Here is a 134495-nt window from a genome sequence, read left to right as displayed (position 1 = left end):
CCTCCATGATGGGGGAATGGGCAGTTCAGTAGAGACATGTTGGGTGAGTGGGGAACACATTTTGCAGATGGACTATACCGTGGGGGTAATGTATGAGGCGATGTGTTTTGCCCGGAAGGATAGAGGAGCTGACTATTATTGAAATGGGGAAAACCCACAGAAATCGACAGAACAGAGGGATCTGGGAGACATTGCTCATGATTCACAAACAGCTAGTGTCCACGTTCAGTGGGTAACGGGGAAGGACAATGGGATGTTAGCCGTTACTTCAAAGGGAATGCATGATACAAGTTGGGTGTTTTGCTAAAAGCTCAACAAGGCACTGATCAGAGCCCAGCTGGATCCTGGGATCACCTTCAGCCTGTTACCTGAGGGAAGATAGACTGACATTGGAGAGAGTGCAGACAAAGTTCCCTCAGCTGGGCCCAGGGATAGAGGGACTGTCTGAGAAGGAGAGGGTGAGGAGGTTGGCCCTGAACTCTGTCAGGGTTCACAACACTTCGAGGTGACCTTATTGAACCGTACACGATTCCAGGGCGGTCTGACAGGGGAGAGGTTTATCGGTCGTTTCTCCTTGTGGGAGAATCTCGGATCAGACGGAATAATCAGTGACCCCTCGGATTCACTTCCTGGCTGCAAATTCTGGGACTGGGACGTCAGCGCAGTGATTGGACAGTGTGCAGGATCACGGCAGGTGGGACTGGGACATCAGCGCAGTGATTGGACAGTGTGCAGGATCACAGCAGCTGGGACTGAGACATCAGCGCAGTGATTGGACAGTGTGCAGGATCACGGCAGGTGGGACTGGGACATCAGCGCAGTGATTGGACAGTGTACAGGATCACAGCAGCTGGGACTGGGACATCAGCGCAGTGATTGGACAGTGTGCAGGATCACGGCAGCTGGGACTGGGACATCTGCGCAGTGATTGGACAGTGTACAGGATCACAGCAGGTGGGACTGGGACATCAACGCAGTGATTGGACAGTGTACAGGATCACAGTAGCTGGGACTGGGACATCAGCGCAGTGATTGGACAGTGTACAGGATCACAGCAGGTGGGACTGGGACATCAGCTCAGTGATTGGACAGTGTACAGGATCACAGCAGGTGGGACTGGGACATCAGCGCAGTGATTGGACAGTGTACAGGATCACAGTAGCTGGGACTGGGACATCAGCGCAGTGATTGGACAGTGTACAGGATCACAGCAGCTGGGACTGGGACGTCAGCGCAGTGATTGGACAGTGTACAGGATCACAGCAGGTGGGACTGGGACATCAGCGCAGTGATTGGACAGTGTACAGGATCACAGCAGCTGGGACTGGGACGTCAGCGCAGTGATTGGTCAGTGTACAGGATCACAGCAGGTGGGACTGGGACATCAGCGCAGTGATTGGACAGTGTCCAGGATCACAGCAGCTGGGACTGGGACATCAGCGCAGTGATTGGATAGTGTACAGGATCACAGCAGCTGGGACTGGGACATCAGTGCAGTGATTGGACAGTGTACAGGATCACAGCAGCTGGGACTGGGACGTCAGCGCAGTGATTGGACAGTGTGCACGATCACAGCAGCTGGGACTGGACATCAGCGCAGTGATTGGACAGTGTACAGGATCACAGCAGCTGGGACTGGGACATCAGCGCAGTGATTGGACAGTGTGCACGATCACAGCAGCTGGGACTGGGACATCAGCGCAGTGATTGGACAGTGTACAGGATCACAGCAGCTGGGACTGGGACATCAGCGCAGTGATTGGACAGTGTACAGGATCACAGCAGCTGGGACTGGGACATCAGCGCAGTGATTGGACAGTGTACAGGATCACAGTAGCTGGGACTGGGACGTCAGCGCAGTGATTGGACAGTGTGCAGGATCACAGCAGCTGGGACTGGGACATCAGCGCAGTGATTGGACAGTGTACAGGATCACAGCAGCTGGGACCGGGACGTCAGCGCAGTGATTGGACAGTGTGCAGGATCACAGCAGCTGGGACTGGGACATCAGCGCAGTGATTGGACAGTGTACAGGATCACAGCAGGTGGGACTGGGACATCAGTGCAGTGAATGGACAGTGTACAGGATCACAGCAGCTGGGACTGGGACATCAGCGCAGTGATTGGACAGTGTACAGGATCACAGTAGCTGGGACTGGGACATCAGTGCAGTGATTGGACAGTGTACAGGATCACAGCAGCTGGGACTGGGACATCAGCGCAGTGATTGGACAGTGTACACGATCACCGCAGCTGGGACTGGGACGTCAGCGCAGTGATTGGACAGAGTACAGGATCACAGCAGCTGGGACTGGGACATCTGCGCAGTGATTGGACAGTGTACAGGATCACAGCAGCTGGGACTGGGACGTCAGCGCAGTGATTGGACAGAGTACAGGATCACAGCAGCTGGGACTGGGACATCTGCGCAGTGATTGGACAGTGTCCAGGATCACAGCAGCTGGGACTGGGACATCTGCGCAGTGATTGGACAGTGTACAGGATCACAGCAGCTGGGACTGGGACGTCAGCGCAGTGATTGGACAGTGTACAGGATCACAGCAGCTGGGACTGGGACGTCAGCGCAGTGAGTGGACAGTGTACAGGATCACAGCAGCTGGGACTGGGACATCAGCGCAGTGATTGGACAGTGTACAGGATCACAGCAGCTGGGACTGGGACGTCAGCGCAGTGAGTGGACAGTGTACAGGATCACAGCAGCTGGGACTGGGACATCAGCGCAGTGATTGGACAGTGTACAGGATCACAGCATGGGGGACTGGGACATCAGTGCAGTGAATGGACAGTGTACAGGATCACAGCAGCTGGGACTGGGACATCAGCGCAGTGATTGGACAGTGTACAGGATCACAGTAGCTGGGACTGGGACATCAGTGCAGTGATTGGACAGTGTACAGGATCACAGCAGCTGGGACTGGGACGTCAGCGCAGTGATTGGACAGTGTACAGGATCACAGCAGCTGGGACTGGGACATCAGCGCAGTGATTGGACAGTGTACACGATCACCGCAGCTGGGACTGGGACATCAGCGCAGTGATTGGACAGTGTCCAGGATCACAGCAGCTAGGACTGGGACATCTGCGCAGTGATTGGATAGTGTACAGGATCACAGCAGCTGGGACTGGGACATCAGCGCAGTGATTGGACAGTGTACAGGATCACAGCAGCTGGGACTGGGACATCAGCGCAGTGATTGGACAGTGTGCAGGATCACAGCAGCTGGGACTGGGACATCTGCGCAGTGATTGGACAGTGTACAGGATCACAGCAGCTGGGACTGGGACATCAGCGCAGTGATTGGACAGTGTACAGGATCACAGCAGCTGGGACTGGGACATCAGTGCAGTGATTGGACAGTGTACAGGATCACAGCAGCTGGGACTGGGACATCAGCTCAGTGATTGGACAGTGTGCAGGATCACAGCAGCTGGGACTGGGACATCAGCGCAGTGATTGGACAGTGTACAGGATCACAGCAGCTGGGACTGGGACGTCAGCGCAGTGATTGGACAGTGTACAGGATCACAGCAGCTGGGACTGGGACGTCAGCGCAGTGAGTGGACAGTGTACAGGATCACAGCAGCTGGGACTGGAACATCAGCGCAGTGATTGGACAGTGTACAGGATCACAGCAGCTGGGACTGGGACGTCAGCGCAGTGAGTGGACAGTGTACAGGATCACAGCAGCTGGGACTGGGACATCAGCGCAGTGATTGGACAGTGTACAGGATCACAGCATGGGGGACTGGGACATCAGTGCAGTGAATGGACAGTGTACAGGATCACAGCAGCTGGGACTGGGACATCAGCGCAGTGATTGGACAGTGTACAGGATCACAGTAGCTGGGACTGGGACATCAGTGCAGTGATTGGACAGTGTACAGGATCACAGCAGCTGGGACTGGGACGTCAGCGCAGTGATTGGACAGTGTACAGGATCACAGCAGCTGGGACTGGGACATCAGCGCAGTGATTGGACAGTGTACACGATCACCGCAGCTGGGACTGGGACATCAGCGCAGTGATTGGACAGTGTCCAGGATCACAGCAGCTAGGACTGGGACATCTGCGCAGTGATTGGATAGTGTACAGGATCACAGCAGCTGGGACTGGGACATCAGCGCAGTGATTGGACAGTGTACAGGATCACAGCAGCTGGGACTGGGACATCAGCGCAGTGATTGGACAGTGTGCAGGATCACAGCAGCTGGGACTGGGACATCTGCGCAGTGATTGGACAGTGTACAGGATCACAGCAGCTGGGACTGGGACATCAGCGCAGTGATTGGACAGTGTACAGGATCACAGCAGCTGGGACTGGGACATCAGTGCAGTGATTGGACAGTGTGCAGGATCACAGCAGCTGGGACTGGGACATCAGCGCAGTGATTGGACAGTGTACAGATCACAGTAGCTGGGACTGGGACATCAGCGCTGTGATTGGACAGTGTACAGGATCACAGCAGCTGGGACTGGGACATCTGCGCAGTGATTGGACAGTGTACAGGATCACAGCAGCTGGGACTGGGACATCAGCGCAGTGATTGGACAGTGTGCAGGATCACAGCAGCTGGGACTGGGACATCAGCGCAGTGATTGGACAGTGTGCACGATCACAGCAGCTGGGACTGGGACATCAGCGCAGTGATTGGACAGTGTACAGGATCACAGCAGCTGGGACTGGGACGTCAGCGCAGTGATTGGACAGTGTACAGGATCACAGCAGCTGGGACTGGGACATCAGCGCTGTGATTGGACAGTGTACAGGATCACAGCAGTCGGGACAGGGACATCAGCGCAGTGATTGGACAGTGTACAGGATCACAGCAGCTGGGACTGGGACATCTGCGCAGTGAATGGACAGTGTACAGGATCACAGCAGCTGGGACTGGGACATCAGCGCAGTGATTGGACAGTGTGCACGATCACAGCAGCTGGGACTGGGACATCAGCGCAGTGATTGGACAGTGTACAGGATCACAGCAGCTGGGACTGGGACGTCAGCGCAGTGATTGGACAGTGTACAGGATCACAGCAGCTGGGACTGGGACATCAGCGCTGTGATTGGACAGTGTACAGGATCACAGCAGTCGGGACAGGGACATCAGCGCAGTGATTGGACAGTGTACAGGATCACAGCAGCTGGGACTGGGACATCAGTGCAGTGATTGGACAGTGTGCAGGATCACAGCAGCTGGGACTGGGACATCAGCGCAGTGATTGGACAGTGTACAGATCACAGTAGCTGGGACTGGGACATCAGCGCTGTGATTGGACAGTGTACAGGATCACAGCAGCTGGGACTGGGACATCTGCGCAGTGATTGGACAGTGTCCAGGATCACAGCAGCTGGGACTGGGACATCAGCGCAGTGATTGGACAGTGTGCAGGATCACAGCAGCTGGGACTGGGACATCAGCGCAGTGATTGGACAGTGTACAGATCACAGCAGCTGGGACTGGGACATCAGCGCAGTGATTGGACAGTGTACAGGATCACAGCAGCTGGGACTGGGACGTCAGCGCAGTGATTGGACAGTGTACACGATCACCGCAGCTGGGACTGGGACGTCAGCGCAGTGATTGGACAGTGTACAGGATCACAGTAGCTGGGACTGGGACGTCAGCGCAGTGATTGGACAGTGTGCAGGATCACAGCAGCTGGGACTGGGACGTCAGCGCAGTGATTGGCTAGTGTACAGGATCACAGCAGCTGGGACTGGGACATCAGCGCTGTGATTGGACAGTGTACAGGATCACAGCAGCTGGGACTGGGACATCAGCGCAGTGATTGGACAGTGTACAGGATCACAGCGCTGGGACTGGGACGTCAGCGCAGTGATTGGACAGTGTACAGGATCACAGTAGCTGGGACTGGGACGTCAGCGCAGTGATTGGACAGTGTGCACGATCACAGCAGCTGGGACTGGACATCAGCGCAGTGATTGGACAGTGTCCAGGATCACAGCAGCTGGGACTGGGACATCTGCGCAGTGAATGGACAGTGTACAGGATCACAGCAGCTGGGACTGGGACATCAGCGCAGTGATTGGACAGTGTGCACGATCACAGCAGCTGGGACTGGGACATCAGCGCAGTGATTGGACAGTGTACAGGATCACAGCAGCTGGGACTGGGACGTCAGCGCAGTGATTGGACAGTGTACAGGATCACAGCAGCTGGGACTGGGACATCAGCGCAGTGATTGGACAGTGTCCAGGATCACAGCAGCTGGGACTGGGACATCTGCGCAGTGATTGGACAGTGTACAGGATCACAGCAGCTGGGACTGGGACGTCAGCGCAGTGATTGGACAGTGTACAGGATCACCGCAGCTGGGACTGGGACATCAGCGCAGTGATTGGACAGTGTACAGGATCACAGTAGCTGGGACTGGGACGTCAGCGCAGTGATTGGACAGTGTGCACGATCACAGCAGCTGGGACTGGACATCAGCGCAGTGATTGGACAGTGTACAGGATCACAGCAGCTGGGACTGGGACATCAGTGCAGTGAATGGACAGTGTACAGGATCACAGCAGCTGGGACTGGGACATCAGCGCAGTGATTGGACAGTGTGCACGATCACAGCAGCTGGGACTGGGACATCAGCGCAGTGATTGGACAGTGTACAGGATCACAGCAGCTGGGACTGGGACGTCAGCGCAGTGATTGGACAGTGTACAGGATCACAGCAGCTGGGACTGGGACATCAGCGCTGTGATTGGACAGTGTACAGGATCACAGCAGCTGGGACTGGGACATCTGCGCAGTGATTGGACAGTGTCCAGGATCACAGCAGCTGGGACTGGGACGTCAGCGCAGTGATTGGATAGTGTACAGGATCACAGCAGCTGGGACTGGGACATCAGCGCAGTGATTGGACAGTGTACAGGATCACAGCAGGTGGGACTGGGACGTCAGCGCAGTGATTGGACAGTGTACAGGATCACAGCAGCTGGGACTGGGACGTCAGCGCAGTGATTGGACAGTGTGCAGGATCACAGCAGCTGGGACTGGGACATCAGCGCAGTGATTGGACAGTGTACAGGATCACAGCAGCTGGGACTGGGACATCAGCGCTGTGATTGGACAGTGTACAGGATCACAGCAGTCGGGACAGGGACATCAGCGCAGTGATTGGACAGTGTACAGGATCACAGCAGCTGGGACTGGGACATCAGTGCAGTGATTGGACAGTGTGCAGGATCACAGCAGCTGGGACTGGGACATCAGCGCAGTGATTGGACAGTGTACAGATCACAGTAGCTGGGACTGGGACATCAGCGCTGTGATTGGACAGTGTACAGGATCACAGCAGCTGGGACTGGGACATCTGCGCAGTGATTGGACAGTGTCCAGGATCACAGCAGCTGGGACTGGGACATCAGCGCAGTGATTGGACAGTGTGCAGGATCACAGCAGCTGGGACTGGGACATCAGCGCAGTGATTGGACAGTGTACAGATCACAGCAGCTGGGACTGGGACATCAGCGCAGTGATTGGACAGTGTACAGGATCACAGCAGCTGGGACTGGGACGTCAGCGCAGTGATTGGACAGTGTACACGATCACCGCAGCTGGGACTGGGACGTCAGCGCAGTGATTGGACAGTGTACAGGATCACAGTAGCTGGGACTGGGACGTCAGCGCAGTGATTGGACAGTGTGCAGGATCACAGCAGCTGGGACTGGGACGTCAGCGCAGTGATTGGCTAGTGTACAGGATCACAGCAGCTGGGACTGGGACATCAGCGCTGTGATTGGACAGTGTACAGGATCACAGCAGCTGGGACTGGGACATCAGCGCAGTGATTGGACAGTGTACAGGATCACAGCGCTGGGACTGGGACGTCAGCGCAGTGATTGGACAGTGTACAGGATCACAGTAGCTGGGACTGGGACGTCAGCGCAGTGATTGGACAGTGTGCACGATCACAGCAGCTGGGACTGGACATCAGCGCAGTGATTGGACAGTGTCCAGGATCACAGCAGCTGGGACTGGGACATCTGCGCAGTGAATGGACAGTGTACAGGATCACAGCAGCTGGGACTGGGACATCAGCGCAGTGATTGGACAGTGTGCACGATCACAGCAGCTGGGACTGGGACATCAGCGCAGTGATTGGACAGTGTACAGGATCACAGCAGCTGGGACTGGGACGTCAGCGCAGTGATTGGACAGTGTACAGGATCACAGCAGCTGGGACTGGGACATCAGCGCTGTGATTGGACAGTGTACAGGATCACAGCAGCTGGGACTGGGACATCTGCGCAGTGATTGGACAGTGTCCAGGATCACAGCAGCTGGGACTGGGACGTCAGCGCAGTGATTGGATAGTGTACAGGATCACAGCAGCTGGGACTGGGACATCAGCGCAGTGATTGGACAGTGTACAGGATCACAGCAGGTGGGACTGGGACATCAGCGCAGTGATTGGACAGTGTACAGGATCACAGCAGCTCGGACTGGGACATCTGCGCAGTGATTGGACAGTGTCCAGGATCACAGCAGGTGGGACTGGGACATCAGCGCAGTGATTGGACAGTGTACAGGATCACAGCAGCTGGGACTGGGACATCAGCGCATTGATTGGATAGTGTGCACGATCACAGCAGCTGGGACTGGGACATCAGCGCAGTGATTGGACAGTGTGCAGGATCACAGCAGCTGGGACTGGGACATCAGCGCAGTGATTGGACAGTGTACAGGATCACAGTAGCTGGGACTGGGACATCAGCGCAGTGATTGGACAGTGTACAGGATCACAGCAGCTGGGACTGGGACGTCAGCGCAGTGATTGGACAGTGTACAGGATCACAGCAGCTGGGACTGGGACATCAGCGCAGTGATTGGACAGTGTACACGATCACCGCAGCTGGGACTGGGACATCAGTGCAGTGATTGGACAGTGTGCAGGATCACAGCAGCTGGGACTGGGACATCTGCGCAGTGATTGGACAGTGTACAGGATCACAGCAGCTGGGACTGGGACATCAGCGCAGTGATTGGACAGTGTACACGATCACCGCAGCTGGGACTGGGACATCAGTGCAGTGATTGGACAGTGTACAGATCACAGCAGCTGGGACTGGGACGTCCGCGCAGTGATTGGACAGTGTACAGGATCACAGCAGCTGGGACTGGGACATCTGCGCAGTGATTGGACAGTGTACAGGATCACAGCAGCTGGGACTGGGACATCAGCGCATTGATTGGATAGTGTGCACGATCACAGCAGCTGGGACTGGGACATCAGCGCAGTGATTGGACAGTGTGCAGGATCACAGCAGCTGGGACTGGGACGTCAGCGCAGTGATTGGACAGTGTACAGGATCACAGTAGCTGGGACTGGGACATCAGTGCAGTGATTGGACAGTGTACAGGATCACAGCAGCTGGGACTGGGACGTCAGCGCAGTGATTGGACAGTGTACAGGATCACAGCAGCTGGGACTGGGACATCAGCGCAGTGATTGGACAGTGTACACGATCACCGCAGCTGGGACTGGGACGTCAGCGCAGTGATTGGTCAGTGTACAGGATCACAGCAGTTGGGACAGGCACATCAGCGCAGTTATTGGACAGTATACAGGATCACAGCAGCTGGGACTGGGACATCAGCGCAGTGATTGGACAGTGTGCAGGATCACAGCAGCTGGGACTGGGACATCAGCGCAGTGATTGGACAGTGTACAGATCACAGCAGCTGGGACTGGGACATCAGCGCAGTGATTGGACAGTGTGCAGGATCACAGCAGCTGGGACTGGGACATCAGCGCAGTGATTGGACAGTGTACACGATCACCGCAGCTGGGACTGGGACGTCAGCGCAGTGATTGGACAGTGTACAGGATCACAGCAGCTGGGACTGGGACGTCAGCGCAGTGATTGGACAGAGTACAGGATCACAGCAGCTGGGACTGGGACATCAGCGCAGTGATTGGACAGTGTGCAGGATCACAGCAGCTGGGACTGGGACATCAGCGCAGTGATTGGACAGTGTACAGATCACAGTAGCTGGGACTGGGACATCAGCGCAGTGATTGGACAGTGTGCAGGATCACAGCAGCTAGGACTGGGACATCAGCGCAGTGATTGGACAGTGTACACGATCACCGCAGCTGGGACTGGGACGTCAGCGCAGTGATTGGACAGTGTACAGGATCACAGTATCTGGGACTGGGACGTCAGCGCAGTGATTGGACAGTGTGCAGGATCACAGCAGCTGGGACTGGGACATCTGCGCAGTGATTGGACAGTGTGTAGGATCACAGCAGCTGGGACTGGGACATCAGTGCAGTGATTGGTCAGTGTACAGGATCACAGCAGCTGGGACTGGGACATCAGTGCAGTGATTGGACAGTGTACAGGATCACAGCAGCTGGGACTGGGACATCAGCGCAGTGATTGGACAGTGTACAGGATCACAGCAGCTGGGACTGGGACATCAGCTCAGTGATTGGACAGTGTACAGGATCACAGCAGCTGGGACTGGGACGTCAGCGCAGTGATTGGACAGTGTACAGGATCACAGCAGCTGGGACTGGGACATCAGTGCAGTGATTGGACAGTGTACAGGATCACAGCAGCTGGGACTGGGACATCAGCGCTGTGATTGGACAGTGTGCAGGATCACAGCAGCTGGGACTGGGACATCAGCGCAGTGATTGGACAGTGTACAGGATCACAGCAGCTGGGACTGGGACATCAGCGCTGTGATTGGACAGTGTACAGGATCACAGCAGCTGGGACTGGGACATCTGCGCAGTGATTGGACAGTGTACAGGATCACAGCAGGTGGGACTGGGACGTCAGCGCAGTGATTGGACAGTGTGCAGGATCACAGCAGCTGGGACTGGGACATCAGCGCAGTGATTGGACAGTGTACAGGATCACAGCAGCTGGGACTGGGACATCTGCGCAGTGATTGGACAGTGTACAGGATCACAGCAGCTGGGACTGGGACATCAGCGCAGTGATTGGATAGTGTACAGTATCACAGCAGGTGGGACTGGGACATCAGCGCAGTGATTGGACAGTGTACAGGATCACAGCAGCTGGGACTGGGACGTCAGCGCAGTGATTGGACAGTGTACAGTATCACAGCAGCCGGGACTGGGACATCAGTGCAGTGATTGGACAGTGTACAGGATCACAGCAGTTGGAATACCAACTCTCTCATACACACACACTAACACAGAAACATGGAAAATCAGTGCAGGATGAGGCCATTTGGCCCTTCGATCCTGCCTGACCATTCGGTGTGATCCTGGCTGACCATGCAATCATAGTTTCCCATTCCCAATCTCTCCCTATATCCCCCAATCCCTTTAGCCACAAGAATCACATCCAGCTCCCTCCTGAATCTATCTGATGGACTGGTCCCAACAGCTTCCTGTGGGAGAGAATTCCACAGGTTCCCAACTCCCTGAGGGATAACATTCTTCCCCATCTCAGTCCTGGATGGTTTCCCTTATTCCCAGACTGTGACCCCCCCCCAACCCCGTTCTGGAGTTGGCCAATATCGGGAACATTCTTCCTCCATCTAGCCTGTCCTGTCCCATCAGGATTTTCTATGTTTCTATGAGATCTCCCTCCTCATTCCTCTAAATCCCAGAGAGTACAAGCCCAGTCAATCCAGCCTTTCCTCATATGTCATTCCTGCCATCCCGGGAATCAATCTGGTGAACCTTCACTGGACTCCCTCAGGAGCAAGAATGTCCCTCCTCAGACTCGGAGACCAAAACTGCCCCCAACCCTCAAGGTGTAGCCTCACCACGGCCCTGTATAACTGCAGCAAGACATCCTTACTCCGATAGTCCAACCCTCTCACTATGGAGGCCGGTATGCCATTAGCGTTCCTCACTGCCCACTGTACCTACACACCAACCCTCAGTGACTGTTCCACCATGACACCCAGGTCTCACTGCGTCCTCCCCTTTTCCTAAACTGTCCCCATTTCAGAGAATAATCTGCCTTCCTGTTTCTGTGACCAAAGTGGAGAACCTCACATTGATCCACATGAGATTGCATTTGCCGAGTATGTGCCCACTCGGCCCGTCTGTGCAAGTCCCCCTGTCGCCTGTTACCATCCTCCTGCCACCCTACACACACTGCCACCCAGCTCAGTGTCAGCTGCAGATTTGGGGATATTGCATCCAGCTCCTCCATCCAAATGGTTCATATTTTATCGTGAACAGCTGGGGTGCCAGCAGTGAACCCCGCGGTACCCCACCCATCACTGTCTGCCCCTCTGTTTAATCCAACTCTCTGCTTCCTGTCTGCTTCCTCTCTTTGCCAGCCAATCCCATCAGCTTTAATATCCTGAACCAATCTCTCATGTGGAACCTTATCGAAAGCCTTTTGGAAGTCCAGCGACACAGCACCCACTGATTCACCCTTGTCCACTCTGGTCACGTCCTCAACTAGTTCCCCAAGATTTCCCAAGCGTGATTTCCCTTTCACGAATCCGCTCTGACCTGTCTGATCCTGTCACCACTTCCCAAATTCTCCGTCATTACATCCTCCGACAGTGCAGCTGTTCCCCATTCACCATCCCCCTGCCCCTCCCAAACCCCAGTCAGGGGGCAAGGGGAGGGGGATGGGAATGATTGGGAGGGGGAATGGAGAACCATGGCCGAATCAGGGGGTCACAGGGATGGATGCTCCCTGGAGGGAGCTGGACTGGGGGGTTGGGGGAGGCTGGGATCTTGCTGTTCCGAGAGTTTGGCACTTGGTTTATCGCTGCTGTCTCTTTCAGAACGCAGCGTTGTGTGTCACATGCTGTGCTCCAAGGCGATGAGGTTGCAGGGATGTGCCCAGCGCCTGGTGCTGGTGAGGGGTCACTACACGTCGGTGCAGAGTGCCCCCTGGTTCGAGCGGGCAGACCTACTGTTCACAGCACTCTGTAGACCGGTCCAGTGGGAAGGGCACCCCACGCAGCTCAGTGACTGTGTCAACATGTTCCACAGCCAACACACCGCTCAACTCAGTGTTACTGCTGTAACACACAGGTATCAGTATCTCATCACAGCTCCCAGAAAGCTCGCTCTACACTGACACACCGCGGGACCCCATCACCCCCCCCCCAGGGGCAGGGGCAGCACGGGGTCAGGTACAGAGGAAAGCTCCCTCTACACTGACACACCGCGGGACCCCATCACCCCCCCCCCCCCCCCCCCCCCCCCCCCCCCCCAGGGACAGGGACAGGGACAGCACGGGGTCAGGTACAGAGGAAAGCTCGCTCTACACTGACACACCGCGGGACCCCATCAACCCCCCCCCACCCCCCAGGGACAGGGACAGGGACAGCACGGGGTCAGATACAGAGGAAAGCTCGCTCTACACTGACACACCGCGGGACCCCATCACCCCCCCCCCCAGGGGCAGGGGCAGCACGGGGTCAGGTACAGAGGAAAGCTCCCTCTACACTGACACACCGCGGGACCCCATCACCCCCCCCCCCCCCCCCCCCCCAGGGACAGGGACAGGGACAGCACGGGGTCAGGTACAGAGGAAAGCTCGCTCTACACTGACACACCGCGGGACCCCATCAACCCCCCCCCCACCCCCCAGGGACAGGGACAGGGACAGCACGGGGTCAGATACAGAGGAAAGCTCGCTCTACACTGACACACCGCGGGACCCCATCACCCCCCCCCCCCCCCCAGGGACAGGGACAGGGGCAGCACGGGGTTAGATACAGAGGAAAGATCCCTCTACACTGTCCCCCATCAAACACCCCCCAGGGACAGGGGCAGGGGCAGCACGGGGTCAGATACAGAGGAAAGATCCCTCTACACTGACACACCGCGGGACCCCATCACACCCCCCCCCCCCAGGGACAGCGGCAGGGGCAGCACGGGGTCAGACACAGAGGAAAACTCCCTCTACACTGCCCCTCCATCAAACACCCCCCAGGACAGGGGCAGGGGCAGCACGGGGTCAGATACAGAGGAAAGCTTCCTCTACACTGTCCCCCATCAAACACTCCCAGGACAGGGACAGCACAGGGTCACATACAGAGTAAAGCTCCCTCTACACTGTGCCCCATCAAACACTCCCAGGGACAGGGACAACACGGGGTTAGATACAGAGTAAAGCTTCCTCTACACTGTGCCCCATCAAACACTCCCAGGGACAGGGAGACAGGGGGTGAGGTACAGAGTAAAGCTCCCTCTACACTGTGCCCCATCAAACACTCCCAGGGACAGGGAGACAGGGGGTGAGGTGCAGAGTAAAGCTCCCTCTACACTGTGCCCCATCAAACACTCCCAGGGACAGGGAGACAGGGGGTGAGGTACAGAGTAAAGCTCCCTCTACACTGTCCCCCATCAAACACTCCCAGGGACAGGGAGACAGGGGGTGAGGTGCAGAGTAAAGCTCCCTCTACACTGTCCCCCATCAAACACTCCCAGGGACAGGGAGACAGGGGGTGAGGTGCAGAGTAAAGCTCCCTCTACACTGTCCCCCATCAAACACTCCCAGGACAGGGACAGCACAGGGTCACATACAGAGTAAAGCTCCCTCTACACTGTCCCCCATCAAACACTCCCAGGGACAGGGACAGCACAGGGTCACATACAGAGTAAAGCTCCCTCTACACTGTGCCCCATCAAACACTCCCAGGGACAGGGAGACAGGGGGTGAGGTACAGAGTAAAGCTCCCTCTACACTGTCCCCCATCAAACACTCCCAGGGACAGGGAGACAGGGGGTGAGGTACAGAGTAAAGCTCCCTCTACACTGTCCCCCATCAAACACTCCCAGGGACAGGGACAGCACAGGGTCAGATACAGAGTAAAGCTTCCTCTACACTGTCCCCCATCAAACACTCCCAGGGACAGGGAAACAGGGGGTGAGGTACAGAGTAAAGCTCCCTCTACACTGTCCCCCATCAAACACTCCCAGGGACAGGGAGACAGGGGGTGAGGTGCAGAGTAAAGCTCCCTCTACACTGTCCCCCATCAAACACCCCCCAGGACAGGGACAGCACAGGGTCACATACAGAGTAAAGCTCCCTCTACACTGTCCCCCATCAAACACCCCCCAGGACAGGGACAGCACAGGGTCAGATACAGAGTAAAGCTCCCTCTACACTGTGCCCCATCAAACACTCCCAGGGACAGGGAGACAGGGGGTGAGGTACAGAGTAAAGCTCCCTCTACACTGTGCCCCATCAAACACTCCCAGGGACAGGGAGACAGGGGGTGAGGTACAGAGTAAAGCTCCCTCTACACTGTGCCCCATCAAACACTCCCAGGGACAGGGAGACAGGGGGTGAGGTACAGAGTAAAGCTCCCTCTACACTGTGCCCCATCAAACACTCCCAGGGACAGGGAGACAGGGGGTGAGGTGCAGAGTAAAGCTCCCTCTACACTGTCCCCCATCAAACACTCCCAGGGACAGGGAGACAGGGGGTGAGGTACAGAGTAAAGCTCCCTTGACACTGAGAGCAGATAGAGATTTCCTGATGTTTCCACTGGGGGGATACTGACAGGATCATGATTCGATCTCCCTGCAGTGTGGTCTATCACCTGGGTTACAGCCAACACGATCTCCGAGGAACCTCATGGTACACAATACTTCATCCTGCTGACGTCACCCAGTGCAGTTCCCAGCACAGACTCTTATTGTGTAAGTACAGACCAGGGGATCATTCCCCAAATCTGGGAAAGGAGCACTCACTGGGGGCCAGTCCCATACACACACTGACTCTCACTGGGGGGACAGTCCCATACACACACTGACTCTCACTGGGTGACAGTCCCACACACACACTGACTCTCACTGGGGGACAGTCCCACACACACACTGACTCTCACTGGGTGACAGTCCCACACACACACTGACTCTCACTGGGGGACAGTCCCACACACACACTGACTCTCACTGGGGGGACAGTCCCACACACACACTGACTCTCACTGGGGGACAGTCCCACACACACACACTGACTCTCACTGGGGGGACAGTCCCACACACACACACTGACTCTCACTGGGGGACAGTCCCACACACACACACTGACTCTCACTGGGGGACAGTCCCACACACACACACTGACTCTCACTGGGGGACAGTCCCACACACACACACTGACTCTCACTGGGGGACAGACCCACACACACACACTGACTCTCACTGGGGGACAGTCCCACACACACACACTGACTCTCACTGGGGGACAGTCCCACACACACACACACTGACTCTCACTGGGGGACAGTCCCACACACACACACTGACTCTCCCTGGGGGACAGTCCCACACACACACTGACTCTGACTGGGGGGACAGTCCCACACACACACTGACTCTCCCTGGGGGACAGTCCCCCACACACACTGACTCTCACTGGGGGGACAGTCCCACACACACACTGACTCTCACTGGGGGGGACAGTCCCACACACACACTGACTCTCACTGGGGGGACAGTCCCACACACACACTGACTCTCCCTGGGGGACAGTCCCCCACACACACTGACTCTCACTGGGGGGACAGTCCCACACACACACACTGACTCTCACTGGGGGGGACAGTCCCACACACACACTGACTCTCACTGGGGGGACAGTCCCACACACACACACTGACTCTCACTGGGGGGACAGTCCCACACACACACTGACTCTCACTGGGGGACAGTCCCCCACACACACTGACTCTCACTGGGGAGACAGTCCCACACACACACACTGACTCTCACTGGGGGGGACAGTCCAACACACACACTGACTCTCACTGGGGGACAGTCCCACACACAGACTCTCACTGGGGGGACAGACCCACACACACACACTGACTCTCACTGGGGGGACAGACCCACACACACACTGACTCTCACTGGGGGGACAGACCCACACACACACACTGACTCTCACTGGGGGGGACAGTCCCACACACACACTGACTCTCACTGGGGGACAGTCCCACACACAGACTCTCACTGGGGGGACAGACCCACACACACACACTGACTCTCACTGGGGGGACAGACCCACACACACACTGACTCTCACTGGGGGACAGTCCCACACACACACTGACTCTCACTGGGGGGACAGTCCCACACACACACTGACTCTCACTGGGGGGACAGTCCCACACACACACACTGACTCTCACTGGGGGGACAGTCCCACACACACACTGACTCTCACTGGGGGGACAGTCCCACACACACACTGACTCTCACTGCGGGACAGTCCCACACACACACTGACTCTCACTGGGGGACAGTATCACGCACAGACTCTCACTGGGGGGACAGACCCACACACACACACTGACTCTCACTGGGGGGGACAGACCCACACACACACTGACTCTCACTGGGGGACAGTCCCACACACACACTGACTCTCACTGGGGGGACAGTCCCACACACACTGACTCTCACTGGGGGGATAGTCCCACACACACACACTGACTCTCACTGGGGGGACAGTCCCACACACACACTGACTCTCACTGCGGGACAGTCCCACACACACACTGACTCTCACTGGGGGACAGTATCACGCACAGACTCTCACTGGGGGGACAGACCCACACACACACACTGACTCTCACTGGGGGGACAGACCCACACACACACTGACTCTCACTGGGGGGACAGACCCACACACACACTGACTCTCACTGGGGGGAACAGTCCCACACACACTGACTCTCACTGGGGGACAGTCCCACACACACACACTGATTCTCCCTGGGAGAACTGTCCCACACACACTGACTCTCACTGGGGGACATCCCACACACACACTGACTCTCACTGGGGGGACAGTCCCACACACACACTGACTCTCACTGGGGGGACAGACCCACACACACACTGACTCTCACTGAGGGACAATCCCACACACACACTGACTCTCACTGGGGGGGACAGTCCCACACACACACACACACACTGACTCTCACTGGGGGACAGTCCCACACACACACACTGACTCTCACTGGGGGGACAGTCCCACACACACACACTGACGCTCACTGGGGGGACAGTCCCACACACACACTGACTCTCACTGGGGGACAGTCCCACACACACACTGACTCTCACTGGGGGACAGTATCACGCACAGACTCTCACTGGGGGGACAGACCCACACACACACACTGACTCTCACTGGGGGGACAGACACACACACACACTGACTCTCACTGGGTGGACAGACCCACACACACACTGACTCTCACTGGGGGACAGTATCACGCACAGACTCTCACTGGGGGGACAGACCCACACACACACACTGACTCTCACTGAGGGGACAGACCCACACACACACTGACTCTCACTGGGGGGACAGACCCACACACACACACTGACTCTCACTGGGGGACAGTCCCACACACACACTGACTCTCACTGGGGGGGACAGTCCCACACACACACACACACTGACTCTCACTGGGGGACAGTCCCACACACACACTGACTCTCCCTGGGGGACAGTCCCACACACACACTGACTCTGACTGGGGGGACAGTCCCACCCACACACTGACTCTCCCTGGGGGACAGTCCCCCACACGCACTGACTCTCACTGGGGAACAGTCCCACACACACACACTGACTCTCACTGGGGGGGACAGTCCCACACACACACACACACACTGACTCTCCCTGGGGGACAGTCCCACACACACACACACACACACTGACTCTCACTGGGGTACAGTCCCACACACACACTGACTCTCACTGGGGGACAGTCCCACACACACACTGACTCTCACTGGGGGGGACAGTCCCACACACACACACACACACACTGACTCTCACTGGGGTACAGTCCCACACACACACTGACTCTCACTGGGGGGACAGTCCCACACACACACACTGACTCTCACTGGGGGGACAGTCCCACACACACACTGACTCTCACTGGGGGACAGTCCCCCACACACACTGACTCTCACTGGGGGGACAGTCCCACACACACACACTGACTCTCACTGGGGGGGACAGTCCCACACACACACTGACTCTCACTGGGGGACAGTCCCACACACAGACTCTCACTGGGGGGACAGACCCACACACACACACTGACTCTCACTGGGGGACAGACCCACACACACACTGACTCTCACTGGGGGGACAGACCCACACACACACACTGACTCTCACTGGGGGACAGTACCACACACACACTGACTCTGACTGGGGGGGACAGTCCCACACACACACACACACTGACTCTCACTGGGGGGACAGTCCCACACACACACTGACTCTCACTGGGGGACAGTCCCCCCCACACACACTGACTCTCACTGGGGGACAGTCCCACACACACTGACTCTCACTGGGGGGACAGTCCCACACACACACACTGACTCTCACTGGGGGGACAGTCCCACACACACACTGACTCTCACTGGGGGGACAGTCCCACACACACACTGACTCTCACTGGGGGACAGTCCCACACACACACTGACTCTCACTGTTGGACAGTATCACGCACAGACTCTCACTGGGGGGACAGACGCACACACACACACTGACTCTCACTGGGGGGACAGACCCACACACACACTGACTCTCACTGGGGGGACAGACCCACACACACACTGACTCTCACTGGGGGGACAGACCCACACACACACTAACTCTCCTTGGGGGGAACAGTCCCACACACACAGACTCTCACTGGGGGACAGTCCCACACACACACACTGATTCTCCCTGGGGGACAGTCCCACACACACACACTGACTCTCACTGGGGGACAGTCCCACACACACACTGACTCTCCCTGGGGGGACAGTCCCACACACACACTGACTCTCACTGGGGGGACAGACCCACACACACACACTGACTCTCACTGGGGGACAGTCCCACACACACTGACTCTCACTGGGGGGGACAGTCCCACACACACACACACCTACTCTCACTGGGGGGACAGTCCCACACACACACACTGACTCTCACGGGGGGGACAGTCCCACACACACACTGACTCTCACTGGGGGACAGTCCCACACACACACACTGACTCTCACTGGGGGACAGTCTCACGCACAGACTCTCACTGGGGGGACAGACCCACACACACACACTGACTCTCACTGGGGGGACAGACCCACACACACACTGACTCTCACTGGGTGGACAGACCCACACACACACTGACTCTCACTGGGGGACAGTATCACACACAGACTCTCACTGGGGGGACAGACCCACACACACACACTGACTCTCACTGGGGGGACAGACCCACACACACACTGACTCTCACTGGGGGGACAGACCCACACACACACTGACTCTCACTGGGGGACAGTCCCACACACACACTGACTCTCCCTGGGGGGACAGTCCCACACACACACACACTGACTCGCACTGGGGGACAGTCCCACACACACACACTGACTCTCCCTGGGGGACAGTCCTACACACACACACTGACTCTCACTGGGGGGGACAGTCCCACACACACACACTGACTCTCCCTGGGGGGACAGTCCCCACACACACACACTGACACTCCCTGGGGGACAGTCCCACACACACACACTGACTCTCACTCGGGGGGACAGTCCCACACACACACACTGACTCTCACTGGGGGGACAGTCCCACACACACACTGACTCTCACTGGGGGGACAGTCCCACACACACACTGACTCTCACTGGGGGGACAGTCCCACACACACACACACTGACTCTCACTGGGGTACAGTCCCGCACACACACTGACTCTCACTGGGGGACAGTCCCGCACACACACTGACTCTCACTGGGGGGACAGTCCCACACACACACACACTGACTCTCCCTGGGGGGACAGTCCCACACACACACACACACTGACTCTCACTGGGGGGGACAGTCCCACACACACACACACACACACTGACTCTCACTGGGGGACAGTCCCGCACACACACTGACTCTCACTGGGGGGACAGTCCCACACACACACACACTGACTCTCACTGGGGGGACAGTCCCACACACACACTGACTCTCACTGGGGGACAGTCCCACACACACACTGACTCTCACTGGGGGACAGTATCACGCACAGACTCTCACTGGGGGGACAGACCCACACACACACACTGACTCTCACTGGGGGGACAGACCCACACACACACTGACTCTCACTGGGGGGACAGACCCACACACACACTGACTCTCACTGGGGGGACAAACCCACACACACACTGACTCTCACTGGGGGGGACAGTCCCACACACACACTGACTCTCACTGGGGGGACAGTCCCACACACACACTGACTCTCACTGGGGGGACAGTCCCACACACACACACTGACTCTCACTGGGGGGACAGTCCCACACACACACTGACTCTCACTGGGGGACAGTCCCCCACACACACTGACTCTCACTGGGGGGACAGTCCCACACACACACACTGACTCTCACTGGGGGGGACAGTCCCACACACACACTGACTCTCACTGGGGGGACAGTCCCACACACACACACTGACTCTCACTGGGGGGACAGTCCCACACACACACTGACTCTCACTGGGGGACAGTCCCCCACACACACTGACTCTCACTGGGGGACAGTATCACGCACAGACTCTCACTGGGGGGACAGACCCACACACACACACTGACTCTCACTGGGGGGACAGACCCACACACACACACTGACTCTCACTGGGGGGACAGACCCACACACACACTGACTCTCACTGGGGGGGACAGTCCCACACACACACACACACTGACTCTCACTGGGGGGACAGTCCCACACACACACTGACTCTCACTGGGGGACAGTCCCCCCCACACACACTGACTCTCACTGGGGGACAGTCCCACACACACTGACTCTCACTGGGGGGACAGTCCCACACACACACACTGACTCTCACTGGGGGGAACAGTCCCACACACACACTGACTCTCACTGGGGGGACAGTCCCACACACACACTGACTCTCACTGGGGGACAGTCCCACACACACACTGACTCTCACTGGGGGACAGTATGACGCACAGACTCTCACTGGGGGACAGACCCACACACACACACTGACTCTCACTGGGGGGACAGACCCACACACACACTGACTCTCACTGGGTGGACAGACCCACACACACACTGACTCTCACTGGGGGGACAGACCCACACACACACTGACTCTCCTTGGGGGAAACAGTCCCACACACACTGACTCTCACTGGGGGACAGTCCCACACACACACACTGATTCTCCCTGGGGGAACAGTCCCACACACACTGACTCTCACTGGGCGACAGTCCCACACACTGACTCTCACTGGGGGAACAGTCCCACACTCACACTGACTCTCACTGGGGGACAGTCCCACACACACACACTGACTCTCCCTGGGGGAACAGTCCCACACACACACTGACTCTCACTGGGGGACAGTCCCACACACACACACTGACTCTCCCTGGGGGACAGTCCCACGCACACACACTGACTCTCCCTGGGGGGACAGTCCCACACACACACACACGCTGACTCTCCCTGGGGGGACAGTCCCACACACACACTGACTCTCACTGGGGGGACAGTCCCACACACACACACACTGACTCTCACTGGGGAACAGTCCCACACACACACACTGATTCTCACTGGGGGGACAGTCCCACACACACACACACACACTGACTCTCACTGGGGGGGACAGTCCCACACACACACACTGACTCTCACTGGGGGGACAGTCCCACACACACACACACACACACTGACTCTCACTGGGAGGACAGTCCCACACACACACACTGACTCTCACTGGGGGGACAGTCCCACACACACACTGACTCTCACTGGGGGACAGTCCCACACACACACACTGACTCTCCCTGGGGGAACAGTCCCACACACACACACACACTGACTCTCACTGGGGAACAGTCCCACACACACACACTGATTCTCACTGGGGGGACAGTCCCACACACACACACACACACTGACTCTCACTGGGGGACAGTCCCACACACACACACTGACTCTCACTGGGGGACAGTCCCGCACACACACTGACTCTCACAGGGGGACAGTCCCACACACACACACTGACTCTCACTGGGGGACAGTCCCACACACACACACTGACTCTCCCTGGGGGACAATCCCCCACACACACACTGACTCTCACAGGGGGACAGTCCCACACACACACACTGACTCTCACTGGGGGGACAGTCCCCCACACACACACTGACTCTCACTGGGGGACAGTCCCACACACACACACTGACTCTCACTGGGGGGACAGTCCCCCACACACACACTGACTCTCACTGGGGGGACAGTCCCACACACACACACTGACTCTCACTGGGGGACAGTCCCACACACACACACTGACTCTCACTGGGGGGACAGTCCCACACACACACTGACTCTCACTGGGGGGACAGTCCCACACACACACACTGACTCTCACTGGGGGGACAGTCCCCACACACACACTGACTCTCACTGGGGGGACAGTCCCACACACACACACTGACTCTCACTGGGGGACAGTCCCGCACACACACTGACTCTCACTGGGGGACAGTCCCGCACACACACTGACTCTCACTGGGGGGACAGTCCCACACACACACACACTGACTCTCCCTGGGGGGACAGTCCCACACACACACACACACTGACTCTCACTGGGGGGGACAGTCCCACACACACACACACACACTGACTCTCACTGGGGGGGACAGTCCCACACACACACACACACACTGACTCTCACTGGGGGACAGTCCCGCACACACACTGACTCTCACTGGGGGGACAGTCCCACACACACACACACTGACTCTCCCTGGGGGGACAGTCCCACACACACACACACACTGACTCTCACTGGGGGGGACAGTCCCACACACACACACACACACTGACTCTCACTGGGGGGGACAGTCCCACACACACACACACACACTGACTCTCACTGGGGGACAGTCCCGCACACACACTGACTCTCACTGGGGGGACAGTCCCACTCACACACTGACTCTCACTGGGGGGACAGTCCCACACACACACTGACTCTCACTGGGGGGACAGTCCTACACACACACTGACTCTCACTGGGGGACAGTCCCACACACATACTGACTCTCACTGGGGGACAGTATCACGCACAGACTCTCACTGGGGGGACAGACCCACACACACACACTGACTCTCACTGGGGGGACAGACCCACACACACACTGACTCTCACTGGGGGGACAGACCCACACACACACTGACTCTCACTGGGGGGACAGACCCACACACACACTGACTCTCCTTGGGGGGAACAGTCCCACACACACACTGACTCTCACTGGGGGACAGTCCCACACACACACACTGATTCTCCCTGGGGGAACAGTCCCACACACACTGACTCTCACTGGGGGACAGTCCCACACACACACTGACTCTCACTGGGGGGACAGACCCACACACACACACTGACTCTCACTGGGGGGACAGACCCACACACACACTGACTCTCACTGGGGGGACAGACCCACACACACACACTGACACTCATTGGGGGACAGTCCCACACACACACTGACTCTCACTGGGGGGGACAGTCCCACACACACACACACACTGACTCTCACTGGGGGGACAGTCCCACACACACACTGACTCTCACTGGGGGACAGTCCCCCCCACACACACTGACTCTCACTGGGGGACAGTCCCCCCCACACACACTGACTCTCACTGGGGGACAGTCCCACACACACACACTGACTCTCACTTGGGGACAGTCCCACACACACTGACTCTCACTGGGGGGACAGTCCCACACACACACTGACTCTCACTGGGGGGACAGTCCCACACACACACTGACTCTCACTGGGGGACAGTCCCCCACACACACTGACTCTCACTGGGGGGACAGTCCCACACACACACTGACTCTCACTGGGGGACAGTCCCACACACACACTGACTCTCACTGGGGGACAGTATCACGCACAGACTCTCACTGGGGGACAGACCCACACACACACACTGACTCTCACTGGGGGGACAGACCCACACACACACTGACTCTCACTGGGTGGACAGACCCACACACACACTGACTCTCACTGGGAGGACAGACCCACACACACACTGACTCTCCTTGGGGGGGAACAGTCCCACACACACTGACTCTCACTGGGGGACAGTCCCACACACACACACTGATTCTCCCTGGGGGAACAGTCCCACACACACTGACTCTCACTGGGGGACAGTTCCACACACACACTGACTCTCACTGGGTGGACAGACCCACACACACACTGACTCTCACTGGGGGACAGTATCACTCACAGACTCTCACTGGGGGGACAGACCCACACACACACACTGACTCTCACTGGGGGGACAGAACCACACACACACTGACTCTCACTGGGTGGACAGACCCACACACACACTGACTCTCACTGGGGGACTTATCACGCACAGACTCTCACTGGGGGGACAGACCCACACACACACACTGACTCTCACTGGGGGGACAGACCCACACACACACTGACTCTCACTGGGGGGACAGACCCACACACACACACTGACTCTCACTGGGGGACAGTCCCACACACACACTGACTCTCACTGGGGGACAGTCCCCCACACACACACTGACTCTCACTGGGGGACAGTCCCACGCACACTGACTCTCACTGGGGGGACAGTCCCACACACACACACTGACTCTCACTGGGGGGACAGTCCCACACACACACTGACTCTCACTGGGGGGACAGTCCCACACACACACTGACTCTCACTGGGGGACAGTCCCACACACACACTGACTCTCACTGGGGGACAGTCCCCCACACACACACTGACTCTCACTGGGGGACAGTCCCACGCACACTGACTCTCACTGGGGGGACAGTCCCACACACACACACTGACTCTCACTGGGGGGACAGTCCCACACACACACTGACTCTCACTGGGGGGACAGACCCACACACACACACTGACTCTCACTGGGTGGACAGACACACACACACACTGACTCTCACTGGGGGGACAGACCCACACACGCACTGACTCTCCTTGGGGGGAACAGTCCCACACACACTGACTCTCACTGGGGGACAGTCCCACACACACACACTGATTCTCCCTGGGGGAACAGTCCCACACACACTGACTCTCACTGGGGGACAGTCCCACACACTGACTCTCACTGGGGGAACAGTCCCACACTCACACTGACTCTCACTGGGGGACAGTCCCACACACACACACTGACTCTCCCTGGGGGACAGTCCCACACACACACACTGATTCTCACTGGGGGGACAGTCCCACACACACACACACACACTGACTCTCACTGGGGGGGACAGTCGCACACACACACACTGACTCTCACTGGGGGGACAGTCCCACACACACACTGACTCTCACTGGGGGACAGTCCCACACACACACTGACTCTCACTGGGGGGACAGTCCCACACACACACTGACTCTCCCTGGGGGACAGTCCCACACACACACACTGACTCTCCCTGGGGGACAGTCCCACACACACACACTGACTCTCACTGGGGGGGACAGTCCCACACACACACACTGACTCTCCCTGGGGGGACAGTCCCACACACACACACCGACTCTCCCTGGGGGGACAGTCCCACACACACACACTGACTCTCACTGGGGGGACAGTCCCACACACACTGACTCTCACTGGGGGGACAGTCCCACACACACACTGACTCTCACTGGGGGGACAGTCCCACACACACATACTGACTCTCACTGGGGGACAGTCCCGCACACACACTGACTCTCACTGGGGGGACAGTCCCACACACACACACACTGACTCTCCCTGGGGGGACAGTCCCACACACACACACACACTGACTCTCACTGGGGGGGACAGTCCCACACACACACACACACACTGACTCTCACTGGGGGACAGTCGCGCACACACACTGACTCTCACTGGGGGGACAGTCCCACACACACACTGACTCTCACTGGGGGGACAGTCCCACACACACACTGACTCTCACGGGGGGGACTGTCCCACACACACACTGACTCTCACTGGGGGACAGTCCCACACACACACTGACTCTCACTGGGGGACAGTATCACGCACAGACTCTCACTGGGGGGACATACCCACACACACACACTGACTCTCACTGGGGGGACAGACCCACACACACACACTGACTCTCACTGGGGGGACAGACCCACACACACACTGACTCTCACTGGGGGGACAGACCCACACACACACACTGACTCTCACTGGGGGACAGTCCCACACACACACTGACTCTCACTGGGGGGGACAGTCCCACACACACACACACACACACTGACTCTCACTGGGGGGACAGTCCCACACACACACTGACTCTCACTGGGGGACAGTCCCCCCCACACACACTGACTCTCACTGGGGGACAGTCCCACACACACTGACTCTCACTGGGGGGACAGTCCCACACACACACACTGACTCTCACTGGGGGGACAGTCCCACACACACACTGACTCTCACTGGGGGACAGTCCCCCACACACACTGACTCTCACTGGGGGGACAGTCCCACACACACACTGACTCTCACTGGGGGACAGTCCCACACACACACTGACTCTCACTGGGGGACAGTATCACGCACAGACTCTCACTGGGGGGACAGACCCACACACACACACTGACTCACTGGGGGGACAGACCCACACACACACTGACTCTCACTGGGTGGACAGACCCACACACACACTGACTCTCACTGGGGGGACAGACCCACACACACACTGACTCTCCTTGGGGGGGAACAGTCCCACACACACTGACTCTCACTGGGGGACAGTCCCACACACACACACACTGACTCTCCCTGGGGGAACAGTCCCACACACACACTGACTCTCACTGGGGGACAGTCCCACACACACACACTGACTCTCCCTGGGGGACAGTCCCACGCACACACACTGACTCTCCCTGGGGGGACAGTCCCACACACACACTGACTCTCACTGGGGTACAGTCCCACACACACACACACACGCTGACTCTCCCTGGGGGGACAGTCCCACACACACACTGACTCTCACTGGGGGGACAGTCCCACACACACACACACTGACTCTCACTGGGGAACAGTCCCACACACACACACACTGATTCTCACTGGGGGGACAGTCCCACACACACACACACACACTGACTCTCACTGGGGGGACAGTCCCACACACACACTGACTCTCACTGGGGGACAGTCCCACACACACACTGACTCTCACTGGCGGGACAGTCCCACACACACACTGACTCTCACTGGGGGGGACAGTCCCACACACACACTGACTCTCACTGGGGGGACAGTCCCACACACACACACACTGACTCTCCCGGGGGGAAAGTCCCACACACACACACACTGACTCTCACTGGGGGACAGTCCCACACACACACACTGACTCTCCCTGGGGGACAGTCCCACACACACACACACTGACTCTCACTGGGGGACAGTCCCACACACACACACTGACTCTCCCTGGGGGACAGTCCCACACACACACACTGACTCTCACTGGGGGGGACAGTCCCACACACACACACTGACTCTCCCTGGGGGGACAGTCCCACACACACACACTGACTCTCACTGGGGGACAGTCCCACACACACACACTGACTCTCACTCGGGGGGGACAGTCCCACACACACACACTGACTCTCACTGGGGGGACAGTCCCGCACACACACTGACTCTCACTGGGGGACAGTCCCGCACACACACTGACTCTCACTGGGGGGACAGTCCCACACACACACACACTGACTCTCCCTGGGGGGACAGTCCCACACACACACACACACTGACTCTCACTGGGGGGGACAGTCCCACACACACACACTGACTCTCACTGGGGGGGACAGTCCCACACACACACACACACTGACTCTCCCTGGGGGACAGTCCCACACACACACACTGACTCTCACTGGGGGACAGTCCCACACACACACACACACTGACTGTCACTGGGGGGACAGTCCCACACACACACTGACTCTCACTGGGGGACAGACCCACACACACACTGACTCTCCCTGGGGGACAGACCCACACACACACTGACTCTCCCTGGGGGGGACAGTCCCACACACGCACTGACTCTCACTGGGGGACAGTCCCACACACACACACTGACTCTCCCTGGGGGACAGTCCCACACACACACACTGACTCTCACTGGGGGACAGTCCCGCACACACACACTGACTCTCACTGGGGGACAGTCCCACACACACACACACTGACTCTCCCTGGGGGGACAGTCCCACACACACACACACACTGACTCTCACTGGGGGGGACAGTCCCACACACACTGACTCTCACTGGGGGGGACAGTCCCACACACACACACACTGACTCTCCCTGGGGGACAGTCCCACACACACACACACACTGACTGTCACTGGGGGGACAGACCCACACACACACTGACTCTCCCTGGGGGGGACAGTCCCACACACACACTGACTCTCCCTGGGGGGACAGTCCCACACACGCACTGACTCTCACTGGGGGACAGTCCCACACACACACACTGACTCTCCCTGGGGGACAGTCCCACGCACACACACTGACTCTCACTGGGGGGACAGTCCCACATACACACACACTGACTCTCACTGGGGAACAGTCCCACACACACACACACTGATTCTCACTGGGGGGACAGTCCCACACACACACACACACACACACTGACTCTCACTGGGGGGGACAGTCCCACACACACACACTGACTCTCACTGGGGGGACAGTCCCACACACACACTGACTCTCACTGGGGGACAGTCGCACACACACACTGACTCTCACTGGGGGGACAGTCCCACACACACACTGACTCTCACTGGGGGACAGTCCCACACACACACACTGACTCTCCCTGGGGGGACAGTCCCACACACACACACTGACTCTCACTCGGGGGGACAGTCCCACACACACACACTGACTCTCACTGGGGGGACAGTCCCACACACACACACTGACTCTCACTGGGGGGACAGTCCCACACACACACACTGACTCTCACTGGGGGACAGTCCCGCACACACACTGACTCTCAGTGGGGGGACAGTCCCACACACACACTGACTCTCAGTGGGGGGACAGTCCCACACACACACACACTGACTCTCCCTGGGGGGACAGTCCCACACACACACACACACTGACTCTCACTGGGGGGGACAGTCCCACACACACACACACACACTGACTCTCACTGGGGGGGACAGTCCCATACACACACACACTGACTCTCCCTGGGGGACAGTCCCACACACACACACACACTGACTGTCACTGGGGGGACAGTCCCACACACACACTGACTCTCACTGGGGGACAGACCCACACACACACTGACTCTCACTGGGGGACAGACCCACACACACACTGGCTCTCCCTGGGGGGGACAGTCCCACACACACACTGACTCTCCCTGGGGGGACAGTCCCACACACGCACTGACTCTCACTGGGGGACAGTCCCACACACACACACTGACTCTCACTGGGGGGACAGTCCCACACACACACACTGACTCTCACTGGGGGACAGTCCCACACACACTGACTCTCACTGGGGGGACAGTCCCACACACACACACTGACTCTCACTGGGGGACAGTCCCACACACACTGACTCTCACTCGGGAACAGTCCCACACACACACTGACTCTCACTGGGGGGACAGTCCCACACACACACACACACACACACTGACTCTCACTGGGGGGACAGTCCCACACACACACACTGACTCTCACTGGGGGACAGTCCCACACACACTGACTCTCACTGGGGGGACAGTCCCACACACACACACACTGACTCTCACTGGGGGAAAGTCCCACACACACTGACTCTCACTCGGGAACAGTCCCACACACACACTGACTCTCACTGGGGGGACAGTCCCACACACACACACACACACACTGATTCTCACTGGGGGGACAGTCCCACACACACACTGACTCTCACTGGGGGACAGTCCCACACACACACACTGACTCTCACTGGGGGACAGTATCACACACACACACTGACTCTCACTGGGGGGGACAGTCCCACACACACACACTGACTCTCACTGGGGGACAGTCCCACACACACACACCGACTCTCCCTGGGGGACAGTCCCACACACACACACTGACTCTCCTTGGGGGACAGTTCCACACACACACACTGACTCTCACTGGGGGACAGTCCCACACACACACACTGACTCTCACTCGGGAACAGTCCCACACACACACTGACTCTCACTGGGTGACAGTCCCACACACACACACTGACTCTCCCTGGGGGACAGTCCCACACACACTGACTCTCACTGGGGGGACAGTCCCACACACACACACACTGACTCTCACTGGGGGAAAGTCCCACACACACTGACTCTCACTCGGGGGACAGTCCCACACACACACTGACTCTCACTGGGGGACAGTGCCACACACACACACTGACTCTCACTGGGGGACAGTATCACACACACACACTGACTCTCACTGGGGGGGACAGTCCCACACACACACACTGACTCTCACTGGGGGACAGTCCCACACACACACTGACTCTCCCTGGGGGAACAGTCCCACACACACACTGACTCTCACTGGGGGACAGTCCCACACACACACACTGACTCTCCCTGGGGGACAGTCCCACGCACACACACTGACTCTCCCTGGGGGGACAGTCCCACACACACACTGACTCTCACTGGGGTACAGTCCCACACACACACACACGCTGACTCTCCCTGGGGGGACAGTCCCACACACACACTGACTCTCACTGGGGGGACAGTCCCACACACACACACACTGACTCTCACTGGGGAACATTCCCACACACACACACTGATTCTCACTGGGGGGACAGTCCCACACACACACACACACACTGACTCTCAGTGGGGGGGACAGTCCCACACACACACACACACACTGACTCTTACTGGGGGGACAGTCCCACACACACACTGACTCTCACTGGGGGACAGTCCCACACACACACTGACTCTCACTGGCGGGACAGTCCCACACACACACTGACTCTCACTGGGGGGGACAGTCCCACACACACACTGACTCTCACTGGGGGGACAGTCCCACACACACACACACTGACTCTCCCGGGGGGAAAGTCCCACACACACACACACTGACTCTCACTGGGGGACAGTCCCACACACACACACTGACTCTCCCTGGGGGACAGTCCCACACACACACACTGACTCTCACTGGGGGACAGTCCCACACACACACACTGACTCTCCCTGGGGGACAGTCCCACACACACACACTGACTCTCACTGGGGGGGACAGTCCCACAAACACACACTGACTCTCCCTGGGGGGACAGTCCCACACACACACACTGACTCTCACTGGGGGACAGTCCCACACACACACACTGACTCTCACTCGGGGGGACAGTCCCACACACACACACACTGACTCTCCCTGGGGGGACAGTCCCACACACACACACTGACTCTCACTGGGGGGGACAGTCCCACACACACACACACACACACTGACTCTCACTGGGGGGGACAGTCCCACACACACACACTGACTCTCACTGGGGGGGACAGTCCCACACACACACACACACTGACTCTCCCTGGGGGACAGTCCCACACACACACACACACTGACTGTCACTGGGGGGACAGTCCCACACACACACTGACTCTCACTGGGGGACAGACCCACACACACACTGACTCTCCCTGGGGGACAGTCCCACACACACTGACTCTCACTGGGGGGACAGTCCCACACACACACACACTGACTCTCACTGGGGGAAAGTCCCACACACACTGACTCTCACTCGGGGGACAGTCCCACACACACACTGACTCTCACTGGGGGACAGTGCCACACACACACACTGACTCTCACTGGGGGACAGTATCACACACACACACTGACTCTCACTGGGGGGGACAGTCCCACACACACACACTGACTCTCACTGGGGGACAGTCCCACACACACACTGACTCTCCCTGGGGGAACAGTCCCACACACACACTGACTCTCACTGGGGGACAGTCCCACACACACACACTGACTCTCCCTGGGGGACAGTCCCACGCACACACACTGACTCTCCCTGGGGGGACAGTCCCACACACACACTGACTCTCACTGGGGTACAGTCCCACACACACACACACGCTGACTCTCCCTGGGGGGACAGTCCCACACACACACTGACTCTCACTGGGGGGACAGTCCCACACACACACACACTGACTCTCACTGGGGAACAGTCCCACACACACACACTGATTCTCACTGGGGGGACAGTCCCACACACACACACACACACTGACTCTCAGTGGGGGGGACAGTCCCACACACACACACACACACTGACTCTTACTGGGGGGACAGTCCCACACACACACTGACTCTCACTGGGGGACAGTCCCACACACACACTGACTCTCACTGGCGGGACAGTCCCACACACACACTGACTCTCACTGGGGGGGACAGTCCCACACACACACTGACTCTCACTGGGGGGACAGTCCCACACACACACACACTGACTCTCCCGGGGGGAAAGTCCCACACACACACACACTGACTCTCACTGGGGGACAGTCCCACACACACACACTGACTCTCCCTGGGGGACAGTCCCACACACACACACTGACTCTCACTGGGGGACAGTCCCACACACACACACTGACTCTCCCTGGGGGACAGTCCCACACACACACACTGACTCTCACTGGGGGGGACAGTCCCACAAACACACACTGACTCTCCCTGGGGGGACAGTCCCACACACACACACTGACTCTCACTGGGGGACAGTCCCACACACACACACTGACTCTCACTCGGGGGGACAGTCCCACACACACACACACTGACTCTCCCTGGGGGGACAGTCCCACACACACACACTGACTCTCACTGGGGGGGACAGTCCCACACACACACACACACACACTGACTCTCACTGGGGGGGACAGTCCCACACACACACACTGACTCTCACTGGGGGGGACAGTCCCACACACACACACACACTGACTCTCCCTGGGGGACAGTCCCACACACACACACACACTGACTGTCACTGGGGGGACAGTCCCACACACACACTGACTCTCACTGGGGGACAGACCCACACACACACTGACTCTCCCTGGGGGGGACAGTCCCACACACGCACTGACTCTCACTGGGGGACAGTCCCACACACACACACTGACTCTCCCTGGGGGACAGTCCCACACACACACACTGACTCTCACTGGGGGACAGTCCCGCACACACACACTGACTCTCACTGGGGGACAGTCCCGCACACACACTGACTCTCACTGGGGGGACAGTCCCACACACACACACACTGACTCTCCCTGGGGGGACAGTCCCACACACACACACACACACACTGACTCTCACTGGGGGGGACAGTCCCACACACACTGACTCTCACTGGGGGGGACAGTCCCACACACACACACACTGACTCTCCCTGGGGGACAGTCCCACACACACACACACACTGACTGTCACTGGGGGGACAGTCCCACACACACACTGACTCTCACTGGGGGACAGACCCACACACACACTGACTCTCCCTGGGGGGGACAGTCCCACACACACACTGACTCTCCCTGGGGGGACAGTCCCACACACGCACTGACTCTCACTGGGGGACAGTCCCACACACACACACTGACTCTCCCTGGGGGACAGTCCCACGCACACACACTGACTCTCCCTGGGGGGACAGTCCCACACACACACTGACTCTGACTGGGGTACAGTCCCACACACACACTGACTCTCACTGGGGGACAGTCCCCCACACACACTGACTCTCACTGGGGGGACAGTCCCACACACACACTGACTCTCACTGGGGGACAGTCCCACACACACACTGACTCTCACTGGGGGACAGTATCACGCACAGACTCTCACTGGGGGGACAGACCCACACACACACACTGACTCACTGGGGGGACAGACCCACACACACACTGACTCTCACTGGGTGGACAGACCCACACACACACTGACTCTCACTGGGGGGACAGACCCACACACACACTGACTCTCCTTGGGGGGGAACAGTCCCACACACACTGACTCTCACTGGGGGACAGTCCCACACACACACACACTGACTCTCCCTGGGGGAACAGTCCCACACACACACTGACTCTCACTGGGGGACAGTCCCACACACACACACTGACTCTCCCTGGGGGACAGTCCCACGCACACACACTGACTCTCCCTGGGGGGACAGTCCCACACACACACTGACTCTCACTGGGGTACAGTCCCACACACACACGCACACGCTGACTCTCCCTGGGGGGACAGTCCCACACACACACTGACTCTCACTGGGGGGACAGTCCCACACACACACACACTGACTCTCACTGGGGAACAGTCCCACACACACACACTGATTCTCACTGGGGGGACAGTCCCACACACACACACACACACTGACTCTCAGTGGGGGGGACAGTCCCCCACACACATACACACACTGACTCTCACTGGGGGGACAGTCCCACACACACACTGACTCTCACTGGGGGACAGTCCCACACACACACACTGACTCTCCCTGGGGGACAGTCCCACACACACACACTGACTCTCACTGGGGGGGACAGTCCCACACACACACACTGACTCTCCCTGGGGGGACAGTCCCACACACACACACTGACTCTCACTGGGGGACAGTCCCACACACACACACTGACTCTCACTCGGGGGGGACAGTCCCACACACACACACTGACTCTCACTGGGGTACAGTCCCACACACACACACACTGACTCTCACTGGGGGACAGTCCCGCACACACACTGACTCTCACTGGGGGGACAGTCCCACACACACACACACTGACTCTCCCTGGGGGGACAGTCCCACACACACACACACACACTGACTCTCACTGGGAGGGACAGTCCCACACACACACACTGACTCTCACTGGGGGGGACAGTCCCACACACACACACACACTGACTCTCCCTGGGGGACAGTCCCACACACACACACACACTGACTGTCACTGGGGGGACAGTCCCACACACACACTGACTCTCACTGGGGGACAGACCCACACACACACTGACTCTCCCTGGGGGACAGACCCACACACACACTGACTCTCCCTGGGGGGGACAGTCCCACACACGCACTGACTCTCACTGGGGGACAGTCCCACACACACACACTGACTCTCCCTGGGGGACAGTCCCACACACACACACTGACTCTCACTGGGGGACAGTCCCGCACACACACACTGACTCTCACTGGGGTACAGTCCCACACACACACACACTGACTCTCCCTGGGGGGACAGTCCCACACACACACACACACTGACTCTCACTGGGGGGGACAGTCCCACACACACTGACTCTCACTGGGGGGGACAGTCCCACACACACACACACTGACTCTCCCTGGGGGACAGTCCCACACACACACACACACTGACTGTCACTGGGGGACAGACCCACACACACACTGACTCTCCCTGGGGGGGACAGTCGCACACACACACTGACTCTCCCTGGGGGGACAGTCCCACACACGCACTGACTCTCACTGGGGGACAGTCCCACACACACACACTGACTCTCCCTGGGGGACAGTCCCACGCACACACACTGACTCTCACTGGGGGGACAGTCCCACACACACACACACTGACTCTCACTGGGGAACAGTCCCACACACACACACACTGATTCTCACTGGGGGGACAGTCCCACACACACACACACACACACTGACTCTCACTGGGGGGGACAGTCCCACACACACACACTGACTCTCACTGGGGGGACAGTCCCACACACACACTGACTCTCACTGGGGGACAGTCGCACAAACACACTGACTCTCACTGGGGGGACAGTCCCACACACACACTGACTCTCACTGGGGGACAGTCCCACACACACACACTGACTCTCCCTGGGGGGACAGTCCCACACACACACACTGACTCTCACTGGGGGGGACAGTCCCACACACACACACTGACTCTCACTCGGGGGGACAGTCCCACACACACACACTGACTCTCACTGGGGGGACAGTCCCACACACACACTGACTCTCACTGGGGGGACAGTCCCACACACACACACTGACTCTCACTGGGGGACAGTCCCGCACACACACTGACTCTCACTGGGGGGACAGTCACACACACACACTGACTCTCAGTGGGGGGACAGTCCCACACACACACACACTGACTCTCCCTGGGGGGACAGTCCCACACACACACACACACTGACTCTCACTGGGGGGGACAGTCCCACACACACACACACACACTGACTCTCACTGGGGGGGACAGTCCCACACACACACACACTGACTCTCCCTGGGGGACAGTCCCACACACACACACACACTGACTGTCACTGGGGGGACAGTCCCACACACACACTGACTCTCACTGGGGGACAGACCCACACACACACTGACTCTCACTGGGGGACAGACCCACACACACACTGACTCTCCCTGGGGGGGACAGTCCCACACACACACTGACTCTCCCTGGGGGGACAGTCCCACACACGCACTGACTCTCACTGGGGGACAGTCCCACACACACACACTGACTCTCACTGGGGGGACAGTCCCACACACACACACTGACTCTCACTGGGGGACAGTCCCACACACACTGACTCTCACTGGGGGGACAGTCCCACACACACACACTGACTCTCACTGGGGGACAGTCCCACACACACTGACTCTCACTCGGGAACAGTCCCACACACACACTGACTCTCACTGGGGGGACAGTCCCACACACACACACACACACACTGACTCTCACTGGGGGGACAGTCCCACACACACACACTGACTCTCACTGGGGGACAGTCCCACACACACTGACTCTCACTGGGGGGACAGTCCCACACACACACACACTGACTCTCACTGGGGGAAAGTCCCACACACACTGACTCTCACTCGGGAACAGTCCCACACACACACTGACTCTCACTGGGGGGACAGTTCCACACACACACACACACACACTGATTCTCACTGGGGGGACAGTCCCACACACACACTGACTCTCACTGGGGGACAGTCCCACACACACACACTGACTCTCACTGGGGGACAGTATCACACACACACACTGACTCTCACTGGGGGGGACAGTCCCACACACACACACTGACTCTCACTGGGGGACAGTCCCACACACACACACCGACTCTCCCTGGGGGACAGTCCCACACACACACACTGACTCTCCTTGGGGGACAGTTCCACACACACACACTGACTCTCACTCGGGAACAGTCCCACACACACACTGACTCTCACTGGGGGACAGTCCCACACACACACACTGACTCTCCCTGGGGGACAGTCCCACACACACTGACTCTCACTGGGGGGACAGTCCCACACACACACACACTGACTCTCACTGGGGGAAAGTCCCACACACACTGACTCTCACTCGGGGGACAGTGCCACACACACACACTGACTCTCACTGGGGGACAGTATCACACACACACACTGACTCTCACTGGGGGGGACAGTCCCACACACACACACTGACTCTCACTGGGGGACAGTCCCCCACACACACACTGACTGTCCCTGGGGGAACAGTCCCACACACACACTGACTCTCACTGGGGGACAGTCCCACACACACACACTGACTCTCCCTGGGGGACAGTCCCACGCACACACACTGACTCTCCCTGGGGGGACAGTCCCACACACACACTGACTCTCACTGGGGTACAGTCCCACACACACACACACGCTGACTCTCCCTGGGGGGACAGTCCCACACACACACTGACTCTCACTGGGGGGACAGTCCCACACACACACACACTGACTCTCACTGGGGAACAGTCCCACACACACACACTGATTCTCACTGGGGGGACAGTCCCACACACACACACACACACTGACTCTCAGTGGGGGGGACAGTCCCACACACACACACTGACTCTCACTGGGGGACAGTCCCACACACACACACCGACTCTCCCTGGGGGACAGTCCCACACACACACACTGACTCTTACTGGGGGGACAGTCCCACACACACACTGACTCTCACTGGGGGACAGTCCCACACACACACTGACTCTCACTGGCGGGACAGTCCCACACACACACTGACTCTCACTGGGGGGGACAGTCCCACACACACACTGACTCTCACTGGGGGGACAGTCCCACACACACACACACTGACTCTCCCGGGGGGAAAGTCCCACACACACACACACTGACTCTCACTGGGGGACAGTCCCACACACACACACTGACTCTCCCTGGGGGACAGTCCCACACACACACACTGACTCTCACTGGGGGACAGTCCCACACACACACACTGACTCTCCCTGGGGGACAGTCCCACACACACACACTGACTCTCACTGGGGGGGACAGTCCCACACACACACACTGACTCTCCCTGGGGGGACAGTCCCACACACACACACTGACTCTCACTGGGGGACAGTCCCACACACACACACTGACTCTCACTCGGGGGGACAGTCCCACACACACACACACTGACTCTCCCTGGGGGGACAGTCCCACACACACACACACTGACTCTCACTGGGGGGGACAGTCCCACACACACACACACACACTGACTCTCACTGGGGGGGACAGTCCCACACACACACACTGACTCTCACTGGGGGGGACAGTCCCACACACACACACACACTGACTCTCCCTGGGGGACAGTCCCACACACACACACACACTGACTGTCACTGGGGGGACAGTCCCACACACACACTGACTCTCACTGGGGGACAGACCCACACACACACTGACTCTCCCTGGGGAGGACAGTCCCACACACGCACTGACTCTCACTGGGGGACAGTCCCACACACACACACTGACTCTCCCTGGGGGACAGTCCCACACACACACACTGACTCTCACTGGGGGACAGTCCCGCACACACACACTGACTCTCACTGGGGGACAGTCCCGCACACACACTGACTCTCACTGGGGGGACAGTCCCACACACACACACACTGACTCTCCCTGGGGGACAGTCCCACACACACACACACACTGACTGTCACTGGGGGGACAGTCCCACACACACACTGACTCTCACTGGGGGACAGACCCACACACACACTGACTCTCCCTGGGGGGGACAGTCCCACACACACACTGACTCTCCCTTGGGGGACAGTCCCACACACGCACTGACTCTCACTGGGGGACAGTCCCACACACACACACTGACTCTCCCTGGGGGACAGTCCCACGCACACACACTGACTCTCCCTGGGGGGACAGTCCCACACACACACTGACTCTGACTGGGGTACAGTCCCACACACACACACACGCTGACTCTCCCTGGGGGGACAGTCCCACACACACACTGACTCTCACTGGGGGGACAGTCCCACACACACACACACTGACTCTCACTGGGGAACAGTCCCACACACACACACACTGATTCTCACTGGGGGGACAGTCCCACACACACACTGACTCTCACTGGGGGACAGTCGCACACACACACTGACTCTCACTGGGGGGACAGTCCCACACACACACTGACTCTCACTGGGGGACAGTCCCACACACACACACTGACTCTCCCTGGGGGGACAGTCCCACACACACACACTGACTCTCACTGGGGGGGACAGTCCCACACACACACACTGACTCTCACTGGGGGGGACAGTCCCACACACACACAATGACTCTCACTCGGGGGGACAGTCCCACACACACACACTGACTCTCACTGGGGGGACAGTCCCACACACACACTGACTCTCACTGGGGGGACAGTCCCACACACACACACTGACTCTCACTGGGGGACAGTCCCGCACACACACTGACTCTCAGTGGGGGGACAGTCCCACACACACACACACTGACTCTCCCTGGGGGGACAGTCCCACACACACACACACACTGACTCTCACTGGGGGGGACAGTCCCACACACACACACACACACTGACTCTCACTGGGGGGGACAGTCCCACACACACACACACTGACTCTCCCTGGGGGACAGTCCCACACACACACACTGACTCTCCCTGGGGGACAGTCCCACACACACACTGACTCTCACTGGGGGGACAGTCCCACACACGCACTGACTCTCACTGGGGGACAGTCCCACACACACACACTGACTCTCACTGGGGGGACAGTCACACACACACACACTGACTCTCACTGGGGGACAGTCCCACACACACTGACTCTCACTGGGGGGACAGTCCCACACACACACACTGACTCTCACTGGGGGACAGTCCCACACACACTGACTCTCACTCGGGAACAGTCCCACACACACACACACACACACACTGACTCTCACTGGGGGGACAGTCCCACACACACACTGACTCTCACTCGGGAACAGTCCCACACACACACTGACTCTCACTGGGGGGACAGTCCCACACACACACACACACACACACACACTGATTCTCACTGGGGGGACAGTCCCACACACACACTGACTCTCACTGGGGGACAGTCCCACACACACACACTGACTCTCACTGGGGGACAGTATCACACACACACACTGACTCTCACTGGGGGGGACAGTCCCACACACACACACTGACTCTCACTGGGGGACAGTCCCACACACACACACCGACTCTCCCTGGGGGACAGTCCCACACACACACACTGACTCTCCTTGGGGGACAGTTCCACACACACACACTGACTCTCACTCGGGAACAGTCCCACACACACACTGACTCTCACTGGGGGACAGTCCCACACACACACACTGACTCTCCCTGGGGGACAGTTCCACACACACACACTGACTCTCACTCGGGAACAGTCCCACACACACACTGACTCTCCCTGGGGGGACAGTCCCACACACACACTGACTCTCCCTGGGGGACAGTCCCACACACACACACTGACTCTCACTGGGTGGGGGGACAGTCCCACACACACACACTGACTCTCACAGGGGGACAGTCCCACACACACACACTGACTCTCACTGGGGGACAGTCCCACACACACACACTGACTCTCACTGAGGGGACAGTCCCACACACACACACTGACTCTCACTGGGGGACAGTCCCACACACACACACTGACTCTCACTGGGGGACAGTCCCACACACACACACACTGACTCTCACAGGGGGACAGTCCCACACACACACACTGACTCTCACTGGGGGGACAGTCCCACACACACACTGACTCTCACAGGGGGACAGTCCCACACACACACACTGACTCTCACTGGGGGACAGTCCCACACACACACTGACTCTCACTGGGGGACAGTCCTACACACACACACTGACTCTCACTGGGGGACAGTCCCACACACACACACTGACTCTCACTGGGGGGACAGTCCCACACACACACTGACTCTCACTGGGGGACAGTCCCACACACACACACTGACTCTCACTGGGGGGACAGTCCCACACACACACTGACTCTCACAGGGGGACAGTCCCACACACACACACTGACTCTCACTGGCGGACAGTCCCACACACACACTGACTCTCACAGGGGGACAGTCCCACACACACACACTGACTCTCACTGGGGGGACAGTCCCACACACACACTGACTCTCACTGGGGGGACAGTCCCACACACACACACTGACTCTCACTGGGGGACAGTATCACACACACACACTGACTCTCACTGGGGGGGACAGTCCCACACACACACACTGACTCTCACTGGGGGACAGTCCCACACACACACACCGACTCTCCCTGGGGGACAGTCCCACACACACACACTGACTCTCCCTGGGGGACAGTCCCACACACACACACTGACTCTCACTCGGGAACAGTCCCACACACACACTGACTCTCACTGGGGGACAGTCCCACACACACACACTGACTCTCCCTGGGGGACAGTCCCACACACACACACTGACTCTCAGTGGGTGGGGGGACAGTCCCACACACACACTGACTCTCCCTGGGGGACAGTTCCACACACACACACTGACTCTCACTGGGTGGGGGGACAGTCCCACACACACACACACTGATTCTCACTGGGGGGACAGTCCCACACACACACACACACACACTGACTCTCACTGGGGGGGAAAGTCCCACACACACACACTGACTCTCACTGGGGGGACAGTCCCACACACACACTGACTCTCACTGGGGGACAGTCGCACACACACACTGACTCTCACTGGGGGGACAGTCCCACACACACACTGACTCTCACTGGGGGACAGTCCCACACACACACACTGACTCTCCCTGGGGGGACAGTCCCACACACACACACTGACTCTCACTGGGGGGGACAGTCCCACACACACACACTGACTCTCACTGGGGGGGACAGTCCCACACACACACACTGACTCTCACTCGGGGGGACAGTCCCACACACACACACTGACTCTCACTGGGGGGACAGTCCCACACACACACTGACTCTCACTGGGGGGACAGTCCCACACACACACACTGACTCTCACTGGGGGACAGTCCCGCACACACACTGACTCTCAGTGGGGGGACAGTCCCACACACACACTGACTCTCACTGGGGGACAGTCCCACACACACACACACACTGACTCTCACTGGGGGGGACAGTCCCACACACACACACACACACACTGACTCTCACTGGGGGGGACAGTCCCACACACACACACACTGACTCTCCCTGGGGGACAGTCCCACACACACACACACACTGACTGTCACTGGGGGGACAGTCCCACACACACACTGACTCTCACTGGGGGACAGACCCACACACACACTGACTCTCACTGGGGGACAGACCCACACACACACTGACTCTCCCTGGGGGGGACAGTCCCACACACACACTGACTCTCCCTGGGGGGACAGTCCCACACACGCACTGACTCTCACTGGGGGACAGTCCCACACACACACACTGATTCTCACTGGGGGGACAGTCACACACACACACACTGACTCTCACTGGGGGACAGTCCCACACACACACACACTGACTCTCACTGGGGGACAGTCCCACACACACACACACTGACTCTCCCTGGGGGACAGTCCCACACACACACACACACACTGACTGTCACTGGGGGGACAGTCCCACACACACACTGACTCTCACTGGGGGACAGACCCACACACACACTGACTCTCACTGGGGGACAGAACCACACACACACTGACTCTCCCTGGGGGGGACAGTCCCACACACACACTGACTCTCCCTGGGGGGACAGTCCCACACACACACTGACTCTCCCTGGGGGGACAGTCCCACACACACACACTGACTCTCACTGGGGGACAGTCCCACACACACTGACTCTCACTCGGGAACAGTCCCACACACACACTGACTCTCACTGGGGGGACAGTCCCACACACACACACACACACACTGACTCTCACTGGGGGGACAGTCCCACACACACACACACACACACTGATTCTCACTGGGGGGACAGTCCCACACACACACTGACTCTCACTGGGGGACAGTCCCACACACACACACTGACTCTCACTGGGGGACAGTATCACACACACACACTGACTCTCACTGGGGGGGACAGTCCCACACACACACACTGACTCTCACTGGGGGACAGTCCCACACACACACACCGACTCTCCCTGGGGGACAGTCCCACACACACACACTGACTCTCACTGGGGGACAGTCCCACACACACACACCGACTCTCCCTGGGGGACAGTCCCACACACACACACTGACTCTCACTCGGGAACAGTCCCACACACACACTGACTCTCACTGGGGGGACAGTCCCACACACACACACACACACACTGATTCTCACTGGGGGGACAGTCCCACACACACACTGACTCTCACTGGGGGACAGTCCCACACACACACACTGACTCTCACTGGGGGACAGTATCACACACACACACTGACTCTCACTGGGGGGGACAGTCCCACACACACACACTGACTCTCACTGGGGGACAGTCCCACACACACACACCGACTCTCCCTGGGGGACAGTCCCACACACACACACTGACTTTCCTTGGGGGACAGTCCCACACACACACACTGACTCTCACTCGGGAACAGTCCCACACACACACTGACTCTCACTGGGGGACAGTCCCACACACACACACTGACTCTCCCTGGGGGACAGTTCCACACACACACACTGACTCTCACTCGGGAACAGTCCCACACACACACTGACTCTCCCTGGGGGACAGTTCCACACACACACACTGACTCTCACTCGGGAACAGTCCCACACACACACTGACTCTCCCTGGGGGACAGTTCCACACACACACACTGACTCTCACTCGGGAACAGTCCCACACACACACTGACTCTCCCTGGGGGGACAGTCCCACACACACACTGACTCTCCCTGGGGGACAGTCCCACACACACACACTGACTCTCACTGGGTGGGGGGACAGTCCCACACACACACACTGACTCTCACAGGGGGACAGTCCCACACACACACACTGACTCTCACTGGGGGACAGTCCCACACACACACACTGACTCTCACTGAGGGGACAGTCCCACACACACACACTGACTCTCACTGGGGGACAGTCCCACACACACACACTGACTCTCACTGGGGGACAGTCCCACACACACACACACTGACTCTCACAGGGGGACAGTCCCACACACACACACTGACTCTCACTGGGGGGACAGTCCCACACACACACTGACTCTCACAGGGGGACAGTCCCACACACACACACTGACTCTCACTGGGGGACAGTCCCACACACACACACTGACTCTCACTGGGGGGACAGTCCCACACACACACTGACTCTCACTGGGGGACAGTCCCACACACACACACTGATTCTCACTGGGGGGACAGTCCCACACACACACTGACTCTCACAGGGGGACAGTCCCACACACACACACTGACTCTCACTGGCGGACAGTCCCACACACACACTGACTCTCACAGGGGGACAGTCCCACACACACACACTGACTCTCACTGGGGGGACAGTCCCACACACACACTGACTCTCACTGGGGGGACAGTCCCACACACACACACTGACTCTCACTGGGGGACAGTATCACACACACACACTGACTCTCACTGGGGGGGACAGTCCCACACACACACACTGACTCTCACTGGGGGACAGTCCCACACACACACACCGACTCTCCCTGGGGGACAGTCCCACACACACACACTGACTCTCCCTGGGGGACAGTCCCACACACACACACTGACTCTCACTCGGGAACAGTCCAACACACACACTGACTCTCACTGGGGGACAGTCCCACACACACACACACTGACTCTCCCTGGGGGACAGTCCCACACACACACACTGACTCTCAGTGGGTGGGGGGACAGTCCCACACACACACTGACTCTCCCTGGGGGACAGTTCCACACACACACACTGACTCTCACTGGGTGGGGGGACAGTCCCACACACACACACTGACTCTCACAGGGGGACAGTCCCACACACACACACTGACTCTCACTGGGGGACAGTCCCACACACACACACTGACTCTCACTGAGGGGACAGTCCCACACACACACACTGACTCTCACTGGGGGACAGTCCCACACACACACACTGACTCTCACTGGGGGACAGTCCCACACTCACGCACTGACTCTCACTAGGGGGACAGTCCCACACAGACACACTGACTCTCACTGGGGGACAGTCCCACACACACACTGACTCTCAGTGGGTGGGGGGACAGTCCCACACACACACTGACTCTCCCTGGGGGACAGTCCCACACACACACACTGACTCTCACTGGGTGGGGGGACAGTCCCACACACACACACTGACTCTCACAGGGGGACAGTCCCACACACACACACTGACTCTCACTGGGGGACAGTCCCACACACACACACTGACTCTCACTGGGGGGACAGTCCCACACACACTGACTCTCACTGGGGGGGACAGTCCCACACACACACACACTGACTCTCCCTGGGGGACAGTCCCACACACACACACACACTGACTGTCACTGGGGGGACAGTCCCACACACACACTGACTCTCACTGGGGGACAGACCCACACACACACTGACTCTCCCTGGGGGGGACAGTCCCACACACACACTGACTCTCCCTGGGGGGACAGTCCCACACACGCACTGACTCTCACTGGGGGACAGTCCCACACACACACACTGACTCTCACTGGGGGGACAGTCCCACACACACACACTGACTCTCACTGGGGGACAGTCCCACACACACTGACTCTCACTGGAGGGACAGTCCCACACACACACACTGACTCTCACTGGGGGGACAGTCCCACACACACACACTGACTCTCACTGGGGGACAGTCCCACACACACTGACTCTCACTGGGGGAAAGTCCCACACACACTGACTCTCACTCGGGAACAGTCCCACACACACACTGACTCTCACTGGGGGGACAGTCCCACACACGCACACACACACACACTGATTCTCACTGGGGAGACAGTCCCACACACACACTGACTCTCACAGGGGGACAGTCCCACACACACACACTGACTCTCACTGGGGGACAGTCCCACACACACACACTGACTCTCACTGAGGGGACAGTCCCACACACACACACTGACTCTCACTGGGGGACAGTCCCACACACACACACACTGACTCTCACAGGGGGACAGTCCCACACACACACACTGACTCTCACTGGGGGGACAGTCCCACACACACACTGACTCTCACAGGGGGACAGTCCCACACACACACAATGACTCTCACTGGGGGACAGTCCCACACACACACACTGACTCTCACTGGGGGGACAGTCCCACACACACACTGACTCTCACTGGGGGACAGTCCTACACACACACACTGACTCTCACTGGGGGACAGTCCCACACACACACACTGACTCTCACTGGGGGGACAGTCCCACACACACACTGACTCTCACAGGGGGACAGTCCCACACACACACACTGACTCTCACTGGGGGACAGTCCCACACACACACTGACTCTCACAGGGGGACAGTCCCACACACACACACTGACTCTCACTGGGGGGACAGTCCCACACACACACTGACTCTCACTGGGGGACAGTCCCACACACACACACTGACTCTCACTGGGGGACAGTATCACACACACACACTGACTCTCACTGGGGGGGGACAGTCCCACACACACACACTGACTCTCACTGGGGGACAGTCCCACACACACACACCGACTCTCCCTGGGGGACAGTCCCACACACACACACTGACTCTGACTCGGGAACAGTCCCACACACACACACTGACTCTCACTGGGGGACAGTCCCACACACACACACTGACTCTCCCTGGGGGACAGTCCCACACACGCACACTGACTCTCAGTGGGTGGGGGGACAGTCCCACACACACACTGACTCTCCCTGGGGGACAGTCCCACACACACACACTGACTCTCACTGGGTGGGGGGACAGTCCCACACACACACACTGACTCTCACAGGGGGACAGTCCCACACACACACACTGACTCTCACTGGGGGACAGTCCCACACACACACACTGACTCTCACTGAGGGGACAGTCCCACACACACACACTGACTCTCACTGGGGGACAGTCCCGCACACACACTGACTCTCACTGGGGGACAGTCCCGCACACACACTGACTCTCACTGGGGGGACAGTCCCACACACACACACACTGACTCTCCCTGGGGGGACAGTCCCACACACACACACACACTGACTCTCACTGGGGGGGACAGTCCCACACACACACACTGACTCTCACTGGGGGGGACAGTCCCACACACACACACACACTGACTCTCCCTGGGGGACAGTCCCACACACACACACACACTGACTGTCACTGGGGGGACAGTCCCACACACACACTGACTCTCACTGGGGGACAGACCCACACACACACTGACTCTCCCTGGGGGACAGACCCACACACACACTGACTCTCCCTGGGGGGGACAGTCCCACACACGCACTGACTCTCACTGGGGGACAGTCCCACACACACACACTGACTCTCCCTGGGGGACAGTCCCACACACACACACTGACTCTCACTGGGGGACAGTCCCGCACACACACACTGACTCTCACTGGGGTACAGTCCCACACACACACACACTGACTCTCCCTGGGGGGACAGTCCCACACACACACACACACTGACTCTCACTGGGGGGGACAGTCCCACACACACTGACTCTCACTGGGGGGGACAGTCCCACACACACACACACTGACTCTCCCTGGGGGACAGTCCCACACACACACACACACTGACTGTCACTGGGGGACAGACCCACACACACACTGACTCTCCCTGGGGGGGACAGTCCCACACACACACTGACTCTCCCTGGGGGTCAGTCCCACACACGCACTGACTCTCACTGGGGGACAGTCCCACACACACACACTGACTCTCCCTGGGGGACAGTCCCACGCACACACACTGACTCTCACTGGGGGGACAGTCCCACACACACACACACACTGACTCTCACTGGGGAACAGTCCCACACACACACACACTGATTCTCACTGGGGGGACAGTCCCACACACACACACACACACACACTGACTCTCACTGGGGGGGACAGTCCCACACACACACACTGACTCTCACTGGGGGGACAGTCCCACACACACACTGACTCTCACTGGGGGACAGTCGCACACACACACTGACTCTCACTGGGGGGACAGTCCCACACACACACACACTGACTCTCCCTGGGGGGACAGTCCCACACACACACACACACTGACTCTCACTGAGGGGGACAGTCCCACACACACACATACACACTGACTCTCACTGGGGGGGACAGTCCCACACACACACACACTGACTCTCCCTGGGGGACAGTCCCACACACACACACACACTGACTCTCCCGGGGGGGACAGTCCCACACACGCACTGACTCTCACTGGGGGACAGTCCCACACACACACACTGACTCTCACTGGGGGGACAGTCCCACACACACACACTGACTCTCACTGGGGGACAGTCCCACACACACACACTGACTCTCACTGGGGGACAGTCCCACACACACTGACTCTCACTCGGGAACAGTCCCACACACACACTGACTCTCACTGGGGGGACAGTCCCACACACACACACACACACACTGACTCTCACTGGGGGGACAGTCCCACACACACAAACTGACTCTCACTGGGGGACAGTCCCACACACACTGACTCTCACTGGGGGGACAGTCCCACACACACACACACTGACTCTCACTGGGGGAAAGTCCCACACACACTGACTCTCACTCGGGAACTGTCCCACACACACACTGACTCTCACTGGGGGGACAGTCCCACACACACACACACACACACTGATTCTCACTGGGGGGACAGTCCCACACACACACTGACTCTCACTGGGGGACAGTCCCACACACACACACTGACTCTCACTGGGGGACAGTATCACACACACACACTGACTCTCACTGGGGGGGACAGTCCCACACACACACACTGACTCTCACTGGGGGACAGTCCCACACACACACACCGACTCTCCCTGGGGGACAGTCCCACACACACACACTGACTCTCCTTGGGGGACAGTTCCACACACACACACTGACTCTCACTCGGGAACAGTCCCACACACACACTGACTCTCACTGGGGGACAGTCCCACACACACACACTGACTCTCCCTGGGGGACAGTCCCACACACACTGACTCTCACTGGGGGGACAGTCCCACACACACACACACTGACTCTCACTGGGGGAAAGTCCCACACACACTGACTCTCACTCGGGGGACAGTCCCACACACACACTGACTCTCACTGGGGGACAGTGCCACACACACACACTGACTCTCACTGGGGGACAGTATCACACACACACACTGACTCTCACTGGGGGGGACAGTCCCACACACACACACTGACTCTCACTGGGGGACAGTCCCACACACACACACTGACTGTCCCTGGGGGAACAGTCCCACACACACACTGACTCTCACTGGGGGACAGTCCCACACACACACACTGACTCTCCCTGGGGGACAGTCCCACGCACACACACTGACTCTCCCTGGGGGGACAGTCCCACACACACACTGACTCTCACTGGGGTACAGTCCCACACACACACACACTGACTCTCACTGGGGAACAGTCCCACACACACACACTGATTCTCACTGGGGGGACAGTCCCACACACACACACACACACTGACTCTCAGTGGGGGGGACAGTCCCACACACACACACACACACTGACTCTTACTGGGGGGACAGTCCCACACACACACTGACTCTCACTGGGGGACAGTCCCACACACACACTGACTCTCACTGGCGGGACAGTCCCACACACACACTGACTCTCACTGGGGGGGACAGTCCCACACACACACTGACTCTCACTGGGGGGACAGTCCCACACACACACACACTGACTCTCCCGGGGGGAAAGTCCCACACACACACACACTGACTCTCACTGGGGGACAGTCCCACACACACACACTGACTCTCCCTGGGGGACAGTCCCACACACACACACTGACTCTCACTGGCGGACAGTCCCACACACACACACTGACTCTCCCTGGGGGACAGTCCCACACACACACACTGACTCTCACTGGGGGGGACAGTCCCACACACACACACTGACTCTCCCTGGGGGGACAGTCCCACACACACACACTGACTCTCACTGGGGGACAGTCCCACACACACACACTGACTCTCACTCGGGGGGACAGTCCCACACACACACACACTGACTCTCCCTGGGGGGACAGTCCCACACACACACACACTGACTCTCACTGGGGGGGACAGTCCCACACACACACACACACACTGACTCTCACTGGAGGGGACAGTCCCACACACACACACTGACTCTCACTGGGGGGGACAGTCCCACACACACACACACACTGACTCTCCCTGGGGGACAGTCCCACACACACACACACACTGACTGTCACTGGGGGGACAGTCCCACACACACACTGACTCTCACTGGGGGACAGACCCACACACACACTGACTCTCCCTGGGGGACAGTCCCACACACACACACTGACTCTCACTGGGGGACAGTCCCGCACACACACACTGACTCTCACTGGGGGACAGTCCCGCACACACACACTGACTCTCACTGGGGGGACAGTCCCACACACACACACACTGACTCTCCCTGGGGGGACAGTCCAACACACACACACACACACTGACTCTCACTGGGGGGGACAGTCCCACACACACTGACTCTCACTGGGGGGGACAGTCCCACACACACACACACTGACTTTCCCTGGGGGACAGTCCCACACACACACACACACTGACTGTCACTGGGGGGACAGTCCCACACACACACTGACTCTCACTGGGGGACAGACCCACACACACACTGACTCTCCCTGGGGGGGACAGTCCCACACACACACTGACTCTCCCTGGGGGGACAGTCCCACACACGCACTGACTCTCACTGGGGGACAGTCCCACACACACACACTGACTCTCCCTGGGGGACAGTCCCACGCACACACACTGACTCTCCCTGGGGGGACAGTCCCACACACACACTGACTCTGACTGGGGTACAGTCCCACACACACACACACGCTGACTCTCCCTGGGGGGACAGTCCCACACACACACTGACTCTCACTGGGGGGGACAGTCCCACACACACACTGACTCTCACTGGGGGACAGTCGCACACACACACTGACTCTCACTGGGGGGACAGTCCCACACACACACTGACTCTCACTGGGGGACAGTCCCACACACACACACTGACTCTCCCTGGGGGGACAGTCCCACACACACACACTGACTCTCACTGGGGGGGACAGTCCCACACACACACACTGACTCTCACTGGGGGGGACAGTCCCACACACACACAATGACTCTCACTCGGGGGGACAGTCCCACACACACACACTGACTCTCACTGGGGGGACAGTCCCACACACACACTGACTCTCACTGGGGGGACAGTCCCACACACACACACACTGACTCTCCCTGGGGGGACAGTCCCACACACACACACACACTGACTCTCACTGGGGGGGACAGTCCCACACACACACACACACACTGACTCTCACTGGGGGGGACAGTCCCACACACACACACACTGACTCTCCCTGGGGGACAGTCCCACACACACACACACACTGACTGTCACTGGGGGGACAGTCCCACACACACACTGACTCTCACTGGGGGACAGACCCACACACACACTGACTCTCACTGGGGGACAGACCCACACACACACTGACTCTCCCTGGGGGGGACAGTCCCACACACACACTGACTCTCCCTGGGGGGACAGTCCCACACACGCACTGACTCTCACTGGGGGACAGTCCCACACACACACACTGACTCTCACTGGGGGGACAGTCACACACACACACACTGACTCTCACTGGGGGACAGTCCCACACACACTGACTCTCACTGGGGGGACAGTCCCACACACACACACTGACTCTCACTGGGGGACAGTCCCACACACACTGACTCTCACTCGGGAACAGTCCCACACACACACTGACTCTCACTGGGGGGACAGTCCCACACACACACACACACACACTGACTCTCACTGCGGGGACAGTCCCACACACACACTGACTCTCACTCGGGAACAGTCCCACACACACACTGACTCTCACTGGGGGGACAGTCCCACACACACACACACACACACACACACACTGATTCTCACTGGGGGGACAGTCCCACACACACACTGACTCTCACTGGGGGACAGTCCCACACACACACACTGACTCTCATTGGGGGACAGTATCACACACACACACTGACTCTCACTGGGGGGGACAGTCCCACACACACACACTGACTCTCACTGGGGGACAGTCCCACACACACACACCGACTCTCCCTGGGGGACAGTCCCACACACACACACTGACTCTCCTTGGGGGACAGTTCCACACACACACACTGACTCTCACTCGGGAACAGTCCCACACACACACTGACTCTCACTGGGGGACAGTCCCACACACACACACTGACTCTCCCTGGGGGACAGTTCCACACACACACACTGACTCTCACTCGGGAACAGTCCCACACACACACTGACTCTCCCTGGGGGGACAGTCCCACACACACACTGACTCTCCCTGGGGGACAGTCCCACACACACACACTGACTCTCACTGGGTGGGGGGACAGTCCCACACACACACACTGACTCTCACAGGGGGACAGTCCCACACACACACACTGACTCTCACTGGGGGACAGTCCCACACACACACACTGACTCTCACTGAGGGGACAGTCCCACACACACACACTGACTCTCACTGGGGGACAGTCCCACACACACACACTGACTCTCACTGGGGGACAGTCCCACACACACACACACTGACTCTCACAGGGGGACAGTCCCACACACACACACTGACTGTCACTGGGGGGAGAGTCCCACACACACACTGACTCTCACAGGGGGACAGTCCCACACACACACACTGACTCTCACTGGGGGACAGTCCCACACACACACACTGACTCTCACTGGTGGGACAGTCCCACACACACACTGACTCTCACTGGGGGACAGTCCTACACACACACACTGACTCTCACTGGGGGACAGTCCCACACACACACACTGACTCTCACTGGGGGGACAGTCCCACACACACACTGACTCTCACTGGGGGACAGTCCCACACACACACACTGACTCTCACTGGGGGGACAGTCCCACACACACACTGACTCTCACAGGGGGACAGTCCCACACACACACACTGACTCTCACTGGCGGACAGTCCCACACACACACTGACTCTCACAGGGGGACAGTCCCACACACACACACTGACTCTCACTGGGGGGACAGTCCCACACACACACTGACTCTCACTGGGGGGACAGTCCCACACACACACACTGACTCTCACTGGGGGACAGTATCACACACACACACTGACTCTCACTGGGGGGGACAGTCCCACACACACACACTGACTCTCACTGGGGGACAGTCCCACACACACACACCGACTCTCCCTGGGGGACAGTCCCACACACACACACTGACTCTCCCTGGGGGACAGTCCCACACACACACACTGACTCTCACTCGGGAACAGTCCCACACACACACTGACTCTCACTGGGGGACAGTCCCACACACACACACTGACTCTCCCTGGGGGACAGTCCCACACACACACACTGACTCTCAGTGGGTGGGGGGACAGTCCCACACACACACTGACTCTCCCTGGGGGACAGTTCCACACACACACACTGACTCTCACTGGGTGGGGGGACAGTCCCACACACACACACACTGATTCTCACTGGGGGGACAGTCCCACACACACACACACACACACTGACTCTCACTGGGGGGGAAAGTGCCACACACACACACTGACTCTCACTGGGGGGACAGTCCCACACACACACTGACTCTCACTGGGGGACAGTCGCACACACACACTGACTCTCACTGGGGGGACAGTCCCACACACACACTGACTCTCACTGGGGGACAGTCCCACACACACACACTGACTCTCCCTGGGGGGACAGTCCCACACACACACACTGACTCTCACTGGGGGGGACAGTCCCACACACACACACTGACTCTCACTGGGGGGGACAGTCCCACACACACACAATGACTCTCACTCGGGGGGACAGTCCCACACACACACACTGACTCTCACTGGGGGGACAGTCCCACACACACACTGACTCTCACTGGGGGGACAGTCCCACACACACACACTGACTCTCACTGGGGGACAGTCCCGCACACACACTGACTCTCAGTGGGGGGACAGTCCCACACACACACACACTGACTCTCCCTGGGGGGACAGTCCCACACACACACACACACTGACTCTCACTGGGGGGGACAGTCCCACACACACACACACACACTGACTCTCACTGGGGGGGACAGTCCCACACACACACACACTGACTCTCCCTGGGGGACAGTCCCACACACACACACACACTGACTGTCACTGGGGGGACAGTCCCACACACACACTGACTCTCACTGGGGGACAGACCCACACACACACTGACTCTCACTGGGGGACAGACCCACACACACACTGACTCTCCCTGGGGGGCACAGTCCCACACACACACTGACTCTCCCTGGGGGGACAGTCCCACACACGCACTGACTCTCACTGGGGGACAGTCCCACACACACACACTGACTCTCACTGGGGGGACAGTCACACACACACACACTGACTCTCACTGGGGGACAGTCCCACACACACACACACTGACTCTCACTGGGGGACAGTCCCACACACACACACACTGACTCTCCCTGGGGGACAGTCCCACACACACACACACACTGACTGTCACTGGGGGGACAGTCCCACACACACACTGACTCTCACTGGGGGACAGACCCACACACACACTGACTCTCACTGGGGGACAGAACCACACACACACTGACTCTCCCTGGGGGGGACAGTCCCACACACACACTGACTCTCCCTGGGGGGACAGTCCCACACACACACTGACTCTCACTGGGGGGGACAGTCCCACACACACACACACTGACTCTCCCTGGGGGACAGTCCCACACACACACACACACTGACTGTCACTGGGGGGACAGTCCCACACACACACTGACTCTCACTGGGGGACAGACCCACACACACACTGACTCTCACTGGGGGACAGTCCCACACACACTGACTCTCACTCGGGAACAGTCCCACACACACACTGACTCTCACTGGGGGGACAGTCCCACACACACACACACACACACTGACTCTCACTGGGGGGACAGTCCCCCACACACACACTGACTCTCACTGGGGGGGACAGTCCCACACACACACTGACTCTCACTGGGGGGACAGTCCCACACACACACACACACACACTGATTCTCACTGGGGGGACAGTCCCACACACACACTGACTCTCACTGGGGGACAGTCCCACACACACACACTGACTCTCACTGGGGGACAGTATCACACACACACACTGACTCTCACTGGGGGGGACAGTCCCACACACACACACACCGACTCTCCCTGGGGGACAGTCCCACACACACACACTGACTCTCCTTGGGGGACAGTTCCACACACACACACTGACTCTCACTCGGGAACAGTCCCACACACACACTGACTCTCACTGGGGGACAGTCCCACACACACACACTGACTCTCCCTGGGGGACAGTTCCACACACACACACACTGACTCTCACTCGGGAACAGTCCCACACACACACTGACTCTCCCTGGGGGACAGTTCCACACACACACACTGACTCTCACTCGGGAACAGTCCCACACACACACTGACTCTCCCTGGGGGACAGTTCCACACACACACACTGACTCTCACTCGGGAACAGTCCCACACACACACTGACTCTCCCTGGGGGGACAGTCCCACACACACACTGACTCTCCCTGGGGGACAGTCCCACACACACACACTGACTCTCACTGGGTGGGGGGACAGTCCCACACACACACACTGACTCTCACAGGGGGACAGTCCCACACACACACACTGACTCTCACTGGGGGACAGTCCCACACACACACACTGACTCTCACTGAGGGGACAGTCCCACACACACACACTGACTCTCACTGGGGGACAGTCCCACACACACACACTGACTCTCACTGGGGGACAGTCCCACACACACACACACTGACTCTCACAGGGGGACAGTCCCACACACACACACTGACTCTCACTGGGGGACAGTCCCACACACACACACTGACTCTCACTGGGGGGACAGTCCCACACACACACTGACTCTCACTGGGGGACAGTCCCACACACACACACTGACTCTCACTGGGGGGACAGTCCCACACACACACTGACTCTCACAGGGGGACAGTCCCACACACACACACTGACTCTCACTGGCGGACAGTCCCACACACACACTGACTCTCACAGGGGGACAGTCCCACACACACACACTGACTCTCACTGGGGGGACAGTCCCACACACACACTGACTCTCACTGGGGGGACAGTCCCACACACACACACTGACTCTCACTGGGGGACAGTATCACACACACACACTGACTCTCACTGGGGGGGACAGTCCCACACACACACACTGACTCTCACTGGGGGACAGTCCCACACACACACACCGACTCTCCCTGGGGGACAGTCCCACACACACACACTGACTCTCCCTGGGGGACAGTCCCACACACACACACTGACTCTCACTCGGGAACAGTCCAACACACACACTGACTCTCACTGGGGGACAGTCCCACACACACACACACTGACTCTCCCTGGGGGACAGTCCCACACACACACACTGACTCTCAGTGGGTGGGGGGACAGTCCCACACACACACTGACTCTCCCTGGGGGACAGTTCCACACACACACACTGACTCTCACTGGGTGGGGGGACAGTCCCACACACACACACTGACTCTCACAGGGGGACAGTCCCACACACACACACTGACTCTCACTGGGGGACAGTCCCACACACACACACTGACTCTCACTGAGGGGACAGTCCCACACACACACACTGACTCTCACTGGGGGACAGTCCCACACACACACACTGACTCTCACTGGGGGACAGTCCCACACTCACGCACTGACTCTCACTGGGGGGACAGTCCCACACAGACACACTGACTCTCACTGGGGGACAGTCCCACACACACACTGACTCTCAGTGGGTGGGGGGACAGTCCCACACACACACTGACTCTCCCTGGGGGACAGTCCCACACACACACACTGACTCTCACTGGGTGGGGGGACAGTCCCACACACACACACTGACTCTCACAGGGGGACAGTCCCACACACACACACTGACTCTCACTGGGGGACAGTCCCACACACACACACTGACTCTCACTGGGGGGACAGTCCCACACACACTGACTCTCACTGGGGGGGACAGTCCCACACACACACACACTGACTCTCCCTGGGGGACAGTCCCACACACACACACACACTGACTGTCACTGGGGGGACAGTCCCACACACACACTGACTCTCACTGGGGGACAGACCCACACACACACTGACTCTCCCTGGGGGGGACAGTCCCACACACACACTGACTCTCCCTGGGGGGACAGTCCCACACACGCACTGACTCTCACTGGGGGACAGTCCCACACACACACACTGACTCTCACTGGGGGGACAGTCCCACACACACACACTGACTCTCACTGAGGGACAGTCCCACACACACTGACTCTCACTGGAGGGACAGTCCCACACACACACACACACACACACTGACTCTCACTGGGGGGACAGTCCCACACACACACACTGACTCTCACTGGGGGACAGTCCCACACACACTGACTCTCACTGGGGGAAAGTCCCACACACACTGACTCTCACTCGGGAACAGTCCCACACACACACTGACTCTCACTGGGGGGACAGTCCCACACACGCACACACACACACTGATTCTCACTGGGGAGACAGTCCCACACACACACTGACTCTCACAGGGGGACAGTCCCACACACACACACTGACTCTCACTGGGGGACAGTCCCACACACACACACTGACTCTCACTGAGGGGACAGTCCCACACACACACACTGACTCTCACTGGGGGACAGTCCCACACACACACACACTGACTCTCACAGGGGGACAGTCCCACACACACACACTGACTCTCACTGGGGGGACAGTCCCACACACACACTGACTCTCACAGGGGGACAGTCCCACACACACACAATGACTCTCACTGGGGGACAGTCCCACACACACACACTGACTCTCACTGGGGGGACAGTCCCACACACACACTGACTCTCACTGGGGGACAGTCCTACACACACACACTGACTCTCACTGGGGGACAGTCCCACACACACACACTGACTCTCACTGGGGGGACAGTCCCACACACACACTGACTCTCACAGGGGGACAGTCCCACACACACACACTGACTCTCACTGGGGGACAGTCCCACACACACACTGACTCTCACAGGGGGACAGTCCCACACACACACACTGACTCTCACTGGGGGGACAGTCCCACACACACACTGACTCTCACTGGGGGACAGTCCCACACACACACACTGACTCTCACTGGGGGACAGTATCACACACACACACTGACTCTCACTGGGGGGGACAGTCCCACACACACACACTGACTCTCACTGCGGGACAGTCCCACACACACACACCGACTCTCCCTGGGGGACAGTCCCACACACACACACTGACTCTCCCTGGGGGACAGTCCCACACACACACACTGACTCTCACTCGGGAACAGTCCCACACACACACTGACTCTCACTGGGGGACAGTCCCACACACACACACTGACTCTCCCTGGGGGACAGTCCCACACACGCACACTGACTCTCAGTGGGTGGGGGGACAGTCCCACACACACACTGACTCTCCCTGGGGGACAGTCCCACACACACACACTGACTCTCACTGGGTGGGGGGACAGTCCCACACACACACACTGACTCTCACAGGGGGACAGTCCCACACACACACACTGACTCTCACTGGGGGACAGTCCCACACACACACACTGACTCTCACTGAGGGGACAGTCCCACACACACACACTGACTCTCACTGGGGGACAGTCCCACACACACACACTGACTCTCACTGGGGGACAGTCCCACACTCACGCACTGACTCTCACTGGGGGGACAGTCCCACACAGACACACTGACTCTCACAGGGGGACAGTCCCACACACACACACTGACTCTCACTGGGGGACAGTCCCACACACACACACTGACTCTCACTGGGGGGACAGTCCCACACACACACACACACTGACTCTCACTGGGGGGACAGTCCCACACACACACACACACTGACTCTCACTGAGGGGACAGTCCCACACACACACACTGACTCTCACTGGGGGACAGTCCCACACACACACACTGACTCTCACTGGGGGGACAGTCCCACACTCACGCACTGACTCTCACTGGGGGGACAGTCCCACACAGACACACTGACTCTCACAGGGGGACAGTCCCACACACACACACTGACTCTCACTGGGGGACAGTCCCACACACACACACTGACTCTCACTGGGGGACAGTCCCACACTCACGCACTGACTCTCACTGGGGGGACAGTCCCACACAGACACACTGACTCTCACAGGTGGACAGTCCCACACACACACACTGACTCTCACTGGGGGACAGTCCCACACACACACACTGAATCTCACTGGGGGGACAGTCCCACACACACACTGACTCTCACAGGGGGACAGTCCCACACACACACACCAACTCTCCCTGGGGGACAGTCCCACACACACACACTGACTCTCCCTGGGGGACAGTCCCACACACACACACTGACTCTCACTCGGGAACAGTCCCACACACACACTGACTCTCACTGGGGGACAGTCCCACACACACACACTGACTCTCCCTGGGGGACAGTCCCACACACACACACTGACTCTCACAGGGGGACAGTCCCACACACACACACTGACTCTCACTGGGGGACAGTCCCACACACACACACTGACTCTCACTGAGGGGACAGTCCCACACACACACACTGACTCTCACTGGGGGACAGTCCCACACACACACACTGACTCTCACTGGGGGACAGTCCCACACTCACGCACTGACTCTCACTGGGGGGACAGTCCCACACAGACACACTGACTCTCACTGGGGGACAGTCCCACACACACACTGACTCTCCCTGGGGGACAGTCCCACACACACACACTGACTCTCACTGGGTGGGGGGACAGTCCCACACACACACACTGACTCTCACAGAGGGACAGTCCCACACACACACACTGACTCTCACTGGGGGGACAGTCCCACACACACACTGACTCTCACAGGGGGACAGTCCCACACACACACACTGACTCTCACTGGGGGACAGTCCCACACACACACACTGACTCTCACTGGGGGGACAGTCCCACACACACACTGGCTCTCACTGGGGGACAGTCCCACACACACACACTGACTCTCACTGGGGGGACAGTCCCACACACACACTGACTCTCACAGGGGGACAGTCCTACACACACACACTGACTCTCACTGGGGGACAGTCCCACACACACACACTGACTCTCACTGGGGGGACAGTCGCACACACATACTGACTCTCACTGGGGGACAGTCCCACACACACACACTGACTCTCACTGGGGGGACAGTCCCACACACACACTGACTCTCACAGGGGGACAGTCCCACACACACACACTGACTCTCACTGGGGGACAGTCCCACACACACACTGACTCTCACAGGGGGACAGTCCCACACACACACTGACTCTCACAGGGGGACAGTCCCACACACACACACTGACTCTCACTGGGGGGACAGTCCCACACACACACTGACTCTCACTGGGGGACAGTCCCACACACACACACTGACTCTCACTGGGGGACAGTATCACACACACACACTGACTCTCACTGGGGGGGACAGTCCCACACACACACACTGACTCTCACTGGGGGGGCCAGTCCCACACACACACTGACTCTCACTGGGGGACAGTCCCACACACACACACCGACTCTCCCTGGGGGACAGTCCCACACACACACACACTGACTCTCACTGGGGGGACAGTCCCACACACACACACACACACACACTGACTCTCCCTGGGGGACAGTCCCACACACACACACACACACACACACACTGACTCTCCCTGGGGGACAGTCCCACACACACACACTGACTCTCCCTGGGGGACAGTCCCACACACACACACACTGACTCTCCCTGGGGGACAGTCCCACACACACACACTGACTCTCCCTGGGGGACAGTCCCACACACACACACTGACTCTCCCTGGGGGACAGTCCCACACACACACACACTGACTCTCCCTGGGGGACAGTCCCACACACACACACACACACACTGACTCTCCCTGGGGGACAGTCCCACACACACACACTGACTCTCCCTGGGGGACAGTCCCACACACACACACTGACTCTCACTCGGGAACAGTCCCACACACACACTGACTCTCACTGGGGGACAGTCCCACACACACACACACTGACTCTCACTGGGGGGACAGTCCCACACACACACACACACACACACTGACTCTCCCTGGGGGACAGTCCCACACACACACACACACACACACACTGACTCTCCCTGGGGGACAGTCCCACACACACACACTGACTCTCCCTGGGGGACAGTCCCACACACACACACACTGACTCTCCCTGGGGGACAGTCCCACACACACACACTGACTCTCCCTGGGGGACAGTCCCACACACACACACTGACTCTCCCTGGGGGACAGTCCCACACACACACACACACACTGACTCTCCCTGGGGGACAGTCCCACACACACACACTGACTCTCCCTGGGGGACAGTCCCACACACACACACTGACTCTCACTGGGGGACAGTCCCACACACACACACTGACTCTCACTGGGGGACAGTCCCACACACACACACTGACTCTCACTGGGGGACAGTCCCACACACACACACTGACTCTCACTGGGGGACAGTCCCACACACACACACTGACTCTCACTCGGGAACAGTCCCACACACACACACTGACACTCACTGGGGGACAGTCCCACACACACACACTGACTCTCCCTGGGGGACAGTCCCACACACACACACTGACTCTCACTGGGGGGACAGTCCCGCACACACACTGACTCTCACTGGGGGGACAGTCCCCCACACACACACTGACTCTCACTGGGGGGGACAGTCCCACACACACACTGACTCTCACTGGGGGGACAGTCCCACACACACACACACACACACACTGACTCTCCCTGGGGGACAGTCCCCCACACACACACTGACTCTCACTGGGGGGACAGTCCCACACACACACACTGACTCTCACTGGGGGGGACAGTCCCACACACACACTGACTCTCACTGGGGGGACAGACCCACACACACACACTGACTCTCACTGGGGGACAGTACCACACACACACACACACACACACACACTGACTCTCACTGGGGGACAGTCCCCCACACACACACTGACTCTCACTGAGGGACAGTCCCACACACACACACTGACTCTCCCTGGGGGACAGTCCCACACACACACACTGACTCTCCCTGGGGGACAGTCCCACACACACACTGACTCACACTGGGGGGACAGTCCCAGACACACACTGACTCTCCCTGGGGGACAGTCCCACACACACACACACTGACTCTCACTGGGGGGACAGTCCCACACACACACTGACTCTCACTGGGGGACAGTCCCACACACACACACTGACTCTCACTGGGGGACAGTCCCACACACACACACTGACTCTCCCTGGGGGACAGTCCCACACACACACACTGACTCTCCCTGGGGGACAGTCCCACACACACACACTGACTCTCCCTGGGGGACAGTCCCACACACACACACTGACTCTCACTGGGGGACAGTCCCACACACACACACACACACTGACTCTCACTGGGGGACAGACCCACACACACACTGACTCTCCCTGGGGGGGACAGTCCCACACACACACTGACTCTCACTGGGGGGGAGAGTCCCACACACGCACTGACTCTCCCTGGGGGGGACAGTCCCACACACACTGACTCTCACTCGGGAACAGTCCCACACACACACTGACTCTCACTGGGGGGACAGTCCCACACACACACACACACACTGACTCTCACTGGGGGGACAGTCCCACACACACACACTGACTCTCACTGGGGGACAGTCCCACACACACTGACTCTCACTGGGGGGACAGTCCCACACACACACACTGACTCTCACTCGGGAACAGTCCCACACACACACTGACTCTCACTGGGGGGACAGTCCCACACACACACACACACACACTGACTCTCCCTGGGGGACAGTCCCACACACACACACTGACTCTCACTGGGGGACTGTCCCACACACACACTGACTCTCACTGGGGGACAGTCCCACACACACACTGACTCTCACTGGGGGACAGTCCCACACACACACACTGACTCTCACTGGGGGACAGTCCCACACACACACTGACTCTCACTGGGGGGACAGTCCCACACACAGACACTGACTCTCACTGGGGGGACAGTCCCACACACACACTGACTCTCACTGGGGGACAGTCCCACACACACACTGACTCTCACTGGGGGACACTCCCACACACACGCACTGACTCTCACTGGGAGGACAGTCCCACACACACACACTGACTCACACTGGGGGAGAGGTCCCACGCACACACACTGACTCTCACAGGGGGACAGTCCCACACACACACACTGACTCTCACTGGGGGACAGTCCCACACACACACACTGACTCTCACTGGGGGACAGTCCCACACACACACACTCACTCTCACTGGGGGGACAGTCCCACACACACACTGACTCTCACAGGGGGACAGTCCCACACACGCACACTGACTCTCACTGGGGGACAGTCCCACATACACACACTGACTCTCACTGGGGGGACAGTCCCACACACACACTGACTCTCACTGGGGGACAGTCCCACACACACACTGACTCTCACTGGGGGACAGTCCTACACACACACACTGACTCTCACTGGGGGACAGTCCCACACACACACACTGACTCTCACTGGGGGAACAGTCCCACACACACACACTGACTCTCACTGGGGGACAGTCCCACACACACACACTGACTCTCACTGGGGGACAGTCCCACACACACACTGACTCTCACTGGGGGAACACTCCCACACACACACACTGACACTCACTGGGGGGACAGTCCCACACACACACACTGACTCTACTGGGGGGGACAGTCCCACACACACACTGACTCTCACAGGGGGTACAGTCCCACACACACACACTGACTCTACTGGGGGGGACAGTCCCACACACCCACTGACTCTCACTGGGGGTACAGTCCCACACACACACACACACACTGACTCTCCCTGGGGGACAGTCCCACACACACACACTGACTCTCACTGGGGGGACAGTCCCACACACACACACTGACTCTCACTGGGGGACAGTCCCACACACACACACTGACTCTCACTGGGGGACAGTCCCACACACACACACTGACTCTCACTGGGGGACAGTCCCCCACACACACACACGGACTCTCACTGAGGGACAGTCCCACACACACACACTGACTCTCCCTGGGGGACAGTCCCACACACACACACTGACTCTCCCTGGGGGACAGTCCCACACACACACTGACTCTCACTGGGGGGACAGTCCCAGACACACACTGACTCTCCCTGGGGGACAGTCCCACACACACACACTGACTCTCACTGGGGGGACAGTCCCACACACACACTGACTCTCACTGGGGGAACAGTCCCACACACACACACTGACTCTCACTGGGGGACTGTCCCACACACACACACTGACTCTCCCTGGGGGACAGTCCCACACACACACACACACACACTGACTCTCCCTGGGGGACAGTCCCACACACACACACACACACACTGACTGTCACTGGGGGGACAGTCCCACACACACACTGACTCTCACTGGGGGACAGACCCACACACACACTGACTCTCCCTGGGGGGGACAGTCCCACACACACACTGACTCTCCCTGGGGGGACAGTCCCACACACGCACTGACTCTCACAGGGGGACAGTCCCACACACACACACTGACTCTCACTGGGGGGACAGTCCCACACACACACTGACTCTCACTGGGGGACAGTCCCACACACACACACTGACTCTCACTGGGGGACAGTATCACACACACACACTGACTCTCACTGGGGGGGACAGTCCCACACACACACACTGACTCTCACTGGGGGACAGTCCCACACACACACACCGACTCTCCCTGGGGGACAGTCCCACACACACACACTGACTCTCCCTGGGGGACAGTCCCACACACACACACTGACTCTCCCTGGGGGACAGTCCCACACACACACACTGACTCTCACTCGGGAACAGTCCCACACACACACTGACTCTCACTGGGGGACAGTCCCACACACACTGACTCTCACTGGGGACAGTCCCACACACACACACTGACTCTCCCTGGGGGACAGTCCCACACACACACTGACTCTCACTGGGGGACAGTCCCACACACACACACTGTATTCTCACTGGGGGGACAGTCCCACACACACACACTGACTCTCCCTGGGGGACAGTCCCACACACACACACTGACTCTCCCTGGGGGACAGTCCCACACACACACACTGACTCTCACTGGGGGACAGTCCCACACACACACACTGACTCTCCCTGGGGGACAGTCCCACACACACACACACTGACTCTCACTGGGGGGACAGTCCCACACACACACACTGACTCTCCCTGGGTGACAGTCCCACACACACACACACTGACTCTCCCTGGGGGACAGTCCCACACACACACACTGACTCTCACTCGGGAACAGTCCCACACACACACACTGACTCTCACTGGGGGGACAGTCCCACACACACACACTGACTCTCACTGGGGGGACAGTCCCACACACACACACTGACTCTCACTGGGGGACAGTCCCACACACACACACTGACTCTCACTGGGGGGACAGTCCCACACACACACTGACTCTCCCTGGGGGACAGTCCCACACACACACACTGACTCTCACTGGGGGACAGTCCCACACACACACACTGACTCTCACTGGGGGACAGTCCCACACACACACTGACTCTCACTGGGGGAACAGTCCCACACACACACACTGACTCTCACAGGGGGGGACAGTCCCACACACACACTGACTCTCACTGGGGGGACAGTCCCACACACACACACACACACTGACTCTCCCTGGGGGACAGTCCCACACACACACACTGACTCTCACTGGGGGGGACAGTCCCACACACACACTGACTCTCCCTGGGGGACAGACCCACACACACACACTGACTCTCACTGGGGGGGACAGTCCCACACACACACTGACTCTCACTGGGGGGACAGTCCCACACACACACACTGACTCTCACTGGGGGACAGTACCACACACACACACACACACACACACACTGACTCTCACTGGGGGACAGTCCCACACACACACACTGACTCTCACTGGGGGACAGTCCCCCACACACACACTGACTCTCACTGAGGGACAGTCCCACACACACACACTGACTCTCCCTGGGGGACAGTCCCACACACACACACTGACTCTCCCTGGGGGACAGTCCCACACACACACACTGACTCTCACTGGGGGGACAGTCCCAGACATACACTGACTCTCCCTGGGGGACAGTCCCACACACACACACACACTGACTCTCACTGGGGGGACAGTCCCAGACACACACTGACTCTCACTGGGGGAACAGTCCCACACACACACACACTGACTCTCACTGGGGGACAGACCCACACACACACACTGACTCTCACTGGGGGGACAGTCCCACACACACACACACTGACTCTCACTGGGGGGACAGTCCCACACACACACACACACACTGACTCTCACTGGGGGAACAGACCCACACACACACACTGACTCTCACTTGGGGGACAGTCCCACACACACACTGACTCTCACTGGGGGAACAGTCCCACACACACACACTGACTCTCACTGGGGGACAGTCCCACACACACACACACACACACTGACTCTCTCTGGGGGAGACAGTCCCACCCACACACTGACTCTCACTGGGGGGACAGTCCCACACACACACTGACTCTCACTGGGGGGACAGACCCACACACACACACACACACTGACTCTCACTCTTGGGACAGACCCACACACACACACTGACTCTCACTGGGGGACAGTCCCACACACACACACACTGACTCTCACTGGGGGACAGTCCCACACACACACACACACACTGACTCTCCCTGGGGAACAGTCCCACACACACACACTGACTCTCACTGGGGGACAGTCCCACACACACACTGACTCTCACTGGGGGGACAGACCCACACACACACACTGACTCTCACTGGGGGACAGTCCCACACACACACTGACTCTCACTGGGGGGACAGACCCACACACACACACTGACTCTCCCTGGGGGACAGACCCACACACACTGACCCTGTGTGTCCTGTCACAGTGAGCCGTGGGGATAAGGAGGTGAAAATGGTTGTGCGCCTGCAGCACCGAGACCTGTCCTGGGTTTGGACCCTGACCAGAGCAAGTCTGGAGCATCCAGGACCCTCCATACACTGCTCTCACCTGGTGATCAGGTAACCAGCAGGGGGCAGGCACGGGAACACCTTCTGTACTGGGGGAGCGGGGTGGGGGTGGCGGGGAGGTCTGCACGAGTGTGGGGTCTGGCAGATGGGGAGGGGGAGAGGGGGGTTAGCAGGGGAGTGGGGGTGGGTTCGATCTGGGGAGTGGGGGGGTTTCAAGGGGGGCGTGAGTGGGTTTGGGGTGGTTTGGAGCAGGAGTTGAAGGGGGGGTTGAAGGGGAGTGGGGGTTGTTTGGAGGGGCAGTGGGGGGGGTTTGGAGGGAGAGTGGGGGGTGTTTGGAGGGGGAGTGTGTGTGGTTTTGGGGGGAGTGTGTGTGGTTTTGGGGGGAGTGTGTGTGGTTTTGGGGGGAGTGTGTGTGGTTTTGGGGGGGGAGTGGGTGGTTTGGAGGGGGAGTGTGTGTGGTTTTGAGGGGGAGTGGGTGTGATTTGGAGGGGGAGTGGGTGAGGTTTGGACGGGTGAGTTGGGGGCGTTTGTTGGGTGAGTGGGGGGTGTTTGGAGGGGAGTTGGGGGTTTTTGGAGGGTGAGTGGGTGTGGTTTGGAGGGGGAGTGGGGGGGGTTTGAAGGGGCAGTGGGGGGTGTTTGGAGGGGGAGTGGGGGGGGTTTGAAGGGGGAGTGGGGGGTGTTTGGAGGGGGAGTGGGGGGGGTTTGAAGGGGGAGTGGGGGGTGTTTGGAGGGGGAGTGGGGGGGGTTTGAAGGGGGAGTGGGGGGGGTTTGAAGGGGGAGTGGGGGGTGTTTGGAGGGGGACGGGGAGGGGGAGTGGTGGGTGTTTGAAGGGGGAGTGGGGGGTGTTTGGAGGGGGAGTGGGGGGTGTTTGGAGGGGGAGTGGTGGGTGTTTGAAGGGGGAGTGGGGGGTGTTTGAAGGGGGAGTGGGGGGTGTTTGGAGGGGGAGTGGGGGGTGTTTGGAGGGGGACGGGGAGGGGGAGTGGTGGGTGTTTGAAGGGGGAGTGGGGGGTGTTTGGAGGGGGAGTGGTGGGTGTTTGAAGGGGGAGTGGGGGGTGTTTGGAGGGGGAGTGGTGGGTGTTTGGAGGGGGAGTGGGGGGTGTTTGGAGGGGGAGTGGGGGGTGTTTGGAGGGGGAGTGGGTTTGGTTTGGGGGGGAGTGGGTGTAGTTTGGGGGGGAGTGGGTGTTTGGAGGGAGAGTGGGTGTGGTTTGGTGGGGGAGTGGGTGTTTGGAGGGAGAGTGAGGGTGTTTGGAGGGGGAGGGGGTGTGGGGTTGTTTGGAGGGGGAGTGGGTGTGGTTTTGGGGGGAGTGGGTGTGGTTTTGGGGGGAGTGTGTGTGGTTTGGAGGGGCAGTGGGTGTGATTTGGAGGGGGAGTGGGTGAGGTTTGGAGGGGGAGTGGGTGAGGTTTGGACGGGTGAGTTGGGGGCGTTTGTTGGGTGAGTGGGGGGTGTTTGGAGGGGAGTTGGGGGTTTTTGGAGGGTGAGTGGGTGTGGTTTGGAGGGGGAGTGGGGGGGGTTTGAAGGGGCAGTGGGGGGGTTTGAAGGGGCAGTGGGGGGGGTTTGGAGGGGGAGTGGGGGGGGTTTGGAGGGGGAGTGGGGGGGGTTTGGAGGGTGAGTGGGGGGGTTTGAAGGGGCAGTGGGGGGTGTTTGGAGGGGGAGTGGGGGGGGTTTGGAGGGGGAGTGGGGGGGGTTTGGAGGGTGAGTGGGGGGGTTTGAAGGGGCAGTGGGGGGTGTTTGGAGGGGGAGTGGGGGGGTTTGGAGGGGGACGGGGAGGGTGAGTGGGTGTGGTTTGGAGGGGGAGTGGGGGGGGTTTGAAGGGGCAGTGGGGGGTGTTTGGAGGGGGAGTGGGGGGGGTTTGGAGGGGGAGTGGGGGGGGTTTGGAGGGTGAGTGGGGGGGTTTGAAGGGGCAGTGGGGGGTGTTTGGAGGGGGAGTGGGGGGGTTTGGAGGGTGAGTGGGTGTGGTTTGGAGGGTGAGTGGGTGTGGTTTGGAGGGGGAGTGGGGGGGGTTTGGAGGGGGAGTGGGGGGGGTTTGGAGGGGGACGGGGAGGGTGAGTGGGGGGGGTTTGGAGGGGGAGTGGGGGGGGTTTGAAGGGGCAGTGGTGGGTGTTTGGAGGGGGAGTGGGGGGGGTTTGAAGGGGGAGTGGGGGGGTTTGAAGGGGGAGTGGGGGGGGTTTGAAGGGGCAGTGGGGGGGGTTTGAAGGGGGAATGTGGTGTGTTTGGAGGGAGAGTGGGGGTATTTGGAGGGGGGTGTGTGTGGTTTGGAGGGGGAGTGGGTGTGGGTTGTTGGGGAGTGGGGGTTTGGAGGGGGAGAGGGGTGTGTTTGGAGGGGGAGTGGGTGTTGTTTGGAGAGGGAGGGGTGTGGGGGTGTTTTGAGGGGGAGTGGGGGTTTGGAGGGGGGGTAGGGGAGTGTGGTAGGTGAATGGGGGTTTCGAGGTGAGGATCAGGGAACAGACACAGGAACAATATCTGAACTAAACCCCACACCCAGAGCCCAACACAGAATCACACTCAGGAGGTGACAGTGAGATCACTCGGTGCACAGAGAGGGAACTGCCCTCAGTACTGACCCTCTGACAGTGTGACCCTCCCTCAGCACTGACCCTCTGACAGTGTGACACTCCCTCAGCACTGACCCTCCGACAGTGTGACCCTCCCTCAGCACTGACCCTCTGACAGTGTGACACTCCCTCAGCACTGACCCGCTGACAGTGCAGCACTCCCTCAGCACTGACCCTTCGACAGTGCGGCACTCCCTCAGTACTGACCCTCCGACAGTGTGACACTCCCTCAGTACTGACCCTCTGACAGTGCGGCACTCCCTCAGCACTGACCCTTCGACAGTGCAGTACTCCCTCAGTACTGACCCTCTGACAGTGCGGCACTCCCTCAGCACTGACCCTTCGACAGTGCAGCACTCCCTCAGTACTGACCCTCTGACAGTGCGGCACTCCCTCAGTACTGACCCTCTGACAGTGTGACACTCCCTCAGTACTGACCCTCTGACAGTGCGGCACTCCCTCAGTACTGACCCTCTGACAGTGGGGCACTCCCTCAGTACTGACCCTCCGACAGTGCGACACTCCCTCAATACTGACCCACTGACAGTGCGGCACTCCCTCAGTACTGACCCTCTGACAGTGTGACACTCCCTCAGTACTGACCCTCTGACAGTGCGGCACTCCCTCAGTACTGACCCTCTGACAGTGGGGCACTCCCTCAGTACTGACCCTCCGACAGTGCGGCACTCCCTCAGTACTGACCCTCTGACAGTGCAGCACTCCCTCAGTACTGACCCTCTGACAGTGCGGCACTCCCTCAGTACTGACCCTCTGACAGTGCGAATTCCCTCAGTACTGACCCACTGACAGTGCGGCACTCCCTCAGTACTGACCCTCTGACAGTGCGGCACTCCCTCAGTACTGACCCTCCGACAGTGCGACACTCCCTCAATACTGACCCACTGACAGTGCAGCACTCCCTCAGTACTGACCCACTGACAGTGCGGCACAACCTCAGTACTGACCCACTGACAGTGCGGCACTCCCTCAGTACTGACCCTCCGACAGTGCGGCACACCCTCAGCACTGACCCTCCGACAGTGCGGCACTCCCTCAGTACTGACCCTCTGACAGTGCGGCACTCCCTCAGTACTGACCCTCTGACAGTGCGGCACTCCCTCAGTACTGACCCTCTGACAGTGCGGCACTCCCTCAGTACTGACCCTCCGACAGTGCGACACTCCCTCAATACTGACCCACTGACAGTGCGGCACAACCTCAGTACTGACCCACTGACAGTGCGGCACAACCTCAGTACTGACCCACTGACAGTGCGGCACTCCCTCAGTACTGACCCTCCGACAGTGCGGCACACCCTCAGCACTGACCCTCCGACAGTGCGGCACTCCCTCAGTACTGACCCACTGACAGTGCGGCACAACCTCAGTACTGACCCACTGACAGTGCGGCACTCCCTCAGTACTGACCCTCCGACAGTGCGGCACACCCTCAGCACTGACCCTCCGACAGTGCGGCACTCCCTCAGTACTGACCCTCTGACAGTGCGGCACTCCCTCAGTACTGACCCTCTGACAGTGCGGCACTCCCTCAGTACTGACCCTCTGACAGTGCAGCACTCCCTCAGTACTGACCCTCTGACAGTGCGGCACTCCCTCAGTACTGACCCTCTGACAGTGCGGCACTCCCTCAGTACTGACCCTCTGACAGTGCGAATTCCCTCAGTACTGACCCTCTGACAGTGTGGCACTCCCTCAGTACTGACCCTCTGACAGTGCAGCACTCCCTCAGTACTGACCCTCTGACAGTGCGACACTCCCTCAGTACTGACCCACTGACAGTGCGGCACAACCTCAGTACTGACCCACTGATAGTGCGGCACTCCCTCAGTACTGACCCTCTGACAGTGCGGCACTCCCTCAGTACTGACCCTCCGACAGTGCGGCACTCCCTCAGTACTGACCCTCCGACAGTGCGGCACTCCCTCAGTACTGACCCTCCGACAGTGCGACACTCCCTCAGTACTGACCCTCTGACAGTGTGGCACTCCCTCAGTACTGACCCTCTGACAGTGCGACACTCCCTCAGTACTGACCCTCTGACAGTGCAGCACTCCCTCAGTACTGACCCTCTGACAGTGCGACACTCCCTCAGTACTGACCCTCTGACAGTGCAGCACTCCCTCAGTACTGACCCACTGACAGTGCGGCACTCCCTCAGTACTGACCCTCCGACAGTGTGGCACTCCCTCTGGGTTGGTGTAAGTTGGTTGTGTTTGAGTGGGGTGTCTGAATGTTGATGGTTGAGTCAGTGTGTGCTCCCCAGGGTAACGCTGCTGTCTTGTGTTTATAGTGAGGCCGAAGCTGCCCATCTGCATCCCGGTCTGTCCTGCTCTGAGCCAGCTCCCAGCTTCACTGTCCCAGCCGCCCTGTCCTCTCCTGAAGGTGCCCGTCTGTGCACTCCCTCTGCCAGGAACCTGCAGCCTGGCCTTCCCTCCTGGTGGGCAGCATCGACACCCGGTGTCTCCGTGCCAACCCTCGCCATTCCCAGTCCAGAGCAGCCTCTGACTCCCAATCCCTGGAATGACCTGGCCTTGTCTCTGTCCCCCTGGGTAGGTGCCCCCTCCTCACACAGCTCCCCTCATCCCTGCCCTGCCCTGGGTAGCTCTTCCTGGGGAGAGGGGCATTACCCAGCTCAGTCAATCCTTTCGCCTGATGCCCCTCCCAGACTGGGCGTCTCCCCTCATTCCCAGGAGGTTAACATGGTGACTCCAGGGGACATTACCTGCCCTGTCCATGGGGAGGCGCCCTTAGCACTGGGCATTGGGTCAACAGCAGAGCTCCCCTGGGGGATTGGAGGGCGTGCTCACTACACCAAGGAGGAGAGAGTGAAGATTAGTCTGCTGGCCACACAGATCCGCTCTCTCGCGGAGACATTCCCAGCTCAACTCCCAGCTCCCGTGGGAATAGGCCCAGGGTGGTTGGACAGTGGTGAGGCTGGGCTGGAGCACAGGTCTCTACCACTCCAGACTGAGCTCTACCCGGAAGCGGAGGTGGGGAGGGAGCTTGGGGAGGAGACTCAGAGCAGCTCCGGTCTCTCATCCTGCTGTGTACAGTCCCCATTCCCCATGCCCAGTGACTGGGATGGTGACCCCTTCCTGGAGGAGCTGGCCGGCTGTGAGTCAATGTTCGAGGATTGGGAGGAGCTGGACCCAAAGCTGGAACTCGGTGAGGAGTTGTATCAACTCCCGGCCGGCCTTCTGAAGGGCCAGCAGCAAGGTGAGGACAGGACGGTGGGCTCAGTGCGGAACCCCCACCCCCAGGTCTCCCGGCCTGAACACATTCCACAACGGGATTCCTGTCCCTCCCGTCATCTCACTGCACCCTCACCCTGTACACCCTCACCCCGTGCACCCTCACCCTGTACACCGTCACCCTGTACACCGTCACCCTGTACACCGTCATCCTGTACACCGTCACCCCGTACACAGTCACCCCGTACACCGTCACCCCGTACACCGTCATCCTGTACACCGTCACCCCGTGCACCCTCACCCCGTACACCCTCACCCTGTACACCGTCACCCTGTACACCGTCATCCTGTACACCGTCACCCTGTACACCGTCACCCCGTACACCGTCACCCTGTACACCGTCACCCTGTACACCGTCACCCCGTACACCGTCACCCTGTACACCGTCACCCCGTACACCGTCATCCTGTACACCGTCACCCTGTACACCGTCACCCCGTACACCGTCACCCCGTACACCGTCACCCTGTACACCGTCACCCTGTACACCGTCATCCTGTACACCGTCACCCTGTACACCGTCACCCCGTACACCGTCACCCTGTACACCGTCATCCTGTACACCGTCACCCTGTACACCGTCACCCCGTACACCGTCACCCCGTACACCGTCACCCCGTACACCGTCACCCCGTACACCGTCACCCTGTACACCGTCATCCTGTACACCCTCACCCCGTACACCCTCACCCCGTGCACCCTCACCCTGTACACCGTCACCCTGTACACCGTCACCCCGTACACAGTCACCCTGTACACCGTCACCCTGTACACCGTCACCCCGTACACAGTCACCCCGTACACCGTCACCCCGTACACCGTCACCCCGTACACCGTCACCCCGTACACCGTCATCCTGTACACCGTCATCCTGTACACCGTCACCCTGTACACCGTCATCCTGTACACCGTCACCCCGTACACCGTCATCCTGTACACCGTCACCCTGTACACCGTCATCCTGTACACCGTCACCCTGTACACCGTCACCCCGTACACCGTCATCCTGTACACCGTCATCCTGTACACCGTCACCCCGTACACAGTCACCCCGTACACCGTCATCCTGTACACCGTCATCCTGTACACCGTCACCCTCTACACCGTCACCCTGTACACCGTCACCCTGTACACCGTCACCCCGTGCACCCTCACCCTGTACACCGTCATCCTGTACACCGTCACCCTGTACACCGTCACCCTGTACACCGTCATCCTGTACACCGTCACCCTGTACACCGTCACCCTGTACACCGTCACCCCGTGCACCCTCACCCTGTACACCGTCACCCTGTACACCGTCACCCTGTACACCGTCATCCTGTACACCGTCATCCTGTACACCGTCACCCTGTACACCGTCACCCTGTACACCGTCATCCTGTACACCGTCACCCTGTACACCGTCACCCTGTACACCGTCATCCTGTACACCGTCACCCTGTACACCGTCACCCTGTACACCGTCATCCTGTACACCGTCACCCTGTACACCGTCACCCCGTACACCGTCACCCTGTACACCGTCACCCCGTGCACCCTCACCCCGTGCACCCTCACCCCGTGCACCCTCACCCCGTGCACCCTCACCCTGTACACCGTCACCCCGTGCACCCTCACCCTGTACACCGTCACCCTGTACACCGTCACCCTGTACACCGTCATCCTGTACACCGTCATCCTGTACACCGTCACCCTGTACACCGTCACCCTGTACACCGTCATCCTGTACACCGTCACCCTGTACACCGTCACCCTGTACACCGTCATCCTGTACACCGTCACCCTGTACACCGTCACCCTGTACACCGTCATCCTGTACACCGTCACCCTGTACACCGTCACCCCGTACACCGTCACCCTGTACACCGTCACCCCGTGCACCCTCACCCCGTGCACCCTCACCCCGTGCACCCTCACCCCGTGCACCCTCACCCTGTACACCGTCACCCCGTACACCCTCACCCTGTACACCGTCACCCCGTACACCGTCACCCCGTACACCGTCACCCCGTACACCGTCACCCTGTACACCGTCACCCCGTACACCGTCACCCCGTACACAGTCACCCCGTACACCGTCATCCTGTACACCGTCATCCTGTACACCGTCACCCTCTACACCGTCACCCTGTACACCGTCACCCTGTACACCGTCACCCCGTGCACCCTCACCCTGTACACCGTCACCCTCTACACCGTCACCCTGTACACCGTCACCCTGTACACCGTCACCCCGTGCACCCTCACCCTGTACACCGTCACCCTGTACACCGTCACCCTGTACACCGTCATCCTGTACACCGTCACCCTGTACACCGTCACCCTGTACACCGTTATCCTGTACACCGTCACCCTGTACACCGTCACCCTGTACACCGTCACCCCGTGCACCCTCACCCTGTACACCGTCATCCTGTACACCGTCACCCTGTACACCGTCACCCTGTACACCGTCACCCCGTACACCGTCACCCCGTACACCGTCACCCTGTATACCGTCACCCTGTACACCGTCACCCTGTACACCGTCACCCTGTATACCGTCACCCTGTACACCGTCACCCTGTACACCGTCACCCTGTACACCGTCACCCCGTACACAGTCACCCTGTACACCGTCACCCTGTACACCGTCACCCTGTACACCCTCACCCCGTACACCGTCACCCTGTACACCGTCACCCTGTACACCGTCACCCTGTACACCCTCACCCCGTACACCCTCACCCCGTGCACCCTCACCCCGTGCACCCTCACCCTGTACACCCTCACCCCGTGCACCCTCACCCCGTGCACCCTCACCCCGTGCACCGTCATCCTGTATACCGTCACCCCGTACACCGTCACCCTGTATACCGTCACCCTGTACACCGTCACCCTGTACACCGTCACCCCGTGCACCGTCATCCTGTATACCGTCACCCCGTACACCGTCACCCTGTATACCGTCACCCTGTACACCGTCACCCTGTACACCGTCACCCTGTACACCGTCACCCTGTACACCGTCACCCCGTACACCGTCACCCTGTACACCGTCACCCCGTACACAATTACTATGTACACAATTACTATGTACACAATCACCCTGTACACCGTCACCCTGTACACCGTCACCCTGTACACCGTCACCCCGTACACCGTCACCCTGTACACCGTCACCCCGTACACAATTACTATGTACACAATTACTATGTACACAATCACCCTGTACACCGTCACCCTGTGCACAGTCACCCTGTACACAGTCACCCTGTACACCGTCACCCTGTACACAATTACTATGTACACAATCACCCTGTACACCGTCACCCTGTACACCGTCACCCTGTGCACAGTCACCCTGTACACCGTCACCCTGTACACCGTCACCCTGTACACAATTACTATGTACACAATCACCCTGTACACCGTCACCCTGTACACCGTCACCCCGTACACAATTACTATGTACACAATTACTATGTACACAATCACCCTGTACACCGTCACCCTGTGCACAGTCACCCTGTACACCGTCACCCTGTACACCGTCACCCCGTGCACCCTCACCCCGTACACCGTCACCCTGTACACCGTCACCCTGTACACCGTCACCCCGTACACCGTCATCCTGTACACCGTCACCCCGTACACAATTACTATGTACACAATTACTATGTACACAATCACCCTGTACACCGTCACCCTGTACACCGTCACCCTGTACACCGTCACCCCGTACACCGTCACCCTGTACACCGTCACCCCGTACACAATTACTATGTACACAATTACTATGTACACAATCACCCTGTACACCGTCACCCTGTGCACAGTCACCCTGTACACAGTCACCCTGTACACCGTCACCCTGTACACAATTACTATGTACACAATCACCCTGTACACCGTCACCCTGTACACCGTCACCCTGTGCACAGTCACCCTGTACACCGTCACCCTGTACACCGTCACCCTGTACACAATTACTATGTACACAATCACCCTGTACACCGTCACCCTGTACACCGTCACCCCGTACACAATTACTATGTACACAATCACCCTGTACACCGTCACCCTGTACACCGTCACCCTGTGCACAGTCACCCTGTACACCGTCACCCTGTACACCGTCACCCTGTACACAATTACTATGTACACAATCACCCTGTACACCGTCACCCTGTACACCGTCACCCTGTGCACAGTCACCCTGTACACCGTCACCCTGTACACCGTCACCCTGTACACAATTACTATGTACACAATCACCCTGTACACCGTCACCCTGTACACCGTCACCCTGTGCACAGTCACCCTGTACACCGTCACCCTGTACACCGTCACCCTGTACACAATTACTATGTACACAATCACCCTGTACACCGTCACCCTGTACACCGTCACCCTGTACACAATTACTATGTACACAATCACCCTGTACACCGTCACCCTGTACACCGTCACCCTGTGCACAGTCACCCTGTACACCGTCACCCTGTACACCGTCACCCTGTACACAATTACTATGTACACAATCACCCTGTACACAGTCACCCCGTACACCGTCACCCCGTGCACCCTCACCCCGTGCACCCTCACCCCGTGCACCGTCATCCTGTACACAGTCACCCCGTACACCGTCACCCTGTATACCGTCACCCTGTACACCGTCACCCTGTACACCGTCACCCCGTACACCGTCACCCTGTACACCGTCACCCCGTACACAATTACTATGTACACAATTACTATGTACACAATCACCCTGTACACCGTCACCCTGTACACCGTCACCCTGTACACCGTCACCCCGTACACCGTCACCCTGTACACCGTCACCCCGTACACAATTACTATGTACACAATTACTATGTACACAATCACCCTGTACACCGTCACCCTGTGCACAGTCACCCTGTACACAGTCACCCTGTACACCGTCACCCTGTACACAATTACTATGTACACAATCACCCTGTACACCGTCACCCTGTACACCGTCACCCTGTGCACAGTCACCCTGTACACCGTCACCCTGTACACCGTCACCCTGTACACAATTACTATGTACACAATCACCCTGTACACCGTCACCCTGTACACCGTCACCCCGTACACAATTACTATGTACACAATTACTATGTACACAATCACCCTGTACACCGTCACCCTGTACACCGTCACCCTGTGCACAGTCACCCTGTACACAGTCACCCTGTACACCGTCACCCTGTACACAATTACTATGTACACAATCACCCTGTACACCGTCACCCTGTACACCGTCACCCTGTGCACAGTCACCCTGTACACCGTCACCCTGTACACCGTCACCCTGTACACCGTCACCCTGTACACAATTACTATGTACACAATCACCCTGTACACCATCACCCCGTACACAATTACTATGTACACAATTACTATGTACACAATCACCCTGTACACCGTCACCCTGTGCACAGTCACCCTGTACACCGTCACCCTGTACACCGTCACCCTGTACACCGTCACCCTGTGCACAGTCACCCTGTACACCGTCACCCTGTACACCGTCACCCTGTACAGTCACCCTGTACACTGTCATCCTGTACACAGTCACCCTGTACACAATTACTATGTACACTGTCACCCTGTACACTGTCACCCTGTACACTGTCATCGTGTACACTGTCATCCTGTACACTGTCATCCTGTACACTGTCATCCTGTACACTGTCACCCTGTACACAGTCACCCCGTACACCGTCACCCTGTAAATTTCCTACTCTGTACACTTTCATCCTGCACAGCATCACCCTGCACAGCGTCACCCTGTACACTGTACCCTTGTTGTACATACTGTATCCCGGCTGTGCACACTATACCCCGGATGTATACACTGTACCCTGGCTGAACACACTGTACCCCGGATGTATACACTGTACCCCGACTGTACACACTGTACCCCAACTGTACACACTGTACCCCAACTGTACACACTGTACCCCAACTGTACACACTGTACCCTGGCTGTTCACACTGTACCCCGGCTGTTCACACTGTACCCCGGCTGTTCACACTGTACCCCGGCTGTACACACTGTACCCTGACTGTACACAAACCATGCCACCCACTGCCTGTGATTGATATACTGCCCCAGCGAGTCCTCTGGATCCCCAGGTTTCCGTCTGTGCTAGCATATTAATGAAAACAGGAGTAGTCCATTCGGCCCCGTCTGCCTGATCTCCCATTCAGTGTAGTGTGAGATATGCTGGGTTTCTCCAGCATATTCTGTCTGGTTTCAGATCTTCAGCTTCTGTTGTGTTTAGTTTTTGTGTTTGTCACTGGCAATGTGTGTAACTCCCAGAGTGTGTCTGGAATGGGATGTTGGAGCTGCCTTTAACTCTCTGCCTGTTTTCTGTTTTCAGATGGGAATCTTGAATCGCCCATGTTTTAACCTAAGTCAGTGACTTACCTCAATGAGTATGGCACATTGTCATCCAGCATGAAGCTGTGGATCCGACATGACGGCTAAATGTTTGTGCTTCAGATATGGGACATGTTACAGCTCCCTGCCTGAATATCTCTTTCTTGGTTTGTGTCAGAGGGAGAGAGAGACAGAGCATGTACTGATGTCCCAGTGTGTTACAGTACATATTACACCAACATTTAACAGGACCCAGTGAGGGAGTGGAATCTGGAAACCTTCACAGAATACCGTTCGAACGGAGAGTATGAGGGTGGGGTCTGCAGTGTTTGGAAACCTGGTCATTCACAGCCCACAGCGTGTCAGTGTGAGGGGGCAGGGTGTCTGTGTGAGGGGGTGGGAGTGAGGGGGTGTGGGTGTGTGTGTGAGGGTGTCTGAGTGTGTAGGGGGTGTGTGTGAGGGTGTGTGTCTGTGTGTAGGGGGTGTGGGTGTGTGTGTGAGGGTGTGTGTCTGTGTGTAGGGGGGTGTGGGTGTGTTTGTGAGGGGGTGTGGGTGTGTAGGGGGGTGTGGATGTGTGCGTGAGGGGGTGTGGGTGTATGAGGTGCTGTGAGTGTGTGTGAGAGGTGCTGTGGGCGTGGGTGTAAGGGGGTGGGTGTGTGTGTGTAAGGGGGTGTGGGTGTGAGGTGCTGTGGATGTGTGTGTGTAAGGGGGTGTGTGTGGGTGTGTGAGGGGCTGTGGGTGTGTCACAGGGTGCTGAGTAACAGGGCATTGCTCACAAACACACATACCCAGACACTCTGACACACACACGCTCCGACACACATACAGATACTCCTGCACACATATATACACACACACGCACACCCTCTCACAGACTATATCCCTTTACACTCACACACACATACACACACTCTCACAAACACTCATAACCACATAACCACACACACATGTACGTTTTTGGGGTGAATTTGTACTGGCAGAATTACATTTTACTTTGCTCAAAACCTGCATGAATCCATGTGAGATTCTGTAAATCCGTGTTTTAGATGAGAATCAGTCTGCCTATTGTAGCACAGACAGCCTCACACAGGGCAGCTCACACCTTCAATACATTATCTGGGCCGACATGACCCCAATTGCTAAAGTTCACTTGAGAATGTAACTTTTAAAAAAAGTTTTGCGATTTGTATATGAAAGAACTGAAACCAACACGGTCATTCGAAAAGATGAGAAACTTGACAAATAATCCTGGAGTTTGTCAGTATATACTTCAGTTACATCACACTGTAAACTTTTGCTATAAATTCTGTGTCTTACAATTGTGCACTCTATAATCACCTGATGGAGCAGTGCTCCGAAAGCTAGTGCTTCCAATTAAACCTGTTGGACTATAACCTGGTGTTGTGGGATTTTTAACACTGTTCACAAAGTATACACTCCCCAGAGAGTCTCTCCCCACATTGGGCTGTGTCACTCTCTCCAAACACCTGGCTGGATCTCTCTCTCTACACTGACAACTTGGTTTAAAAAACTGATGTACAGAATATCCTCTTGGAAAGTGAATTTCCCAGTTGGCTCAATGTTGAAGTGAGGTAAAAACAATGACTGCAGATGCTGGAAACCAGATTCTGGATTAGAGTGATGCTGGAAAAGCATAGCAGTTCAGGCAGCATCCGAGGAGCAGGAAAATCGATGTTTCGGGTAGGAGCCCTTCATCAGGATGAACAGCTTTTGCTGAAAACATTGATTCTCCTGCCCCTCGGATGCTGCCTGTACTGCTGTGCTTTTCCAGCAACACTCTGGTCGAGAATCAATGTTGAAGTTGTTTGTGTGTAGGCTGTTCTCTCGAAACGTTTGTGTTTGAATGGTATGAATAAATTTCTAATTGCTATAACCTCAATCACACACTCTGTCACTGATGACACCCTCTGTATTCAGTCTGTCTGTCTCTCACTGACTACACCCTCTGTATTCAGTCTCTGTCTCTCACTGACTACATCCTCTGGATTCAGTCTCGCTCTCTCACTGACTAACCCTCTGTATTCAGTCTCTGTCTCTCTCACTGACTACACCCTCTGTATTCAGTCTGTCTCTCTCTCACTGACTACACCCTCTGGATTCAGTCTCTCTCTCACTGACTACACCCTCTGGATTCAGTCTCTGTCTCTCTCACTGACTACACCCTCTGGATTCAGTATCTCTCTCTCACTGACTACACCCTCTGTATTCAGTCTCTCTCTCACTGACTACACCCTCTGGATTCAGTCTGTCTCTCTCACTGACTACACCCTCTGTATTCAGTCTCTCTCTCACTGACTACACCCTCTGGATTCAGTCTGTCTCTCTCACTGACTACACCCTCTGGATTCAGTCTGTCTCTCTCACTGACTACACCCTCTGGATTCAGTCTCGCTCTCTCACTGACTAACCCTCTGGATTCAGTCTCTGTCTCTCTCTCTGACTACACCCTCTGTATTCAGTCTCTGTCTCTCTCACTGACTACACCCTCTGTATTCAGTCTGTCTCTCTCTCACTGACTACACCCTCTGGATTCAGTCTCTCTCTCACTGACTACACCCTCTGGATTCAGTCTCTGTCTCTCTCACTGACTACACCCTCTGGATTCAGTATCTCTCTCTCACTGACTACACCCTCTGTAATCAGTCTCTCTCTCACTGACTACACCCTCTGGATTCAGTCTGTCTCTCTCACTGACTACACCCTCTGGATTCAGTCTCTCTCTCACTGACTACACCCTCTGGATTCAGTCTGTCTCTCTCACTGACTACACCCTCTGGATTCAGTCTCTCTCTCTCACTGACTACACCCTCTGGATTCAGTCTCTCTCTCTCACTGACTACACCCTCTGGATTCAGTCTGTCTCCCTCACTGACTACACCCTCTGTATTCAGTCTCTGTCTCTCACTGACTACACCCTCTGGATTCAGTCTCTGTCTCTCTCACTGACTACACCCTCTGTATTCAGTCTCTGTCTCTCACTGACTACACCCTCTGTATTCAGTCTCTCTCTCTCACTGATGACACCCTCTGGATTCAGTCTCTGTCTCTCTCACTGACAACACCCTCTGGATTCAGTCTCTGTCTCTCACTGACTACACCCTCTGGATTCAGTCTCTGTCTCTCTCACTGACTACACCCTCTGGATTCAGTCTCTGTCTCTCTCATTGACTACACCCTCTGGATTCAGTCTCTGTCTCTCTCACTGACTACACCCTCTGGATTCAGTCTCTCTCTCTCACTGACTACACCCTCTGGATTCAGTCTCTCTCTCTCACTGACTACACCCTCTGTATTCAGTCTCTGTCTCTCACTGACTACACCCTCTGTATTCAGTCTCTGTCTCTCACTGACTACACCCTCTGTATTCAGTCTCTGTCTATCACTGACTACACCCTCTGTATTCAGTCTCTCTCTCTCACTGACTACACCCTCTGGATTCAGTCTCTGTCTCTCTCTCTCTCTCACTGACTACACCCTCTGGATTCAGTCTCTGTCTCTCACTGACTACACCCTCTGGATTCAGTCTCTGTCTCTCACTGACTACACCCTCTGTATTCAGTCTCTGTCTCTCACTGACTACACCCTCTGTATTCAGTCTCTCTCTCTCTCTCTCTCACTGACTACACCCTCTGGATTCAGTCTCTCTCTCTCTCTCACTGACTACACCCTCTGTATTCAGTCTCTCTCTCTCTCTCTCTCTCTCTCACTGACTACACCCTCTGTATTCAGTCTCTGTTTCTCACTGACTACACCCTCTGGATTCAGTCTCTCTCTCTCACTGACTACACCCTCTGGATTCAGTCTCTGTCTCTCACTGACTACACCCTCTGGATTCAGTCTCTGTCTCTCTCACTGACAACACCCTCTGGATTCAGTCTCTGTCTCTCACTGACTACACCCTCTGGATTCAGTCTCTGTCTCTCACTGACTACACCCTCTGTATTCAGTCTCTGTCTCTCACTGACTACACCCTCTGGATTCAGTCTCTCTCTCTCACTGACTACACCCTCTGTATTCAGTCTCTCTCTCTCACTGACTACACCCTCTGTATTCAGTCTCTGTCTCTCTCACTGACTACACCCTCTGTATTCAGTCTCTCTCTCTCACTGACTACACCCTCTGTATTCAGTCTCTGTCTCTCACTGACTACACCCTCTGTATTCAGTCTCTCTCTCTCACTGACCACACCCTCTGTATTCAGTCTCTCTCTCTCACTGACTACACCCTCTGGATTCAGTCTCTGTCTCTCACTGACTACACCCTCTGGATTCAGTCTCTCTCTCTCACTGACTACACCCTCTGGATTCAGTCTCTCTCTCACTGACAACACCCTCTGTATTCAGTCTCTGTCTCTCACTGACTACACCCTCTGGATTCAGTCTCTCTCTCTCTCACTGACTACACCCTCTGTATTCAGTCTCTCTCTCTCACTGACTACACCCTCTGGATTCAGTCTCTGTCTCTCACTGACTACACCCTCTGTATTCAGTCTCTCTCTCTCACTGACTACACCCTCTGGATTCAGTCTCTCTCTCACTGACTACACCCTCTGGATTCAGTCTGTCTCTCTCACTGACTACACCCTCTGGATTCAGTCTCTGTCTCTCTCACTGACTACACCCTCTGTATTCAGTCTCTCTCTCTCACTGACTACACCCTCTGTATTCAGTCTCTCTCTCTCACTGACTACACCCTCTGGATTCAGTCTCTCTCTCTCACTGACTACACCCTCTGGATTCAGTCTCTGTCTCTCACTGACTACACCCTCTGTATTCAGTCTCTCTCTCTCACTGACTACACCCTCTGGATTCAGTCTCTCTCTCACTGACTACACCCTCTGGATTCAGTCTGTCTCTCTCACTGACTACACCCTCTGGATTCAGTCTCTGTCTCTCTCACTGACTACACCCTCTGTATTCAGTCTCTCTCTCTCACTGACTACACCCTCTGGATTCAGTCTCTCTCTCTCACTGACTACACCCTCTGGATTCAGTCTCAGTCTCTCACTGACTACACCCTCTGTATTCAGTCTCTCTCTCTCACTGACTACACCCTCTGGATTCAGTCTCAGTCTCTCACTGACTACACCCTCTGGATTCAGTCTCTCTCTCTCACTGACTACACCCTCTGGATTCAGTCTCTGTCTCTCACTGACTACACCCTCTGGATTCAGTCTCTGTCTCTCACTGACTACACCCTCTGGATTCAGTCTCTGTCGCTCACTGACTACACCCTCTGGATTCAGTCTCTCTCTCTCTCACTGACTACACCCTCTGGATTCAGTCTCTCTCTCTCACTGACTACACCCTCTGGATTCAGTCTCTGTCTCTCACTGACTACACCCTCTGGATTCAGTCTCTGTCTCTCTCACTGACTACACCCTCTGTATTCAGTCTCTGTCTCTCTCACTGACTACAGCCTCTGTATTCAGTCTCTCTCTCTCAGTGACTACCCCCTCTGGATTCAGTCTCTGTCTCTCACTGACTACACCCTCTGGATTCAGTCTCTGTCTCTCTCACTGACTACACCCTCTGGATTCAGTCTCTGTCTCTCACTGACTACACCCTCTGGATTCAGTCTCTGTCTCTCTTACTGACTACACCCTCTGGATTCAGTCTCTGTCTCTCACTGACTACACCCTCTGTATTCAGTCTCTGTCTCTCACTGACTACACCCTCTGTATTCAGTCTCTCTCTCTCACTGACTACACCCTCTGGATTCAGTCTCTGTCTCTCTCACTGACTACACCCTCTGTATTCTGTCTCTCTCCCTCTCTCACTGACTACACCCTCTGTATTCAGTCTCTCTCTCTCTCTCTCTCTCACTGACTACACCCTCTGGATTCAGTCTCTGTCTCTCTCACTGACTACACCCTCTGGATTCAGTCGCTCTCTCTCACTGACTACACCCTCTGGATTCAGTCTCTGTCTCTCACTGACTACACCCTCTGGATTCAGTCTCTGTCTCTCACTGACTACACCCTCTGGATTCAGTCTCTGTCTCTCTCACTGACTACACCCTCTGTATTCAGTCTCTGTCTCTCACTGACTACACCCTCTGTATTCAGTCTCTGTCTCTCACTGACTACACCCTCTGTATTCAGTCTCTGTCTCTCACTGACTACACCCTCTGTATTCAGTCTCTGTCTCTCACTGACTACACCCTCTGTATTCAGTCTCTGTCTCTCACTGACTACACCCTCTGTATTCAGTCTCTGTCTCTCACTGACTACACCCTCTGTATTCAGTCTCTGTCTCTCTCACTGACTACACCCTCTGTATTCAGTCTCTCTCTCACTGACTACACCCTCTGTATTCAGTCTCTCTCTCTCACTGACAAACCCTCTGGATTCAGTCTCTCTCTCACTGACTACACCCTCTGTATTCAGTCTCTCTCTCTCACTGACTACACCCTCTGGATTCAGTCTCTGTCTCTCACAGACTACACACTCTGGATTCAGTCTCTGTCTCTCACTGACTACACCCTCTGGATTCAGTCTCTGTCTCTCACTGACTACACCCTCTGTATTCAGTCTCTGTCTCTCACTGACTACACCCTCTGTATTCAGTCTCTGTCTCTCACTGACTACACCCTCTGTATTCAGTCTCTCTCTCACTGACTACACCCTCTGTATTCAGTCTCTCTCTCTCACTGACTACACCCTCTGGATTCAGTCTCTCTCTCTCACTGACTACACCCTCTGTATTCAGTCTCTGTCTCTCACTGACTACACCCTCTGTATTCAGTCTCTCTCTCTCACTGACTACACCCTCTGTATTCAGTCTCTCTCTCTCACTGACTACACCCTCTGTATTCAGTCTCTGTCTCTCTCACTGACTACACCCTCTGTATTCAGTCTCTCTCTCTCACTGACTACACCCTCTGTATTCAGTCTCTGTCTCTCTTACTGACTACACCCTCTGGATTCAGTCTCAGTCTCTCACTGACTACACCCTCTGGATTCAGTCTCTCTCTCACTGACTACACCCTCTGGATTCAGTCTCTCTCTCTCACTGACTACACCCTCTGGATTCAGTCTCTGTCTCTCTCACTGACTACACCCTCTGGATTCAGTCTCTCTCTCTCACTGACTACACCCTCTGGATTCAGTCTCTGTCTCTCACTGACTACACCCTCTGGATTCAGTCTCTGTCTCTCACTGACTACACCCTATGGATTCAGTCTCTGTGTCTATCACTGACTACACCCTCTGTATTCAGTCTCTGTCTCTCTCACTGACTACAGCCTCTGTATTCAGTCTCTCTCTCTCAGTGACTACCCCCTCTGGATTCAGTCTCTGTCTCTCACTGACTACACCCTCTGGATTCAGTCTCTGTCTCTCTCACTGACTACACCCTCTGGATTCAGTCTCTGTCTCTCACTGACTACACCCTCTGGATTCAGTCTCTGTCTATCACTGACTACATCCTCTGTATTCAGTCTCTGTCTCTCACTGACTACACCCTCTGTATTCAGTCTCTCTCTCTCTCACTGACTACACCCTCTGGATTCAGTCTCTCTCTCACTGACTACACCCTCTGGATTCAGTCTCTGTCTCTCTCACTGACTACACCCTCTGTATTCAGTCTCTGTCTCTCACTGACTACACCCTCTGTATTCAGTCTCTGTCTCTCACTGACTACACCCTCTGTATTCAGTCTCTGTCTCTCACTGACTACACCCTCTGTATTCAGTCTCTCTCTCTCACTGACTACACCCTCTGGATTCAGTCTCTGTCTCTCTCACTGACTACACCCTCTGTATTCTGTCTCTCTCCCTCTCTCACTGACTACACCCTCTGTATTCAGTCTCTCTCTCTCTCTCTCTCTCACTGACTACACCCTCTGGATTCAGTCTCTGTCTCTCTCACTGACTACACCCTCTGGATTCAGTCGCTCTCTCTCACTGACTACACCCTCTGGATTCAGTCTCTGTCTCTCACTGACTACACCCTCTGGATTCAGTCTCTGTCTCTCACTGACTACACCCTCTGGATTCAGTCTCTGTCTCTCTCACTGACTACACCCTCTGTATTCAGTCTCTGTCTCTCACTGACTACACCCTCTGTATTCAGTCTCTGTCTCTCACTGACTACACCCTCTGTATTCAGTCTCTGTCTCTCACTGACTACACCCTCTGTATTCAGTCTCTGTCTCTCACTGACTACACCCTCTGTATTCAGTCTCTGTCTCTCACTGACTACACCCTCTGTATTCAGTCTCTGTCTCTCACTGACTACACCCTCTGTATTCAGTCTCTGTCTCTCTCACTGACTACACCCTCTGTATTCAGTCTCTCTCTCACTGACTACACCCTCTGTATTCAGTCTCTGTCTCTCTCACTGACTACACCCTCTGTATTCAGTCTCTCTCTCTCACTGACTACACCCTCTGGATTCAGTCTCTGTCTCTCACAGACTACACCCTCTGGATTCAGTCTCTGTCTCTCACTGACTACACCCTCTGGATTCAGTCTCTGTCTCTCACTGACTACACCCTCTGTATTCAGTCTCTGTCTCTCACTGACTACACCCTCTGTATTCAGTCTCTGTCTCTCACTGACTACACCCTCTGGATTCAGTCTCTCTCTCACTGACTACACCCTCTGCATTCAGTCTCTGTCTCTCTCACTGACTACACCCTCTGTATTCAGTCTCTCTCTCTCACTGACTACACCCTCTGGATTCAGTCTCTCTCTCTCACTGACTACACCCTCTGTATTCAGTCTCTGTCTCTCACTGACTACACCCTCTGTATTCAGTCTCTCTCTCTCACTGACTACACCCTCTGTATTCAGTCTCTCTCTCTCACTGACTACACCCTCTGTATTCAGTCTCTCTCTCTCACTGACTACACCCTCTGGATTCAGTCTCTGTCTCTCTCACTGACTACACCCTCTGGATTCAGTCTCAGTCTCTCACTGACTACACCCTCTGGATTCAGTCTCAGTCTCTCACTGACTACACCCTCTGTATTCAGTCTCAGTCTCTCACTGACTACACCCTCTGGATTCAGTCTCTGTCTCTCTCACTGACTACACCCTCTGGATTCAGTCTCTGTCTCTCACTGACTACACCCTCTGTATTCAGTCTCTGTCTCTCACTGACTACACCCTCTGGATTCACTCTCTCTCTCACTGACTACACCCTCTGGATTCAGTCTCAGTCTCTCACTGACTACACCCTCTGGATTCAGTCTCTGTCTCTCACTGACTACACCCTCTGGATTCAGTCTCTGTCTCTCACTGACTAAACCCTCTGGATTCAGTCTCTCTCTCTCACTGACTACACCCTCTGTATTCAGTCTCTCTCTCTCACTGACTACACCCTCTGTATTCAGTCTCTCTCTCTCACTGACTACACCCTCTGTATTCAGTCTCTCTCTCTCACTGACTACACCCTCTGTATTCAGTCTCTGTCTCTCACTGACTACACCCTCTGGATTCAGTCTCTCTCTCTCTCACTGACTACACCCTCTGTATTCAGTCTCTCTCTCTCACTGACTACACCCTCTGTATTCAGTCTCTGTCTCTCTCACTGACTACACCCTCTGGATTCAGTCTCAGTCTCTCACTGACTACACCCACTGGATTCAGTCTCTGTCTCTCTCACTCACTACACCCTCTGGATTCAGTCTCTCTCTCTCACTGACTACACCCTCTGGATTCAGTCTCTGTCTCTCACTGACTACACCCTCTGGATTCAGTCTCTGTCTTTCTCACTGACTACACCCTCTGTATTCAGTCTCTGTCTCTCACTGACTACACCCTCTGTATTCAGTCTTTGTCTCTCTCACTGACTACACCCTCTGTATTCAGTCTCTCTCTCTCTCACTGACTACACCCTCTGTATTCAGTCTCTCTCTCTCACTGACTACACCCTCTGGATTCAGTCTCTGTCTCTCACTGACTACACCCTCTGGATTCAGTCTCTGTCTCTCTCACTGACTACACCCTCTGGATTCAGTCTCTGTGTCTCTCACTGACTACACCCTCTGGATACAGTCTCTGTCTCTCACTGAGTAGACCCGCTGGATTCAGTCTCTGTCTCTCTCACTGACTACACCCTCTGTATTCAGGCTCTGTCTTTCACTGACTACACCCTCTGTATTCAGTCTCTGTCTCTCTCACTGACGACACCCTCTGGATTCAGTCTCTGTCTCTCACTGACTACACCATCTGGATTCAGTCTCTGTCTTTCTCACTGACTACACCCTCTGTATTAAGTCTCTGTCTCTCACTGACTACACCCTCTGTATTCAGTCTTTGTCTCTCTCACTGACTACACCCTCTGTATTCAGTCTCTGTCCCTCTCACTGACTACACCCTCTCTATTCAGTCTCTGTCTATCACTGACTACACCCTCTGTATTCAGTCTCTGTCTCTCTCACTGACTACAGCCTCTGTATTCAGTCTCTCTCTCTCAGTGACTACCCCCTCTGGATTCAGTCTCTGTCTCTCACTGACTACACCCTCTGGATTCAGTCTCTGTCTCTCTTACTGACTACACCCTCTGGATTCAGTCTCTGTCTCTCACTGACTACACCCTCTGTATTCAGTCTCTCTCTCTCACTGACTACACCCTCTGGATTCAGTCTCTCTCTCTCACTGACTACACCCTCTGGATTCAGTCTCTGTCTCTCACAGACTACACCCTCTGGATTCAGTCTCTGTCTCTCACTGACTACACCCTCTGGATTCAGTCTCTGTCTCTCACTGACTACACCCTCTGTATTCAGTCTCTGTCTCTCACTGACTACACCCTCTGTATTCAGTCTCTGTCTCTCACTGACTACACCCTCTGGATTCAGTCTCTCTCTCACTGACTACACCCTCTGCATTCAGTCTCTGTCTCTCTCACTGACTACACCCTCTGTATTCAGTCTCTCTCTCTCACTGACTACACCCTCTGGATTCAGTCTCTCTCTCTCACTGACTACATCCTCTGTATTCAGTCTCTGTCTCTCACTGACTACACCCTCTGTATTCAGTCTCTGTCTCTCACTGACTACACCCTCTGTATTCAGTCTCTCTCTCTCACTGACTACACCCTCTGTATTCAGTCTCTCTCTCTCACTGACTACACCCTCTGTATTCAGTCTCTCTCTCTCACTGACTACACCCTCTGTATTCAGTCTCTCTCTCTCACTGACTACACCCTCTGGATTCAGTCTCTCTCTCTCTCACTGACTACACCCTCTGTATTCAGTCTCTCTCTCTCACTGACTACACCCTCTGTATTCAGTCTCTGTCTCTCTCACTGACTACACCCTCTGGATTCAGTCTCAGTCTCTCACTGACTACACCCTCTGGATTCAGTCTCAGTCTCTCACTGACTACACCCTCTGTATTCAGTCTCAGTCTCTCACTGACTACACCCTCTGGATTCAGTCTCTGTCTCTCTCACTGACTACACCCTCTGGATTCAGTCTCTGTCTCTCACTGACTACACCCTCTGTATTCAGTCTCTGTCTCTCACTGACTACACCCTCTGGATTCAGTCTCTCTCTCACTGACTACACCCTCTGGATTCAGTCTCAGTCTCTCACTGACTACACCCTCTGGATTCAGTCTCTGTCTCTCACTGACTACACCCTCTGGATTCAGTCTCTGTCTCTCACTGACTAAACCCTCTGGATTCAGTCTCTCTCTCTCACTGACTACACCCTCTGTATTCAGTCTCTCTCTCTCACTGACTACACCCCCTGTATTCAGTCTCTCTCTCTCACTGACTACACCCTCTGTATTCAGTCTCTCTCTCTCACTGACTACACCCTCTGGATTCAGTCTCTCTCTCTCACTGACTACACCCTCTGTATTCAGTCTCTCTCTCTCTCTCTCTCTCTCACTGACTACACCCTCTGTATTCAGTCTCTGTCTCTCACTGACTACACCCTCTGGATTCAGTCTCTCTCTCTCTCACTGACTACACCCTCTGTATTCAGTCTCCCTCTCTCACTGACTACACCCTCTGTATTCAGTCTCTGTCTCTCTCACTGACTACACCCTCTGGATTCAGTCTCAGTCTCTCACTGACTACACCCACTGGATTCAGTCTCTGTCTCTCTCACTCACTACACCCTCTGGATTCAGTCTCTCTCTCTCACTGACTACACCCTCTGGATTCAGTCTCTGTCTCTCACTGACTACACCCTCTGGATTCAGTCTCTGTCTTTCTCACTGACTACACCCTCTGTATTCAGTCTCTGTCTCTCACTGACTACACCCTCTGTATTCAGTCTTTGTCTCTCTCACTGACTACACCCTCTGTATTCAGTCTCTCTCTCTCTCACTGACTACACCCTCTGTATTCAGTCTCTCTCTCTCACTGACTACACCCTCTGGATTCAGTCTCTGTCTCTCACTGACTACACCCTCTGGATTCAGTCTCTGTCTCTCTCACTGACTACACCCTCTGGATTCAGTCTCTGTCTCTCACTGACTACACCCTCTGGATTCAGTCTCTGTGTCTCTCACTGACTACACCCTCTGTATTCAGTCTCTCTCTCACTGACTACACCCTCTGGATTCAGTCTCTGTCTCTCACTGACTACACCCTCTGGATTCAGTCTCTGTCTCTCACTGACTACACCCTCTGGATTCAGTCTCTGTCTCTCACTGACTACACCCTCTGTATTCAGTCTCTGTCTCTCTCACTGACTACACCCTCTGGATTCAGTCTCTGTCTCTCACTGACTACACCCTCTGGATTCAGTCTCTGTGTCTCTCACTGACTACACCCTCTGGATTCAGTCTCTGTCTATCACTGACTACACCCTCTGTATTCAGTCTCTGTCTCTCACTGACTACACCCTCTGTATTCAGTCTCTGTCTATCACTGACTACACCCTCTGTATTCAGTCTCTGTCTCTCTCACTGACTACAGCCTCTGTATTCAGTCTCTCTCTCTCAGTGACTACCCCCTCTGGATTCAGTCTCTGTCTCTCACTGACTACACCCTCTGGATTCAGTCTCTGTCTCTCTCACTGACTACACCCTCTGTATTCAGTCTCTGTCTCTCTCACTGACTACAGCCTCTGTATTCAGTCTCTCTCTCTCAGTGACTACCCCCTCTGGATTCAGTCTCTGTCTCTCACTGACTACACCCTCTGGATTCAGTCTCTGTCTCTCTTACTGACTACACCCTCTGGATTCAGTCTCTGTCTCTCACTGACTACACCCTCTGTATTCAGTCTCTCTCTCTCACTGACTACACCCTCTGGATTCAGTCTCTGTCTCTCTCACTGACTACACCCTCTGTATTCTGTCTCTCTCCCTCTCTCACTGACTACACCCTCTGTATTCAGTCTCTCTCTCTCTCTCTCTCTCACTGACTACACCCTCTGGATTCAGTCTCTGTCTCTCTCACTGACTACACCCTCTGGATTCAGTCGCTCTCTCTCACTGACTACACCCTCTGGATTCAGTCTCTGTCTCTCACTGACTACACCCTCTGGATTCAGTCTCTGTCTCTCACTGACTACACCCTCTGGATTCAGTCTCTGTCTCTCTCACTGACTACACCCTCTGTATTCAGTCTCTGTCTCTCACTGACTACACCCTCTGTATTCAGTCTCTGTCTCTCACTGACTACACCCTCTGTATTCAGTCTCTCTCACTGACTACACCCTCTGTATTCAGTCTCTGTCTCTCACTGACTACACCCTCTGTATTCAGTCTCTGTCTCTCACTGACTACACCCTCTGTATTCAGTCTCTGTCTCTCACTGACTACACCCTCTGTATTCAGTCTCTGTCTCTCACTGACTACACCCTCTGGATTCAGTCTCTGTCTATCACTGACTACATCCTCTGTATTCAGTCTCTGTCTCTCACTGACTACACCCTCTGTATTCAGTCTCTGTCTCTCACTGACTACACCCTCTGTATTCAATCTCTCTCTCTCACTGACTACACCCTCTGGATTCAGTCTCTGTCTCTCTCACTGACTACACCCTCTGTATTCTGTCTCTCTCCCTCTCTCACTGACTACACCCTCTGTATTCAGTCTCTCTCTCTCTCTCTCTCTCTCTCACTGACTACACCCTCTGGATTCAGTCTCTGTCTCTCTCACTGACTACACCCTCTGGATTCAGTCGCTCTCTCTCACTGACTACACCCTCTGGATTCAGTCTCTGTCTCTCACTGACTACACCCTCTGGATTCAGTCTCTGTCTCTCTCACTGACTACACCCTCTGTATTCAGTCTCTGTCTCTCACTGACTACACCCTCTGTATTCAGTCTCTGTCTCTCACTGACTACACCCTCTGTATTCAGTCTCTGTCTCTCACTGACTACACCCTCTGTATTCAGTCTCTGTCTCTCACTGACTACACCCTCTGTATTCAGTCTCTGTCTCTCACTGACTACACCCTCTGTATTCAGTCTCTGTCTCTCACTGACTACACCCTCTGTATTCAGTCTCTGTCTCTCTCACTGACTACACCCTCTGTATTCAGTCTCTCTCTCACTGACTACACCCTCTGTATTCAGTCTCTCTCTCTCACTGACAAACCCTCTGGATTCAGTCTCTCTCTCTCACTGACTACACCCTCTGGATTCAGTCTCTGTCTCTCACAGACTACACCCTCTGTATTCAGTCTCTGTCTCTCACTGACTACACCCTCTGGATTCAGTCTCTGTCTCTCACTGACTACACCCTCTGTATTCAGTCTCTGTCTCTCACTGACTACACCCTCTGGATTCAGTCTCTGTCTCTCACTGACTACACCCTCTGTATTCAGTCTCTGTCTCTCACTGACTACACCCTCTGTATTCAGTCTCTGTCTCTCACTGACTACACCCTCTGGATTCAGTCTCTCTCTCACTGACTACACCCTCTGCATTCAGTCTCTGTCTCTCTCACTGACTACACCCTCTGTATTCAGTCTCTCTCTCTCACTAACTACACCCTCTGTATTCAGTCTCTCTCTCTCACTGACTACACCCTCTGGATTCAGTCTCTGTCTCTCACTGACTACACCCTCTGTATTCATTCTCTCTCTCTCACTGACTACACCCTCTGTATTCAGTCTCTCTCTCTCACTGACTACACCCTCTGTATTCAGTCTCTCTCTCTCACAGACTACACCCTCTGTATTCAGTCTCTCTCTCTCACTGACCACACCCTCTGGATTCAGTCTCTCTCTCTCACTGACCACACCCTCTGGATTCAGTCTCTCTCTCTCTCACTGACTACACCCTCTGTATTCAGTCTCTCTCTCTCACTGACTACACCCTCTGTATTCAGTCTCTGTCTCTCTCACTGACTACACCCTCTGTATTCAGTCTCTGTCTCTCTCACTGACTACACCCTCTGGATTCAGTCTCAGTCTCTCACTGACTACACCCTCTGGATTCATTCTCAGTCTCTCACTGACTACACCCTCTGTATTCAGTCTCAGTCTCTCACTGACTACACCCTCTGGATTCAGTCTCTGTCTCTCTCACTGACTACACCCTCTGGATTCAGTCTCTGTCTCTCACTGACTACACCCTCTGTATTCAGTCTCAGTCTCTCACTGACTACACCCTCTGGATTCAGTCTCTGTCTCTCTCACTGACTACACCCTCTGTATTCAGTCTCTCTCTCTCACTGACTACACCCTCTGGATTCAGTCTCTCTCTCTCACTGACTACACCCTCTGGATTCAGTCTCTCTCTCTCACTGACTACACCCTCTGTATTCAGTCTCTCTCTCTCACTGACTACACCCTCTGTATTCAGTCTCTGTCTCTCACTGACTACACCCTCTGGATTCAGTCTCTCTCTCTCTCACTGACTACACCCTCTGTATTCAGTCTCTCTCTCTCACTGACTACACCCTCTGGATTCAGTCTCTGTCTCTCTCACTGACTACACCCTCTGGATTCAGTCTCAGTCTCTCACTGACTACACCCTGTGGATTCAGTCTCTGTCTTTCTCACTGACTACACCCTCTGTATTCAGTCTTTGTCTCTCTCACTGACTACACCCTCTGTATTCAGTCTCTCTCTCTCTCACTGACTACACCCTCTGTATTCAGTCTCTCTCTCTCACTGACTACACCCTCTGTATTCAGTCTCTGTCTCTCACTGACTACACCCTCTGTATTCAGTCTTTGTCTCTCTCACTGACTACACCCTCTGTATTCAGTCTCTCTCTCTCTCACTGACTACACCCTCTGTATTCAGTCTCTCTCTCTCACTGACTACACCCTCTGTATTCAGTCTCTGTCTCTCACTGACTACACCCTCTGTATTCAGTCTTTGTCTCTCTCACTGACTACACCCTCTGTATTCAGTCTCTCTCTCTCTCACTGACTACACCCTCTGGATACAGTCTCTGTCTCTCACTGAGTACACCCTCTGGATTCAGTCTCTGTCTCTCTCACTGACTACACCCTCTGTATTCAGGCTCTGTCTTTCACTGACTACACCCTCTGTATTCAGTCTCTGTCTCTCTCACTGACGACACCCTCTGGATTCAGTCTCTGTCTCTCTCACTGACGACACCCTCTGGATTCAGTCTCTCTCTCTCACTGACTACACCCTCTGTATTCAGTCTCTGTCTCTCTCACTGACGACACCCTCTGGATTCAGTCTCTGTCTCTCACTGACTACACCATCTGGATTCAGTCTCTGTCTCTCTCACTGACTATACCCTCTGGATTCAGTCTCTGTCTCTCACTGACTACACCCTCTGGATTCAGTCTCTGTCTCTCTCCCTGACTACACCCTCTGGATTCAGTCTCTGTCTCTCACTGACTACACCCTCTGGATTCAGTCTCTGTCTCTCTCACTGACTACACCCTCTGGATTCAGTCTCTCTCTCTCTCACTGACTACACCCTCTGTATTCAGTCTCTCTCTCTCTCTCACTGACTACATCCTCTGTATTCAGTCTCTCTCTCTCACTGACTACATCCTCTGTATTCAGTCTCTGTGTCTCTCACTGACTACACCCTCTGGATTCAGTCTCTGTCTTTGTCACTGACTACACCCTCTGTATTAAGTCTCTGTCTCTCACTGACTACACCCTCTGTATTCAGTCTTTGTCTCTCTCACTGACTACACCCTCTGTATTCAGTCTCTGTCTCTCTCACTGACTACCCCCTCTGGATTCAGTCTCTGTCTCTCACTGACTACACCCTCTGGATTCAGTCTCTGTCTCTCTCACTGACTACACCCTCTGGATTCAGTCTCTGTCTCTCACTGACTACACCCTCTGTATTCAGTCTCTCTCTCTCACTGACTACACCCTCTGGATTCAGTCTCTGTCTGTCTCACTGACTACACCCTCTGTATTCTGTCTCTCTCCCTCTCTCACTGACTACACCCTCTGTATTCAGTCTCTCTCTCTCTCTCACTGACTACACCCTCTGGATTCAGTCCCTGTCTCTCTCACTGACTACACCCTCTGGATTCAGTCGCTCTCTCTCACTGACTACACCCACTGTATTCAGACTCTGTCTCTCACTGACTACACCCTCTGGATTCAGTCTCTGTCTCTCTCACTGACTACACCCTCTGTATTCAGTCTCTGTCTCTCACTGACTACACCCTCTGTATTCAGTCTCTGTCTCTCACTGACTACACCCTCTGTATTCAGTCTCTGTCTCTCACTGACTACACCCTCTGTATTCAGTCTCTGTCTCTCACTGACTACACCCTCTGGATTCAGTCTCTGTCTCTCTCTGACTACACCCTCTGTATTCAGTCTCTCTCTCACTGACTACACCCTCTGGATTCAGTCTCTGTCTATCACTGACTACATCCTCTGTATTCAGTCTCTGTCTCTCACTGACTACACCCTCTGTATTCAGTCTCTGTCTCTCTCTCTCTCTCACTGACTACACCCTCTGTATTCAGTCTCTGTCTCTCTCTCACTGACTACACCCTCTGGATTCAGTCTCTCTCTCACTGACTACACCCTCTGGATTCAGTCTCTGTCTATCACTGACTACATCCTCTGTATTCAGTCTCTGTCTCTCACTGACTACACCCTCTGTATTCAGTCTCTGTCTCTCACTGACTACACCCTCTGTATTCAGTCTCTCTCTCTCTCACTGACTACACCCTCTGGATTCAGTCTCTGTCTCTCTCACTGACTACACCCTCTGTATTCTGTCTCTCTCCCTCTCTCACTGACTACACCCTCTGTATTCAGTCTCTCTCTCTCTCTCTCTCTCACTGACTACACCCTCTGGATTCAGTCTCTGTCTCTCTCACTGACTACACCCTCTGGATTCAGTCGCTCTCTCTCACTGACTACACCCTCTGGATTCAGTCTCTGTCTCTCACTGACTACACCCTCTGGATTCAGTCTCTGTCTCTCACTGACTACACCCTCTGGATTCAGTCTCTGTCTCTCTCACTGACTACACCCTCTGTATTCAGTCTCTGTCTCTCACTGACTACACCCTCTGTATTCAGTCTCTGTCTCTCACTGACTACACCCTCTGTATTCAGTCTCTGTCTCTCACTGACTACACCCTCTGTATTCAGTCTCTGTCTCTCACTGACTACACCCTCTGTATTCAGTCTCTGTCTCTCACTGACTACACCCTCTGTATTCAGTCTCTGTCTCTCACTGACTACACCCTCTGTATTCAGTCTCTGTCTCTCTCACTGACTACACCCTCTGTATTCAGTCTCTCTCTCACTGACTACACCCTCTGTATTCAGTCTCTCTCTCTCACTGACAAACCCTTTGGATTCAGTCTCTCTCTCTCACTGACTACACCCTCTGGATTCAGTCTCTGTCTCTCACAGACTACACCCTCTGGATTCAGTCTCTGTCTCTCACTGACTACACCCTCTGGATTCAGTCTCTGTCTCTCACTGACTACACCCTCTGTATTCAGTCTCTGTCTCTCACTGACTACACCGTCTGTATTCAGTCTCTGTCTCTCACTGACTACACCCTCTGGATTCTGTCTCTCTCTCACTGACTACACCCTCTGCATTCAGTCTCTGTCTCTCTCACTGACTACACCCTCTGTATTCAGTCTCTCTCTCTCACTGACTACACCCTCTGGATTCAGTCTCTCTCTCTCACTGACTACACCCTCTGTATTCAGTCTCTGTCTCTCACTGACTACACCCTCTGTACTCAGTCTCTGTCTCTCACTGACTACACCATCTGTATTCAGTCTCTCTCTCTCACTGACTACACCCTCTGTATTCAGTCTCTGTCTCTCTCACTGACTACACCCTCTGGATTCAGTCTCTGTCTCTCACTGACTACACCCTCTGTATTCAGTCTCTGTCTCTCACTGACTACACCCTCTGGATTCAGTCTCTCTCTCACTGACTACACCCTCTGGATTCAGTCTCAGTCTCTCACTGACTACACCCTCTGGATTCAGTCTCTGTCTCTCACTGACTACACCCTCTGGATTCAGTCTCTGTCTCTCACTGACTAAACCCTCTGGATTCAGTCTCTCTCTCTCACTGACTACACCCTCTGTATTCAGTCTCTCTCTCTCACTGACTACACCCTCTGTATTCAGTCTCTCTCTCTCACTGACTACACCCTCTGTATTCAGTCTCTCTCTCTCACTGACTACACCCTCTGTATTCAGTCTCTGTCTCTCACTGACTACACCCTCTGGATTCAGTCTCTCTCTCTCTCACTGACTACACCCTCTGTATTCAGTCTCTCTCTCTCACTGACTACACCCTCTGTATTCAGTCTCTGTCTCTCTCACTGACTACACCCTCTGGATTCAGTCTCAGTCTCTCACTGACTACACCCACTGGATTCAGTCTCTGTCTCTCTCACTCACTACACCCTCTGGATTCAGTCTCTCTCTCTCACTGACTACACCCTCTGGATTCAGTCTCTGTCTCTCACTGACTACACCCTCTGGATTCAGTCTCTGTCTTTCTCACTGACTACACCCTCTGTATTCAGTCTCTGTCTCTCACTGACTACACCCTCTGTATTCAGTCTTTGTCTCTCTCACTGACTACACCCTCTGTATTCAGTCTCTCTCTCTCACTGACTACACCCTCTGGATTCAGTCTCTCTCTCTCTCACTGACTACACCCTCTGTATTCAGTCTCTCTCTCTCACTGACTACACCCTCTGGATTCAGTCTCTGTCTCTCACTGACTACACCCTCTGGATTCAGTCTCTGTCTCTCTCACTGACTACACCCTCTGGATTCAGTCTCTGTCTCTCACTGACTACACCCTCTGGATTCAGTCTCTGTGTCTCTCACTGACTACACCCTCTGGATACAGTCTCTGTCTCTCACTGAGTAGACCCGCTGGATTCAGTCTCTGTCTCTCTCACTGACTACACCCTCTGTATTCAGGCTCTGTCTTTCACTGACTACACCCTCTGTATTCAGTCTCTGTCTCTCTCACTGACGACACCCTCTGGATTCAGTCTCTGTCTCTCACTGACTACACCATCTGGATTCAGTCTCTGTCTTTCTCACTGACTACACCCTCTGTATTAAGTCTCTGTCTCTCACTGACTACACCCTCTGTATTCAGTCTTTGTCTCTCTCACTGACTACACCCTCTGTATTCAGTCTCTGTCCCTCTCACTGACTACACCCTCTCTATTCAGTCTCTGTCTATCACTGACTACACCCTCTGTATTCAGTCTCTGTCTCTCTCACTGACTACAGCCTCTGTATTCAGTCTCTCTCTCTCACTGACTACACCCTCTGGATTCAGTCTCTGTCTCTCACTGACTACACCCTCTGTATTCAGTCTCTGTCTCTCTCACTGACTACACCCTCTGGATTCAGTCTCTGTCTCTCACTGACTACACCCTCTGTATTCAGTCTCTGTCTCTCACTGACTACACCCTCTGTATTCAGTCTCTGTCTCTCACTGACTACACCCTCTGTATTCAGTCTCTGTCTCTCACTGACTACACCCTCTGTATTCAGTCTCTGTCTCTCACTGACTACACCCTCTGTATTCAGTCTCTGTCTCTCACTGACTACACCCTCTGTATTCAGTCTCTCTCTCTCACTGACTACATCCTCTGGATTCAGTCTCTCTCTCTCTCACTGACTACACCCTCTGGATTCAGTCTCTGTCTCTCTCACTGACTACACCCTCTGTATTCAGTCTCTGTCTCTCTCACTGACTACACCCTCTGGATTCAGTCTCTGTCTCTCACTGACTACACCCTCTGTATTCAGTCTCTGTCTCTCACTGACTACACCCTCTGGATTCAGTCTCTGTCTCTCTCACTGACTACACCCTCTGTATTCAGTCTCTCTCTCTCACTGACTACACCCTCTGGATTCAGTCTCTGTCTCTCTCACTGACTACACCCTCTGTATTCAGTCTCTCTCTCTCACTGACTACACCCTCTGTATTCAGTCTCTGTCTCTCTCACTGACTACACCCTCTGTATTCAGTCTCTCTCTCTCACTGACTACACCCTCTGGATTCAGTCTCTCTCTCTCTCACTGACTACACCCTCTGGATTCAGTCTCTGTCTCTCACTGACTACACCCTCTGGATTCAGTCTCTCTCTCTCACTGACTACACCCTCTGTATTCAGTCTCTCTCTGTCTCTCTCTCTCACTGACTACACCCTCTGGATTCAGTCTCTCTCTCTCACTGACTACACCCTCTGGATTCAGTCTCTGTCTCTCACTGACTACACCCTCTGGATTCAGTCTCTCTCTCTCACTGACTACACCCTCTGTATTCAGTCTCTGTCTCTCACTGACTACACCCTCTGGATTCAGTCTCTGTCTCTCTCACTGACTACACCCTCTGTATTCAGTCTCTGTCTCTCACTGACTACACCCTCTGTATTCAGTCTGTGTCTCTCACTGACTACACCCTCTGTATTCAGTCTCTGTCTCTCTCACTGACTACACCCTCTGGATTCAGTCTGTGTCTCTCACTGACTACACCCTCTGTATTCAGTCTCTGTCTCTCTCACTGACTACACCCTCTGTATTCAGTCTCTGTCTCTCACTGACTACACCCTCTGTATTCAGTCTCTGTCTCTCACTGACTACACCCTCTGTATTCAGTCTCTCTCTCTCACTGACTACACCCTCTGGATTCAGTCTCTGTCTCTCTCACTGACTACACCCTCTGTATTCTGTCTCTCTCCCTCTCTCACTGACTACACCCTCTGTATTCAGTCTCTCTCTCTCTCTCTCTCTCTCTCACTGACTACACCCTCTGGATTCAGTCTCTGTCTCTCTCACTGACTACACCCTCTGGATTCAGTCGCTCTCTCTCACTGACTACACCCTCTGGATTCAGTCTCTGTCTCTCACTGACTACACCCTCTGGATTCAGTCTCTGTCTCTCTCACTGACTACACCCTCTGTATTCAGTCTCTGTCTCTCACTGACTACACCCTCTGTATTCAGTCTCTGTCTCTCACTGACTACACCCTCTGTATTCAGTCTCTGTCTCTCACTGACTACACCCTCTGTATTCAGTCTCTGTCTCTCACTGACTACACCCTCTGTATTCAGTCTCTGTCTCTCACTGACTACACCCTCTGTATTCAGTCTCTGTCTCTCACTGACTACACCCTCTGTATTCAGTCTCTGTCTCTCTCACTGACTACACCCTCTGTATTCAGTCTCTCTCTCACTGACTACACCCTCTGTATTCAGTCTCTCTCTCTCACTGACAAACCCTCTGGATTCAGTCTCTCTCTCTCACTGACTACACCCTCTGGATTCAGTCTCTGTCTCTCACAGACTACACCCTCTGGATTCAGTCTCTGTCTCTCACTGACTACACCCTCTGGATTCAGTCTCTGTCTCTCACTGACTACACCGTCTGTATTCAGTCTCTGTCTCTCACTGACTACACCCTCTGGATTCAGTCTCTCTCTCACTGACTACACCCTCTGCATTCAGTCTCTGTCTCTCTCACTGACTACACCCTCTGTATTCAGTCTCTCTCTCTCACTAACTACACCCTCTGGATTCAGTCTCTCTCTCTCACTGACTACACCCTCTGTATTCAGTCTCTGTCTCACACTGACTACACCCTCTGTATTCAGTCTCTCTCTCTCACTGACTACACCCTCTGGATTCAGTCTCTGTCTCTCACTGACTACACCCTCTGTATTCAGTCTCTCTCTCTCACTGACTACACCCTCTGTATTCAGTCTCTCTCTCTCACTGACTACACCCTCTGTATTCAGTCTCTCTCTCTCACTGACTACACCCTCTGTATTCAGTCTCTCTCTCTCACAGACTACACCCTCTGTATTCAGTCTCTCTCTCTCACTGACCACACCCTCTGGATTCAGTCTCTGTCTCTCACTGACTACACCCTCTGGATTCAGTCTCTGTGTCTCTCACTGACTACACCCTCTGGATACAGTCTCTGTCTCTCACTGAGTAGACCCGCTGGATTCAGTCTCTGTCTCTCTCACTGACTACACCCTCTGTATTCAGGCTCTGTCTTTCACTGACTACACCCTCTGTATTCAGTCTCTGTCTCTCTCACTGACGACACCCTCTGGATTCAGTCTCTGTCTCTCACTGACTACACCCTCTGGATTCAGTCTCTGTCTTTCTCACTGACTACACCCTCTGTATTAAGTCTCTGTCTCTCACTGACTACACCCTCTGTATTCAGTCTTTGTCTCTCTCACTGACTACACCCTCTGTATTCAGTCTCTGTCCCTCTCACTGACTACACCCTCTCTATTCAGTCTCTGTCTATCACTGACTACACCCTCTGTATTCAGTCTCTGTCTCTCTCACTGACTACAGCCTCTGTATTCAGTCTCTCTCTCTCACTGACTACACCCTCTGGATTCAGTCTCTGTCTCTCACTGACTACACCCTCTGGATTCAGTCTCTGTCTCTCTTACTGACTACACCCTCTGGATTCAGTCTCTGTCTCTCACTGACTACACCCTCTGTATTCAGTCTCTCTCTCTCACTGACTACACCCTCTGGATTCAGTCTCTGTCTCTCTCACTGACTACACCCTCTGTATTCTGTCTCTCTCCCTCTCTCACTGACTACACCCTCTGTATTCAGTCTCTCTCTCTCTCTCTCTCTCACTGACTACACCCTCTGGATTCAGTCTCTGTCTCTCTCACTGACTACACCCTCTGGATTCAGTCGCTCTCTCTCACTGACTACACCCTCTGGATTCAGTCTCTGTCTCTCACTGACTACACCCTCTGGATTCAGTCTCTGTCTCTCACTGACTACACCCTCTGGATTCAGTCTCTGTCTCTCTCACTGACTACACCCTCTGTATTCAGTCTCTGTCTCTCACTGACTACACCCTCTGTATTCAGTCTCTGTCTCTCACTGACTACACCCTCTGTATTCAGTCTCTGTCTCTCACTGACTACACCCTCTGTATTCAGTCTCTGTCTCTCACTGACTACACCCTCTGTATTCAGTCTCTGTCTCTCACTGACTACACCCTCTGGATTCAGTCTCTGTCTATCACTGACTACATCCTCTGTATTCAGTCTCTGTCTCTCACTGACTACACCCTCTGTATTCAGTCTCTGTCTCTCACTGACTACACCCTCTGTATTCAGTCTCTCTCTCTCACTGACTACACCCTCTGGATTCAGTCTCTGTCTCTCTCACTGACTACACCCTCTGTATTCTGTCTCTCTCCCTCTCTCACTGACTACACCCTCTGTATTCAGTCTCTCTCTCTCTCTCTCTCTCTCTCACTGACTACACCCTCTGGATTCAGTCTCTGTCTCTCTCACTGACTACACCCTCTGGATTCAGTCGCTCTCTCTCACTGACTACACCCTCTGGATTCAGTCTCTGTCTCTCACTGACTACACCCTCTGGATTCAGTCTCTGTCTCTCTCACTGACTACACCCTCTGTATTCAGTCTCTGTCTCTCACTGACTACACCCTCTGTATTCAGTCTCTGTCTCTCACTGACTACACCCTCTGTATTCAGTCTCTGTCTCTCACTGACTACACCCTCTGTATTCAGTCTCTCTCTCTCACTGACTACACCCTCTGTATTCAGTCTCTCTCTCTCACTGACTACACCCTCTGTATTCAGTCTCTGTCTCTCACTGACTACACCCTCTGTATTCAGTCTCTGTCTCTCTCACTGACTACACCCTCTGTATTCAGTCTCTCTCTCACTGACTACACCCTCTGTATTCAGTCTCTCTCTCTCACTGACAAACCCTCTGGATTCAGTCTCTCTCTCTCACTGACTACACCCTCTGGATTCAGTCTCTGTCTCTCACAGACTACACCCTCTGGATTCAGTCTCTGTCTCTCACTGACTACACCCTCTGGATTCAGTCTCTGTCTCTCACTGACTACACCGTCTGTATTCAGTCTCTGTCTCTCACTGACTACACCCTCTGGATTCAGTCTCTCTCTCACTGACTACACCCTCTGCATTCAGTCTCTGTCTCTCTCACTGACTACACCCTCTGTATTCAGTCTCTCTCTCTCACTAACTACACCCTCTGGATTCAGTCTCTCTCTCTCACTGACTACACCCTCTGTATTCAGTCTCTGTCTCTCACTGACTACACCCTCTGTATTCAGTCTCTCTCTCTCACTGACTACACCCTCTGGATTCAGTCTCTGTCTCTCACTGACTACACCCTCTGTATTCAGTCTCTCTCTCTCACTGACTACACCCTCTGTATTCAGTCTCTCTCTCTCACTGACTACACCCTCTGTATTCAGTCTCTCTCTCTCACTGACTACACCCACTGTATTCAGTCTCTCTCTCTCACAGACTACACCCTCTGGATTCAGTCTCAGTCTCTCACTGACTACACCCTCTGTATTCAGTCTCAGTCTCTCACTGACTACACCCTCTGGATTCAGTCTCAGTCTCTCACTGACTACACCCTCTGTATTCAGTCTCAGTCTCTCACTGACTACACCCTCTGGATTCAGTCTCTGTCTCTCTCACTGACTACACCCTCTGGATTCAGTCTCTCTCTCTCACTGACTACACCCTCTGGATTCAGTCTCTCTCTCTCACTGACTACACCCTCTGGATTCAGTCTCTCTCTCTCACTGACTACACCCTCTGTATTCAGTCTCTCTCTCTCACTGACTACACCCTCTGTATTCAGTCTCTGTCTCTCACTGACTACACCCTCTGGATTCAGTCTCTCTCTCTCACTGACTACACCCTCTGTATTCAGTCTCTCTCTCTCACTGACTACACCCTCTGGATTCAGTCTCTGTCTCTCTCACTGACTACACCCTCTGGATTCAGTCTCAGTCTCTCACTGACTACACCCTCTGGATTCAGTCTCTGTCTTTCTCACTGACTACACCCTCTGTATTCAGTCTTTGTCTCTCTCACTGACTACACCCTCTGTATTCAGTCTCTCTCTCTCTCACTGACTACACCCTCTGTATTCAGTCTCTCTCTCTCACTGACTACACCCTCTGTATTCAGTCTCTGTCTCTCACTGACTACACCCTCTGTATTCAGTCTTTGTCTCTCTCACTGACTACACCCTCTGTATTCAGTCTCTCTCTCTCTCACTGACTACACCCTCTGTATTCAGTCTCTCTCTCTCACTGACTACACCCTCTGTATTCAGTCTCTGTCTCTCACTGACTGTACCCTCTGTATTCAGTCTCTGTCTCTCACTGACTACACCCTCTGTATTCAGTCTTTGTCTCTCTCACTGACTACACCCTCTGTATTCAGTCTCTCTCTCTCTCACTGACTACACCCTCTGTATTCAGTCTCTGTCTCTCACTGACCACACCCTCTGTATTCAGTCTCTGTCTCTCTCACTGACTACACCCTCTGGATTCAGTCTCTGTCTCTCACTGACTACACCCTCTGGATTCAGTCTCTGTCTCTCTCACTGACTACACCCTCTGGATTCAGTCTCTGTGTCTCTCACTGACTACACCCTCTGGATACAGTCTCTGTCTCTCACTGAGTACACCCTCTGGATTCAGTCTCTGTCTCTCTCACTGACTACACCCTCTGTATTCAGGCTCTGTCTTTCACTGACTACACCCTCTGTATTCAGTCTCTGTCTCTCTCACTGACGACACCCTCTGGATTCAGTCTCTGTCTCTCACTGACTACACCCTCTGCATTCAGTCTCTGTCTCTCACTGACCACACCCTCTGTATTCAGTCTCTGTCTCTCTCACTGACTACACCCTCTGGATTCAGTCTCTGTCTCTCACTGACTACACCCTCTGGATTCAGTCTCTGTCTCTCTCACTGACTACACCCTCTGGATTCAGTCTCTGTGTCTCTCACTGACTACACCCTCTGGATACAGTCTCTGTCTCTCACTGAGTACACCCTCTGGATTCAGTCTCTGTCTCTCTCACTGACTACACCCTCTGTATTCAGGCTCTGTCTTTCACTGACTACACCCTCTGTATTCAGTCTCTGTCTCTCTCACTGACGACACCCTCTGGATTCAGTCTCTCTCTCTCACTGACTACACCCTCTGTATTCAGTCTCTCTCTCACTGACTACACCCTCTGGATTCAGTCTCTGTCTCTCTCCCTGACTACACCCTCTGGATTCAGTCTCTGTCTCTCACTGACTACACCCTCTGGATTCAGTCTCTGTCTCTCTCACTGACTACACCCTCTGGATTCAGTCTCTCTCTCTCTCACTGACTACACCCTCTGTATTCAGTCTCTCTCTCTCTCTCACTGACTACATCCTCTGTATTCAGTCTCTCTCTCTCACTGACTACATCCTCTGTATTCAGTCTCTGTGTCTCTCACTGACTACACCCTCTGGATTCAGTCTCTGTCTTTCTCACTGACTACACCCTCTGTATTAAGTCTCTGTCTCTCACTGACTACACCCTCTGTATTCAGTCTTTGTCTCTCTCACTGACTACACCCTCTGTATTCAGTCTCTGTCTCTCTCACTGACTACACCCTCTCTATTCAGTCTCTGTCTATCACTGACTACACCCTCTGTATTCAGTCTCTGTCTCTCTCACTGACTACAGCCTCTGTATTCAGTCTCTCTCTCTCAGTGACTACCCCCTCTGGATTCAGTCTCTGTCTCTCACTGACTACACCCTCTGGATTCAGTCTCTGTCTCTCTCACTGACTACACCCTCTGGATTCAGTCTCTGTCTCTCACTGACTACACCCTCTGTATTCAGTCTCTCTCTCTCACTGACTACACCCTCTGGATTCAGTCTCTGTCTGTCTCACTGACTACACCCTCTGTATTCTGTCTCTCTCCCTCTCTCACTGACTACACCCTCTGTATTCAGTCTCTCTCTCTCTCTCTCTCTCACTGACTACACCCTCTGGATTCAGTCTCTGTCTCTCTCACTGACTACACCCTCTGGATTCAGTCGCTCTCTCTCACTGACTACACCCTCTGGATTCAGTCTCTGTCTCTCACTGACTACACCCTCTGGATTCAGTCTCTGTCTCTCACTGACTACACCCTCTGGATTCAGTCTCTGTCTCTCTCACTGACTACACCCTCTGTATTCAGTCTCTGTCTCTCACTGACTACACCCTCTGTATTCAGTCTCTGTCTCTCACTGACTACACCCTCTGTATTCAGTCTCTGTCTCTCACTGACTACACCCTCTGTATTCAGTCTCTGTCTCTCACTGACTACACCCTCTGTATTCAGTCTCTGTCTCTCACTGACTACACCCTCTGTATTCAGTCTCTGTCTCTCACTGACTACACCCTCTGTATTCAGTCTCTGTCTCTCTCACTGACTACACCCTCTGTATTCAGTCTCTCTCTCACTGACTACACCCTCTGTATTCAGTCTCTCTCTCTCACTGACAAACCCTTTGGATTCAGTCTCTCTCTCTCACTGACTACACCCTCTGGATTCAGTCTCTGTCTCTCACAGACTACACCCTCTGGATTCAGTCTCTGTCTCTCACTGACTACACCCTCTGGATTCAGTCTCTGTCTCTCACTGACTACACCCTCTGTATTCAGTCTCTGTCTCTCACTGACTACACCGTCTGTATTCAGTCTCTGTCTCTCACTGACTACACCCTCTGGATTCTGTCTCTCTCTCACTGACTACACCCTCTGCATTCAGTCTCTGTCTCTCTCACTGACTACACCCTCTGTATTCAGTCTCTCTCTCTCACTGACTACACCCTCTGGATTCAGTCTCTCTCTCTCACTGACTACACCCTCTGTATTCAGTCTCTGTCTCTCACTGACTACACCCTCTGTACTCAGTCTCTGTCTCTCACTGACTACACCATCTGTATTCAGTCTCTCTCTCTCACTGACTACACCCTCTGTATTCAGTCTCTCTCTCTCACTGACTACACCCTCTGTATTCAGTCTCTCTCTCTCACTGACTACACCCTCTGTATTCAGTCTCTGTCTCTCTCACTGACTACACCCTCTGGATTCAGTCTCAGTCTCTCACTGACTACACCCTCTGGATTCAGTCTCAGTCTCTCACTGACTACACCCTCTGTATTCAGTCTCAGTCTCTCACTGACTACACCCTCTGGATTCAGTCTCTGTCTCTCTCACTGACTACACCCTCTGTATTCAGTCTCAGTCTCTCACTGACTACACCCTCTGTATTCAGTCTCTCTCTCTCACTGACTACACCCTCTGGATTCAGTCTCTCTCTCTCACTGACTACACCCTCTGGATTCAGTCTCTCTCTCTCACTGACTACACCCTCTGGATTCAGTCTCTCTCTCTCACTGACTACACCCTCTGTATTCAGTCTCTCTCTCTCACTGACTACACCCTCTGTATTCAGTCTCTCTCTCTCACTGACTACACCCTCTGTATTCAGTCTCTGTCTCTCACTGACTACACCCTCTGGATTCAGTCTCTCTCTCTCTCACTGACTACACCCTCTGTATTCAGTCTCTCTCTCTCACTGACTACACCCTCTGGATTCAGTCTCTGTCTCTCTCACTGACTACACCCTCTGGATTCAGTCTCAGTCTCTCACTGACTACACCCACTGGATTCAGTCTCTGTCTCTCTCACTCACTACACCCTCTGGATTCAGTCTCTCTCTCTTACTGACTACACCCTCTGTATTCAGTCTCTGTCTCTCACTGACTACACCCTCTGGATTCAGTCTCTCTCTCTCTCACTGACTACACCCTCTGGATTCAGTCTCTGTCTTTCTCACTGACTACACCCTCTGTATTCAGGCTCTGTCTTTCACTGACTACACCCTCTGTATTCAGTCTCTGTCTCTCTCACTGACGACACCCTCTGGATTCAGTCTCTGTCTCTCACTGACTACACCATCTGGATTCAGTCTCTGTCTCTCTCACTGACTATACCCTCTGGATTCAGTCTCTGTCTCTCACTGACTACACCCTCTGGATTCAGTCTCTGTCTCTCTCACTGACTACACCCTCTGGATTCAGTCTCTGTCTCTCACTGACTACACCCTCTGGATTCAGTCTCTGTCTCTCTCACTGACTACACCCTCTGGATTCAGTCTCTCTCTCTCTCACTGACTTACACCCTCTGTATTCAGTCTCTCTCTCTCTCTCACTGACTACATCCTCTGTATTCAGTCTCTCTCTCTCACTGACTACATCCTCTGTATTCAGTCTCTGTGTCTCTCACTGACTACACCCTCTGGATTCAGTCTCTGTCTCTCTCACTGACTACATCCTCTGTATTCAGTCTCTCTCTCTCACTGACTACACCCTCTGGATTCAGTCTCTGTCTCTCACTGACTACACCCTCTGTATTCAGTCTCTGTCTCTCATTGACTACACCCACTGTATTCAGTCTCTGTCCCTCACTGACTACACCCTCTGTATTCAGTCTCTGACTCTCTCACTGACTACACCCTCTGTATTCAGTCTCTGTCTCTCACTGACTACACCCTCTGGATTCAGTCTCTCTCACTCTCACTGACTACACCCTCTGTATTCAGTCTCTCTCTCTCTCTCTCTCACTGACTACACCCTCTGTATTCAGTCTCTCTCTCTCTCACTGACTACATCCTCTGTATTCAGTTTCTGTCTCTCAATGACTACACCCTCTGGATTCAATCTCTGTCTCTCTCACTGACAACACCCTCTGGATTCAGTCTCTGTCTCTCACTGACTACACCCTCTGTATTCAGTCTCTCTCTCTCAATGACTACTCCCTCTGGATTCAGTCTCTGTCTCTCACTGACTACACCCTCTGTATTCAGTCTCTGTCTCTCACTGACTACACCCTCTGTATTCAGTCTCTGTCTCTCTCACTGACTACACCCTCTGGATTCAGTCTCTGTCTCTCTCACTGACTACACCCTCTGGATTCAGTCTCTGTCTCTCACTGACTACACCCTATGGATTCAGTCTCTGTCTCTCACTGACTACACCCTCTGGATTCAGTCTCTGTCTCTCACTGACTACACCCTCTGTATTCAGGCTCTGTCTCTCACTGACTACACCCTCTGTATTCAGTCTCTGTCTCTCACTGACTACACCCTCTGGATTCAGTCTCTGTCTATCACTGACTACATCCTCTGTATTCAGTCTCTGTCTCTCACTGACTACACCCTCTGTATTCAGTCTCTCTCTCTCACTGACTACACCCTCTGGATTCAGTCTCTGTCTCTCTCACTGACTACACCCTCTGTATTCTGTCTCTCTCCCTCTCTCACAGACTACACCCTCTGGATTCAGTCTCTCTCTCTCACTGACTACACCCTCTGGATTCAGTCTCTGTCTCTCACTGACTACACCCTCTGTATTCAGTCTCTCTCTCTCTCACTGACTACACCCTCTGGATTCAGTCTCTGTCTCTCTCACTGACTACACCCTCTGGATTCAGTCGCTCTCTCTCACTGACTACACCCTCTGGATTCAGTCTCTGTCTCTCACTGACTACACCCTCTGGATTCAGTCTCTGTCTCTCTCACTGACTACACCCTCTGTATTCAGTCTCTGTCTCTCACTGACTACACCCTCTGTATTCAGTCTCTGTCTCTCACTGACTACACCCTCTGTATTCAGTCTCTGTCTCTCACTGACTACACCCTCTGTATTCAGTCTCTGTCTCTCACTGACTACACCCTCTGTATTCAGTCTCTGTCTCTCACTGACTACACCCTCTGTATTCAGTCTCTGTCTCTCACTGACTACACCCTCTGTATTCAGTCTCTGTCTCTCTCACTGACTACACCCTCTGTATTCAGTCTCTCTCTCACTGACTACACCCTCTGTATTCAGTCTCTCTCTCTCACTGACAAACCCTTTGGATTCAGTCTCTCTCTCTCACTGACTACACCCTCTGGATTCAGTCTCTGTCTCTCACAGACTACACCCTCTGGATTCAGTCTCTGTCTCTCACTGACTACACCCTCTGGATTCAGTCTCTGTCTCTCACAGACTACACCCTCTGGATTCAGTCTCTGTCTCTCACTGACTACACCCTCTGGATTCAGTCTCTGTCTCTCACTGACTACACCCTCTGGATTCAGTCGCTCTCTCTCACTCACTACACCCTCTGTATTCAGTCTCTCTCTCTCACTGACTACACCCTCTGTATTCAGTCTCTCTCTCACTGACTACACCCTCTGTATTCAGTCTCTCTCTCTCACTGACTACACCCTCTGTATTCAGTCTCTCTCTCTCACTGACTACACCCTCTGTATTCAGTCTCTCTCTCTCACTGACCACACCCTCTGGATTCAGTCTCTCTCTCTCTCACTGACTACACCCTCTGGATTCAGTCTCTGTCTCTCACTGACTACACCCTCTGTATTCAGTCTCTCTCTCTCACTGACTACACCCTCTGTATTCAGTCTCTCTCTCTCACTGACCACACCCTCTGGATTCAGTCTCTCTCTCTCTCACTGACTACACCCTCTGGATTCAGTCTCAGTCTCTCACTGACTACACCCTCTGTATTCAGTCTTTGTCTCTCTCACTGACTACACCCTCTGGATTCAGTCTCTCTCTCTCACTGACTACACCCTCTGTATTCAGTCTCTGTCTCTCTCACTGACTACACCCTCTGGATTCAGTCTCAGTCTCTCACTGACTACACCCTCTGGATTCAGTCTCAGTCTCTCACTGACTACACCCTCTGTATTCAGTCTCAGTACCTCACTGACTACACCCTCTGGATTCAGTCCCTGTCTCTCTCACTGACTACACCCTCTGGATTCAGTCTCTCTCTCTCTCACTCACTACACCCTCTGTATTCAGTCTCTGTCTCTCACTGACTACACCGTCTGTATTCAGTCTCTGTCTCTCACTGACTACACCCTCTGGATTCAGTCTCAGTCTCTCACTGACTACACCCTCTGTATTCAGTCTCAGTCTCTCACTGACTACACCCTCTGGATTCAGTCTCTGTCTCTCTCACTGACTACACCCTCTGGATTCAGTCTCTCTCTCTCACTGACTACACCCTCTGGATTCAGTCTCTCTCTCTCACTGACTACACCCTCTGGATTCAGTCTCTCTCTCTCACTGACTACACCCTCTGTATTCAGTCTCTCTCTCTCACTGACTACACCCTCTGGATTCAGTCTCTGTCTCTCTCACTGACTACACCCTCTGGATTCAGTCTCTCTCTCTCACTGACTACACCCTCTGGATTCAGTCTCTCTCTCTCACTGACTACACCCTCTGGATTCAGTCTCTCTCTCTCACTGACTACACCCTCTGTATTCAGTCTCTCTCTCTCACTGACTACACCCTCTGGATTCAGTCTCTGTGTCTCTCTCTCTCTCACTGACTACACCCTCTGTATTCAGTCTCTGTCTCTCACTGACTACACCCTCTGGATTCAGTCTCTCTCTCTCTCACTGACTACACCCTCTGTATTCAGTCTCTCTCTCTCACTGACTACACCCTCTGGATTCAGTCTCTGTCTCTCTCACTGACTACACCCTCTGGATTCAGTCTCAGTCTCTCACTGACTACACCCTCTGGATTCAGTCTCTGTCTTTCTCACTGACTACACCCTCTGTATTCAGTCTTTGTCTCTCTCACTGACTACACCCTCTGTATTCAGTCTCTCTCTCTCTCACTGACTACACCCTCTGTATTCAGTCTCTCTCTCTCACTGACTACACCCTCTGTATTCAGTCTCTGTCTCTCACTGACTACACCCTCTGTATTCAGTCTTTGTCTCTCTCACTGACTACACCCTCTGTATTCAGTCTCTCTCTCTCTCACTGACTACACCCTCTGTATTCAGTCTCTCTCTCTCACTGACTACACCCTCTGTATTCAGTCTCTGTCTCTCACTGACTACACCCTCTGTATTCAGTCTTTGTCTCTCTCACTGACTACACCCTCTGTATTCAGTCTCTCTCTCTCTCACTGACTACACCCTCTGTATTCAGTCTCTGTCTCTCACTGACCACACCCTCTGTATTCAGTCTCTGTCTCTCTCACTGACTACACCCTCTGGATTCAGTCTCTGTCTCTCACTGACTACACCCTCTGGATTCAGTCTCTGTCTCTCTCACTGACTACACCCTCTGGATTCAGTCTCTGTGTCTCTCACTGACTACACCCTCTGGATACAGTCTCTGTCTCTCACTGAGTACACCCTCTGGATTCAGTCTCTGTCTCTCTCACTGACTACACCCTCTGTATTCAGGCTCTGTCTTTCACTGACTACACCCTCTGTATTCAGTCTCTGTCTCTCTCACTGACGACACCTTCTGGATTCAGTCTCTGCCTCTCACTGACTACACCATCTGGATTCAGTCTCTGTCTCTCTCACTGACTATACCCTCTGGATTCAGTCTCTGTCTCTCACTGACTACACCCTCTGGATTCAGTCTCTGTCGCTCTCCCTGACTACACCCTCTGGATTCAGTCTCTGTCTCTCACTGACTACACCCTCTGGATTCAGTCTCTGTCTCTCTCACTGACTACACCCTCTGGATTCAGTCTCTCTCTCTCTCACTGACTACACCCTCTGTATTCAGTCTCTCTCTCTCTCTCACTGACTACATCCTCTGTATTCAGTCTCTCTCTCTCACTGACTACATCCTCTGTATTCAGTCTCTGTGTCTCTCACTGACTACACCCTCTGGATTCAGTCTCTGTCTTTGTCACTGACTACACCCTCTGTATTAAGTCTCTGTCTCTCACTGACTACACCCTCTGTATTCAGTCTTTGTCTCTCTCACTGACTACACCCTCTGTATTCAGTCTCTGTCTCTCTCACTGACTACACCCTCTCTATTCAGTCTCTGTCTATCACTGACTACACCCTCTGTATTCAGTCTCTGTCTCTCTCACTGACTACAGCCTCTGTATTCAGTCTCTCTCTCTCAGTGACTACCCCCTCTGGATTCAGTCTCTGTCTCTCACTGACTACACCCTCTGGATTCAGTCTCTGTCTCTGTCACTGACTACACCCTCTGGATTCAGTCTCTGTCTCTCACTGACTACACCCTCTGTATTCAGTCTCTCTCTCTCACTGACTACACCCTCTGGATTCAGTCTCTGTCTGTCTCACTGACTACACCCTCTGTATTCTGTCTCTCTCCCTCTCTCACTGACTACACCCTCTGTATTCAGTCTCTCTCTCTCTCTCTCTCTCACTGACTACACCCTCTGGATTCAGTCTCTGTCTCTCTCACTGACTACACCCTCTGGATTCAGTCTCTGTCTCTCTCACTGACTACACCCTCTGGATTCAGTCGCTCTCTCTCACTGACTACACCCTCTGTATTCAGTCTCTGTCTCTCACTGACTACACCCTCTGGATTCAGTCTCTGTCTCTCTCACTGACTACACCCTCTGGATTCAGTCTCTCTCTCTCTCTCTCTCTCACTGACTACACCCTCTGGATTCAGTCTCTGTCTCTCTCACTGACTACACCCTCTGTATTCAGTCTCTGTCTCTCACTGACTACACCCTCTGGATTCAGTCTCTGTCTCTCACTGACTACACCCTCTGGATTCAGTCTCTGTCTATCACTGACTACACCCTCTGTATTCAGTCTCTGTCTCTCACTGACTACACCCTCTGTATTCAGTCTCTCTCTCTCACTGACTACACCCTCTGGATTCAGTCTCTGTCTCTCTCACTGACTACACCCTCTGTATTCAGTCTCTCTCTCTCTCTCTCTCTCACTGACTACACCCTCTGGATTCAGTCTCTGTCTCTCTCACTGACTACACCCTCTGGATTCAGTCGCTCTCTCTCACTGACTACACCCTCTGGATTCAGTCTCTGTCTCTCACTGACTACACCCTCTGGATTCAGTCTCTGTCTCTCACTGACTACACCCTCTGGATTCAGTCTCTGTCTCTCTCACTGACTACACCCTCTGTATTCAGTCTCACTCTCACTGACTACACCCTCTGTATTCAGTCTCTCTCTCTCACTGACAAACCCTTTGGATTCAGTCTCTCTCTCTCACTGACTACACCCTCTGGATTCAGTCTCTGTCTCTCACAGACTACACCCTCTGGATTCAGTCTCTGTCTCTCACTGACTACACCCTCTGGATTCAGTCTCTGTCTCTCACTGACTACACCCTCTGTATTCAGTCTCTGTCTCTCACTGACTACACCGTCTGTATTCAGTCTCTGTCTCTCACTGACTACACCCTCTGGATTCAGTCTCTCTCTCACTGACTACACCCTCTGCATTCAGTCTCTGTCTCTCTCACTGACTACACCCTCTGCATTCAGTCTCTGTCTCTCTCACTGACTACACCCTCTGTATTCAGTCTCTCTCTCTCACTGACTACACCCTCTGTATTCAGTCTCTCTCTCTCACTGACTACACCCTCTGTATTCAGTCTCTGTCTCTCTCACTGACTACACCCTCTGGATTCAGTCTCAGTCTCTCACTGACTACACCCTCTGGATTCAGTCTCAGTCTCTCACTGACTACACCCTCTGTATTCAGTCTCAGTCTCTCACTAACTACACCCTCTGGATTCAGTCTCTGTCTCTCTCACTGACTACACCCTCTGTATTCAGTCTCAGTCTCTCACTGACTACACCCTCTGTATTCAGTCTCTCTCTCTCACTGACTACACCCTCTGGATTCAGTCTCTCTCTCTCACTGACTACACCCTCTGTATTCAGTCTCTGTCTCTCACTGACTACACCCTCTGTATTCAGTCTCTCTCTCTCTCACTTACTACACCCTCTGGATTCAGTCTCTGTCTCTCACTGACTACACCCTCTGTATTCAGTCTCTCTCTCTCACTGACTACACCCTCTGTATTCAGTCTCTCTCTCTCACTGACTACACCCTCTGTATTCAGTCTCTGTCTCTCACTGACTACACCCTCTGGATTTAGTCTCTCTCTCTCTCACTGACTACACCCTCTGTATTCAGTCTCTCTCTCTCACTGACTACACCCTCTGGATTCAGTCTCTGTCTCTCTCACTGACTACACCCTCTGGATTCAGTCTCAGTCTCTCACTGACTACACCCACTGGATTCAGTCTCTGTCTCTCTCACTCACTACACCCTCTGGATTCAGTCTCTCTCTCTCACTGACTACACCCTCTGGATTCAGTCTCTGTCTCTCACTGACTACACCCTCTGGATTCAGTCTCTGTCTTTCTCACTGACTACACCCTCTGTATTCAGTCTCTGTCTCTCACTGACTACACCCTCTGTATTCAGTCTTTGTCTCTCTCACTGACTACACCCTCTGTATTCAGTCTCTCTCTCTCTCACTGACTACACCCTCTGTATTCAGTCTCTCTCTCTCACTGACTACACCCTCTGGATTCAGTCTCTGTCTCTCACTAACTACACCCTCTGGATTCAGTCTCTGTCTCTCTCACTGACTACACCCTCTGGATTCAGTCTCTGTCTCTCACTGACTACACCCTCTGGATTCAGTCTCTGTGTCTCTCACTGACTACACCCTCTGGATTCAGTCTCTGTCTCTCTCACTGACTACACCCTCTGGATTCAGTCTCTGTCTCTCACTGACTACACCCTCTGGATTCAGTCTCTGTCTCTCTCACTGACTACACCCTCTGGATTCAGTCTCTGTCTCTCACTGACTACACCCTCTGGATTCAGTCTCTCTCTCTCTCACTGACTACACCCTCTGTATTCAGTCTCTCTCTCTCTCTCACTGACTACATCCTCTGTATTCAGTCTCTCTCTCTCACTGACTACATCCTCTGTATTCAGTCTCTGTGTCTCTCACTGACTACACCCTCTGGATTCAGTCTCTGTCTCTCTCACTGACTACATCCTCTGTATTCAGTCTCTCTCTCTCACTGACTACACCCTCTGGATTCAGTCTCTGTCTCTCACTGACTACACCCTCTGTATTCAGTCTCTGTCTCTCATTGACTACACCCACTGTATTCAGTCTCTGTCCCTCACTGACTACACCCTCTGGATTCAGTCTCTGACTCTCTCACTGACTACACCCTCTGTATTCAGTCTCTGTCTCTCACTGACTACACCCTCTGGATTCAGTCTCTCTCACTCTCACTGACTACACCCTCTGTATTCAGTCTCTCTCTCTCTCTCTCTCACTGACTACACCCTCTGTATTCAGTCTCTCTCTCTCTCACTGACTACATCCTCTGTATTCAGTTTCTGTCTCTCAATGACTACACCCTCTGGATTCAGTCTCTGTCTCTCACTGACTACATCCTCTGTATTCAGTCTCTCTCTCTCAATGACTACTCCCTCTGGATTCAGTCTCTGTCTCTCACTGACTACACCCTCTGTATTCAGTCTCTGTCTCTCACTGACTACACCCTCTGTATTCAGTCTCTGTCTCTCACTGACTACACACTCTGTATTCAGTCTCTGTCTCTCTCACTGACTACACCCTCTGGATTCAGTCTCTGTCTCTCTCACTGACTACACCCTCTGGATTCAGTCTCTGTCTCTCACTGACTACACCCTCTGGATTCAGTCTCTGTGTCTCTCACTGACTACACCCTCTGGATTCAGTCTCTGTCTCTCTCACTGACTACACCCTCTGGATTCAGTCTCTGTCTCTCACTGACTACACCCTATGGATTCAGTCTCTGTGTCTCTCACTGACTACACCCTCTGGATACAGTCTCTGTCTCTCACTGACTACACCCTCTGGATTCAGTCTCTGTCTCTCTCACTGACTACACCCTCTGTATTCAGGCTCTGTCTCTCACTGACTACACCCTCTGTATTCAGTCTCTGTCCCTCTCACTGACTACACCCTCTGGATTCAGTCTCTGTCTCTCACTGACTACACCCTCTGGATTCAGTCTCTGTCTCTCTCACTGACTACACCCTCTGGATTCAGTCTCTGTCTCTCTCACTGACGACACCCTCTGGATTCAGTCTCTGTCTCTCACTGACTACACCCTCTGGATTCAGTCTCTGTCTCTCTCACTGACTACACCCTCTGGATTCAGTCTCTCTCTCTCACTGACTACAACCTCTGGATTCAGTCTCTGTCTCTCTCACTGACTACACCCTCTGGATTCAGTCTCTGTCTCTCTCACTGACTACACCCTCTGGATTCAGTCTCTGTCTCTCACTGACTACACCCTCTGGATTCAGTCTCTCTCTCTCTCTCTCTCACTGACTACACCCTCTGGATTCAGTCTCTGTCTCTCTCACTGACTACACCCTCTGGATTCAGCCTCTCTCTCTCTCACTGACTACACCCTCTGTATTCAGTCTCTCTCTCTCTCTCACTGACTACATCCTCTGTATTCAGTCTCTCTCTCAGACTGACTACACCCTCTGGATTCAGTCTCTGTCTCTCACTGACTACACCCTCTGGATTCAGTCTCTCTCTCTCACTGACTACACCCTCTGGATTCAGTCTCTCTCTCTTACTGACTACACCCTCTGGATTCAGTCTCTGTCTCTCACTGACTACACCCTCTGGATTCAGTCTCTGTCTCTCTCACTGACTACACCCTCTGTATTCAGTCTCTGTCTCTCTCACTGACTACACCCTCTGTATTCAGTCTCTCTCTCTCACTGACCACACCCTCTGTATTCAGTCTCTGTCTCTCTCACTGACTACACCCTCTGTATTCAGTCTCTCTCTCTCACTGACTACACCCTCTGGATTCAGTCTCTCTCTCTCACTGACTACACCCTCTGTATTCAGTCTCTCTCTCTCACTGACTACACCCTCTGGATTCAGTCTCTCTCTCACTGACTACACCCTCTGGATTCAGTCTCTCTCTCACTGACTACACCCTCTGTATTCAGTCTCTGTCTCTCACTGACTACACCCTCTGGATTCAGTCTCTCTCTCTCTCACTGACTACACCCTCTGTATTCAGTCTCTCTCTCTCTCTCACTGACTACATCCTCTGTATTCAGTCTCTCTCTCTCACTGACTACATCCTCTGTATTCAGTCTCTGTGTCTCTCACTGACTACACCCTCTGGATTCAGTCTCTGTCTCTCTCACTGACTACATCCTCTGTATTCAGTCTCTCTCTCTCACTGACTACACCCTCTGGATTCAGTCTCTGTCTCTCACTGACTACACCCTCTGTATTCAGTCTCTGTCTCTCATTGACTACACCCACTGTATTCAGTCTCTGTCCCTCACTGACTACACCCTCTGTATTCAGTCTCTGACTCTCTCACTGACTACACCCTCTGTATTCAGTCTCTGTCTCTCACTGACTACACCCTCTGGATTCAGTCTCTCTCACTCTCACTGACTACACCCTCTGTATTCAGTCTCTCTCTCTCTCTCTCTCACTGACTACACCCTCTGTATTCAGTCTCTCTCTCTCTCACTGACTACATCCTCTGTATTCAGTTTCTGTCTCTCAATGACTACACCCTCTGGATTCAATCTCTGTCTCTCTCACTGACAACACCCTCTGGATTCAGTCTCTGTCTCTCACTGACTACATCCTCTGTATTCAGTCTCTCTCTCTCAATGACTACTCCCTCTGGATTCAGTCTCTGTCTCTCACTGACTACACCCTCTGTATTCAGTCTCTGTCTCTCACTGACTACACCCTCTGTATTCAGTCTCTGTCTCTCACTGACTACACACTCTGTATTCAGTCTCTGTCTCTCTCACTGACTACACCCTCTGGATTCTGTCTCTGTCTCTCTCACTGACTACACCCTCTGGATTCAGTCTCTGTCTCTCACTGACTACACCCTATGGATTCAGTCTCTGTGTCTCTCACTGACTACACCCTCTGGATACAGTCTCTGTCTCTCACTGACTACACCCTCTGGATTCAGTCTCTGTCTCTCTCACTGACTACACCCTCTGTATTCAGGCTCTGTCTCTCACTGACTACACCCTCTGTATTCAGTCTCTGTCCCTCTCACTGACTACACCCTCTGGATTCAGTCTCTGTCTCTCACTGACTACACCCTCTGGATTCAGTCTCTGTCTCTCTCACTGACTACACCCTCTGGATTCAGTCTCTGTCTCTCTCACTGACGACACCCTCTGGATTCAGTCTCTGTCTCTCACTGACTACACCCTCTGGATTCAGTCTCTGTCTCTCTCACTGACTACACCCTCTGTATTCAGTCTTTGTCTCTCTCACTGACTACACCCTCTGTATTCAGTCTCTCTCTCTCTCACTGACTACACCCTCTGTATTCAGTCTCTGTCTCTCACTGACCACACCCTCTGTATTCAGTCTCTGTCTCTCTCACTGACTACACCCTCTGGATTCAGTCTCTGTCTCTCACTGACTACACCCTCTGGATTCAGTCTCTGTCTCTCTCACTGACTACACCCTCTGGATTCAGTCTCTGTGTCTCTCACTGACTACACCCTCTGGATACAGTCTCTGTCTCTCACTGAGTACACCCTCTGGATTCAGTCTCTGTCTCTCTCACTGACTACACCCTCTGTATTCAGGCTCTGTCTTTCACTGACTACACCCTCTGTATTCAGTCTCTGTCTCTCTCACTGACGACACCTTCTGGATTCAGTCTCTGCCTCTCACTGACTACACCATCTGGATTCAGTCTCTGTCTCTCTCACTGACTATACCCTCTGGATTCAGTCTCTGTCTCTCACTGACTACACCCTCTGGATTCAGTCTCTGTCGCTCTCCCTGACTACACCCTCTGGATTCAGTCTCTGTCTCTCACTGACTACACCCTCTGGATTCAGTCTCTGTCTCTCTCACTGACTACACCCTCTGGATTCAGTCTCTCTCTCTCTCACTGACTACACCCTCTGTATTCAGTCTCTCTCTCTCTCTCACTGACTACATCCTCTGTATTCAGTCTCTCTCTCTCACTGACTACATCCTCTGTATTCAGTCTCTGTGTCTCTCACTGACTACACCCTCTGGATTCAGTCTCTGTCTTTGTCACTGACTACACCCTCTGTATTAAGTCTCTGTCTCTCACTGACTACACCCTCTGTATTCAGTCTTTGTCTCTCTCACTGACTACACCCTCTGTATTCAGTCTCTGTCTCTCTCACTGACTACACCCTCTCTATTCAGTCTCTGTCTATCACTGACTACACCCTCTGTATTCAGTCTCTGTCTCTCTCACTGACTACAGCCTCTGTATTCAGTCTCTCTCTCTCAGTGACTACCCCCTCTGGATTCAGTCTCTGTCTCTCACTGACTACACCCTCTGGATTCAGTCTCTGTCTCTGTCACTGACTACACCCTCTGGATTCAGTCTCTGTCTCTCACTGACTACACCCTCTGTATTCAGTCTCTCTCTCTCACTGACTACACCCTCTGGATTCAGTCTCTGTCTGTCTCACTGACTACACCCTCTGTATTCTGTCTCTCTCCCTCTCTCACTGACTACACCCTCTGTATTCAGTCTCTCTCTCTCTCTCTCTCTCACTGACTACACCCTCTGGATTCAGTCTCTGTCTCTCTCACTGACTACACCCTCTGGATTCAGTCTCTGTCTCTCTCACTGACTACACCCTCTGGATTCAGTCGCTCTCTCTCACTGACTACACCCTCTGTATTCAGTCTCTGTCTCTCACTGACTACACCCTCTGGATTCAGTCTCTGTCTCTCTCACTGACTACACCCTCTGGATTCAGTCTCTCTCTCTCTCTCTCTCTCACTGACTACACCCTCTGGATTCAGTCTCTGTCTCTCTCACTGACTACACCCTCTGTATTCAGTCTCTGTCTCTCACTGACTACACCCTCTGGATTCAGTCTCTGTCTCTCACTGACTACACCCTCTGGATTCAGTCTCTGTCTATCACTGACTACACCCTCTGTATTCAGTCTCTGTCTCTCACTGACTACACCCTCTGTATTCAGTCTCTCTCTCTCACTGACTACACCCTCTGGATTCAGTCTCTGTCTCTCTCACTGACTACACCCTCTGTATTCAGTCTCTCTCTCTCTCTCTCTCTCACTGACTACACCCTCTGGATTCAGTCTCTGTCTCTCTCACTGACTACACCCTCTGGATTCAGTCGCTCTCTCTCACTGACTACACCCTCTGGATTCAGTCTCTGTCTCTCACTGACTACACCCTCTGGATTCAGTCTCTGTCTCTCACTGACTACACCCTCTGGATTCAGTCTCTGTCTCTCTCACTGACTACACCCTCTGTATTCAGTCTCTCTCTCACTGACTACACCCTCTGTATTCAGTCTCTCTCTCTCACTGACAAACCCTTTGGATTCAGTCTCTCTCTCTCACTGACTACACCCTCTGGATTCAGTCTCTGTCTCTCACAGACTACACCCTCTGGATTCAGTCTCTGTCTCTCACTGACTACACCCTCTGGATTCAGTCTCTGTCTCTCACTGACTACACCCTCTGTATTCAGTCTCTGTCTCTCACTGACTACACCGTCTGTATTCAGTCTCTGTCTCTCACTGACTACACCCTCTGGATTCAGTCTCTCTCTCACTGACTACACCCTCTGCATTCAGTCTCTGTCTCTCTCACTGACTACACCCTCTGCATTCAGTCTCTGTCTCTCTCACTGACTACACCCTCTGTATTCAGTCTCTCTCTCTCACTGACTACACCCTCTGTATTCAGTCTCTCTCTCTCACTGACTACACCCTCTGTATTCAGTCTCTGTCTCTCTCACTGACTACACCCTCTGGATTCAGTCTCAGTCTCTCACTGACTACACCCTCTGGATTCAGTCTCAGTCTCTCACTGACTACACCCTCTGTATTCAGTCTCAGTCTCTCACTGACTACACCCTCTGGATTCAGTCTCTGTCTCTCTCACTGACTACACCCTCTGTATTCAGTCTCAGTCTCTCACTGACTACACCCTCTGTATTCAGTCTCTCTCTCTCACTGACTACACCCTCTGGATTCAGTCTCTCTCTCTCACTGACTACACCCTCTGTATTCAGTCTCTCTCTCTCACTGACTACACCATCTGGATTCAGTCTCTCTCTCTCACTGACTACACCCTCTGTATTCAGTCTCTCTCTCTCACTGACTACACCCTCTGTATTCAGTCTCTCTCTCTCACTGACTACACCCTCTGTATTCAGTCTCTGTCTCTCACTGACTACACCCTCTGGATTTAGTCTCTCTCTCTCTCACTGACTACACCCTCTGTATTCAGTCTCTCTCTCTCACTGACTACACCCTCTGGATTCAGTCTCTGTCTCTCTCACTGACTACACCCTCTGGATTCAGTCTCAGTCTCTCACTGACTACACCCACTGGTTTCAGTCTCTGTCTCTCTCACTCACTACACCCTCTGGATTCAGTCTCTCTCTCTCACTGACTACACCCTCTGGATTCAGTCTCTGTCTCTCACTGACTACACCCTCTGGATTCAGTCTCTGTCTTTCTCACTGACTACACCCTCTGTATTCAGTCTCTGTCTCTCACTGACTACACCCTCTGTATTCAGTCTTTGTCTCTCTCACTGACTACACCCTCTGTATTCAGTCTCTCTCTCTCTCACTGACTACACCCTCTGTATTCAGTCTCTCTCTCTCACTGACTACACCCTCTGGATTCAGTCTCTGTCTCTCACTAACTACACCCTCTGGATTCAGTCTCTGTCTCTCTCACTGACTACACCCTCTGGATTCAGTCTCTGTCTCTCACTGACTACACCCTCTGGATTCAGTCTCTGTGTCTCTCACTGACTACACCCTCTGGATTCAGTCTCTGTCTCTCTCACTGACTACACCCTCTGGATTCAGTCTCTGTCTCTCACTGACTACACCCTCTGGATTCAGTCTCTGTCTCTCTCACTGACTACACCCTCTGGATTCAGTCTCTGTCTCTCACTGACTACACCCTCTGGATTCAGTCTCTCTCTCTCTCACTGACTACACCCTCTGTATTCAGTCTCTCTCTCTCTCTCACTGACTACATCCTCTGTATTCAGTCTCTCTCTCTCACTGACTACATCCTCTGTATTCAGTCTCTGTGTCTCTTCACTGACTACACCCTCTGGATTCAGTCTCTGTCTCTCTCACTGACTACATCCTCTGTATTCAGTCTCTCTCTCTCACTGACTACACCCTCTGGATTCAGTCTCTGTCTCTCACTGACTACACCCTCTGTATTCAGTCTCTGTCTCCCATTGACTACACCCACTGTATTCAGTCTCTGTCCCTCACTGACTACACCCTCTGGATTCAGTCTCTGACTCTCTCACTGACTACACCCTCTGTATTCAGTCTCTGTCTCTCACTGACTACACCCTCTGGATTCAGTCTCTCTCACTCTCACTGACTACACCCTCTGTATTCAGTCTCTCTCTCTCTCTCTCTCACTGACTACACCCTCTGTATTCAGTCTCTCTCTCTCTCACTGACTACATCCTCTGTATTCAGTTTCTGTCTCTCAATGACTACACCCTCTGGATTCAATCTCTGTCTCTCTCACTGACAACACCCTCTGGATTCAGTCTCTGTCTCTCACTGACTACATCCTCTGTATTCAGTCTCTCTCTCTCAATGACTACTCCCTCTGGATTCAGTCTCTGTCTCTCACTGACTACACCCTCTGTATTCAGTCTCTGTCTCTCACTGACTACACCCTCTGTATTCAGTCTCTGTCTCTCACTGACTACACACTCTGTATTCAGTCTCTGTCTCTCTCACTGACTACACCCTCTGGATTCAGTCTCTGTCTCTCTCACTGACTACACCCTCTGGATTCAGTCTCTGTCTCTCACTGACTACACCCTATGGATTCAGTCTCTGTGTCTCTCACTGACTACACCCTCTGGATACAGTCTCTGTCTCTCACTGACTACACCCTCTGGATTCAGTCTCTGTCTCTCTCACTGACTACACCCTCTGTATTCAGGCTCTGTCTCTCACTGACTACACCCTCTGTATTCAGTCTCTGTCCCTCTCACTGACTACACCCTCTGGATTCAGTCTCTGTCTCTCACTGACTACACCCTCTGGATTCAGTCTCTGTCTCTCTCACTGACTACACCCTCTGGATTCAGTCTCTGTCTCTCTCACTGACGACACCCTCTGGATTCAGTCTCTGTCTCTCACTGACTACACCCTCTGGATTCAGTCTCTGTCTCTCTCACTGACTACACCCTCTGGATTCAGTCTCTCTCTCTCACTGACTACAACCTCTGGATTCAGTCTCTGTCTCTCTCACTGACTACACCCTCTGGATTCAGTCTCTGTCTCTCTCACTGACTACACCCTCTGGATTCAGTCTCTGTCTCTCACTGACTACACCCTCTGGATTCAGTCTCTCTCTCTCTCTCTCTCACTGACTACACCCTCTGGATTCAGTCTCTGTCTCTCTCACTGACTACACCCTCTGGATTCAGCCTCTCTCTCTCTCACTGACTACACCCTCTGTATTCAGTCTCTCTCTCTCTCTCACTGACTACATCCTCTGTATTCAGTCTCTCTCTCAGACTGACTACACCCTCTGGATTCAGTCTCTGTCTCTCACTGACTACACCCTCTGGATTCAGTCTCTCTCTCTCACTGACTACACCCTCTGGATTCAGTCTCTCTCTCTTACTGACTACACCCTCTGGATTCAGTCTCTGTCTCTCACTGACTACACCCTCTGGATTCAGTCTCTGTCTCTCTCACTGACTACACCCTCTGTATTCAGTCTCTGTCTCTCTCACTGACTACACCCTCTGTATTCAGTCTCTCTCTCTCACTGACCACACCCTCTGTATTCAGTCTCTGTCTCTCTCACTGACTACACCCTCTGTATTCAGTCTCTCTCTCTCACTGACTACACCCTCTGGATTCAGTCTCTCTCTCTCACTGACTACACCCTCTGTATTCAGTCTCTCTCTCTCACTGACTACACCCTCTGGATTCAGTCTCTCTCTCACTGACTACACCCTCTGGATTCAGTCTCTCTCTCACTGACTACACCCTCTGTATTCAGTCTCTGTCTCTCACTGACTACACCCTCTGGATTCAGTCTCTCTCTCTCTCACTGACTACACCCTCTGTATTCAGTCTCTCTCTCTCTCTCACTGACTACATCCTCTGTATTCAGTCTCTCTCTCTCACTGACTACATCCTCTGTATTCAGTCTCTGTGTCTCTCACTGACTACACCCTCTGGATTCAGTCTCTGTCTCTCTCACTGACTACATCCTCTGTATTCAGTCTCTCTCTCTCACTGACTACACCCTCTGGATTCAGTCTCTGTCTCTCACTGACTACACCCTCTGTATTCAGTCTCTGTCTCTCATTGACTACACCCACTGTATTCAGTCTCTGTCCCTCACTGACTACACCCTCTGTATTCAGTCTCTGACTCTCTCACTGACTACACCCTCTGTATTCAGTCTCTGTCTCTCACTGACTACACCCTCTGGATTCAGTCTCTCTCACTCTCACTGACTACACCCTCTGTATTCAGTCTCTCTCTCTCTCTCTCTCACTGACTACACCCTCTGTATTCAGTCTCTCTCTCTCTCACTGACTACATCCTCTGTATTCAGTTTCTGTCTCTCAATGACTACACCCTCTGGATTCAATCTCTGTCTCTCTCACTGACAACACCCTCTGGATTCAGTCTCTGTCTCTCACTGACTACATCCTCTGTATTCAGTCTCTCTCTCTCAATGACTACTCCCTCTGGATTCAGTCTCTGTCTCTCACTGACTACACCCTCTGTATTCAGTCTCTGTCTCTCACTGACTACACCCTCTGTATTCAGTCTCTGTCTCTCACTGACTACACACTCTGTATTCAGTCTCTGTCTCTCTCACTGACTACACCCTCTGGATTCTGTCTCTGTCTCTCTCACTGACTACACCCTCTGGATTCAGTCTCTGTCTCTCACTGACTACACCCTATGGATTCAGTCTCTGTGTCTCTCACTGACTACACCCTCTGGATACAGTCTCTGTCTCTCACTGACTACACCCTCTGGATTCAGTCTCTGTCTCTCTCACTGACTACACCCTCTGTATTCAGGCTCTGTCTCTCACTGACTACACCCTCTGTATTCAGTCTCTGTCCCTCTCACTGACTACACCCTCTGGATTCAGTCTCTGTCTCTCACTGACTACACCCTCTGGATTCAGTCTCTGTCTCTCTCACTGACTACACCCTCTGGATTCAGTCTCTGTCTCTCTCACTGACGACACCCTCTGGATTCAGTCTCTGTCTCTCACTGACTACACCCTCTGGATTCAGTCTCTGTCTCTCTCACTGACTACACCCTCTGGATTCAGTCTCTCTCTCTCACTGACTACAACCTCTGGATTCAGTCTCTGTCTCTCTCACTGACTACACCCTCTGGATTCAGTCTCTGTCTCTCTCACTGACTAGACCCTCTGGATTCAGTCTCTGTCTCTCACTGACTACACCCTCTGGATTCAGTCTCTCTCTCTCTCTCTCTCACTGACTACACCCTCTGGATTCAGTCTCTGTCTCTCTCACTGACTACACCCTCTGGATTCAGTCTCTGTCTCTCACTGACTACACCCTCTGTATTCAGTCTCTCTCTCTCTCTCACTGACTACATCCTCTGTATTCAGTCTCTCTCTCAGACTGACTACACCCTCTGGATTCAGTCTCTGTCTCTCACTGACTACACCCTCTGGATTCAGTCTCTGTCTCTCACTGACTACACCCTCTGGATTCAGTCTCTGTCTCTCACTGACTACACCCTCTGGATTCAGTCTCTGTCTCTCACTGACTACACCCTCTGGATTCAGTCTCTGTCTCTCACTGACTACACCCTCTGTATTCAGTCTCTGTCTCTCACTGACCACACCCTCTGTATTCAGTCTCTGTCTCTCTCACTGACTACACCCTCTGTATTCAGTCTCTCTCTCTCACTGACTACACCCTCTGTATTCAGTCTCTCTCTCTCACTGACTACACCCTCTGGATTCAGTCTCTCTCTCACTGACTACACCCTCTGTATTCAGTCTCTGTCTCTCACTGACTACACCCTCTGGATTCAGTCTCTCTCTCTCTCACTGACTACACCCTCTGTATTCAGTCTCTCTCTCTCACTGACTACACCCTCTGGATTCAGTCTCTCTCTCACTGACTACACCCTCTGGATTCAGTCTCAGTCTCTCACTGACTACACCCTCTGGATTCAGTCTCTCTCTCACTGACTACACCCTCTGTATTCAGTCTCTGTCTCTCACTGACTACACCCACTGTATTCAGTCTCTGTCTCTCACTGACTACACCCTCTGTATTCAGCCTCTGTCTCTCTCACTGACTACACCCACTGTATTCAGTCTCTGTCTCTCACTGACTACACCCTCTGTATTCAGTCTCTCTCTCTCACTGACTACACCCTCTGGATTCAGTCTCTGTCTCTCACTGACAACACCCTCTGTATTCAGTCTCTGTCTCTCTCACTGACTACACCCTCTGGATTCAGTCTCTGTCTCTCACTGACTACACCCTCTGGATTCAGTCTCTCTCTCTCACTGACTACACCCTCTGGATTCAGTCTCTCTCTCACTGACTACACCCACTGTATTCAGTCTCTGTCTCTCACTGACTGCACCCTCTGGATTCAGTCTCTCTCTCACTGACTACACCCTCTGGATTCAGTCTCTCTCTCACTGACTACACCCTCTGGATTCAGTCTCTCTCTCACTGACAACACCCTCTGTATTCAGTCTCTGTCTCTCTCACTGACTACACCCTCTGGATTCAGTCTCTCTCTCTCACTGACTACACCCTCTGGATTCAGTCTCTGTCTCTCACTGACTACAACCTCTGAATTCAGTCTCTCTCTCACTGACTACACCCTCTGTATTCAGTCTCTGTCTCTCACTGACTACACCCTCTGAATTCAGTCTCTCTCTCTCACTGACTACACCCTCTGTATTCAGTCTCTGTCTCTCTCACTGACTAATCCCTCTGGATTCAGTCTCTCTCTCTCACTGACTACACCCTCTGGATTCAGTCTCTCTCTCTCACTTACTACACCCTCTGGATTCAGTCTCTCTCTCTCACTGACTACACCCTCTGTCTTCAGTCTCTGTCTCTCTCTCTCACACTGACTACACCCTCTGTATTCAGTCTCTGTCTCTCACTGACTACACCCTCTGGATTCAGTCTCTGTCTCTCACTGACTACACCCTCTGGATTCAGTCTCTGTCTCTCACTGACTACAGCCTCTGGATTCAGTCTCTGTCTCTCACTGACTACACCCTCTGTATTCAGTCTCTGTCTCTCACTGACTACATCCTCTGGATTCAGTCTCTCTCTCTGTCACTGACTACACCCTCTGGATTCAGTCTCTCTCTCACTGACTACACCCTCTGTATTCAGTCTCTGTCTCTCACTGACTACACCCTCTGGATTCAGTCTCTCTCTCTCTCACTGACTACACCCTCTGTATTCAGTCTCTGTCTCTCACTGACTACACCCTCTGTATTCAGTCTCTGTCTCTCTCACTGACTACACCCTCTGTATTCAGTCTCTCTCTCACTGACTACACCCTCTGTATTCAGTCTCTCTCTCTCACTGACTACACCCTCTGGATTCAGTCTCTCTCTCTTACTGACTACACCCTCTGGATTCAGTCTCTGTCTCTCACTGACTACACCCTCTGTATTCAGTCTCTGTCTCTCTCACTGACTACACCCTCTGTATTCAGTCTCTGTCTCTCACTGACTACACCCTCTGTATTCAGTCTCTGTCCCTCACTGACTACACCCTCTGTATTCAGTCTCTGTCTCTCACTGACTACACCCTCTGTATTCAGTCTCTGTCCCTCACTGACTACACCCTCTGTATTCAGTCTCTCTCTCACTGACTACACCCTCTGGATTCAGTCTCTCTCTCTCACTGACTACACCCTCTGTATTCAGTCTCTCTCTCTCACTGACTACACCCTCTGGATTCAGTCTCTGTCTCTCACTGACTACACCCTCTGGATTCAGTCTCTGTCTCTCACTGACTACACCCTCTGGATTCAGTCTCTCTCTCTCACTGACTACACCCTCTGGGTTCAGTCTCTGTCTCTCACTGACTACAACCTCTGTATTCAGTCTCTGTCTCTCACTGACCACACCCTCTGTATTCAGTCTCTGTCTCTCTCACTGACTACACCCTCTGGATTCAGTCTCTCTCTCTCACTGACTACACCCTCTGTATTCAGTCTCTGTCTCTCTCACTGACTACACCCTCTGGATTCAGTCTCTGTCTCTCACTGACTACACCCTCTGTCTCTCACTGACTACACCCTCTGGATTCAGGCTCTGTCTCTCACTGACTACAACCTCTGTATTCAGGCTCTGTCTCTCACTGACTACAACCTCTGTATTCAGTCTCTGTCTCTCTCACTGACTACACCCTCTGGATTCAGTCTCTGTCTCTCACTGACTACACCCTCTGGATTCAGTCTCTGTCTCTCTCACTGACTACACCCTCTGGATTCAGTCTCTGTCTCTCTCACTGACTACACCCTCTGGATTCAGTCTCTCTCTCTCACTGACTACACCCTCTGGATTCAGTCTCTGTCTCTCTCACTGACTACACCCTCTGGATTCAGTCTCTCTCTCTCACTGACTACAACCTCTGGATTCAGTCTCTGTCTCTCTCACTGACTACACCCTCTGGATTCAGTCTCTGTCTCTCTCACTGACTACACCCTCTGGATTCAGTCTCTGTCTCTCACTGACTACACCCTCTGGATTCAGTCTCTCTCTCTCTCTCTCTCACTGACTACACCCTCTGGATTCAGTCTCTGTCTCTCTCACTGACTACACCCTCTGGATTCAGTCTCTCTCTCTCTCACTGACTACACCCTCTGTATTCAGTCTCTCTCTCTCTCTCACTGACTACATCCTCTGTATTCAGTCTCTCTCTCAGACTGACTACACCCTCTGGATTCAGTCTCTGTCTCTCACTGACTACACCCTCTGGATTCAGTCTCTGTCTCTCACTGACTACACCCTCTGGATTCAGTCTCTGTCTCTCTCACTGACTACACCCTCTGGATTCAGTCTCTGTCTCTCACTGACTACACCCTCTGTATTCATTCTCTGTCTCTCACTGACCACACCCTCTGTATTCAGTCTCTGTCTCTCTCACTGACTACACCCTCTGTATTCAGTCTCTCTCTCTCACTGACTACACCCTCTGTATTCAGTCTCTGTCTCTCTCACTGACAACACCCTCTGGATTCAGTCTCTGTCTCTCACTGACTACATCCTCTGTATTCAGTCTCTCTCTCTCAATGACTACTCCCTCTGGATTCAGTCTCTGTCTCTCACTGACTACACCCTCTGTAT

At 54.7% G+C, this 134495-nt stretch overlaps 1 long non-coding RNA gene across 1 annotated transcript; it reads left to right on the top strand.

The window, feature by feature from the left end:
• The first annotated feature begins 12832 nt into the window (after window positions 1–12832).
• On the top strand, window positions 12833–74697 carry LOC140454506 (uncharacterized). The gene is made up of 4 exons (XR_011952705.1): window positions 12833–13036; window positions 15546–15658; window positions 69655–69787; window positions 74600–74697. It is a non-coding gene; the product is annotated as an uncharacterized lncRNA (long non-coding RNA).
• The last annotated feature ends 59798 nt before the right edge of the window (window positions 74698–134495 follow it).

Source organism: Chiloscyllium punctatum, chromosome 3 (assembly GCF_047496795.1).
Source record: "Chiloscyllium punctatum isolate Juve2018m chromosome 3, sChiPun1.3, whole genome shotgun sequence".
Classification (NCBI taxonomy): Eukaryota; Metazoa; Chordata; class Chondrichthyes; order Orectolobiformes; family Hemiscylliidae; genus Chiloscyllium; species Chiloscyllium punctatum.
This window is presented reverse-complemented; position numbering and strand designations above follow the sequence as displayed.